This window comes from Lacerta agilis, chromosome 2 (assembly GCF_009819535.1).
Source record: "Lacerta agilis isolate rLacAgi1 chromosome 2, rLacAgi1.pri, whole genome shotgun sequence".
Taxonomy (NCBI): domain Eukaryota; kingdom Metazoa; phylum Chordata; class Lepidosauria; order Squamata; family Lacertidae; genus Lacerta; species Lacerta agilis.
The window spans coordinates 31,204,035-31,325,930 of NC_046313.1; the positions used below are offsets into that span (position 1 = coordinate 31,204,035).

The window sequence follows — 121,896 nt, forward strand, 5'->3', positions numbered from 1 at the left end:
TTTTATCTGGCCCGTGGGCATCTTCCAAAAGTACAAGGCCTTGTACTGTGATAATGCCTCTTGCCTGCCACATCTGTTGCTGGCTCCATCTGCAAATGGCATAAGGTCCTGGGAGGTAGCCTAGATGGAAATGCAACATTTGGAATGAAAAAGATCCCCGCCCATGGTCTAAGCCATGACAGAACCTGGTGCAGTTAATTCTTCTCCCAGTGACTCCTGTGGGAGCCAACAAGGCAGAAAACTATTACTTCTCCTGCCAAGCTTTTTATACTACCTTTCCGCACATAAACTAAGGGTACTCTGAGTGCCACAGTAGAGCTTGGTGCCTTTGGATTCCCAACCACATGACTACTTGGCCTCTCTCTCAATTTTGCAATGCAACTGAAATAATTCAGCTCCCAACTTAGTTCCTTTGTTCACCAAAAAGGCATTTTTTCAAAAATCAGTTCTGAAGAACCAGAGTTACTCCTCCACTTCCAATGCCCCCACCTTGTAATCCTAAAAGCAAGCCATGCAGCACTGCAGAGTACTGACCAATACAAAAGATATTCGAAGTTGCAGCACCAGAACATGTTTAAGATCTAATCCATTTAAAGGAACAGTGTGCAATAAGCTCCATACACCTTCATGCCTTTCAAGATCAAGTCTTCATCTACAGGCAGAAGTTGGACCAAAGATAGAGGCTGCCTTTCAAAGGATTACAGAAGTTGCTGACTTGCTCATGGCTTCTAAACCTCGAGTTAACAGGTAGAGATGGTCATAGATGCTAGACAATAGAAGTGTGCTCAAGCCCCACCCAGCGCGAGGAATCACTTACAGGAACCACGCCAGATTAAGATATTCGCTGCCGAGATCTACAAGCCAGACAAAAAGGAAGCCAAGAAACGGTGCCAGGGGTGACGCAAAAGGGTTTTGGGAGCACCTAATCCTGTTGATCGGGGAGCGGTAGCAGCCTCCTTTGTTAGGCTGGGAAGCAGAAGCACACGGATCAATCTGCTGAGCGAGTCTGACACAGCCAAGGCTCGGAGCGCGCCCCCGCCCAGCAGCTGTTTCTTTGGGGAGAAGAAGGGAAAGAGCTGTGGCAAACGAAAGGCTCAGCGGCCCCCGAGCAGATTCCGGGCTGGGTGCGGCTCCCACCCTCGCAAGCCAAAGAATCTTATCCGTGGCGGAAAGCAGGCAGTACTAAACTAAACTAAGCTAGAGCCTCGTGGCTAATCCTCTTTTTTTTGGGGGGGGGGTGTAAGAGGCCTATTCTCAACATGCACAAAAACATCTCCCACCCCGCAAAAAACTATCCTCTTATAAAAGCTCCAGCCCCCCGCACTCCCAAGTAATATGGTGCGTCATTTCTCCGTTTCCCAACAAGCTGCAGTTCCGAAGCCCAGAAGCAGGGGATTCTTCCCGGCCACCGCAGCGTACAAAAGGGATGGGGAAGGCAAGTACGACACAGGTCCGGAAAAGCAAGCGAGGCCTCGAAGGAGAGAAAAGGCGGGCCGCCCACTCCCCACTTTCAGCAGCGGAGAGATGGACGGCACCACGCCTGTCTTCTGGGCATCACTTACAGACATAAAAGGGAAGGCGGCTCCTGCCTGCCTGCTGTGCCCACCCGCCCTAGAGACGCATCCAGGCGGTGTGGGTGTGGACCGCCGGGAGGAAAGTCCCGGAGCGACGGCATGACAATAGGCCACCCCCGGTCTCTCTGCGCCTGAAGGAAAGCGCCCGCACCCGTGTAGAGGTCCCGGGCGGACGACCCCTTCGCCACCCAGCAAAAGGCCCGGGCGGCCGCGAACCGGGATCCCCGTTTGCCAAGCGGAGCTGGCTCCCAGGACCCTCCCAGGCCCATCGGAGGAGCCCCCTCCCCAACACCCCGTTCTCTAACCCGCGTTGGTGGGGGGCTTAACGTGTCCGGCAGCAATCCCGTGTGAACGGAAGAACCGCCGCCGCCGCCGCCAACCCAAGAGACATGGGCTCTGGCCCGCTCCCCACACGGTCCAGGGAAAGGAAGGGGAAGCGAAGGATAGGAAGCGGCGACGTATATATAGATATGAAGCCAAGGCTTCTTCCCCGGAAAACCGACCTGGAACTGCTTCGCCCGCTGGGGTCCATCCCCTTGTAGGTGGTCGTGGTGGTCATGGCGGGGAAGAAGCCGGGTGAGGAGCCGCCCGAGGAAGAGACAAACGGAAGGTGTTATTCCCGCAACCCGATACCGTACTACTGCCGGCGTCAACTGCAGTTGGCGCTGGCAGCTCCTTTTATACCCGTCATGGCTCGTGCCATCGTATTGGACAGTTTAAAACCGTTCTCCCGGTCTCACTTGCCGGCCTCGTGCCACTCCAGAGTTCATCCCGCCTCCGGATGCCGGAGACTGGTCCATCCACAAGCACGCCCCGCTGGACTGGACGAGAGGTACTTTTGCTTAGCGCTTATTGGTTGTTCCAGAGCGCTCTCTCCCTTTGTTTCCGATTTAACGGTGTGGCTGCCACTCAAATCAATTGGGTGCTGATTGGCTGGGCTACACATGAGGCAATAACAACTTCCTTAGCCTTTCTTTACGAGATAGCAGTTTAGGGGATCCCTTCATAGGGAGTGGCATAGCAGGGATGCGTGAAGCGGTGTTTGGAACCCTGAAATAAACCCGGCACGTACTGTACAGGGTTTGGCCCCCATAATGTATGAAAGGAAAGTGCCGCCCTGCCCTTTCAAACTACACAGCAAAACTCCGGCAACTCACTACTTCAGTACAATGCCCCGTAGTTTTGCTGCTTCCAGGATACGACTGAACAGGGTGATGCATGAGCGGGCAAAAAATAAAAATACTTGGAATATAGAAGTATGCAGCACAATGGTATCACATTATTGCTTTGCGTTGTATAACCACGATGTGTAAGAAGGTAGAAAGAAAAAAGCTGACCTCTCTCTTGATGCAGGCAGCATGACTGGGCATGAAATAGGCAGGTTTCCGCATGAAGAAAAAGAATTGGGGGGGGGGGGTTCGGGGCAGGGGGAGATAAAGCATAGTGCTTGACTTTTCACTAAAATGTAAGTTCCAGCAGCTGCTTTGCAAAGCACTTGGTATTTAAACATGCCAGTATTTTTTAATGCTTTGATGTTTTATATGAGGACTCCTCTCCAAATGCACCTTCAGTTTTGCTCTAGGTGTAGGAAAAATAGGGTGGCAATTTACCATGCAATCATAGCGGCCAGCAGACTTTTTATTCTACAAAGCTATTGAAGTATGCATGTACACGCATGTTTGAGAGCATGAAGCAACAGCCAAGTAAAAAAAAATTTAAAGCTAAAAGGGCACTATAGTCCTATCTCAAGGTTTTCTTATGGTACAATGACATAATCCTACTCAGTACAAAGGAAGTGCATAATTTACTTTTCTGGAAATGGGAACACTTACAAGGTGCTGATCTCAAGTGTAATACTTTCAGTACTGACACAATGCTAGCAAAAGGTAATCAGTGTGAAATCACTTTAAGCAGGGCTATCAAGTAATACTAGCTTGTTTCTCACATTTGTAGAGTACTATCTCCTCAGTTCCGCCTTTGAAACAAGCATTTCCAGTCACTTCTCCATATCAAGACACAGATCAGAAAAAACCTATTTCCGTATTTAAAGTCATTCAATTAAAGAGGGGGGAAACACTGTAACGAGATGAGGTCATGGGTGTCTCAGTAAAGGCAAATTAGGGGGGGATGGAACTGAACCACACAGACACACCCGTCAAAACACTTAACTCTCCACACTCCCTGAAAGCTTGTTATTTCATGGAAGTTGTCTTCAGATAATTACCCTCTTTGGCATCCTTTACTCCTGTGAATTACTGCAGTCTCTTACTCTTGGGAGGGTGAAAAGAGCAACACATAAAGTATCTGCACTATCCCATCCTTTCATACCAGAATTTGCCATTGGTCCTACTTGGCACCAGGCACCCATTTTGTATAGAGGCCACCCCTTAATACACCAATTAAGTAGGCAGCTGCTTTCATAAATTACGATACTGAATTTCTGGGGTCTCTCAGGAGTTTTTTATCTGTACGACAGACTAAGACAAGATACTTCCCCTAATTATTTGTATAAACCATGATAGTATTTTTGTTAACTGCGCAATGTAAACATGCATGAAGCAGCACTGGAATGCCACATCCCTTTGACAGCAACTCCACTTGGCTGAGAGGAAGCTATGCCCATGGGAATCAATCTAGAAAATGATAATTATAGGTGTTTGATTCCAGATGATCAAGTAGAAAAATAGGTCATTGTGAATCCAGCACTTTCCTCAAGTAAATGTCCCATTGCTGCTGACACAAATATATTTCTGTCTTTCTGAAACTCATCAGACCATGTACTTAAATCTTTGAAGCAGATGGGTTATTTTTTTAACATACCCCTCTTCACATTTGCAGAACAGTAGATATGCAATTTATCAAATATTTCTTAGCTAGCCCTGTAAATACAATGCATATGCAGAAGCATTGGACAGTGTATATGACATTTCAGAGCTACAATTGTCCCCTACCACCCTGTTTTTAAAAAATATGTCAGGGCACACCTTCCTAATTGGAACTTCTGTATCTTTTAGTGGTACTTGCAATGTTTTTATAATACTTTTATTGTTAATACACTGCCTTGGTAGTTTTCAAAAAGGCAGTACAAAAATAAATAAGCATAACATTTCTGGAATACAGATGCTCTTCCTTAACTCCATTCCAACAAGATAGTAACAATTTCATTTTAGTAATAAATTTCTTGATATTGCCTTGTTTTAAAATACTTATAAGTACATACTATCAGGTAAATCTACACAATTTTGGACGGGGACAAAATCTTAAATTTAAAAATACGTTAAAAAATATACCCCAGTATTCTTAGGACATTCTTAAAATTTGGATTTCATCAGCATGTGTAGAACTCAAATTATGACAATGGATGCTGAAGCCTCTCTCCTGCCTCTCCTTCCATCTTATCTCAAGAAGCCCCATGCCATGGATTTTTAACAGCAGAAGCAGAACCAGTAATATTTACAGTAAAATTACAATCTTAAACCTGGCTGCTCTGAACTAGATACCTCAACTCCTATCACTACTTATGACCATAGGCTGACAGTTTTGCACCAGCTTCTATGGCTCCTATGAAGTCCTACCTGAACCTCCACAAGGCAACAAGAGTAACTTAACTGCCTGGATGCAGCAGGATTCTGACAAAAGTAGGAAGGCAACTGCATATACATTATGGCAATTTCTGCACTCACAACTTCTCAGTGCTAATTAGGCTTTCACAGTCGAAACAAAATAAAAAAATAAAAAAAATCCTTCCAGTAACATCTTAAAGACCAACTACATCAGCTACTGTAAGGAATTTTTTTAATTTTTTATTTTGTTTCGACTATGGCAGACCAACACGGCTACCAACCTGTAACTAGGCTTTCACACTAATGCTAGAACCCCAGTGTTGTATTCACATAAAAGATTACAAGACTGGAACAAACTACAGTATCTATTTTCCCATTCTACAAGGTATACTGTTGTTTTTGATGAGGTAAAGGTAAAGGTACCTCTGACCGTTAGGTCGTCGCAAATGACTCTGGGGTTGCAGCACTCATCTCACTTTATTGGCCGAGGGAGCTGGCGTACAGCTTCCGGGTCATGTGGCCAGCATGACTAAGCCGCTTCTGGCGAACCAGAGCAGCCCACGGAAATGGGGTTTACCTTCCCACTGGAGCGGTACCTATTTATCTACTAGCACTTTGACGTGCTTTCGAACTGCTAGGTGGGCAGGAGCTGGGACAGAACCGCCGACCTTCTGATCAGCAAGCCCTAGGCTCAGTGGTTTAGACCACAGCGCCACCCGCTGTTTTAATCACTAAATATGTAAAATAATCTCATACTATCCTAAACATCTTTTGCTCCCTAGCAGATGAAAAACATGTAAATACTGAGCCCTCTATTAATATAATAGTTTTATCCTTTTTTATAACTTAACAGCAGTTTATTGTAAGGAACAGTATATTATATTTTACAGATTACTTTGTTATGAACTTCTTAAGTAGGCAAAACTAATGTGACATAGGAGATCCACTATCTAGTTATTTTTAATAACTGATCCCAAGCAACTACTCCAAAGATAGGGAAAATTAGATTTCATCCCCTTTCATCTTATGCTATTTTCCCCAATCTAAATCAGCCCTCTCAAGCTATTCATTTATTTATATGCCACCAACTCATATTTCAAGGCAGAGTACAGTAATATATACAACAAAACATAAAACACCATAAAAACAATATAAAAATGATCATGAAAATGACTAGCTAATCAAGAAAGTTTTAACAGCTGCGCAGGTCCTAATGGCATAAAAAGATCTTTATGAAATAATAAGGATGCCTGCTAAATCTCTGCTGAAGTATTTATTCCACAGCATCTTCTGGCAGAGACCAGTTAGTCCTCTCTAATATGTGGGACAACTGTTTTGGCCAAACTGCGGGAGGCAGTGAAGGATAGGCGTGCCTGGCGTGCTCTGGTCCATGGGGTCACGAAGAGTCGGACACGACTGAATGACTGAACAACAACAACAACATGTGGGACAACTAACAGCGCTCTTCTGGATGATCTCACGGATTGATCACCAATCACAGGTTCAGGCAGTCCTTAAGATATCCTGGACTCAAAGTTATTCAGGCCTAGTCTGCATGCTATTGGCCATCTGACACCATCAGCAGCCTAGCCACTGCATTCTGCACTAGCTGGAGCTTCTAGACCAGGCCCAAGTGGAGCCCCACATATAGCCCAATGGAGTAATCCAGTCTCAAGGTTACCACTAGCCGAGACAGCCCGATCCTGATACGGCCAAAACAGTTGTTCCAGACAAAGCAGGTAAAAGCCACTACTAACTACACCTCCAAGCTTTATAACTGCTTCCAGAGGAGTGCAACCCCATCCAGAACTGGAAATTTGTCTCTATCTTTCAGACCCAGAAACTACCTCCCCATAAAGCCTCCGTCTTGCGTTTCTCCCCACAAAGTTAATAGCAGGGTAATGGGTTGCAATTTAGATCAGAAGAATGTGAGGGAAACTTTATGTGAAAAAAGGGTTAAACATTTCACCAGCACTTCAAAGTAGCTGTGTGAGGATGGATAATCACTAAAAAGCCCTGAAGGAACCTAGCCACAGATCAACCACATTACATATAGTTTGACCTTAGTATTTCAGAATAGTCTCCCAATTATACACAAATATAAAGGTGCGTGCCAGCTGGTTTCATTATGTACTTACTTGGGATAGCTCAGTTGGTAGAGCATGAGACTCAGAGTCATGGGTCTGAGCCCAACGTTGGGCAGGTTTCCTGCATTGCAAGGGGTTGGACTAGATGACCCTTGTGGTCCCTTTCCAACTCTATGATACTATGAAACACAAGCAAATCATTTTTATCTGGCTATCTATTTTAGAAACCTTGGCATTTCTTCCCAAGGCTTCCAGTACAAGAGCTATTCTTTTTTAAAAAAGGATAAAAGTCTGTCTCTCGGCTTCTGTCAATTTTACTCTGCTCTAGACAGTAGGGGGTAGCATAATAACTGGGCAAGCAATTTGATGAACCAACAGCAAATAACTAGTGGATTCAGTGTCTGCCACAACAGCTGACTCATCCCAAGCTTAAATGTTATCACAACACAGAAAAATAAGCTTATTTTAAACAAGAAGTTTATTTAAACAACAAGACGCTTTACTTGAAGGGAAAACTATCCAAGATCAATTTTTTGTTTAGAGTAATTTACCCCTACTTAAAGACAGATTGCTCTACATGTAACAGCTACGTACAAAAAAGTTATAAAATCGTCCTTGGTTGTACAACGATAAAAGAAAAACATTGAAATTATCCAATCAAATAAGGTATGCAAGGTTTTTTGTTTTTCAACAATGAGAGCAAAATAACTTACTGGAATATAAAGATAAAAGTTAGAGGAGCATGCCATGGAGGAATGGGGCATTTTCACAGACCAGTTTGTTTTTACCACCCCATCTCCATATGATGTTGATCAAAACATACCATTGGCCATTTAGTTAAAAAAAAATATGCATGTCTGTGCACATACACCAGTTACGTTATGTACAATAGAAGGAATAGGAAAAGAAATCAAAGAGAGAAAGCTATACTGCAGTAGTCAAGATGTGGCTGAACCAAGTCTCGTTTTTCTAATTGTGAATGTGTTGTCTGTGGGAAAGGGAGTTTGGTTCTCTTTTAGTAGACTCCTCCTGTCTGCTGCTGGAACACATCAATTGTATCTTCGTCCTCCATTTCCAACTGCATTGAAAATATTTAAAATTCAATTCAAAATACAACAAATGACACAATCAAAACATTTTTATTTGCATTTCTCATGCTCTAAAGAGAACTACAAGCAAATACAAGAGCCAAAAGATTGCACTGTGGTTGTAACACTAAGTCCACTAACATACCTAAACTAGAAAACAAGGTTGCATTACAGAATGAGTGAACTGAATTCTGTTGGTCCTGCCAGACTCGATGGATTGGATCAACAGAAGTACAAATGGCACAGAGCTTGTGCAATGGGGCTTTTCTGGTTTATCTTCCCCAGTGGAGTCCCAGGTGTCTCTCAAAAGCCACTCCATGGGGAGCAAAGGCCCCTTCAAAATGGCATAGTATGGGCATGCGGGGGGAGGGGGAGAGAGCTACTGCAGGATGGAAAGACTGACAGAATTCAGGAAAGGCTATCTTGTCTGCATGCAAGTGTCTTCTTTCCACTTGTGCAAGACACCTTTGAATCAAAGCCAACACAGATTAATAATCCAGAGTTAATTATAGTAAACTTAAGTGCATTTTCTGTAATTAAGACAGAAGAATTGTACAATAGTGGTGCCCCGCTAGACGAATGCCTTGCTAGACGAAAAAGTCTATGAGGCTGCCTCGCAAGACGAAAATTTTTCGTCTTTTTTTGTTCGTCTAGCGAAAGCGCAGCTTGCATTGCTGCTTCGCTAGACGAAAAAACTGCTAGACGAAGAAATTCGTAGAACGAATTATTTTCGTCTAGCGGGGCACCACTGTATTCAGTTGTCAGGATGGTGAATCCATAGCAATAATAATGTATTACCGTACAGGGATCAGATTAAAACTTCCTACACCCGCAATGAAGGCTAAAGTATTAGGATGGCACAGGGAGAATTGGGTAAAATTCAAATTGTACTTTTAGAATAAAGTCTTTAAAAAATATTGTTGCATTTGGCAATTAACTGAATAAGTGTTCTTACATACAGCAGTGTTAGTTGCAAATCAGCATGACCTACCTATTAACATGGATAAGATCTAGTATTAAACTATTTCTTAGCTGATATTTGTATTCTTATTTTCTGTTTTCACTCTAGCAGAAACTTTAGCAGCTTTTTTCTTACCTGTGCAGGTGTATCTGTTTCGTTGATTGGCTGCCCATCAAACCGGAATCTGATTTGCCTCATTGACAAACCCTACATAAATACAAATTTAAAAAAGGAAGAGTCTAAATTACTTATCAGCTGAGCCAAACAGCTACCACAAGCCATCATACTTATTTTGCCATCTTTGCATTTACAAAAAGTATATCAAAATGCACATTATCGAGCAGTAAATTAAGTGTTGCTTGTGTAGTAAAGATGTTCAGCAATGCCCCTACTGGTAGCATTTAGGAGATGCTAGATAAATTTTCAAGTCCAAAAGCATTTGATTTGAGATCACAATTGGGAGTAAACTTGAGTGAGACTTTAGGGTGGCAAGTCTCAGGACTGACATTTCAGAAGGGTAGCAGGATTCACTTAATGTACCCCATTAGTGGAAGCCCTGTGCAAGGACTTCCTCTTGTACAAGTCTCTCCCTCCCCACCCCTCAAAATTGGCTGGCGGTGGTAGAACCCCACAAACAGCATGGAGGGGGGGAGAAGCGACAGTCCAATCTGGCAAGCTGCAATGCTTCTGCTGTAATAATATTTGTAATAATGCTACACTGAACTTCACCCACAGCCAAAGCAGAGAAACGGGAATATCTTTCTAGGTTTGTTGCACTGCATTGCAAACATCTAACAAAACCGCCGTTTCTGCACTTATGAGTTCTGCAAGACACAACAAAAGCATCTCAGAGTAAGAGATGTCAAGGCTGTATATTAAGTTTAAAGTTCTCTTTTGTCCACTTAAGTGCAGTTCTTCTCTCATTCTTTTGGTTATACCATCATTTTGGCCACTAGGAAGCTTCAATTACCAAAACAGAAGCCAATGTTTGCTCCCAAAATGTTACATCGGCTAGACATCTTGAAAAGTTATAGAACTGATCTTATTAGGCTGTGCATACTAAATATGCATAATTATTATTTGGGTATGTTTTTGAAACAATGTGAAGATGAGATAGAACCTTAGGTATGAGCATTGCTACCTTGAATGTGTGCATTGGTCCTTACTTCCAGCTAGTCCAGAAGTAAAATAAACTATCATGACTAAGCCCATATACTGTAAATCCAAGCTGCTCTGCCCTCTTTAACCCATTGCTTTGCTGCATACTTTTAGGGCTGCCACGAAACTACATGAACTGACACATTCTACCACAAGTAGAAATTTGTCACTTGTAACATACTGTAAAAGGTAAAGGTAAAGGGACCTCTGACCATTATGTCCAGTCGTGTCGGACTCTGGGGTTGCGGCGCTGATCTCGCGTTACTGGCCAAGGGGAGCCGGTGTACAGCTTCCGGGTCATGTGGCCAGCATGACAAAGCCGCTTCTGGTGAACCAGAGCAGCACACGGTTCTACTTGCACTTTTGACATGCTTTCGAACTTCTAGGTGGGCAAGAGCTGGGACCAAGCAATGGGAGCTCACCCCATCGTGGGGATTCGAACTGCTAACCTTCTGAACAGCAAGCCCTAGGCTCTGTGGTTTAACCCACAGCGCCACCCGTAGCCCAATTGTTACTTTCAGCACCAAAGGCCAAAGCTACATTTCTCACATGCTCGTAATCAGGTGTGCCCACCTTTCAATATGGCAGCAGTGAGGCCCACAAGGCTTCCACATTTGGACTGTGTAGCCATTGTGATCAAGCAATGTTTACTTGCACTTGAAATCATATATGACATCAGGCATGGTGCAGGTAAAGGTGTGGATGGGCAAAAAGGGGTTTTACCCAGACTCATGCACAGCACGTTGCAAAGGTCAATAATCAGCTTGTGGTCAGGGCTAGCAAGACATCATGCCTTTGCTCTTAAAAGTGCATGGGCAAAAACAGGTCACATGACAACACTGTAACATCAGGTGATCAACAGATGGTCTGCCCTGTCAAACCTAGCCCACGGAGTCAACAAGCATCCTGCTTGTTGACCAGATATAGTCTCTGACTCCTGCAACACAAGGAATCTTGCGTCTGACATACACTACGGGTCGGGAACAGTCTTCAGCTCTGGAATTCATCCTTGTTGTGCAGTGCTTCCATAACATTGGGAAGGCCCAGCAAAGCACAAAGCTTGGATATAGGGACAGAAAAGAGATTGTCACAGTGTGCATCGGAGGTGTTGGGGCTAGTTATGCTTGCCATAGCAAGAACTTGTGGACCTCTGCAGCGTACCATGCATAATTACCACATTTTTCCTTGTATAAGTCTGGTTTCCCCCCCCTAAAATGTCAAAAATTAGGGGGCATCTTATACTCTGGGCCATCTTCCCCCATTTTCTTAAATCCGAGTCCCCCAAAATAGGGGGCGTCTTATACATGGGGGGCGTCTTATAGATGGAAAAATACGGTGTATAGCTGCTTGATCCAATGCATCAATGATCGTGCCGTACCATTTTCCTAAGTTTTTTTCCTTTGGCCTCATGAAATGCTACGTCTTAGTCTCATCATTTCTTTGCATATTTTGTATTATACCTTCAGTGTTTAGTGATGCTTGCATATTGAATATCTTTAGTAAACATTATGTTGGAAGACTGCCATGTTCTTGCTCCTCAACAATTACATTAAAGTCTACTAAAACGTGGTTGAATGCTCCACTGAAGTATTCCCAGAATGACCAACAGTTTCTTTCATCCAGAAATTATCCCTCATCCTCAGCTTAAGTTAAGACACAAACTTCTGCAAAAGACAGAGCTAGCTTAGGAAGTAGAAGGCTCTTCATCCACTCTATGGTAAAGCCATAACACAATTTATGAGAACTGTCAGAAGTGCTATGCCCTAACCATGTTAATAACAAGTGGTAGAGCAAGCTAACTTCAGAGACCAACTTCACCCTGACATGTACAGAATCTCAAGATTCAAATGCTTTGTGTTAATATTCTTACATTGCCTTATTACTATGGAAATTTTCCCCATTTTATTTATTAGGTTGCAGTAGTCTTAAGCCTTCTAAAGCTGCAATATGGAAGTATGCACCTTTTGAAGCAGATTTATTTCCAAGCCAGAAGAGTGGGAAAACAGACCATAAAATGAAAATATTGCTTAACTTCCCCCAAACTAAACCAAACTCAACTGCAAAAACAGGTGTCCTAACTTAATACCACCTCAACCTGCTATAATAAAATTATTCCAAACAATACAAAAGCAAATACCATAAAAGTTAATGCACCAAAATGCCTAGACTTGCTTTCTTCTGTTTTGTTTTCTGTTTTTGCTTCGTTCACCAAGCTGGAAAACTCAAAAAGGAATGTAGCACTTATCTTCTAAATAGGTGGGAGCTATGGAGAAAGCTGAACTGAGAATGAACCTTTTCCTTGAGAGTACTGAAGATCATGAAAGGATGCACTTTCATTGCATGTACAATTGTACATGTTTATTACAGGGTTAATAGGCATGACGGTGCCTCAAAATGTTTCTTTGAGTATTCATACAGTCTTCTCACCTGTCGTTCACAATAGGCTTTCATTAGTTTGCTAAGTGGTGTATGCCTTTTAATCTTAAACTGCACCACAGATCCATCTTGCCCTGCAACCTTCAGATTAATGTGGTCATTATTTTCAGTCTTCACACCTTCCTGTAAGGGGGAAAAAGCATAATGATTTTAAAGTTATTACATCTAGTAATGAATCCTCAAGTTCAATATGCTTTATCACAACCAGAGTTCTCAAAGACTAGCCTCTACAGCTCTGTTTCAGAAATATCATTCATTAGTAAGTGGTTTTAGTGGGCTGTTGCCAACTAACAAATGGTTCATAGTAGACAGGTCAATTAGATCACTGCAACTATTTCTATGCTTTGTGTTTTGAACTAAACATAGATTTCACTTGATTTATCTACTATACAAGATTCACAACAATACATGACAATACTAAAATTAACAAACCTCATTAAGTTTGCAATTCTACACAAACTTACCTGGAAGTAAGCACAAGTGAGCTCAATGCGGCTTACCTACTCAGACATTTCATTTTAAATCACCCAGTAAAACTGACCCAGCACCATATAATGATGAATTTAAGAGCCAAAGTGCTCTTGACTTACTATATGGGGAAAGTTTTAAAGGTTAAGGCAGCAGCATGCAGCTGTAAAGAGCACAATAGTTAATTTTATCCTTCTTAGGAAAGCTACAGCTATTCTTGGAGCTTTGGCTACAGACCTGATAATTACCAACACCTCTCTTGCTTTATTTAAACTAAAGGCAAGCATTAAGTTATTGTTCTAGTGTATTTATGTACACAACTCTGTAGCACAGCCTCATAATGCATGCAATTATTCTTGTTTTATTCTGTTCCTTTAGCATAACGAGAACAGAACTGCTGTACTTCTCTTTTTCTTTCTTAAAATAACTCCACCACTGCAGCAACAACAAAAAAAGACATTTTCTTAGCTAAGTTTTGGATCTGGGTTTAGGGTTCAAATCTCCTCTGCCATAAAGTTCACTGGATGTTACTGAGCTAGTTACTGTCTCTCAGCCTTAACCTACTTCACAGGGTTGTTATGGGGTTCAAATTGGGAGGGGGGACCATGCAACCCACCTTAAATTACTAGGCAGAAACACTGCATATAAATATAATAAAGAAATAAGAGTAAAAGAAAAATAATGTATCTTAAAATGTGCTTATCTTTTCTCACTCAACAGTGTTAAAAAACAACCACCACCACCACCACCATGAAGACACCTTGGAGCTTTTTAGCTTTTACCTTAAGAAACTTAAGTAACGGAAAGTTACTTTGCAAGCATGCCTACCATTTTTTAAAAGTATGTAGCACCTACCAGTCTGGGGGTGGGTAAGGTCCCTCCACACTATACTGTAAGCTATGCAGGTGTGCCACTTAAAAGGGCATCGTTTGACCTTAAGAACATTCCCTATTTCTGATCGCTACGAGCTCAGAGCCTCATGGAACAACTCGTACCTTTGAAGAACCCATGACTATGACCATCCCTAAGTTCACAGTACGCCCGACTCCACACAACAGACGTTCCCTATGGCCTACCTCTGATGCACCTAAGACACACGCACAAAAATACAAAACCACAGGCGCCACAACGGCCTTCACGCTGCAAGGCTTTGCAAAGAGCTCCTGGAAGGCGCAGCAGCGAAGCCCCACACCTCCGATCTCGCCCTTGCACACTCCCGCACACAAAGCAAGCTCCATCCAAAAGACACACACACGCACACACACAGAACACCACCACCTTCGCCCCCTTTTGTAAAACACACACACACACACACACCGTTCCTCTGCTCAACCGCCTTGAACGGCGGGCGGGATCCCGCGGAGTCCGCGAGAGGAAAGGGGTTTTCGCGCAGCCAACCTTTTGGCGCCTCCGAAGTCACTTTTAAAACGAGGCGTACGTAGGAAAAGGAGGGAGGGAAGGAAGGAAGGAGGGAGGGAGGAAAAGGAAAAGCCAGGCCACCCAGAGGCCAGTTACCTCCGCGGGAAGCGGGGAGAGAAAAGAGGGGTTACCTGCCGCCCAGGGGCCACTCAGGGAGCACAGCAAGCGTGCAGGGCGGCCGGGAAGGAAGCGACACAAAGAGGGGCCTTCCCATCGCCATCGCCACCCACCTCCCCGGTCAATAAACATGCGGACGGCGCCCGGCACACGAGGGACTAGCGCCTCTTTCTTGCAAAGGGAGGGGGCCACAACAACAACAGAAACCCGAGAGAGAAGGGGCTGCCCCGCAGCCCTCCGCAGGAGCAAGGGAGGCTCGCCGCTGTAAGGAAAGGCGATCTCCTCGAGGGGGCACCCCCTTCCCTTCCTTCCCCCTCCCCCTGGAAAGAAATCCGATTAAGGCGGAGAGGGGGAGGGGGTGGAAAATGGCGCGCAAGAACCGGCGCGGCGGAGCCGACGCTGCGCCGCCTCCGTCCCCACCGCCCGTGCCGGCTCCGTTGCCTCCGCTCCCCACCGCCTTCGCTCACCTTGGGCTTCTCGTCAGCCATGGCGAGTTCAGCGGGGGCCGGTCCGCTGCGAGCACCTCACGCGAGTAAGTGGGGGTACGGAAGGATGAAAAAAGGCGACCGCGACGGCCAAGACAGAAAGACTGGGGGAGGGGGCGAGTGAGCGCGCACGCACTGCCGCGGGGCCGCGCCTGAGCCTGCGAGAGCGCGCACGCAGGCCTCTCCCCTCCCCCTCCAGTCCGCTCGCCATTGGGCCTCGGCGGAGCGAGAGCGCGCAGCGCCGTTACATAACTCGGAAGAGAACGGCGGAGGGAGGAGGCAATGGCGTGCGTGCGCGCACCCAGGGGGCGTCGTCCGCGCCCCTGCCCAACGTGCGCGCGCCCCGCTGGGCGCAGCGAGCAGTGCTCTTGCTCGTGAAGAGGGTATTGTCTTTTCAAAATGGCCGCCGGGCCTGTGAGACTGCAGAGATCTCCAGCTAGCCAATTTGCACTTTCCATCAAATTAGCATGGCTATGATTTACATGGGCCTGCTAAACAGCAAATCCCTCTGCCTTTTCAATTGTTCCTTTTCATTTGATTAATGGGCTAGCCACGTTAATCCTTATTAGATTTCTGTGGACAACCATTCTATCTGTTGCACCAGATATCACCCAAAGTAGGTCCCTGCTTTCCCAGATGTTAGCTGAAGTTTTCTTGGAATGATAATTTCTCTTTGTATCCCACTAAATAAATTGTAATGCATGCATACATTAAATTGCTATTACACTGAAGTGTAGCTTACCTATCTACTAATGAAAAACTACAAAATATCAGATTTCCTCATTATCTTACATGGAAACTGATAATTTCTTTTCACTTTCCAAATTAACACACCTTGATCTCAGAAGTCCAGAAAGGAAAGCACACTGGTTCTGGAATAAGCCCATCACTGATGTTTTAAGAAAGGATATTTACATAATCCTCCAATATGAACAGGAAAATCGTGTTGCTATTATCCTAAACTTGCTTTAATCCCCTGAATATCCTAGTGGAACAGTGGTTTCCACTGTGTTCATTTATCAGGGGTCCCTTGATGAGAAGGGCAGATAAGCTTCCCTTTAAAAACTTCACTACTGTTTATCTTCCCTGCATAGTGCAGTCACTGGGAAGTATTGAGTGTATTCTTGGTTCACCTGGGGCCCAGCAGACTTGCCAGTTTTCCACACTGTTTGTGTAAATAGAAATTAGAAGACAATTGATGTGTGTGATAGAGAATACAGTAGGCATAAATGCACAAAAGCAACTGGTCAATATTGTATTTTTGGGCAGAGCAATGCTATAACTCTGACCCTAAACCTCTGCTGCCTTGTGGGATATCTTCGGGAGAAGAAAAGGCTAAGGAGTAAACCAAACACAAATCAGGAGTGGAGTCCCTAGAATGGTTGAAAAATGCCTTGTATGCCTTCTGGCGACTCCTGCAACCAGGCTGGTGCCAGACGTATTGCTCTGCTTTCCTTTGGACCACAGAAGTGAGGCTAAGAGGAGGGTGATGTCATCAGGGCAGTCTACAATCTCTATACACACTGCCCAAGCTTGCACCCAGAGGACGTCACTTCAGTGCTGCTAATGCAGCAGTTTGACTTCACCCTTGGAGGCACACTTCATTTTCTCTCAGGACAGACGGATGTCAACAAGAACAATTCTTGCTCAGCACGTAAGATGAAAAGCACAAGTCCCCCAATCACAGAATGGACAACTAATGATGTCCATACTTGCAGCCTCCATGGTAGCACTGAAGACTTCCACCAATCATGGGCCAGCCCTATGACAGTGCCTCCGTGGAAGAAGCCAATCCTTTCACAGCAACTAAGTGACATTTCCATGACATATCCCCATTTCACTCTGCATACAACACACCTGGCACAACGACACCATAGTAGCAGCAATTGCATAAATTACTATGCACAAATAGGAATAAATCAATAACTGGGAGTTCCAATAGATCTTCACACACCGGTTTGAATCTTAATTCCACACAGGTTTCCATGGCACAATAGTTCAAGACTAACAGGGTGGGGGATAGAAGCCTTTTCGTAGGCATGGAAAGGAACTAGGAAAGCCCCGATCAAACACAAGAGCAACTTCATTAGCTCACTGAGAAGGGCATGGGGTTGGGAAATGAAACACGAGTTCAAATCCCACTAAGTGAAAAGGTCCTCCTCACCTTCTGCATGCCAGGCTGGCAACAGTCGTATCACAGAAAACAAGAGAACTGAGAGTCAAAACTTGTGCATATTCTTCAGAGCAGGTCTGAACCTACTCAGCTACAACAGGAGACAACCAACATGGCCAATTTATCACCTCACAGCTGTCAGCATGGAGAGATAGCTCAGGTTTCACATGTAAAGGTAAAGGTACCCCTGACCGTTAGGTCAGTCACGGACGACTCAGATTGCGCACTCATCTCGCTCTATAGGCCGAGGGAGCCGGTGTTTGTCCACAGACAGCTTCCGGGTCATGTGGCCAGCATGACTAAGCCGCTTCTGGCAAACCAGAGCAGCGCGCGGAAACACCATTTACCTTCCCACCGGAGCGGTACCTATTTATCTACTTGCACTTGATGTGCTTTTGAACTGCTAGGTGGGCATGAGCTGGGACCGAACAATGGGAACTCACCCTGACGCGGGGACTTGAACTGCCGACCTTCCAATCAGCAAGCCCTAGGACACCCCAGATTCAAACCCAGCATTCGAATCCACTGATCTGCGACCCCAAAAATGGGGTGCCTTAGCCATGCAGCTATTTTGGCCCATCTCCGTTAATGGCAACCTATAGGCCTACTGTTCTGTGTGTCTGGCTAATTAACATTTCAGTAGGCCTCGTTGTTCTACCAGCTATCCCATACATACAGCATAGTAACATCAGCCATCCCACTTGTGCCCTCTGAGAGGCCAGCCGGCTTACAATGCAGAATATGAGTGAGCAGAGTGTCGGGGTGACTCACCAGAGCCTTTGCAGCAACAAGGTTCCAACAACCCCCAACTGAAGTGAGGTTAAAATAAGGAGAGGGGAGGGTATCCTAGCAACAAAGAAACGGCACAACACCTTAATTAAAGCTTGTATTGAATGGTATCTGGGATGGAGTGGGTTCTGAAAGTCAGAAGGGCACATGGAGGCAGGAAGCTGCCAACTAGTCATCACAGCAAAGATCCTCTGCCTTTGACAGCTGAATAAAATACAGCAAAGTAGCAAGCGTCCCTCATGGCTCTGTTTCCTCACACAACTGTGGCACGGAGCTGGCAAAGGTACAGGAGCCTGCCTTTAACAAGTAGGTTTGGCAACGCAACCCTTCAGAAGTACAGCTGGAAGTGCTCTGACGACTGCTTACTACGGTAGTCACACTGAGCTGCTGTGGAGAGTGAAGGCGGAGAATGAAGAACAAGCAACGGCCATCAGGTTGGTGCACAGAGTCCCTAGGCCTCGATGCATAGTAAGTGTTTGTGAGGAAGTTTATAGAGGGAGAGGCACTACTTCAGTGCTGCTCCACTTGTATCAACCTTTCCCCCACTGTGGGGCAGTGGGGAATACAGTAGTTGAGTAAACACTTACCTCTTCCCTGTAGGGAGTTACAAACTTGATAAAAGCCTTGCTGGTTCAGAACAAAATTCCATCTAGTCCAGCATTTTTCACAATGGTTAACCAGACCACAAGCAAGACCCCTCTATTGTAGTTGTTCTCCAGCAAATATTCAGAATAATAATGCCTCTGATCATGGTTTAATATAGCCATCATGACCAGTAGCATCTGGCAGCCTTGTCCTCTTTTAATGCCATCTACATGGTTGCTCATTGGCACATCTTGTGACACCAAATTCATTAGTTTAATGAAGCAGTGCATGAATAAGTATTTATTTTTGTCTCTCCTCTATATCCCACCTTTCACCTTCACTGAATGGCTCTGGGTTCTAAATGTTTAAAGAGGAAGAAAAACCTTTGTCCCCTTCTCCACATGTCTCTCCCATGTCCCCATCCTTTTATTTTTTTAAAAACCCAATGTCAGGCCTAGCAACAGCGGTCGCCATTGGCAGGTACTTACCAATGGTCCATGCCTACTGGAAGGCACATCAACTGATTAGCCGTATTGTTTAGCCTGAGAGACAGTAGCCTAGCAACAGGGGTAGATGGAGAGGCAGGTCCTCCAGCAAATGGAACCACTGGTGCTCACCAGTTAAAATCCTCCACCCAGGGAGACAGGGTTTATCTTCAACCACCTGTTTCCATGGTCCCTTTAACTGCTACCTCCTTGGATTCCCAACTTGGTGGTCAGCCGTACTGCCATATCTTCACCCATTTTAGTTGAAGGAATGTCGGGGTTTGGTTGCTGGAGCTCCTCGTGCACGGCCTTAGACTGGTTATGCACGAGGTACCAGTTGCGGGGAAAGCGGCCAGCGTTCCGCGTGCTTTTGAGCACGGTCGCCGGCCAAGCCTCACAGTCTGAAGGATGATGAGTAAGCCAATTGAAGACTCTGGTGGAGTGTGAGTTCCTAATTGCCTTCTTTAATGAACAGTTGCCTCGTGAAAATAAATATATACCCTGACTCTGAATATGCGGACCAAATTAAAGAAATTAAAATTTTTACTTTACTCCCCCCTTTAACCCCAAAGGAAGACAGACACCGGTTGTATCTTTAGTGGCTTCGGCAGAACCCGCATAGGCTCGTCCCCTAAGCTAAGTTCCCCTAAGCTTAAAGACCCTGCGCGCCCGATCTTCCGCGAGGCTAACTAAATAAACTAAAACCGAAATATCTTCCGCGGGCCTAACCCTAGGCTAACCTAAAAGAAAACCTAACTAAAACTAAAACCGAATGATCTTCCGCGATCTAACTCTAACTAAAGAAAAACCCATCCAACCCGTCCAGCCCGCTCCTAGCCCCTTAAACTAAACTTGACTTCAACTAAAACCCAACTAAAAGAACATGAACGAACTCCTCTCAAAGAACGTGCTGTCTCGTGCCTAGGCGGGGTGCCTCTGCCTTTTATTAGGGAACAAACGTGACATCATCATTAGTACTTTAACCAATAAAATCACTGTTGCTGCCCTCCAAAAAGGCGGGAAGCAAGTTTAACGCTCATTAACAACTTTGAACATGACCGGATCTACAAAATAAAGGCGGATTAATCTTGTAAGTGAATCACACTATTCATTCATGCTTTCACTTTCGCTTTTACGCGCAATTATACCAAAAGTAGACCTCGAAAAACTTATAAAATAACCAAATAAATGTGAATCCATGGCGGATCCGTGAAACGTATTCCGACATATCATCTTTCTTTTTTTGTTTTAAATTAAATTATTTTTGATTTAGTTATATAAAAAAGGAAGGTTAGAGATATCATAAGCATTTATCTGACATAAACATTACCATTTGCTTCGATATAAACCTTGACATGAAAAGGCAAAGCGTCAACAGTGCTGACAGTGTCCACATCAAGACTGTGATATAAACACTAGCAACACCATCAACATCCATCCCCTTCATAGGAGGAAATACTTGTACAATAATGTAGCAATAAAGTCATGAAAATAACAAACCACTAGCCAAACATAAAAAGTGATCGATCCGATACACTGTAAACCTTTTAGGCATATATAAATACTTCAATACGTAATGTAACACAACAAATCACCTCATAAGCATATATACTTTCGCGTGCAGCGTAAAACAACAAATTACTCCCCAAACACAAGAGAGGACCTGATACAGGTCCAAAATTAAAAATAACGGATAACGACTGCCCAAACATAAGAGAGGTCCCGATCCGGGACCCAAAATTAAAGTATAACTAGAGCTGGGGCTACATGGCCTACCCAGACCCCTCCCCCATTTTTTTTAAATTTTTTATTTGGAAACTAAGGAAAATGGATAAGGAAACATAAAAGGTGTGTGGCACTGAGGCTACAGAATCGAGGGAACTTTCAGGAAGGCAGATTCTGGACTTACCACAGCGACCACAGGTAACGGGGAACTAGGGTCCGATTCCAGAGAGGGGATTTAAGGCACCTAAGTACAAGTGGTTTGCGCCACTAGAGGGGATTTAAGCTACCTATATAAAGGTGTCCCAGCCAGGATGAGGATTTAAACCATCTACGCAAGGGTTTCCAGCGAAACGAAATTGGAATTAAACCAGCTACATAAGGGTCTCCCATTAACAGCAGGAAACAAGGTGAAGGGAAAAGCTGGGAACCTGGTTTACTGCCAAAAGGTAGCATATAGAGGGGGAATCTTTAAAGTAAATAGGGGTACCAAAAGGGTAGGACGCCACCAGACTTGACACATATATCTTGAACAAATCCGAGAATGACCAATTCTTTGACCAAAGGAAATATTTCAAATAAGGCATATAAGTGTTACCACATTTTAAACTACAACTTTTGTAAGCACAACGTGGAGATTTAGGATTATTGAAATAAAACATATATGCATGAATATGTCTATGACTAGAACTGCACAAAGATGATATTTTTAACCTTTCATAAACATTTCCATATCATCAAAGTTGTGACGCTCTAAATGGAAACCATTTCAGAAAAATTATCATATATATAAACACCCATATCATTAATTACCAAGCTATATGGAAAACACATGTAATATGCGAGGCGGATATTTCAAGAAGCATACAAAGGCAAATATGCAATTTTTACAAGTACAATATAAAGTACAAGACAGGTTTAGAACTGCAAAATGGTGTTGGAGAGGAGGATGAAGACGATGAATGAGTTGCCGGTCGTCTTCTTCTCCGACTACACATGACCATGTAGAAGAAATAGTCCTGGAACTCAGGAAAAGTTCATGGAGCTCAGGAAAGTACTGAAACATCGAATTCTGAAGAAACAACGATACCTGTAGAAGAAAGGAGGTTAAGCAAGCAAATCAAGGTGATCTGCTAGTGAATGCAGGTATGAGAGTAACTGGAACAAATCCAGGCAGCCAGGAACCAGAGGCCGCCCAGAGGCAAACAAAATGCATAGATTGAGGATAGTTGCTGCATTTGACAAGGCGTTGGGCAAAAATTGCCAGGAACCGTAGTTCTCCATGGCTTGGCCAAATTTTAGAAACTTCCTCTTAAGGAACAGAAACAAGTCCCTTGCTTTGAGAAACTGGTGTGTTCAGACAACGAGTTGAATATTCTCAGCATGCTGTTAATATAGAGGATAATAAAGAAACAGGAAGCTAGCCAAAGAACCAAGAGTTCCGCCGGGAATTATAGTTTTCCAATCAACCACCGCCAAAGTCAGCACAGAACATAACAAGGAATGTTCCATGGCTGGCGATTGGATTAGTGAGTAAAGGAAAAGTGAATAAATGTGAGCAATGCAGAGAAGAACAATGCACTTTTGTAACAGTGCTTGCCAGGGGCTTGTAGAGAGAATGAGCTCTTTAATTAGGGCCTCTGCTGCGACGAGCTTCTCGGATGTCAGCGGCCATTGGTCGACCCACACAGGGGGTCCTTCCTTCCATGTGAGTGGAAGAGCATGAACTGGCGCTGATGCAGAGGCCCACATCAAAAATGAGTGTGGATAACAGTTCTTGCTTTAGACAACAAGTCTCTACCCCAAAGGGTGATAGGCACATCCATAACAAGTGGACGGAGCTGCACCATGGAGCCTGAGTCTGACTGGAAGGTAATCGGATGCACGCTCTGGTGGGCGGGTTCGAAACCTCCGACTCCGAAGACTTCCTGGGTGACAGTCGTTGCCCACTGGTCAGGCCAATCCTTTCTGGCGATCACTGTGACATCTGCGCCTGTATCAAGAAGACCCTTGATCTTTCGTCCACCCATTTCTAAGACGAGATGAGGGCGTTCTTCTGTAATCTTGATTAGCGCCATTGCTGTCTGAGGAGGCAAAGAGTCTACAGGAGCTGTAGGCGTAGAAGTAAGCAAATAGAGTCTGGCAATTTCCAAACCTTTTGTTAGGACACAAGGAACAGTTGAAAATCCTGGAATCAGCAACTGCGATGAATCTGTGATTCGAACTAGGCCTGCAGTCAGTGTGACTGTGGCAGGGAGGCGATCCATCCTAGGCAGGATAAGGCAAATTGAGGTGTCTGGGAATGGACCACGAATGGATGTTGGCAATTGCTGAGCAAACCATGGATTTGAAAAGTAACAGTCCTCTGTTAAGAAGAGTGGTATACCTGGGACAGAAGATTCTTCTTGTTCTTCGTTGGCAGTGTTTGAAGATATCTTTTTGGCTTCGGGTTTTTTGCACTGCTGAAGTTGGCAACTCTGAAGCTGCTTGGCGTTGAGTTGGCAAACTTGAGGTTCCTCTGTTGGTAAGAGTTGCTGATGCTGTCGAACCTGTTGGCATTCAGTCAGTTGTGCATCAAACTGGCAGGATGGAACTTCTTCTTTGACACAAGGCAATCGAAGTTGTTGTTCATGATAATTGTTTGATTGTGGCTGGCTGAGCTTAAAAGCTGGAGGTGACACAAAGGTGTGGACATTGTTAACTGGAGTGATGTTTAAGCTTCCACAAGAGGGAGCTGTCTCACTCACTTGCATTCTTTGGCCACATGGAAAGTGATCATCAGCTGGGTTGCAACTTGAACACTGCTGTTTCATCAAGGGCAAATGTCCTTCAATGACAGATTGACCTTGATTTGAAGATGAATAAAGCTCAGGAGTTGCGAGATTGATCTCAGTAGGATGTCTTCTCAACGTTGAAGGCAATTCTGCGATCAGAGGCTTGACTGTGATTGCTTGCTGTGAAGCAGGATCAACATCAGCAGGAACTGAAGGGCGGTCAGCAGAAGGTGAACTGAATGCTGTGTTCTCTGCTGGAACCCTTTGAATAGGTAAGGCAGATGATGAAACCTCTGGAACCTGAATGCTTGATGAGGTCACATCTTTTCTCTGGACATCTGAAGAGTGGATATCTCTCTGGATCACTTTTTTTTCCTGATGACCTGGATAAGGAGTAGCGTTGTTCACCTTTCTGGGATGGTTGACCTTCATGATGTTCTTGAACTTGCACCCTATTGTTTTACCGGGGCCGGGGCGCGGCCCGCAGAACCGTTTCCCTGAACTGGAGATGAGGTAGGTGATGTGTTTTGTGGATTCAAGCGACAATCATTCGCCCAATGAAATCCTTTCTGACAGATGGGACATCTCTCTGGCGGCTTGGCAGAAGGCCTTGGCGTTGTTGTGCATTGCGACCGGAAATGCCCATCGCCTCCACACCCATAGCACTTCTTGACTGGCGTAGAGCTGTCTTGACGTGGCATCTGTACCGCAGCTGCCAAGAGCTGTGCTTTGTAGGAGTGGGTACCGACATTCTGGCAGACGCGTAGCATCTCAGTCAATGTGGCATCTGGACGAGCTGCAACTGCTGTTAGGGCATTCTTGCAGTCATCATTGGCATTTTCAAAGGCAAGTTGTTTTGTCAGCATGTTTCTGGCATGACGATCTTCTATCTGGCGTTCCACTGCAACAATCAGGCGATCCACGAAGTCCCCATAAGGTTCTTTTGGACCTTGCCTAACTGCAGCGAATCCTGATACTGAGCTAGCATCTGTGCGATTGGGTAGTCTGCGCCAAGCTTTGACTACAATGTCTGCTATGGTGACAAGTGCAGCATCAGGTATGGCTAGCTGTTGATTGAGATTGGAGTAATGTCCTGATCCTGTGAGCATATCTTCTGTGGCAAGTGGCGTTGCACGTCTGGCTGCTACTTCTTTCCACTCTTGCAGGCACAGAAGAGCATCTGTAGGCGACAGGAAGGTGCGAAGAATCAACTTCCAATCAGATGGCAGAAGTCTACTAGTGGACAGTCCTTCAAGTAAACTTCTAGTATAAGGAGCTTGAAGTCCATTTTCGCGTATGGCTTTTCGCAGTTCACGTAGTGTTTCAAAAGGAATGGCTTGATATCTTGCAGGTTGTCCTCCATTAGCACGAATCACTGGAAAGATGTGCATTGGATCAGCACTAAAGTCTATTTGTCCCAAAGCTGCTTCCAAAGCTTGGGTTCTGCAGATGGGCTGCATTGCTGTAGGGTCTGTAGGTGGCATCAGTGAGTTTAAATCTTCTTGATGCTTTCCAAATGATGAGCCACTAGATGGTGCTAAAGAGTCTTTGACATCTGGATGCCTTGAAGATGGCTGACTATGAAGACAAGATGGCTGACTTGAAGTTGGATGAAGACAAGATGGCTGACTTGAAGTTGGATGAAGACAAGATGGCTGACTTGAAGTTGGAGCATAAGGTTGTTGGCTCTGTACTGCAAGTCCTGGCATCTGGATCATCATTGTTTGGCTTTGCTCTTGTCTTGGAATCTGCATTGGCATTGGAGGTGCTGAAGGGTTGGTAAATTGCTGTTGTGCTGCTTGCATTGAAGCTTGGATTGCTGTTGATTGGAAATCAGCTTGCTGCAAAACTGGAGCTGCTGGCTTGAGCGCGGCCTGCAGGGCAGCAGGGTTTGCTGGCAAAAAGGCTGCTTGCTGCTGCTGCTGCTGGATCGCTGGCAAAAGCGCGGCTTGCGATGGAGGAAGCGGGACCGTTGCTTGGAGCGAGGTCCGCGGCTGCTGCTGACTTGAAATCGCTGGCTGGTAAAAGGCCTGCGATGACTGCTGAGCGACTGGCGGTGGGGCAGTCCGCGGCGGGGCTTGAAAGGCCGACGGCGTCTGCTGCACCGGCACAGGCGGCAATGAATCTGGCAATGACAAATTGGACAAGGGCGAGTGCGTGTACGACAACGGGGCCTGAACTGGCTGCTGCGAGGGGGCCGAAAATGGCACAACCGCAAGCGGCAGCACAGGGGCACTATTAAAAGCAGTATTTCCCAAATTCACTGTTCCATTAAGCAAAATATTTCTTGGAGCGATTTGTTGAAAGCAGTTTCTTACTTTGCTCCATACTAATTGTACAGGAATTCCGATTTTCGGGTTGGCCATAAATTCTAACCCGATCCTTTCCCATGAGGCTAAATCTTTCGTTCCTTCCTTAGGGACCCAGGGACAAATTTCCCCAATGGTTTTAACTAAAAGCTCTACTTCTGATTCAGAGACAGGGTGACCATTTCTTTTCAAAAGGTACAATAAATCTTCACAAAATTTTACTTGAGCAGTTGAGAGTGAGGAGCCCATTTTTAAACACTTTTCCAAACTTTTCCTCCCCCACCCGTAGGCTTCTACTAGGGGACACCGGTTCTACCCGTAGGCTTTAACCGAAAAACCTGGCACCCGTAGGCTTTAGCCAGAAAACCTCCGCCCCCACCCGTGGGCTTCTACTAGGGGCTACCGGCCCTACCCGTAGGCTTTGACCGAAAAACCTGGCACTCGTAGGCTTTAGCCAGAAAACCTTTCCCTCCCACCCGTAGGCTTTTTCGGGAGACACCGGCCCTACCCGTAGGCTTTGACCGAAAACCCTGGCACCCGTAGGCTTTTGCCAGACCCTGGCACCCGTAGGCTTTTGCCAGAACCCTTCCCACCCGTAGGCTTTAGGGAAGACCTTACTCTGCCCGTAGGCTTACACTAAACTCCTTGCCGCTCTACCCGGGGACCCCTTGGGGCAAAATATACGCGCGCGACTTCTATTTACACTACTTTGGGCAAGCGGTGGATTCGCGCTACTGCAGCGAAATCCTGGATAAACCGGGCCGTTATACCTCACCTCTCAATGTCTGTTTCCGAGCCACTTCCGATATGTTGCCTTTTACCGGAGTCTTCGTGGAAGCGATTTTTGACTACGCTTTGCCTCACACGGGGCACCACTTGTCGGGGTTTGGTTGCTGGAGCTCCTCGTGCACGGCCTTAGACTGGTTATGCACGAGGTACCAGTTGCGGGGAAAGCGGCCAGCGTTCCGCGTGCTTTTGAGCACGGTCGCCGGCCAAGCCTCACAGTCTGAAGGATGATGAGTAAGCCAATTGAAGACTCTGGTGGAGTGTGAGTTCCTAATTGCCTTCTTTAATGAACAGTTGCCTCGTGAAAATAAATATATACCCTGACTCTGAATATGCGGACCAAATTAAAGAAATTAAAATTTTTACTTTACTCCCCCCTTTAACCCCAAAGGAAGACAGACACCGGTTGTATCTTTAGTGGCTTCGGCAGAACCCGCATAGGCTCGTCCCCTAAGCTAAGTTCCCCTAAGCTTAAAGACCCTGCGCGCCCGATCTTCCGCGAGGCTAACTAAATAAACTAAAACCGAAATATCTTCCGCGGGCCTAACCCTAGGCTAACCTAAAAGAAAACCTAACTAAAACTAAAACCGAATGATCTTCCGCGATCTAACTCTAACTAAAGAAAAACCCATCCAACCCGTCCAGCCCGCTCCTAGCCCCTTAAACTAAACTTGACTTCAACTAAAACCCAACTAAAAGAACATGAACGAACTCCTCTCAAAGAACGTGCTGTCTCGTGCCTAGGCGGGGTGCCTCTGCCTTTTATTAGGGAACAAACGTGACATCATCATTAGTACTTTAACCAATAAAATCACTGTTGCTGCCCTCCAAAAAGGCGGGAAGCAAGTTTAACGCTCATTAACAACTTTGAACATGACCGGATCTACAAAATAAAGGCGGATTAATCTTGTAAGTGAATCACACTATTCATTCATGCTTTCACTTTCGCTTTTACGCGCAATTATACCAAAAGTAGACCTCGAAAAACTTATAAAATAACCAAATAAATGTGAATCCATGGCGGATCCGTGAAACGTATTCCGACAAAGGAATTGTTTTGGAACATTTCTCAACCCCTTTTTGGTTTTACCACCCTGAATGATGTGTCATTCATGAGCTTCGCCATGTCACCTCTCATCCTTAACTCAGTTTCATTTATGAGCATGTTAAAAGGCACCAATCTCACTATAAATCCTTTGTGGGGTAGGGACGCATATTACATCCTTCCATTGTTAGAAATCTACATTTTTCCTTGTTCTTTGCTTTCTGTTCTTTTTAACTAGTTACCAATCCATAGGAGGGTCATATTCCACAGTCTACATTTATTCAGGCGACTACAGTGAAAGTATTCTTGCTTATTTAACGGGATTACATTCTGCCTCTCAGGGCAAAGCCTGCCCAAGGTGGTTTTACAAAAGTTAAAACAAAATTAAAAAATTCCTTCCAGTAGCACCTTAAAGACCAGCTAAATTTGTTATTGGTATGAGCTTTCGTGTGCATGCACACTTCTTCAGATACAAAAGTTAATTAGCTTCAAGCATCATCATCATCAACAACAACTTTATTATTTATATGCCATCCATCTGACTGGGTTGCCATATAACACAATAATTTTACTTTAAATACATAGCAAGAACATTGTGCTTTCAAATAATTTACAGTACAATCTATATGTAATGCTTTCAGTCAAGGTCTTTCCATAAGCTACTTTCAGTTCATCCACCTATGGTCCCTACTGCTGCCTTGTCTATCAACCAAAGTGGTACTCGCACATTATAGCTTCCTCCACCTCCTGCATTTGATGGTCCAATGCCTCCCTTTGTGCTTTTGCGCTAATGATGAAAATATTTTGGAATCTGAGTAGCCTTCCCTTTCGATCATGGCTCATTAGACTATCTGGACTTTCTGTTCTCCAAATCCTTTCAAGGACTCTCATCTGCAGGAGTATCCAAGCAACTGGAGAAGTAACCATGGAGGGGCTGTTCAGAGGAAAGGAAACACAAGCCCACAGGAGCCAAGGTTCATATGTCACAACAAACTGGAGTCTGGTGTGTTTAGTTTAGGGTTTGTTTCCTCTCCTGCAGAGCACAGTCAGGAGCGAGAGAATAATAAAGTGTTCATGCACATTAAAACATACTTTATTTTAAATGATGAACATAAACATAAGAATATATGAAGAGTCTGTTGGATCAGGCCAGTGCCCCATCCTGTTCTCAGCAATGGTGATCAGATGCTTATGGGAAGCTCACAACCATGACCTTGAGCGCAACAGCACTCTCCCTTCCTGTGGTTTCCAGCAATTGGTATTCAGAGAGAGCATACTGCTTCTGACAGTGGAGATAGAACATAGCCATCCAGGTTAGAAGCCATGATAGCCTTATCCTCTGTGAATTTGTCCAATTCTCTTTCAAAGTCATCCACAGATTAATTTCTTCTCTTTTATTTGGTCCAACAGCCTTTCTTTTTCCAAATTCTGCTCCCTTTTCTTCTTGGCTTTTTCCCTTATAAGGAACCCTCTCATCACCGCTTTACTTGCGTCCCAAACAATTCTATTCTCCACTTGTGTGTTCAAATTTATCTGAAAATACTCTCTTATCTTCTTTATGGCTTCGTCCATAACCTTGGGGTCTCTCATCAACGCATCATCCATTCTCCATCTAAAAGAATCCTTGGAGAATTTTTTTAAGTCCAATTGTACCACATTGTGGTCTGAACAAGTCTTGGGGCAGATTTCCGCCTTCTGTATTTTGGGTGCCAATCCTCTAGAAATCCAGATGTAATCGAGCCTTGACCACGACTTCTGTGGTTCTGAAAAATAAGTTGCCTCAGTTTCTGTTGGGTTTTTCAGTCTCCATGTATCTATTAAGTCCAAATTATCCACCATCTCAAAGAAAGTTTTGGGCAGTTTCCCTTCATTTGTAATTTTAGTCCTTTGTGACCTGTCCATCAAAGTGGAAACTGCCCCGTTGAAATCTCCTAGGCAAACCAAATTATAGTCCAAATAGTCCAAAAACAAGTCATGGAATTTTTTTGTAGAAAATTGACTTTCCCTCATTTGGTGCATAAAGTCCCAGAATCAGGTATTTGTCGCCTTGTACCTTAATCTCAATTGCAATATATCTCCCTTCTTCATCCTTGAACAGCTGCCTTGGATTAAATTTTTCTTTTGCATAAATCACAACTCTTCTCTTCTTGACTTTGTCAGATGATATAAATTCTTGGCCTAGCTTCTTATTCTGTAAGATCCTTCTGTGATGCCGGATCACATGGGTCTCCTGTAAACAAATTAAGTCCAAATTCTTCTTTTCTAATGCGTGGTATACTCTGTGTCTCTTCGGTCTCTGGTTCAGACCGTGAACATTCCACGTTAACACCTTCAACGCCATCTTATAATGCAGCCCCTCCCGTCGCTCCTTCTTCTTCTTCTTCTTCTTCTCCTTCTCCTTCACCTTCACCTGGGCCTGGTCTCTCTGGACCAGCTGGGAGCTAGTACAATCTCGCTGGATCGAGTGACGAGCCTATGAAGTCCGCTGCGTATTTGTCCAAAAACCTCTTCTTGTCTTCAAATGATCTTATTCTTATCCTTCTTTCTTTGTACTTAAAAGTTAGGCCTTCTGGAAATTCCCAGCTGAAGGCGATCTTTCTTGCTCGCAATTCCGTTGATAAGTCGTTATAGTCAAATCTCCGGTTCAGGAAGTAACGTGGGATGTCCTTATAGATGATTACTGCTTTCTGCTGGACCACCAGGTTTTTCTTATAATGGAAATCAAGAATCTGGTCTCACTGATATCTATTCTGGAACACTATCATACAATCATTAACCGGCTTTGAACTCTTCTTTCCTTTTGATCCAAATCTGTAGACCTTCAAAATAAATGCTTGCAAATCACTTTCTTCCAGCTCCCAGAATGTGGAAAATTCCTTGATTATATAGTCCTTCAAACTATCTTGCTCCAACTCAGGCAAATTTCTCAATCTCGTCTCTCTTTCCTTAAGTTGTAAAAAGGCAAGAGATTCTTGTACGTCTCTTTGTTGAGATTCAATCCTCTGTATTTTCTCAGGATCCACACTTTCAATTTTGTTTTCAACTGTCTTAATTTTTTCTTTAAATTCCTCTGACTCCTTTTTAAGAACTTTGACCTCTTTGCCAATCTTGTCAATCGCGGCCTTGTTCTCCTTGACCATCTTCTCAACAGCACGAATTGAACTGTCCAATCTATCTGACGATTCTTTAATATCACTTTGTAATTTGTCTCAAGTTTCTTTAATGTCACTTTGCAACCTTTCTGCCATGGCCTGCAGATTGACATTGACTCTTTCAATAGCTGAAAGCATTTGTTCTTCAAGGCTTTTGGTAACAGAGGCTTTTCTCTTTTTTCCCTCTTCTTCTTTCTTTGTTTTTGCCCTTGTAGTTGGAGTTATCTCTTGCATTTCCAAAACACTCTGGTGCTGGGAACTCAAGGTCACTTAGCTAGTCACAGTGAGCCAGACTCAAAACAGTCCTAAAAGTAAACACCAGGTGGCCAGCAGGCAAAGTCAGAGAACAAAGAGCAGGGCAAACCCAGCAACTTCCTTCAAAACAAAAGTTCCCTATAATCCCAGCTCCACAGTCTTGCAATAGTCCTAGGCGCTTAAAGTGCTAAAAAGTCTAAAAAGTCTTCCAAAGTCAAGAAAAGTAGCCAGTCCAAGTAAAACCAAGTCAGTTGTTACTTAAAATCCAAATAACAGTATGTCTCAAGCAGTTCCAAGTAAAACAGTAGCAGTGAAACAAAAGTATCCAGTTGAAAACAGAAGTCGGAAGCAATAAATACAATGTTTCCGCTGCCCGCTAACTGACCCGGACTCCTTATTCCAAAGGGTGAGCGGTGTCTTCTTTGGAAATTTGTAAATCCAATGAAAGAAATCAGTAAATTGTTCCAATAATACCCCAAACCGGGGTCTTAAAAAGTCACTAAAAGTCTCTAAAACCAGCGCTATTCTTCACTACAAAGCTAAAGCGGCTCCAGCTCCATTGACGTTACTTTGATCTTGCCGCTGTCAGAGAGAGACGGACTTCCTCATTTTAAATCTCTCTCCGTAAGCCAAATTCCTTCACTTTACAGTCAAATTAAGCTCCATACTTACATAGTCCTTCTTTTAAGTCCAGATTGAGGAAAAGCGGAGCGCTCGAAATCTGGCAGATCCCGCTGCTTCGTGTCCTCGGTTAGAGATGGCTTCTTCAGCACTGTACCGGAGCCTCACTCACCCAATCCTCCCTTTTACAAGGGTTGCTCGGGAGTCTGGTGCCCGCTAGAAACCCGGGTCCACGGGACGCTCCACCCGTGATTTTACGGAGCCCACAGCACGGTTGCGGTAGCTCCAATCCCCGAGAACACCAGAGTTGCCTCGGAGCCGAGACAACTCCCGACTGCTCGGAATGGTGCCCACACCGGAAGTCCCTTCCTGCTCACTAAACCCTGTAACCACTTCAGCTTCCAGCATCTCCTCCTCCCAGCCTGCTGTCTCTGATCACTCATTGTCATCCCACCACCACTCCCCTAGCACTAAGCCTGCTTCCCTTGGGGGTTCCCCAGCTGGTTCCTCCCACCAAGAAATACGTCCAAACTAGTTCAATGTCACATTTCATCAGATAAGTGGTGTACAGAACTGTAGCCAAAGCACTATTCAAGTAGATGTGTTAACTCAAATATCTCAGGTCCAGGGCCAACACACGTTCACGCAATCAGTTGGGAGACTATAAGAGAATTTGGATCACATTAGCTGTAGGCAATAATGCAACAGGCAATCCAAGGGCAAACAGTGAACAAGTGAAAACCAATTTTGTGATTTGGTTGTGAATTTACACCCCCACTGTGGGCCAGCTAAGACTTCTAACTCTTCTGTTACCAGGAAGGGACAGCAGAAGAGGGGAGCCTGGCAGACAAAACCCAGCAGCTTGGGGAACCACATTGTGAGTGGCAGGGGCAAAACTAGGCTTTATTTCACCTGGGTCAAAAACCCAGCTTGATACCCCCCCCCCACAAACTTTTGCACGCACACATACACAGGCTGGGAGCCTCAATGGTGCTCCTCTGGAGGCTTCACCTGAAGCAAAAAAAACCCACCAGTAGCTAAGGCTCTTGGGTGAGGTTACAGGGAAACAGGCAGAGGCCCTTCTTGGTATTCATTCCCACCTTGTGGAATGCCCTCCTGTCAGATGTCAAGAAAATAAACAACTACTTGAGTTTTAGAAGACATCTGAAGGCAGCCCTGTTTAGGGAAGTTTTGAATGGTAGCTGTTTTTAATTTATTTTGTTGGGAGCCGCCCAGAGGTGGCTGGGGCAACCCAATCTGATGGACAGCATTTAAATAACAAATTGTTGTTGTTGTTATTTCTGGGCACAGAGCTTTAGGGAGTCCACGACTGAGATAGAAGAACTGCAAGGACAAGTGAAAGCTTTGCAGCCCTACATCTAGGAGGCACTGCAAAAAGTATTCCTCTCTGCCGCCACGACTACCCTAACAGCGCTGTTCGCAGCTCCACCACCCCAACTGCAACAACCTCGCGGCGCTGCTGCCTCAACCACTTATATAGTTTCCCGCCGAGTCGACTTGGCTCTCTGAATCAGCGTCGTTTAATTTTGAGTCCCAGCAGAGTGCCTGTCTCTCGAGCACAGCCGGGCGCCTCAAACCCGGACCCTTTCCAGCTCCCTCAGCCTTCGGAAGACGATATGCGAAGAAGCAGCAGCAGGAACTGGATTTTAAAGGGCTTGCAAAACAAAATAAAAAATTCTTTCCAGTAGCACCTTAGAGACCAACTAAGTTTGTTTGTAAGGGTTTGCAGTTAGGTTTCAAATAAAAACAATTTAAAAGAAAATCCTACAGGCAGCTTGGAGGACAGCCCCCCGAGGCGGGGAACAAGGCATCGCTAATTTGGGAGAGTAGGAACCTAGAATTACGAATCAACTGCACAGGCAGCTGGACCAGCGGATTCCTTTCCGCGCCAGCTTTTGCATTGCTCCCGGAATGGACGTGAGAGATAGCGGTGGAGAAAGAGCTCAGATTTCTCTCTGATGTTTCTAGCGTCAGCTCTCTCTTCAGTCCTGAGGAGCGGGGGGTGGGGGAGAGAGAAAGAGAAAGCTTTATAAAGGAAGTTCTCTCTGAAGTGCTGTTGTAAACGGAGAGGCGAGCTCCTCTATAATTTTCCTATCTCTAGGGGTGGAAAAGAGGCGGCGAACCCCCCCCCCACAAACCCCGGGGTCCTCCTCCCGTACGCGTGCGCGCTTGGTGCGCGCGAGAGGCATGGCCATTGGCTGGGCTGACCCCGTGCTGTGCAGTGGAGCCGAGGAAGCGGCCGCTCGAGGCCGGGAAAGGAGCGAGGGCAGAAGCGGATAGCGGGAGTTTGTTCCTCGGCTGGGCGGCATGGAGGAGCTGGACGTGGAGCCTGCGGTCACTGTGCGTGTTCCTCCCTCCCTCGCTCTTGGTGTTTGTGGGTCCCGTGGAGGGAAATGGAATCCGGGGAAGGAGGTGGGGCTCCAGGTGTCAGAACGGAAGGCTCTGATTTGGGGTGTTTTTTCTCTCGCAGGAAACGATCATGAGCTAGGAACTTGGAATTGTAGAGTTGGAAGGGATCCCGAGGGTCATCTAGTCCGCCCCCTTGTAATGCAGGAGTCTTTTGCCGAGCGTGGGGCTCGAACCCATGACCCTGAGATTGTTCTACCGACTGAGCTGTCTCCATTCACCTTTGTGTTGGAATAGGCAGGTTTAATAAGTTTCCTCCTCCACCACCACCACCACCACCACCAACCTCCTCTGCAAAGTGAGCAGAGACAATAACGTTGTAACAGGGCCAGTCAAAACTTGGTTTTATTTTTTATTTTTTCTTGCAAGGAGCTTAAGGCAACATGCTGTGCCCCCCCCCCCCATTTTAGTTTCACAGTTATAACAGCGCTGTGAGGTAGACCTGGCTGAGGGATAGGAGTGTTGCTCAGTGAGCTTCATGGGTTGTGTGTGAAGGGTGTTTATTGACATCCTTAGCCTGACCCCAACCACTACACTGCAGAGGATTGCTACTTACACCCCACATCTCCATCCACTTGTTGCCAAAGAAGCATATAACAGATCAAAAGCATGAACAAACAAAATCCTAACTAGCGGCCCTGTTCCTCAAGGCTTGGCCACTGACCAGACTGTGCCTCCTTAAACTGTGCAGTCTGAGGGCAGCTGGCAACTGGATCCAGTTTGCTTTTTCTGGCAGGGTGGTGGGAAGCCAGCTCCCCACCTGCACTCCTTTGGCCAGTGGATGGGATCAGTCCGGTGTACTTGGGAGGCAGGGAGTGACAGTGGCAGAGTAGTTAGAGCAGTGGTAAGTTTTTTCTTTGAGCATGCTTTCGGAATAAAAATTTGCTCACACCACACCAATTTTTTTATTGGTGGTACAATGGGTTCCCTTCTTCCAAAAACTCCCTTTATTCATTCTTCAGTTCCAACACCCAATTAAAAACAATTCTGCGGGACAGCCAGCAAACCTCCGAGTGCAGGAAATGTTTTGATTCCATGTCTTTGCAGAGTCAGCAAATAACTGTGTTTTTAGTGGTTCTGCTTTGATGAAATTCACAATGTGCACAGCCTGATCTACAACCAAGTTCAAATCAGCTACAAGGGTCTTGGTGATTAATGTGTAAAATAACCTCAGTGATTTGATACTGCATCTGGATTTTTCTGTTTGATGAGTGCTACTGTCCTGATACCCCAGTCCAAACGTGGGCTCGTGGGAGTGGTTTGGTGCAGGCATTATTATAAGAAAGAGTTAAGTTTACAGCAAGTCACCCAGCCAGGCCTTTCTGCCATTACAGAAGCAGGATGGACACTGCAGCAGTGAGAGCTTGCCATGACTTCTCTGCATTCAGGCAAACGTTTATACAACCCTTATCCCCAAAGCAGCATACTCCGTTTGCCCCAAACCTCCCATCAAAGCTTGCTAGTGAGGCCATACGTGGCAGCTATCCAAGGCTTCTCCCCTCTCTGGGCCTAAAGCCCAGCATCTCAAGGACTACAGATAAGCACAGCATCAAAGCAAGTCAATTAACATATATCAAAGCAAGGAAACATAAACATATATGAGCTCATTCTTGCAACAACTCCCCATTATTTCGGCTGGTTATCTTGACTACCAAGATGGCACTTGCAGGCCTTCCAGAACATTTCACTTTGGTTCAACACAACTACCAAGCCTCTCATATTCCCTGCCATACATGGTGCTCCATCTGAAAAAAATTCCAATACAAGAATCCTGTGAAATCTTATTTTCTCCTGCCACACTAGTGTGGCGCACTACACCCTTTGAGAACCACTGGGTTCCTCAAGCTCAGGGGTCGGAGCCCAGAGCCCAGCAGGAGCGACAGCTCCCATCATCCCTGACCATTGGCCATGTTAGCTGGGACTGATATCACATGGCAAGGCAAGCAAGCATGTCCAAGATCATAGTAGGCAGTTGGGTTTGGTGTTGATTGAAGATGTAAGGGTATGTGTGTGTTTTAATGGATATAACTTGTGAGATGTTCTTCAGAAGAGGGTTACTCTCTTCATTCCAGCTTTTGCTGCTGTCAGTGTATGTAATTTAAGTTGCACAGGTTTTGTTTTTTTTTTAAAGTACTTCGTAACAGATGTGTTTTGATTTCAGCATTGTTACCATATTTGCCTGTCTAATTCCCTTCCTCCCTCCCTTCTGTTTCAAACAGTTGATTCCAGAAGTAAATTCTGACAAGAAACAGTTATGTTTCGAGTGGGGACCTGGGGAGATGCTGGTGTGTGAAACATTGTTTGGATCAACAGGTTGGTAACCTCTGTTACTAATGTGGATGTTTTTGATGAATTAATAGTAGTGAATAGGCCCACACAAGGTGATATAATGCCTTTGTGCAGGAATGGAATGGCGTAGGGGTTGAATGTGGCCCTCTCGGCCTATTTGTCTGGCCCTTGGAACCATCCCCAAGCGTTTCTGCGTGGCAGGAATGCATCCCTGAAAAGCTCAGTTAACGATTTCTCTTGCTTGCCTGGGTGGAGACTAGAGAGGGATGTCTTGAGCGTTGTAGACACTAGCAGACAGTACAAAGGTGAGGTTGTCATTTGTTGCTGCAGCTACTTTTAGCTTTGGCCCCGCACATCACTGGTATGTGGGTGGGCCTTGGAAGATCACCCAGAAGGAAATGTGGCCCTCTGACTGAAAAAGGTTCCCCACCCCTGCCTTAATTCTTGCAGAGTGTTGATGTGGAACTGCATGTGGTGGGCAGGAGCATCCCAAGACAGAAAAAGTTGGTTAGAATTAGCTAGGGAAGAGATATTAATTAGAATAAAGGTGAAAGAGAGAATAGGAGGACACAGAAATAGAGACTTATAGTTTTAGACATTGCTGCTATCAATCTTACAGGGAATACTGGTTAAAAATCATTGTCTGATTATTGTTTAATTTTTCAGTAATTATTTTTTATAACTACTTTGGCATTCAACTACAATCTTTTTTGATACCCCAAAGTAGACTTGCTAACTGGTCTCCTGATGCCCACTGATGTGCATCAAAGATCTTTGGGCACTGATAGCAAAGAATTGGAAATCTCAAATAATACCAGAAAAGGGGGATTGGCAGTTAAAATTGTTAACATATTATAATTTGGCACTAAAATACGAGGAAATAAAAGGAATAAGTGAATCAGAAAGAGAGAGAAATTGGAAATTACTTAAGGATTATTTCAAATTATATGTGGAAAAAGCCGACCTCTTGGCAGGTTGTTAAAGACCCAAACTATCGAGACAAAAAGGAATATTTTTAGATAAATGGTTATGCTGACAGACGAAGGAATGTTATAAAAGCAGTGATGGGTATGCTGAGAAGTAACGGGTGGGGAGGGAGGGAATACAGAGAGGGGAGGGAAGGGATGTGGGGAGGGGAGGGAAGGGAAGAAGAGATAATTGGCACGTATATTATACTTTGTGTTGGCTATGTAAATTATTTTCATTATGATTCTCTTATGTTTAATTTGTAATGACTGAAATGAAATAAAGAATTATTTTTTTTTTAAAAAAAAGATCTTTGGGCACTGAACTTTCAGCACATGCTGTATTAATGAATTTCAGACTCAAAATGCCTGGGTAAATGTATGCAACACTTAACATGGCTTTATTTAGTTCAAGGCCTAGGGAACCTTTTTCAGTCCATGGACCACATTCCCCATGGGTAAGCTGCCAGGGATGGCATCCCTGTGGCAAACAGAGCCCGAGGCACAGGTGTCTGTGGTTAGAGGCAAAATTGGGCAGAGGAGATGTCACCTGGACTGAGAGAGGTGGCCTGGGGAGAGTCTACAGGGCCAGATAGAAAAGCCTGGAGATCCACATTTGGCCTCTGGGCCTGAGATTCCCCTCCCTGGTCTATATGCTTTAAGATAGGAATGGCAAACCTGTCAGTACCTAGGTGGTAGCCCATGTTGGAATCTCATGAACGTGGTTCTGAACTCTTTGTTAGATCACTGGGACAAATTGTAATGAATTAAACAGCAGCCTTGTTCAGATATTTGCAACAGCAGTTTTCAGACTGTGCTTCTAGGGAACCTGTGAGATTATCAGAAATGGCAGACAAACTTCACTAAATGACGTTTTGTCTGAGGCAGTGGCATGGCCCAATATTCCTGGTTTAACACCTCACATGAAATATGAGTTCACCCTCAAAAACATCCTACACAAAGCTTCAAGTGTGTAAGATTTCCCCCCCAGCATATAAATAATGGCAAGAAAGATCCCAAGAATGGGGTAAGTTTAAAAACGAAACGAAGCACTAGTACAAGAGTGTGTGTTAAGAGCATTCACGTCCTTGCCTATACAGAACTTGCATGGAACAGAGGGAATGTAGAACTACTTTGGAGTGCATATGCTCCCAGATAACCTCAGCGTTTTTTGTCATGTCCCACTATGTCGTGGGGCTGATGCACACATTACAGTATTCCCATGGTGAACTAACGGCGTTTGGCTGTATTAAAACTTCTATGTGATTTGTTTCAGAGGGTAAAGAGAAAACGCCTGGCTGCCCCTATGTCTACGTTGTTCGCAAAGATCTAGATATATACTCTCAGACTTTGAGGAAGCTTTTCAATGAATCACATGGGATCTTTGTTGGCCTTCAGAAGGACGAGAAGGAAAAGCTTGGGAAGTCAAGGACTGCCCAGTAAGTGATCTAAAAATCTTCACATTCTGAGATCATCCAGGTAGGGCCAGGGTGCTATAGTAATTCATTCTTTGATTTGCAGCAAAATCCTATGAGTGTGCATTGCATTGCAGCCTCGGCATATTGATTTTATTTAATCTGAATGTTTCTTCTGTAGCCACTGCTATTTTAATGAATGTTCATTCACTTGCTGTCTACCAGAGGGATGAAACACCCAAAATACAGGTAATGCTGAGGGATACCAGTGTGGCAACAGAGAGTACATTTAGTTCATATTGCTTGCCAAGCTCATGCATGGTGCCTGGAAAGGGTCTGTCCGTAATTATTTTCTTTTTAACTCATTCTAATGAGACTCTTCTACTTTTGTCAGGTTGGTTCGAGTGAGCAAAAACTACCGCTCAGTCATAAGAGCCAGCATGGAAGATTCTCATCAGTTAGCTAGTAAGTTGTCCTACAGTGTTAATGTGAAATGTGGTTGACTTGAGTCCACAATATATGTATTTTTTTTTGTTTTTGTTTCGGCAAGCTGATCCAAACGTATGAATTTATTGTGTATACTTGTTTTTAAATTCTTTTGATTTTATTTTAAACAGTTTTATTATGTTTTACTTGTTTTTGAGATTTGTTGATTACATTTTGAGAAACGTTTTACTCTATTTTCTGTAAACTGCTTAGAAATTTTTACGGTCTACATGTAGATTTTGTAATCTATGCTCTTCATTCAGTGAGCTACACTACTAAGTGGTCTATACAATATAATTTGTGAGATGACAACAATAAGAAAGTGTTCTGAATGGCACATGAAATTGAGCTGGTCTTACAAGAAGTCCGTTTGGAAATCTTTTGAATCCCAGGCTCCACTGGGACCCAGAAGGTTCAGGTGATGGGGCTTTTGAATGTACGGTAGCTGATAAAAATGCTAATTAACTAAGTGCACTGAAGAACGTACAGTGGTACCTCGGTTTAAGAACAGTCCGGTTTAAGAACGATTTGGTTTACAAACTCCGCAAAACTGGAAATAGTGTGCCACTTTGAGAATTTTACCTCTGTCTAAGAACAGAATCCGAATGGTGGAAGGGCACCGGCGGCGGGAGGCCTCATTAGGGAAAGTGCAGCTCGGTTTAAGAACTGTTTTGGTTTAAGAATGGACTTCCGGAACGGATTAAGTTCGTAAACCGAGGTACCACTGTACTGGTCTCTCCATACAGTATAGTAGATCTGGAGTGTAAATGTTTCTTTGGCTCAGAGATCTAAGAAAATAATAAGAATAATTTATTATTTGTACCCTGCCCATCTGGCTGGGTCTCCCTGACTTGTATATTTTTCTTTTGTTAGTTTCAACACAGGACCCAGCAATCCACATGCATCACAGCACTGAGGTAACCTAAAAATTTTTTTTTTTTGGGGGGGGGGTAACATTTGAGAATAACTTTTTTGCTAGCATCCGCCACAGAGCTTTGCAGCATTGCTAATTTCTATACAATTAGTTTTTTTGGATTCTGTTGGAATCCAAACTGCTCTTGTTGCTTAATTGTCTTGGAAATACAGGCCTACCTTGGAGCATAGCTGTCAACTTTTTTCCTTTTTTAAAGGGAAATTCCCTTATTCCGAATAGGATTCCTCGCAAGTAAAGGGAAAAGTTGACAGCTATGCCTTGGAGGTGTTGCAGGTTCAGTTCCAGACCACTGCAATAAAGCACTGACAGAAATTTTCCAGAAAGAACAACTGCTGTGATAACTTATTGTTAACACTAGCACTGTCAGCAATTGCAACCTGTCATTAACTCAGTTCTAAGCTGTATTCTTATTTATTAAATTTCTGTATCTCCTTTCAACTGAAGGTCACAGAGTGGTTTGCAATATATTTAAAGTATTGCAATATATTCTGTAAAGTGGAGTTCATCTAGTTGTGCACAGCATATTACTTACTGTAGTTTGATCTTTGTATTAAAAAAAAATTAAAAAGTAGATACCGTATTTTTCGCTCCATAAGACACACTTTTTCCCTCCTAAAAAGTAAGGGGAAATATCTGTGCGTCTTATGGAGCGAATGGTGGCCCCTGGAGCTGAATTGCCTAGGGGCCAAAAGAGGATCATGCTTTTTATTTTACAAAGATAAAAAAAACCATGGCTTTTCCCTTTGCAAAAAAGCTGCAAAACTTTTAGCTGATCCTAAAAAAACCAGGGCTTTTCCCTTTGCAAAAAAAGCTGCAAAACTTTTACCTGATCCTCAAAAAAAACAGGGCATTTAGAGGAGGAAAACCAGAAAAAATTTTTTTCTTGTTTTCTCCTCTAAAAACGAGGCGCGCCCTTTGGTCCGGTGCGCCTTATGGAGTGAAAAATACGGTATTTAGTGCCTGAGGAAGCAGCCAGATGCTAATATACCATGGCAAAATCTTTCTGAAGTGATATCCTATGCTACCACAAATGCTTGCTGTTCTTGGTGGCCAGCCACACAAGTTTGTTCTCACCACTGAGACTGCCTCTTTCTTAAGAGGCGTAGGGTCTTGTGTAACACAATGCTGAGTTTCAAAGGTACTCAAGACACCAGAAGAGCAAGCACAAACCTCTGGATGAACCACTTCCCCACCTCCAGGAAAAAGAGGGAGGGATGCTTCAGATTCATGCCTACAAGGTGAACTTGAAGAATTGGTATAGTACGCGCTCAATCATTTGTGCCAACCAGCACCCTGGCTGCTGCATTCAGCACTGGTTGCAGCGTCCAAACTCTCTTCAAGGGCAGTCCCACATAGAGTGCATTGCAGCAGCCTAGCCTTGAGGTTACCATAACGTGGATCCCTGAAACCAAGCTGCCTCTGCTCAAGCAAAGCTGTAGCTAACATATTCATGTGAAGTTGACTCCAAGCTCAACACGTTCGGAGTGTCATCTTTAAATTGGTGTCTGTTTTCCTCAGGTGTCCACTTTGTCTGCGATGGAGTTGATCTGGAATCTTTGTGAAATCATATTCATCGAAGCAGCACCAGGTGAAAATTGGACTAAAATGAAGTCAAAATGGCATGTTTTTTGTGTTGGAAGTGTCTGCAGATCGCTTTTTTAAAAAAATAAGAGATACAGTGGTACCTTGGTTTTTGAACGTAATTCCTTCAAGAAGACCGTTTGAGTTCCGAAACATTCAAAAACCGAAAATGCAGTACAGAAGCCTCAAAATTTAAAATTCAAAACAGAAAACTCAATACGGACGCCGCGTTTCATGTGTGACTTCCGAGGCGCCTTCGAAAACCGAAGCACTTCCGGGTTTTCGGCTTTCGAAAACGGAAACGTTCATCAATGGGAGATGTTTGAAGACCGAGGTACCACTGTACAAGGGAATGTCCTCAAAGTTATCTCCTTCACTGCCTCCTTATGTGCCCAGAGATGCCACAGAGTGAAGGAGAAGCCTTGTCTTCAGAGCAGTGGCTGGTGTTTCAAGGATTGGCGCTCTTCAGGCAAGAAGGGGGACAGCCTAGAAGGGATAGACTGGATGGAGGCTCTTCTAAGGCCTCGTCCAACTCCAGCCTTGTCTCCAGAGCCTTCTGTAGTGCTGCAGCCATTGGCCCACCTTGCTTTGTGTGTGTTTGCTCTGGATGGTCAGAACAGTGCCAGCGTATGCCATGGACCCACGTATTGGGGGTGGAGGGACGAATTTGAGGTGACTTCCCATGACGTGTATGCCCAGCGAGTTAATTCACACGTGAGCTCATTACGGTAAACCTGGATAACCACCTGTGTAGGAAATTGGTTTTTGTTCCAAGTTTCCCACAGAGCACCAGTGAGCAAGTAAGAGTGACATTCTCCAGTAACATTAGCTAAGGCAGAGCAGACAGCATTTATTCTCATCTGCGGGCTAGCATAGTAGATTAAAGGAGAAGAGAGTAAAAGCATGTGAGTTTATGCACCCTTTTCAGAAGCATAGCCCCTTAAGCTCAAATAGTTTTGTGCACGCTCGAAAAACATAAGAATTGGGGGGGCTAATATTTCTTTTCTGACAAAGCAGAGAGGTTACAGAAACGAATACGTTTTTTGCAGCTGGTTCTCTCTTGCGCCACCTCCTTGACTGGGTTCGTCTTCATGTGTGTGATGTGGACAACATGCTTTGCGATGTTCTGAGGAGCGGAAGCCCCGCAAAACACGAAAACTTCTGGAATGCGGTGAGTGGGGAATTTTCTTCGCCAGAAAGCATTTGCTTCACTTTTTTTTTCTTGGAAAGAAACCTAGTTGGAACCAAAAAATAAAGGGCTACTAGGAACGATTTCCATGAAACGTGCGAGATCTTTTTAGTTTAAATCAAACAGAATCATCATGAGGAAGACATGTTAAGCACCTGTAAATGTAAGTTGGAGGTGCTATCTACCAATAATATTTTTTTGAGCTGATCTTTCAAGACCTTTCCCCAGCAAGATATGCACATGGGATTTGAGTGCAAGGCAGTAGTTTGTAGCTCTGTGATTGCGATAGATCACTCTGGGTGCAGAGTGAAGCTGGAGGTATTGATGCTGATGTTCTATCTAGCAACAGACGCACGGTCAGCTCTGCATACTGGCTGCGTGTTTTTTGTGGTAGGAAGAGGAATAGTCATTTACATCCGTGCTACTAAACATTAGGAAGAACTTCCTGACAGTGAGAGCTGTTCGGCAGTGGAATTTGCTACCAAGGAGTGTGGTGGAGTCTCCTTCTTTGGAGGTCTTTAAGCGGAGGCTTGACAGCCATCTGTCAGGAATGCTTTGATGGTGTTTCCTGCTTGGCAGGGGGTTGGACTGGATGGCCCTTGTGGTCTCTTCCAACTCTATGATTCTATGATTCTACTTCATGGCTTGGTAGATTGGACTAGTCTCTTCCTTAGGATGCTTATTTTTCATAAGCTGCTGTATGTGCCACTGCAGCTGCATGCATATTGATTTAGTATGTTAGTATTAACATGTTGGTGCTTTCTTGGGTTCAACTCAGTAAAACCTTGTTGCAAAAACCTTGCTTTTTACTTTTGCAGTTAACTATCTTGGTGCTGCAAGGTCGGATGGACGATGCTCGGCAACTGCTCTCTAAGGAAGCAAACACCAATCCCACTTCAGTGAGCATGTGCAAAATTTTGGACGAGTTGATGAAGAAGATGCCTGTTCTCTGTGTATGTAAAATGTTCTTCTCATGCACAGTGTGGTTTGTTTATCCCGTCACTTGGTGAATTGTCTGAAACCGGTTTGGCGTTCAGATCGTGATACCAGTTTCAGACATTTTGAGATGGCAATACATTGCAGTGGTCGGGGAGCCACGATGTCTTCTCATCTCAAATTGCCTGCAGGTGGCAAAGGCGCTGGCAGGCAGAAGGAGCCTGAGAAGGTTCTGGGTGAGCACCTTCTTGGGCTCCGCCTTCCTGCGCCTTTGAGGAAGCCAACCCCCCCAAGGCGGGGAGGAAGAAGCAGCCGAGATACATTCCAGACATCGTAGTATATCAGCATATTGCGCTATTTAGCTGCTGATATATCACAACGTTGAAAGCCAGATATTGCCCAGCCCTACCTGCCACTCTTTCTCGGAAGAGTGACGTGTGCAAAGCATGCAAACAAAATACAACGCAACAGCTGTATGCTGAAAAAAATAATTGTAACAGATTACCGTAGGTTTGTTCTTGGTGTGAGTTATGTGAAGAAGTGTGCATGCACACGAAAGCTCATACCAAGAACAAACTTAGTTGGTCTCTAAGGTGCTACTGGACAATTTATTTTATTTTATTTTTATATATTTCTACTGCGTCAGACCAATACAGCCTACCTGAATCTGTAAATTATAGTGTAAGAGAGATCTAAAACTAGGAAAATAGGAAATTGTTTGTCTTCTTTACCAGCCTAGCAACACCCAGACCTTGACGGAGATGGAGCTGAAATGGCAGCATTGGCATGAGGCATGCGAACGGTTCCTAAAGGATGGGACATTTGCTTCTAATCCGCACATGGAAACCCTCTGCAAGGTGGGTAAGATTGAAGAATGAAATATTATGGTTGACCCCATTATTGAGTTTTAAGCAGTTTGAGGTATAGGTTCTGCAATTGCATTGAAGACATTTGGAGCTTGAATTATTTGGCTGTATTCTTTTCTGTCATACAATGGTCTTGGGCGAGTCACCAATACGTCAGTATCTTGATTTCACTCATTTGTATGAGTCATAAACCCAACAAATGGGCTAGGACAAAGTGTTTGTGCATGGATGGTATATTTCATTGATTGGGTCCCTGTTCTGGAGCCAGGAGGAATGACAGACTCTCAGAAGTGGTCTATAAAACCATAACAGTTCTTACTAAGGCTGAGCATCCTTACTGAGGATGATTCAACATCATGTATATTCTCGGGTGTAACAATTTGGGGCTGCTCTGCTGAAAGGTTGCTTTGCTAGTACAGCTAACACTCTGCTGCTGCACCCAGAACAGGCTAGCCACCTAATTTCTGAACATCAGAACCACCTGTGACTGAAGGGGGAAAGCTAGGAGAGCCTGCTCATGCCCTTTCTGGCACAACTGTCTTATAGTATAGGTCAGTTGCATCTTTTAACAATCCCCCAGACTGGAAGGAATGCTGAGGTGCCCAAGGAAATACTAGATCCCAGGTTCTTGAGACAAGATGACCTGTGTTTTCCAGCCAGATACATCACTTGCTCTTCCTTAACACACCCAATCTTATACTTCTGTAGCATGTGCCCTAGCAGCCTAGGCTTGTGGGCTATTACCAGATGGTGGATGATGGGAGGGAGCACTGAAGTGGTTTGTTTTTTCTTTGTCAAGATCCTGGTGGGAGATGAGAGCACCATTTTAGAGAAGAAAGACCTCATGACTACTTGGTACCATTTTCTGGTAACCCGGCTGTTGTACTGCCACCCTACCGTGAAGCATGTGGAACTCCATCTCTACGCACAGGTGACTCGGGGGGGGGGAATCACTTTTAGAGTAGAGCCGCTCACAACCTCTGGGCCACCCAAGTGGGAAAGCGGCTGGCAGTCCTGTCCTTTTGCTCCACCCACGGTTTGCCATGCCTTCTAGCTCGTGGTAGTGGGAGGAGGAAGTGTCGGGGCTGCAGGTGAGCAATGCTCGAGTACACTGGGTATATCCCAGACAGAGCCATCTGCCCTTGCTGCCACCGACACTCATGAGAAGCTTAAGTAGCAAATTTTTGAAAACCACCACACTTTGTACCAAATCCTACCTGATCTAAAGAGGGCCTTCATTTCATAATTGTTCTTGCCTTGAGCTGGGAAAGTGAGCACCCTCAGTGTTGAGTAAACCCTACCCCTTTCTGTATTCTGCAGTCGAGCCTGGACCTGTTCCTGGGAGCAGAAAGCAGCGCTGAGCCATTAGACATCATCTTGCTGGCAGCCTTTGAATTAGATATCCACCAAGTAATTAAAGAATGCAGGTGAATATTGCCATTCTTGTCTGAGAGCGTTTGGCCAGAATTCCATCAGCTTCACAGTCCAGTATCCCAAGTATTCTAAGGCCCAGATGAATTCTTGCAGAGTAGGTTACTGCGTCCAGGGCGAAGCTTGAGGCTTCTCGTTGAGGGTTCAAAATCTGCTTCTTGTGCTGCCGTTCGATCCCGTCCTCCCCCCCTCCCCCGCCTTGCCTTTCACCAAGGCAGAGAGGACAGGAGAGCCCACAAATCTGCCTGCCAAAGCTCTGGGCCCAAAATTCCCTTTGGGACTTCTTTAGGGGTGCACAGCGTCCTTATGCGTTCCCTAGGACCCTCTCGACGATCGAGCCTTTCCCGGAGGATAAGGCTCTCGCTCCGTCGCCACTAGCAGCCACCCCGGAAGTCCATACCCTGAGTATTCTAAGCCCCAAATGGATCCTTGCAAACATCGTGGTGGTGGCCTAAACGGGAATGAAAACAAAGAGCTGGCAAAGCTAAGAGCTTAGTGGCAAAAGCATGCACAGAGAAAATGAGATTCTCTTAGGTGCTATAACATTTGTAAAATTGGGCTGGGGGAAACTTGTCAATTTTCAGAGAGTAAAGAAATAGTTTTGTGTGTTAAATTATAATTTTGCCTTCCCTCCCTTTCGCTCCTTGTGTATACAGCATTGCCCTGAGCAACTGGTGGTTTGTTGCCCATCTGACAGACCTGCTGGATCACTGCAATCTCCTCCAGTCACACAACCTTTAGTGAGTTACCCTTCCTTGGTGTTTTTGCGTTTTATCTGTCAGTGGTCAGACAAACCCTGTGAGTGTGGTGTTTGAGAGGTCCCTTGGCGACCCAGCAGTTCAAAGGCAAACCTTTTTATTATCTGTCCGATAATAACTAAGATGATTCTTAAATGTCTTTGCTTTACTTTTAAAAACTGCTTAGTTTTAAGTTTCCTTTTTATGGTAACGTTTGGCATTTATTTAGCATTTTAAAAGTGCTTCATCTAAATTACAATTTTATTAATCGTTTTACGTATCTGGGACTGAGACTGAGAGTACACAAGGTTGCCTAAGACAATTTAATGAACTGGAGACACTTCACTCTACTAGCTCTTAGTGACAAAATGGATCTAAAGTGCTTATTCTTTTGTAACTGTCAGCAGTGCTGTGACATATATGACAGAATATTGCAGGGCAAATCTATCTGCCTTTGTTATACTCCCTAAGGGATGGTTAAGCTCTTAAACTCCCACTAGAATCTTGTTCAAATAAAAATATATATTTTTTTGTAGGGTAGAGGTTGTCGTTAAATAATGTCTAACAACTGCCGTGGTCTTTTCACAACCTATTGCTTTTATCATAGTGCCTAGCAGTTCGTGTTATTAGTCAAGAACGAAGGATTTTGAATGTGGACTATACTGTACTTCTACATACACATTCATCTTGGAAGGTTACAAAAGTCACAGATGCAGATTTTTAATTAATTCGTTTTCCCTTCCTGAAAGCAGTGATGGAGAGAAGTGTTTATTGGTCTTTAGAATGAAATGTAGTCAACTCTCTGTTGCTCCCCTTCCCAATGATGACTGACTTACATCACTTAGCTGAGGAAAGAGAAAATGGCAGAAACCTTTATGATGAACCCTTCGTCACTTTAATTCTGAGTGATTTTGGTGTTCTCTAGGAGGGAGAAAGCCACAACATAAGCTGTTTCTTCATAATGGTTAGGGTTAGCTCAGTGCTTGCCACTAATTAGTGATTATGCTGTCTGTTTCATTCTTGTTTCACTATTTGTAGAATATGAAACGTATTCTCTTAACAGTGCAGAAGTGATGTTGACACAGGAGGAGACTGGGATTTAATAACTTTTGCAATAAAAGGACTAGCCGGAGCAGCCCTAAATTCAGTGGAAGTGATTACATGGAAATGAGGATTTTAAAATAATGTGTTCTTCTTTTAGTTTTGGTTCCAATATGCGTGAATACCTCCTGCTGGAATATGCTTCTGGACTCTTCTCCCATCATAGGTAGCAATCTTGTTTATTTTTTTAAAAAAATATGTTATAGTATTGAGAAGCAGGAGGAGATATTCTATTCTGAAGAAGAAGAATAGTAAGACACTGAAACACAAGCCAGGGTTGGTTATGCTGTATTTGTTTAAGCCAGGCTTCCTCAACCTCAGCCCTCCAGATGTTTTGAGACTACAATTCCCAGCATCCCTGACCACTGGTCCTGCTAGCTAGGGATCATGGGAGTTTTAGGCCAGAAACATCTGGAAGACCGAGGTAGAGGAAACTCTAAACACTTCCTCTCTTCTTACAAATTTAAAATATGTTGTTACCGGTATACTATTTAAGAGAGACAGAAATCTTCCTGGTAGGTCATCACTCTCTTAAAGAACAGAGGCCAGGGTAGTATTTAGAATAGCAAAGATTGCTGCAAAGTAACCGCTAGGCTAAGCTGGCCCTAATATTTAGAATAGCAGTTACCGTCGGAAGGCTTTTAGAGAAGAGTAAAAGCAGATTTAAACCCAAAGCTAACCTAACATGCATTCATGTTAGTTTGAGCACCAAAATGTTTCACTTGCAAATTTTTACTTTCCAGAAGCTTGTAGGGCATGTTGCATCTGCTGAAGCCGAGCATATGGGAGCCTGGCTGCAATTGCCCTTCAGCTTGAGTGATTGATAAGCCAAATTGGTCAAAGACTTGGGAGTCAGGCTTCTAAACATAATATATCTGCTTCAATTAAAGTTAATTGTGGCTAGTAGTGCAATCCGAACCATGTCTACTCAGAAGTGTCCATATCAAATTGAGTGGTGCTTATACCTAGCTAGGTAAATAAGGTTAGGATTGCAGCCTTAAGTCCCACTGAAATAAACACTGCAAAGTAATCTTGACTAATTTAAGTTCCATACATCAACTGTAATTTGTTTTAACTGATATTAACTAATGTTTTTAAATGGTTACAAATGTTTTTTTTTTTTTAATATATTTATAAATGGTTGTAACTAGTCCTTGGTCTTTGTGGTAAAACCCAGGTAAGGTTTCTAATACACAAGAAGATAGTAATTTCTTTGGTGGGACATGGTACATTTAACTATATCTGGATTTTAACTTTATATTTCAAGATTTAAACAGTTTTCATTGACTTCAGATTTCACTGAGTATTTTAAGGAATGTGAGGCTTTCATGTTCACAACTTGCGTAACCCACAAAGGCCAGAATTTTTCAAGTTCAAATTCTCACTCTTTTTTTTTATCAGAAGTATCACTGCGTGGACTAAGGACGATGATCTAGGGGAGGAAGTGCGCATGAAAAGTGTTGAGCATACTTTTTTTCTTTTCAGAGGCTGCTCCCACAGAATTCCACGCCACCATTTTAGTTTTTCATTTTGAAAAGCTCCCACTTCAGTTTGCCCTGTGAGCTTGGTAGGGTCTATGAGGGCAGCTTCTGCAAAAGGAAAAGCTGGAAAGAGTTTGTGCGCAGAATGTACAGAGACGAGCCTTTGGCTCGTGGTCTTGTGTGTCGTGCTGTTGTCATGAAATGGCTTCTAGTAAGTTATTTTGTGAGAACTGCCTTCTGAAAAGAACTATTCAGTCACTCACATTTCTCCTTTGTAGCCTGTGGCAGCTTGCAGTAGACTATTTTGACCATTGCCCAGAATTTGGCAGAGCGTACTTGGAGCACCATATTGAACGGGTCCCTCTGGACACAGAGCATAAGGCCCTCAAAATACTAAGGATCTGTGAGCAGAGGATGATGACCGAGCAAGGTACCTTGCTTCATATTTATTTTTTTGTTTTAATACGTTCATATAAACACCATTTACTGAGTGCATCTCTTTCCCCTCCCAAGTCCGTAGCATCTGTAAGATCATGGCTATGAAAGCCGTCCGGAACAATCGCCTCGGCTCTGCCCTGTCCTGGAGCATCAGAGCAAAGGATGCTGCTTTTGCTACTCTCATATCAGACAGGTAAGTCTTGCTTAAGGGGAGAGCCATTTTGTCCAGCGGCAGTAACAGCAGAGAGATCTAAAGGTTCTTCTTGGGATAACCTGGCTATTGGAGGACCAACGATTTCGTTCAGAATTGGCTTTTGCACCTGCATGTTAGAGGTGGGTTGGGCGGGGTTCCTTACACAAAAGAGGGGTAAGCTGCAGAGCGCATAACAAGGTATTGCAGCATTAATGTGCACATAGCCCTTCAGCACCCATTGTACACAAGAGCAGAGTGGGACGGGGGTGGCGCTATGGTCTAAACCACTGAGCCTCTTGGGCTTGCCGATCAGAAGGTCGGCGGTTCAAATCCCTGCGCCGGGGTGAGCTTCCATTGCTCGTTCCCAGCTCCTGCCAACCTAGCAGTTCGAAAGCACGCCAGTGCAAGTAGATAAATAGGTACTGCTGTGACGGGAAGGTAAACAGCATTTCCATGCACTCTGGTTTCCGTCACGGTGTTCTGTTGCACCAGAAGCAGTTTAGTCAAGCTGGCCACATGACCCAGAAAGCAATCTGTGGACAAATGCTGGCTCCCTTGGCCTGAAAGCAAGATGAGTGCCGCAACCCCATAGTCGCCTTTGACTGAACTTAAGTGTCCAGGGGTCCTTTGCCTTTCTTCTTCTTCTTCTTCTTCTTTTTTTTTACACAAGAGCAACTGGGTGAGGAACTCTGAGCTGCATTTCTGGAGTATTGCTGTTAACCCAGAACAGGATACAGTGTCAATACTGTGTTGCTTCTCCTTTCAATGGAAGACATATGCTCCAGTGTGTAGCTTTGGAGAGAGTGACTGCACACAGAAAGGGTTCTCAGTCTTCCTAGGCTGTGACATACCTGCAAGGCATGAAACCTCCACTTCCAGCCTGTGACCTGCATATGCTAATGTCTAAGCAGCAATCAGCATTCAAATACTACACCCAGGGGGTTAAACTGGCTCTTTTTTAAAAAAATGGGAAGTAGCTTGAGGCTGGAATTCCTCTGAAACTGAAAGAGAGACACAAAGTACTGCACTCTCAGGGCAAATCCAAGTTCCCATTTGCAAGCCCTCACTTTGAGGGGAAATGCTTTGGTTAAGCAAATCGGAAAAGCTTTTAAAGATCATTTGCTGCTCCTGCCTGAGGGGGTTTGGTTGGGTGAAAAGACAAAACTATAGTCATCTCAGTTTTTACCAGGGGTAAGCAACCTAAGGCCCATGGGCCATAAGCGGCCCACGGGGGTCATTTAACCGCCCACGAGCCACCCCCAAACCAAGCTGCCCACTCGGCGAGTCTCCGTGTATTGCGCTAAACCGGCGCGGCGCGGGGACTCGTTTCTGCAGCACTGGAAATCGTGTCTGCGCAGATGCCGGAAATCACAGCAATCGGGCCCACAGAGGGAGGCAATTCCATTGACAACGGCAGGTTTTGAATCTATAGAATACTTGTTTGTAAGAGGGTGGCATGTTGAAATGAAGTAACAATATGTACACATTGATGGTTCGGAGTGATAATAATCTTCCCACCTATTCCACCCCACCCCCCCTAGATTTCTGAAGGAGTACTGTGAAAGAGGCTCTTTTTCAGACTTGGATCTTATCGACAACTTGGGACCATCCATGCTGCTTAGTGATCGGCTGACATTTCTTGGTGAGAGCTACATCTTACGGCCTCTTTTAAAAAGGAACGGCATGGTGTGCTGGGCGATGACTTGAGGAAAGTGGACTGAAATTCATTTTGAAGTGCATGCAATAAGCAGTGCAAATTCCACATCTCGGAACAACCAACCATGAAACCAATTGTTATAGCCTTGCTTAGCTGGAGGACATAACAGTAGTCATATCATGAGTAACTAGACAGACTTTCTAAGACGTTTCCTCTTTACGTCACAAAGGGCATATTTGTTTTTTTTAAAAAAAAACCACAGGAAACAAATGCTACCAGGTGTGGTAACACCAATGTTGCTGGCTTGTAGCTCAGACAACCACAGGAACGGATCCTTCCTCTGTGGGCCCTGCATCAGTGTGATAGTGAATTGAATTGAGGCTTTCTTATTGATAATCCAGTGGAGGCTTCAAGGATTCCAGGGAACTAATAATGAAATGAGACAACGTGGCTGGATCTGGCAATATGTAACTAATGATTTCTTTTTTAAAAAACAACAACAAATAGTTAGAGGGTATGTGACATAATAGCCCAATCATTATCTCAGCCTGAAGGCACTTTGAAACTAGATAAATTAATCTTGCAAATGCCCTGGATACAGAAGTGCAGCCATATAATGCTGAAGTTGGCATCAGGGTGAAATTGAAAACAGAAACAGTCTTTAACCTCTGAGTTTCTGCCTGTGTTTTCATGTTCTTATTTAGCTTCTCTAAAACTTTAAGGTCTTAATAAGATTTTTTTTGCTTACTAAATGAAAGTTGAGATTTTCAGGGCTTTGAAAGCTGGCCAAGTTTGCATCAATAGCTGCAAATACTTTTTTTTAAAGACTCCCTGAAATGTAGTGATTGCTTTCTCTCTTTCTCAGCCTTTGCCATCCTGGTGACTTCCAGATGTTTTGACTGGCAGGGTTGATGGGAGTTGTAGCCCAAACTTTCTGGAGGGCACCAGATGTTGGCAAAGCTTGCTGGGCATTATGGAAACAGTTCAGTAGCAATTGATCATGATTTGTTCCATTTACATGAATAGGGCTTAATTAATTTTAGTAGTTGTTGGTTGCAACTGCCTCCTTTACTGGATTGCCACTAGAAATTTCAGCTTCCCTAATGACAAAAGATGCTAGGTGGCCATAATGCAGGTTAATGGATCAGTCTTAAGAAATGGCTTTGCTAGCCGACGGTGTGGTACCCTGAAAATGTGACAGGACTGAATTAATGTTTGGATACAGGGAAATACCGGGAATTTCATCGGATGTATGGCGAGAAGCGGTTCTGTGCAGCGGCTAAGCTGCTGTTGACATTGATGACAGCTCGTATTGCTCCTTGCTCCTTCTGGATGACCTTACTGACTGATGCACTTCCGCTCCTGGAGCAGAAAGAGGCAAGTGTGATATTTCCGAACAGTAGAAATACCTGCTGGTGGTGGTGATGGTCTAAGGAATGTCCCCACTTTCCTGGGAAAACTAATCACTTTACAGGGAAGCATGTGATCCTGTGCTCCCACCCCAAATAGCTTTCAACAAAAGCGCTGAGAGCTCCAGAGCTGTATGGTTGTGAAGATTCAGACAGTGGCAGCAGATAGGCAGCCAAGTGAACTCTGTGTAATTGCTAAAACTCCGTCTGGTGTTCGCAGGGGAGAAGGCTGTGTGACCTTCCTCTTTGATCATCTGCTTCTTCAAAGAAATAGACTCATTACTGTAAGAGCTGTAGCCTTCCTGCAGATGGGTTCAGTTAACCTTGATACTAAGCTGTAAGTCATGAAGTTTCCCCTGAGGTTCACTCTGCCCATTTCTCAAGGGCTTGTATTTCAGCAAGCTGGTTAACTCTGAATCCTTTTCAGTTGGACAAAAATGGAAATGGTGCTCTACAGAAATCAGTCGGCCTTGGTCTACAGCACCCAACCATCAATTTGCAACACTTTCCCTAAAAGCCACAACCAGGCTGAGGAAACCAAAGGGCGTACACACCGTAGATATTCAGATTTTAAACTCATTAGTCACCGAGGTTACACCTTTCACATTTAGATGTGTGACCTGCCACACAACAGTGGCTTAAAAAGCCACCTCCAGTAAATAAATGCTGGAAGAAATTGCAATTGTATGAAGGTAACTACTGTTTTCCTCCAGGTGATATTCTCTGCTGAACAGACATACGAACTGATGAAATGCTTGGAAGATGTGATGGCAGCAGAATCAAAAAACCAGAAGCTCCAGGTAATCTTGTTTCAGACCATGGCTTCTTATCATAGAGGGAAACTAATCGGTCTCCGATTCATAAGATAACACTAAGCCACGGACCTTGGTTTGTTGCTCCTTGGAGAAGGAATAAAGCAGGAGTCACCTGCATGTTCACAAACTATTAACTATGTTTCACCATGGTGTGAATGCAGCCTCGTCCTTTTCCTTGAGCCCTTGGAGAAGTGCAGAGGGCTCAGAAAAATGACCTGAGTTTTCTCTCACGTGTGACGTAGCTTGAGAAAAGGCGGAAACAGCAGGGGAAACATCTACTGATCCCCGCAGCCCAAGAGTGTTTCATGAAAAGAAAAGTTTGGGTCTCAAGGTAGTAAAATGGAAGAATTCATAGCAAGTTACAGGATGTATGGCTGTTTCTAGCAGGTTGGAACTTAGCCATTTTAGAACAAGAGAAAGAAACCGAGAGGCATTTGGTTCCATGTAATCCTGTTTTCTGTGACTGTATTCATAGCACCTTGAAAGACGCTTCCACATGTTGAATGCAAACTAACTGGAAGCACTTTCTTTCCCAACAGCCATAGAACAAGCTGGCAGAAGAATGCTTAGTAGTGTGTAAATTGCAACTCACATACAAAATATCAGTTTAAATGATTAGCGTATTTCAGGCATGGGGGACCTCTGGCCTATTTCGGACCACCAGGAAACCACACACCTGACATATATGACATGAAGTTTGGGGCAGATAAAGGCAGGGCTTGGCCTCATTAAATGCTGTCCAATTGGTGAACTCCTAAGATTATTTGTGTTTCCAGGAGGATGATGCTGAGACCATGAAGGTGGAAATGCTGAGAATTGGTCTAGCACGAAACCTTGCACGAGCCATTGTCAAAGAAGGCACATTGGAAGAATCATGAGATCACTTTATTGGAGCAGCTCACAAACTTTGCGTCAATTACTTACTGTACATATCATGGCTGTTTTTTCTAGGAATAAATGTCACCTTTTGCACTTTTCTTTTTAAAATTGCCTTTTGTAACATATAACCGTGGAAGAGGAAATTCCTTTCTCCAGCGAATTCAATGGAAATTGAGCTTTCTGCTCTCCTAGACTTCAACAACTTAAGATTACTTAAGGTAAGTAACCTCCTAAGGTGGCCTAATAATGAACGTCTAGATCTAGTCCATTTGACAATCTAAAACCAACCCAAATCTCCATTCATGCAGGATCAAGGAACAAAAATTATTTAAAACTTTTCTTACCCAAGAAGCAGCTTTAATTCTAATTTGCAGGCACAGAAACATTTTTGCACCCTTGCTTTCCCCTCATTCCACTGAATGAAGCTGTGCAGCTCAGCTTTTAAAATAAACCACAAAACTTCCATCCAAGCGCCCATCTCCTAAGTAGCAGCCAACCTGAACTCTGAGCATTATTTAATCACAGAATGCTTCTGCTTTGTTGAAGGATCTGGTTTTATTTTGACTATTGTTCTTAAGAGAAACAATACTATGCAGTTGAGTCCTAGGAGTTAGGAGGGGGGCGGGGAACACCCTACAGTATTAACTGGCAGCAAGGCAGGTGAAGCAGAGTAGAGAAAGCAATTTTATTGAACGTGCAGAAAAAAACAAGTACTTCCAAGACATATTTACAGTCTTTTGCGTGTTTGGTTGGAAGCTGCAACTTCAGCCTATGAACAAGTAACATTCATAAATAACTTCTGAAGCTTCTAACAGTACATTTCCACACAGTGAGACGACGGGATCTTGCTACTGGGCTTGTACAGCATGGGTATGGCAGCACTGCTGACATTGAGAAAGCCATTAGGCAGAAAGCAGTTGTGCTTCCCCCCTCCCTCCCCCCCCGGTTTCCTCCGTCAGAGAGAGAGTGAAACCTGCTCTCTATGCTATGGCAGCTGGGCAGACTTGCTAAGCAAAAACGTGACAGCAGAGAGACTGAAATACGGGAGAGGACCAGATCAAGAGGCAGAAGAAATGCCGTCCTGTTCTCAGCCGCTAAGCATAGCGGACGCTGTCCTCCAAGTCTCTCCTTTTGTTCATATGGACCATGTTTGTCCCTTTCTGGACAGTTACAAGTCTGTACACAAGTCTACACCCTCCAAATAACTGCTGAAGCGCTTTACGCTGCAACAGATTAGGTTGCACTGCCTATAAACCCTTAGCCCAGTGAGTACCCCAAGCCTTTGCAGGAGACAATTGTTCCAGGTCACCATTAAATCTCTTCCATGTTAAGTACAAGGTGTCCAGAAAACTGGAACGGCTGTTTGTAAGACTGGCTGAGCTTTTAAGAAACGTAATTAATTCATCTTAAGCCAGATTTCCACCTTCAGATCAGTGTGGCAAGAAGTACTTAAAATTACACCTAGCAATTCTTAGCCTACTTCAGTTTTAATTTTTTTTCCTAAACAGCCTTTTTTCTTCATAACCAAGCAAAATGATTAGTTCAGGACAACTATTTTTTGAAAAGATATTTCAGATCAAAAATAATTGTAGTAGATCAGAGGAAGTGACTACTAGACCCAAAGCAGTGATACTCACTTTATGGCTTTACGTGCCATATGTTGGACTATTAGTCCGACTGACTCAACACAGGGATCTCCTCCTGGAGACAATTGCACTTAACCACTTAATATTTGGAATGAATAAAATACAGTATAATCAACTCAGCACATGCATTGCCATGGCTTCTGTTTCCCCTTATCCGTAGGTCTGGTGTTTTCCTATAGCTCTATGTACATTGTATATTCCTAACTACTAATACTGCCTTTGAAAGAAGAATCAAGGTCTTAGCTGCATCGTTTCCTACCTTTGACCCTGATCGACAGATGCACCAAGAGTGGATGCCCTCGCTTTCTCCCCAAGCTCCCCACTTGAGCAATGGACAAACTGTGCCTTTGTGACTCTGTCGTAGTTTTTACCCCCCCCCCACACACAATGGAATAGAGTTGTTGAATGCTGAGGGGAAACTGACCATAGAGCCATGTGCGTCCAAAATGTAGCAGCTGCCTAGAAAGCGCACATTGCAGAGTCAGCTGGAAGTATAAAATCCAAAGGCAGCAGCTTGAGAGCTATGTGTTTTTACGTTCAAATGTGGCATCTATAAAATAACACAGCTTGTTCACCTGTATGAGCTGTGCTGGTTTTGGGGGTAGATGTTGCCTTACAAAAGAAAATGGGAGTGTCAGGTCATGGCAGAACCCCCCCCCCCTTGCGGAGCTTGTATTTATTACCCAGCAAGCCTGCAGGTGGTCCTAAGTTCTGGCACCAAGGAGGTAAAAAACAAAACAAAACTGAGCACAGGAACATCTGTTAGGGCTCTGCCCCAAAGAAACTTACGAAGGCATCATAGCCCTTTGTAGACATCTGGCCAACACTGAGGGAGAGTACCAGAGTGCTCCGTTTCTGCTTACGAAGCTCACCAGAATGATCAGATTTCAAGTTTAGCAAAGTGGAAGATAGAACCAGATTGGCGAAAGTACAGAAACCATCCAGGCCTCTACTTCTGGCTTGCCTACACAAGTTCATGCTCTGTGTTCATGCCCCTGATTGCTTCACCCCAGAGTGCAGGAAACATTCTGGACTGAAGCTACAAGTGGAGTGGACAGGACATGTAAACAAAGCTCAATATCGCTGCCGGATACCACTTAACGCCCTTTCCATTTCACATTCATTCCAGTCCCTTTGGGATGCCTCTGGGTCATAGGTTTCCCCACTGCTCAACTGGGGGGAACTGATCCACCTCCCCCACTTCTGTGCTGGGCTGGTCTCCTAACGCGAAAGTCAGTCGGTACCTCAGCCTCACCTTCTCCTGCAAGGAAGAAGGAAACAACATAAAGCTGCAGTCAAGCACGGAATACAGAGAAGAAAGAGAGGAGCTTGGCACAAGCCACGATGTTATCTGAGCACTAGCAGGGTTGAGCAATAGTTTGTCTTATACTTTACGAACTGAGGCATCAAATTGTTGGAAAAAGAACAATGCACAAATCCTATATCCAGCTCTGTCCAAAGTTGTAAAGCTTAAAAATGTATTGGGCAGAAGAAAAGCAAGCATGGAACATCCTTTCATATTCCCTAAGTGTGGCAGTAGGCAGAAAAGAAATCTGCTGACACAACAGTATAATACAGAATTGTAGAGAGAGAAATGTGTCTCTCCATCTTACAAGTATAGCCGTAGCTCTAATTCTCAGACTACGGACAGTGCAACACAGCTATTTCAAGGAAGATGTAAGATGTCCACCAGTCTTTCCACCTTTGAGTCACAAATGAATAGTGACTTTTGCTTGTGCAATGGGACCATGCCCCCCCCCCTGCACACACCCTACATTCCCCAAAATTGGCAAGGGGAGAACCCCCAGAAAAGTACACAGGGGGAAGAGAAGAACTGCCTGCCTGGCAGATTGAAATGCTTTGCCTGAGGAACCATCTCCTTAGTATGATGTTGAATTCCTCCTTTCAGATCAGTAACATACTAGATTCTACAAAACAGCATTTTTATCTTCCACCAGCAGTTGGCCAGATGATTATGGTAGCTCACCAGAACAGCACAAAGGGTATGTAGGCTTCCCCGTTCCCTGTTGTCACTTGGGACTCAAATTTAACTCCCTTGGAACATAGATATCAGAGGTCTGTCTGCTGCAAGATCACTCAAGACCATGAGCAGAAACAACATTTTATCTAAATGGTCTAATTGTGTAGAAAAATGATGGCAATACCCCTTCTCTAAGAAAAGGTGGAGAAATTGTGAATGCAAGTTGTCTTACCTTCCTTGGATTTGCCAGCAACATGACCTGGGTGATAGCAGCTGGTGGCTGGATGGGATTGAATGGAGCTAGCTCTGTCCCCGAAGGTGGCTGCAACTTCACTTTCATGGACTGTGGATTAAAAAGCAAAGGAGAAAACCTTAGAGAGCGGTGGTTTGTGCAGAAATAATAGTCACATATCACTGAACACAAATGTATTAAGGGAAGCGGGCGTGTTTACTGAGCACTGACTAAACAAAAGCAAATATTTGACTAGTAGACTAAATCAGATGGAGACACTAATTGACACCTTTATTCTAAACTCATTACATGGATGCAAGCCCCATGGATTTGGTGGAATTTAATTCCACCCAAAGATGCTTAGGACCAAGGCCTAAGACAGTAGCTTGCAACAACTATCCTGTAATGTTGTGGCAGATGAAATCTGCTTCTTGATAGAATCAGCTGGAAAGTAATCTGGTCCCAAACGCCTGACCCAGCAGGATTTGCCTGGATGAGAAGCTCTTGATCTCTCCTCCAGCAACAAGAGGATGCTGATCTCTTCCCCCATTGGTGCTTGACAACGGCCATCTTGGTACCTTTGGCACTGCTGCTTGTAGCACAATGTTCTTTATAGGAAGGGGCGCTGTGTTTAACATCGAAACCACCACTACCAACACATCGGGCCGCCCAGGAGGGCACTCCTTGGCAAAATGCAGGAGGATGCGCAAACCGTTCTTGTCATAAGCCGTCACAGGAAGAGCGCTGCCTGCAAGGGGGAGAAGGTGCTTACATAACACAACGATACAAGTGAAATCATGGGAGGACACAGGGTTATGCTTGGAACACTGGGAGCTGCGTTAAGATAATCTGCAAAGCCTCTTTTCTGAACAAAAGTGTCATCTCTAAAGTGGATGCTGATAAGATGGTTCCTAAAAGTAGCTGCAAAAACATCTAACTTTCATATATTTCTGTTTGGGGCAGATTTTGCCCCAGAGAGAGAAAAGTCCACTCCAGATACATCAGTACCCTCAGTCCTTGAAAGGTTAATTATACACCTTCCTTAGATGCAATCCTTGCTCCAGCCTGGATTGTATTCTGGCAGGAAACGTGGGATATTGCACTGTAGTCTAACCCCCACATCCTGCTAGTGCCACTAGAAGATAGGAAGTGTCGGGGTTTGGGTGCTGGAGCTCCTCGTGCACGGCCTTGGGCTGGTTATGCACGAGGTACCAGTTGCGGGGAAAGCGGCCAGCGTTCCGCGTGCTTTTGAGCACGGTCGCCGGCCAAGCCTCACAGTCTGAAGGATGATGAGTAAGCCAATTGAAGACTCTGGTGGTGTGTGAGTTCCTAATCGCCTTCTTTAATGAAAAGTTGCCTAGTGAAATAAAATATATACCCTGACTCTGAATAGGCGGACCAAATTAAAGAAATTAAAAATTTTACTTTACTCCCCCCTTTAACCCCAAAGGAAGACAGACACCGGTTGTATCTTTAGTGGCTTCGGCAGAACCCGCGTAGGCTCGTCCCCTAAGCTAAGTTCCCCTAAGCTTAAAGACCCTGCGCGCCCAATCTTCCGCGAGGCTAACTAAATAAACTAAAACCGAAATATCTTCCGCGATCTAACTCTAACTAAAGAAAAAACCCATCCAACCCGTCCAGCCCGCTCCTAGTCCCTTAAACTAAACTTGACTTCAACTAAAACCCAACTAAAAGAACATGAACGAACTCCTCTGCCTAAGCGGGGTGCCTCTGCCTTTTATTAGGGAACAAACGTGACATCATCATTAGTACTTTAACCAATAAAATCACTGTTGCTGCCCTCCAAAAAGGCGGGAAGCAAGTTTAACGCTCATTAACAACTTTGAACATGACCGGATCTATAAAATAAAGGCGGATTAATCTCATAAGTGAACCACACTATTCATTCATGCTTTCACTTTCGCTTTTACGCGCAATTATACTAAAAGTAGACCTCGAAAAACTTATAAAATAACCAAATAAATGTGAATCCATGGCGGATCCGTGAAACGTATTCCGACAAGGAAGCAACTTGAGGCAAATGTGAGGAAGATGTACTAGGTGAGACAGCTGGAGGTTCCCACGCTCCCCATCCCTGCTTGAAGCAAATACTAAACGCACTAAAAGCATGATGCTCCTTCTTGAGGGTGGGGGCCAAATAGGAATGCAGCTGTGCAGAGTTCCCAAACCCCTGTGTCTCTCTACACTCCCAAAAGACTTCAGGACAATAGCTTGGGTTTGTAAAAAAATTATTCCTAACTCTCCAAATTATGAAAATGAGGAGGCTTTGGTCGATTGATTGAATTTATATTCTACCTCATACCTGCAGGCCTTAGGGTGGCTTACAGAACAAAACAAAACCACAAAACCACAAAATATATAATCAAAATAAAAACAACCCAATAACTCCCCCCCCAAAAAACTCAGATTTTAAAAGGGCATGAACTAAATTAACTGAAACATGCAATCCAGTATCAGGAATAAGCAATACAAAATATTTGTGATGCCTACTTGGCTTAATGGACTCCAGTGGGACGTGAACGTTGCCCAAGGAGATCTCGGGTCCTTTCAGAGGACTTCCTTGCTGCTGGAAGGAGGCTGGCTGGAAGAGGGGGCTTCCTGACCCAACAGGGCAGCTGCCTGTGTATGGAAACGGAGGGACTCCTGGAGCTCCAATAGGCAGCCCTGAAGCAGATGTCATAGGTGCAGCAGCAGTGGGCAATGTAACTCCGCCAGGGAACACAGAGGCACCTAGGTTTGTTTGAGCTGAAGGTCTGGAATGGAGCGGAAAACAAATGCAGGTTAAAAATGAAAATGAATGCAAAGAAACTTACTGAATGTCTCCGTTACCTAGTCTGCACCTACCTACCCACCCACCCACCCTGTATAAAGCAATTGGAGTGAGCATGTGTAACTGCTCCCTCCTACAAATAGCAATTGTCCTTTGAAAAGCCAGTGTTGCCCACCACTGCCTGGTTCTGTGCCCAGCAGATTGATAGGGCTGAATGAAGAAAGAAATGCGTTCTGCATTAACATGGGGAGACAAGAGTACCTGCCTGCCCAAATCCCTCTAAGTAAAATCTCCAGCAGCATGGCAGTGAGATGCCACAAATGATGTCCATGTGGGGCAGGTACTTGGCTCAGTCAAAAAGTGTTTGTCGGCCCCACCAGTCAACCGATAGCAAAGCCCTGTGCAAAGTTATCCGCATGGCTATCGGGCCTCTCAGTTCTTTGCCTTGCAAGACCCACCCATCAGCTCATCAGTTGCGGTTTGTGGACTGTGCCTTTGCTGGCATGGCTGCATTTCAAACACGGCAGGCGAAAGGCAAAGTCATTGTGATCTCAGGTGACCGAGAGGTGAGCAGCCCTGGGGCACGGGGGAAGATAGTGATCTGGCCAATTGGCCAGATACAGTTCCCTGCTCCTGAGGTAGAAGAGTTGTCCAAATCTTCTGCCCCAGGGCAGAAGCATCCCTTCATTCAATCTGCCCTTGACGTATGGCAAAGGCAGAGAATCTGCAACTCTTCCCATGTTAAGATTACAGGTCCCATCTTCCCTGACTATTGGCCATGCTTACCAATGGAAACTGAAGTCCCACCTAACAGCAGGGGAGGAAAATCTTATTCATAGCAGCAATTATTTCCAAGCAGAAAGGAGGAGAAAACCTTACCCTTTGCTCTCATCCAGATGTCCTATGGGATCCACGTTGTGCAGATCTCCACTTCCCATAGCAGAGCCCAGGTACCCAGGGGCACCTGGCATTGCATTGGATGGTCCCAGTGGTGCTGCAGCAGAGAATATGAAAGCGGCTGAGGTAGGGGCAGGCTGCGAGGCCGTGAATGTGGAGGCAAGAGAGGCTGACGTTCTACCCGCGGGCTGTGACAGGGTAGGGAGAAGAGGTGAGTTACAGGCAACGGAAGCTGGTTTTGGGTTCAAGAAGTCCAGATCGACTGGTTCATTCTGCAACAGAGGAAACAGGTAAAAACGGTGTTTTGCAATACACTGAAAAATGTTTAACTTCCCTCCCACTATTATTCTCACTTGTTTATTTTACTATTTAGCAGACACACAATTGACTGTTAATTCAGATTTATTTATTTTTTAAAAATTAAAATCAGAAAGTCAACAAAAATGTGGCCGAGAAAATGTGTCAAGTAAATGCTGGAAATGTAAGCAGACAGAAGGGACGTTCCTCCATTTGTGGTGGACGTGTAAAAAATCTAAAGGCTTTTGGGAAATGATAGCTGGTGAAGGCAATAAGGTATTAGCATAACTGGTATAATGCAAGCATAATAACGAAAGTTGGGGGGGGCATGCCCTAAAAGGGAGAACTTAAGGCCAGAAGCAGGACAGATCACAAAAGGCACCACCCCCATTTCAGTCTTAGAAAAGCTGTTGAAGGTGTGAGGTGTGTGTTGGGGGAAAGAGGGGAGCTGGTTTCTCCCACTGGGAAAGGCAGGCTGGTCTTTACAAGCTAGAAAATGAAAGCAGTGTTCAGCCCGGGACAGATTAACATGCATTACCAATCCTCTGGCTCACAGATGTTTGAAAAAAGAAGGAGGGAGGGCAAATTTATTCACACTGGCAAAGCGCAAAGTACCTGGAACATGTTCCATTGGCTGCTCTCAGGAGCTTCTTTTGCTGCAGTGGGAGCCGGGTCATTCAGGCCTGAGCACAAAATGACATTTTAGGGAACAAAAGGAACGGGAAAGCAAAACGTGTAAATAAAGGAACACTCCCAGCTGAACCGGCAAAGTTCCCAGAGAACGACATTTAACTATTCAATGGATTGAGATGGGAAAGATCCTAAATCCACCCTCCATATGGTCACTTCTGAACTCTGCTCCATTCTGACTGAAGGCAGATTGAATTTAATATGTAACAAGCCAGCGGTAAGCAAGCTCTGCATTCTATATTCATTCATTCATTCATTCATTCATTCATTCATTCATTCATTCATAGTACCAGCGCTTTTTGAAAAAGTGAGTACTCAATGGCACCTCTTTTTGTTGTTAAAAAGTGTGCCATTTACTGTAACAACTTCATGGTGAGGACCGGCACCTATTTTTCTAGGGGGGAAAGCACTGCTTAGTTAGTACTTAACATGCCTCCTTCCAAGGCAAAGCCCTCCCAAGGCGGCATTCAAAAGATAACTAGGCTTATACAAACATGGGATAACTCTGCTTCCTGAACATAGCAGAGGCTCCGCAGCTGGAGCTAAATCTAGGCAAAATGGTGCCTGGATGTTCCTGCTTTCCCTTCTGGCAGCCTCAGCAATAGCAGCTGGCAGCTATAAGGAGGGGAGCTCCAAGGTGGAGCTGTAAGGCACGATGCAGGGCTGTCCAACTTCTGCAACTTCTCAGATGGTCTCTTCCTCCTATTCTGTGGTACAGTGGTACCTCCGGTTACATACGCTTCAGGTTACAAACTCCGCTAACCCAGAAATAATGCTTCAGGTTAAGAACTTTGCTTCAGGATAAGAACAGAAATTGTGCTCTGGCGGTGCAGCGGCAGCGGGAAGCCCTATTAGCTAAAGTGGTGCTTCAGTTTCAGGTTAAGAACAGACCTCCGGAACGAATTAAGTACTTAACCAGAGGTACCACTGTATCTCCAGAACAGGTAAGGTTGGACATGCCACTCTCTGTAGCTCTCAGTGAAAATCCAGTCCAGTAAATTCAAGTGGAGAGACTTTTTTATTCTTTCTGGGGAGGTGGGGGAGGGGGTTCTGAACAGACGCTCAGCAACAATACCTGCAAACCTGTGTGCAGCAGCTACTTAGCAGTGCCTTCCACCGAAGCCTTTAGGAAAAGGCGAAAGATTTGTATGATCTGAAGAGAAGCCAGAAACTTTCTACAGCAAGTACACCCAAACCACACCTGCCTTACCTAAGCATAGCAGTTCCTCATCAAGCAAGGAGATGGAATTGGCCGAGCTAGTCAAGAGAGCAGAAGTGGCTTCTGCCTGGCTCGATGAACGACTCCGGGAGTGACCAGTGGCCTGAGGGGGAGGTGGGAGGATGGGGATTTCTGACGAGGCCGGAGCTGGGGTTAATGTCGGTGCTGGTGTCAATGTCGTTGGAGGCATCGGTGGTGGCGGAGGCGTACTAGAAATGTCCAGTCCCGCCAAGTCAATGAGCGTACTGGTGTTAATGGAAGAATCACTTCCTACAGTGATGAGGAGAGAACATAAAATATGGCAAGGGATGCATACAAACAATTTAACATATTATCCTGGTCTAGGAGGGCAGTAGTGGTGGAAATGCCTAGATGCTGCTGATAATAGCATCGGTTTTCAGATTCTCCAGGCTATTTCTCCTGTAGTAAACCTTCGAACATGAACTGACAGTCCCTCAAGCTTCCATGAGTGTGCAAAGCATTATCCTCAAGATACCCAGGTCCTAAAAAGCAGCCACTTTTGCCCAAATTTCTTGACCAGCACCCTCGCACAGCGTTCAAGTAAGACACAACGGGCAACACCCAATGATGTCCAACTCCTTCCTTAACAGAAATCCACTCATACAATGGGATGTCAGATTCCTGCTCTCCAGAGTAGATTTTGGGAGGCAGAAGGAGGAGAACCTAGAAGCCTCATTGTGTTGAGTGGCCATCTCACCCAAGGGGCCAGGTTTCATTTCTGAGAAACTGCTGTACTAGGGCAGAATGTATTGTGAGTTATTTATGTAGGTAAAGAACACCTGGACGGTTAGTCCAGGACTCTACCCAAAGCGGGTTACAATTTTATTTTATTTTTTTTAAAAAGAAAGGACACTAAAGAGACAACAAAGGAAGGGAAGGGATATGGAAGCAGGGGAAACACACTCAGACTTTATTAAAGTATGCCTCTCTGTGTAAAAAAAGAAACACTCTTCCCCTAATTTCATTAAGACATTCAAAACAGACTTTTGGCTGCATTCAGCTCTTTCCATTGATAGTATGGAACTGAGAGCTCTTGGCCATTTCCTGGGCAATTTATTCTCTCTGTAATCTTAAAGAAAATCATTGATAATTAACGATGCTGCGACAAACCCCCATATTCTGATGTAGATCAACAGTGCCACCTGGGATTCTTACCCCCTGCAGTTAACCCTAAATGGTGAGCTATTCTCCTGCATTGTCTCTGAATATATATGCTTCACTTAAGCCCTTCTAAACAATGGCCTGACTGGTCTGAACTGGCCAGGCCTTTTGTAATGTAAGTTTAGAGTAGTTAGCGAGGCTCTTGGCAATTTTCTGGAGATTGCTGACATCAGAGATGCGGCTTATTTTTCAGCTGGAGCCACACAATGATCCCCATTAGAAAGGAGGCAGCTTTTACCTGGCTCAGATTCCCATGTGAGCGTTTACTCTCAGTCTTTGTCTTCCTGGAAACCTGATCAGGAATGCAAAGATGCTCCCTCTTAGAACCTCTCAGCTAATCAATGTCTGTTACCAACAACTAAACACCAACTTAGCATCACTTGTAGCTTTCTGCATTTAATTTCCTTCTGACCTCACTGTTGACAACCCCTCCCCCCCCACCAAACCCCATATGTTTATACACTCACCTATAACTCAGGATAGCATTTCATGAATCTTCAATGGGGATTTAGTGCAGTGGGGGTGGGGGCTCTTTCAGCGAGCCCCTTTGAAGGTGCACTTTCACCTTGCTTTGTCTGTTTTGCAGGTGCAGTTTGAATCCAAAACAGGCCTGCAAATGAACTTCAAAGGGGCTTGCTGTTGACTGATCAGCTGGCATCATAATGATGTCAGGTGACTGACAGCTGCGCAACCGTCTCCACCTGTCAAAGTTGGCCTGCAGAGGGTAGAAGTCAGGATCCAACTCTCCGCCCCGTTGTAAGTCAATGGTTTCACCCTGGAATCCTCTTGAAGCTCCTTTGTTCAAGGAAGGCCACTTGACAGTCATGAACAGAAGGTCCTCGGAAACCAAAATGTTCTCCCTCTCCCCTCTGAATTTTTGCCCTTTTAAGTGCCAGTTTTGCATCCACTTTTTCTTTTGCATACAGGCCTCTTCAGACACTGCATATATATATAGGCACCGGTACATAGAAAACATTTTACCTATGCCCATAAATCATTTCTGGGTATATGTGTCATGCAAGAACATGGGCCAGGACTCAAAGCAGTCCTTTGCCAAATGCATGTGTGAAGGCTAGCACACTTTGTGTCAGTTAATCTCGGAAGCAGACCTGTGGAGCTCCTATATGAAAAACCACTTTCATTGCAGCTGGCCTTGTACAGATGGATCTCAAAGGAGCAAAACATATCCATGCTCAGATAACCTGATTCCACCCCCACTCACTGCTTCAAAGCACACTGTATGTATCATACAAGCAGATTGAAGCATCTTAGAATTGCCATTTCTCTAGGATAGCCCTGTCTTGTCTAAAATAGCATGATCAGATAGTTGCAAGAAGACACCAGCATCCTTTTATGAGGGTTTTCCTAGAATGGCTAAAGACAATTGTGTAGCCATTGAACTGGGGCTAAAAGTCTCTGCTAAATTCTTCACCTTGGGATTTGATAGGGTAAGCAGCAATCTAGAAAGGAAGAGCTGTTATTTGTAAAAAGACTTAACAATTTAGAACAAGGAAGTATTTATGTATTGTAAGCGACATATAACTTTAAGATTGTACAAAAGCTGGGAAACACGATATTTCACAGAAGGGTTGGTGTTGCTCCTGAAAAATATGACTCACCATCTGTTGGAGGCAGCCCAGGAATATCCACTTCACCATTGATGACTTGCCCCTCAATAATTCTTTTATAGGAATTTATTACGCGTGATAAGTTGTCACTAGCCTGCAGGATGTCGCCTGTAACCGAGACACAAACAGTAAACTACCAATGTAAATAACTTCATCTTCAGCAATGCTTTCTCAAGCTAGGAACAAGACCAGCTTATTTGATTTACCGTATTTTTCCATGTATAAGACTAGGTTTTTTCCTTAAAAATGTCAAAAATTAGGGGGTGTCTTATACACGAATACATCTCCCCCCCCATTTTCTTAAATCTGAGTCCCCCAAAATAGGGGGTGTCTTATACATGGGGGCGTCTTATAGATGGAAGAAATCCACCCACCCACCCCTAACAGCACTGCCTTTGTAGGTGCTGCAGTTATACGCTTCTCTGGCTTTTGCCACATCCATTTCTGCTATCAATATTTAGGATTTATGTACATGAATGAAGATTTGGTAGTTGGGGAAGGGCCATAGCTCTGTGGCAGAGCCCTGGCTTTCCATGCAACAGATCTCTGGTTCAATTCCCAGCATCTCCAGGTACGTCAGAGAGAGACTCCTGCCTGAAACCTTGAAGAGCTGCTGCCAGCCAGTGTAGACAATATTGATACAGATGGACCAGCGGTCTTACTTTGTATACGGCAGCTTCCTATAATATAGTTCTGATATTCTAAGCAACACCACTCACTTACCTATACAGAGGTACCTCGGGTTAAGAACTTAATTCGTTCTGGAGGTCCGTTCTTAACCTGAGGTACCACTTTAGCTAATGGGGCCTCCCGCTGCCGCCACCGCACAATTTCTGTTCTCATCCTGAAGCAAGGTTCTTAACCCAAGGTACTATTTCTGGGTTATTGGAGTCTGTAACCTGAAGCGTCTGTAACGCGAGGTACCACTGTATGGATTATAGATTCTTTTCAGCTGACAACCACCTATTAAGGCAAAAGCATGTCCCAGTCTACCTCTGGTCCTGCAAAGAAAAACAATGTTTTACCCAGAGTGCTGTCATTATCCTCTGTCTCGCTGGCCAGCTTGAATAACGTCCGCCTCTTGGTTTCACATCTGTCATAGAGCTCCTGGGGAGGGAGGGGGGAAGGTGAGAGATAGGAGCCAATGAGTCAAAATGGACATGTGCAAGCCTTTGTACTGAAACCTCATTTACTTATGCATAAAAGCCCAAGGCATCACCACTGCAAAGGCTTGACACAAGATTTCGATACAATATTGGTGGTCTAAGATGTGGACACTTGCGTTAACAGAAAAATTGATGCAGAGACATTGAGTCATAAGGGGTGAAAGCAAAAGAGACATATTTGCCAACACTTCTAAACGTATGTAGCGGATCAGAGAGGTCCCTGTGCAGACACCGTTCACTCAGAAGAACTTCTAGTTGGCATTATTACTGAGACACCTTCTCTCCTGAATTGCTTCTGGTGCCTGAAGAATAGTTGGTTTTACCTGAGTGTAAACGACTGCCTCTGGCTATTCCTCTTTCATGTTGGTGATAGATGTGCACTGTATTGTTATAGTTATGCATTTTGGGTTGTTGTTGTTGTTTTTAATGTAATTAACATACCCCAATGATGTATATCTGGAAAAAGACTTCTTGAAAATAACCAGTAATCATTAAAAGTCCCATTTGTTTTCCTCGATTGCCTTCTCCTTAGCTGAGTGATGCTGTCAGTTTGCATTTCTTAGTGCAGAAAGTATTGCTTTGATGTGTAGAGATCTTTCTTATTCCAATTCATTCAAAAGGTTTCTGGAAGCTTCTCTGTATGAAAGAAGCTTCACGATTGGTTGGGTTATAGAGAAGCTGAGTACAACTGGCTTGAACTGGTTCTTCTATCTTTTCCAATTAAGGTCATGTTGACTATAAATATAGGCCAGAAGGAGCCTGGGCTTTACTTTCTCCTTCTTTCTCCTTTGTTCTGGTGTCCTGTTCTGTATGCTATAGTGTTAAGGTTTAGTCTTATTATACGTTTTTGTAAATTTTATTGTAAGTGCTGCAACTCGATTTTTATGGACTGTGCCAATCCTGAATGTACTGGATTTGTGAGCATTATGCTCATTTGCCTTCAGCAGAAGTAAAGCTCTGCTGGATGAAGTACAATAGCGTCTGGTCTATTGTTTGGAAACTCTGCTACGTGTTTAAGTTTTTTCCTCCCCAGAAGAAACTGGGGCGACAGATGCCTGCACCTATTTTTGCAGGGGAAGCTGGGCTATAAAATTCCTTCATGTTGGAAGATGGAAGTCAAAAGAAAATCAGAGGGTAACAAGCACTCAAGGTTTTACCAGCAGAAAACTCACACTCACCTTCATCAGCTCTTTGTCGGCCTCCGAAGAGTCTTCTTTGCTGTAGTGAACCAGCATCTCATTCAACAGCTTCACATTGTTGTTCACCTCCTCCAACGTGTGCATGCGCTTTGTGACTTTCTGTATGCGTGCCTCATCCTTCAAGTATTAAAGCATAAGAGGTAATATAAGTCTTTCCTTTGTTCTTCCGCTACTGTCCAGGACAAGTTGGCTTGAAGAATCCAGAAGTCTGGTTACTTATCACCAGTGGTTACAGAATTCTGTCTACAGAGCCCCTACCTTCTGCTATCAAAATAGTTCTGAATTTTTGGCTTCTGGGGATACATTTGCAAAACAGGCAACTCTCAATCCATAGTAATAAGACCCCCTACCCCACCCCACTCCTTTATTCAGTGGAATTTCCTCCTAGGTATGTTTGCACAAAATTAGGTAAAATGCTAGGAGCAAATTATATATTGAACTAGAGTGGGAAAGGGATACATAGATCATGGGGAGAAACAGGAAGCCATGCGAAATGAAGCGAGGATGACCAAACGAGCAGGAGAACAAAGCTCTTGTAACTGGAATCGCTGCCTAGAAGAGGGGAGTTTTGGCAGGTGCAACTCACTTTGCAGGAGTGAGAAAAGATACACTTGCCCACATTATCTCTTCCAGGCAGCCATTAAAGACACAGGTGCTCTTGTCCTTCTTTGCATCTGGTCTCCACAAGAGAAGCCCATTAACTCCTTGCCTCTTGTGCTCCCTGAGCCTTTCAGAAATGCTGCACATCTATTTTCAAAGCATGTTTTTCTTTGGAAAAAATGCAAAAGGCCAACATAAGATCAGAGGAAATCAGAGACAGGAACGCCATACCCAACGAAGACAAGGACAGCATATGGCACTAGAGGAAAAGGGAACCTCTGTCCTTGCAACTTGTACCCCAAACCCCATCCTAAGCACAGCTGAGTTAGGCATGCCTAAGCCCACCAATTTCAATGGATGGAAGCACACTTAGCTCTGCACAGAATAGGGCTGTGACTGGGAAGATGAGCAGGAAGGCCTAGGCATCAGCAGCTGTCAATAACCCCAAGGAAATCCAGGCAAAGTGAGACTATAAATCACTGAGCGGCTTTTCTTAGTTTTGCTCAGGAAGGGAACCAGGGCACTGCTTACAGACAGCACAGATATTCAGGTCTTCTGGCATTATAGCAGCCCAATGGTACGGCTCAAAGATTCTAAAATGCTTAAAATTACGAAACAAGCCCCAAACAATTATCACCCCTACAGATATGTGGATTAAGTGCTCAGTCTCACCTCTTTCACCATAGATTTAATAAGCTTGTTTGCCTCTTGCAAATCATCTGGATTTTTGCTTTTTAACAGTTTAGCTAAAAGCTGCAAAAAGGGAAAAAAAAACTTTTAGGGAAAGTGTTTTAGGAGTGACAGAACTTTTCCTGGTTTTGCAGATTCTCAGTCGAGGAACTGATACCTTATGCTTGCATTAACCGAGTTTTGATTTGTCTTTGAAGCATCCAACCTTTGGCACTCTGGTCATGAACACATTACAACAGAAGCAAGAAAGGCGGATGCTATTGGAACGTACACCGTATCAATTTGCTTAGGCTAGTGGTTTCAGTGCTCCGATAGGGGAAGCTGACAGCAGTTCATCACCAGCTACTTCAGAATCAGTACTGGGGTTGGCGGGATTGTCAGTGGTCTCCCCCAATGTTGGATTGTCACTGGTCTCCCCCAACCTCAGCGTGGTTGGTGCAGAGGCACTCTATGAGGTTCATTTCGCAAGAGGAGTAAGACAAGAAAGTGCACTTTAAGTTACTCATCTCAGTTTTAGAGTGTCCATTTGACACTCACTTCTATTCCATCCTCTCTCGAGACAGCAGCAGTCTACAGCAATAGTCCTTCCGGGTTGCATCCAATACTGTGCATGCAGAGTTCCACTCACGCAATGGGACTTCCCCTTCCTCTCCCCACACATCCTCAAAGTCTGCTCTGGGGGTCTGTGGGGAGCTGAAGGGGAGAGGAGAAGAGAGAAAAGTTCCACTGTGCAAGCAGAAAGCCTGTTGCAATAGCCAAACAACAGCGCTGGAGAAGACCCTCAATGTGCATAAGTGATGAAATCTGCATCATGTTCAAGAACATGAGCCGTGACTTGGAAGCCTCGGATTCAAATCCCTGTTCAGGCCTAAACTCACTGAGTGATCTAGGTGAGTCACTACTGAGAGTTTCGCTCCAGTGAGGTGGCAATGGTAATCAGAAAGGGACCAGAGTCAAACCAAAAATAAAATAAATTGGAAAGATTTATTTAAATCAAAGCAAAGCACAGAAATGATAAAACCATATAAACTCAGCAATAACTTGAGTTTTAAAATGTATAAATGGAATATAAGAGCAGTATATAAATGGAAAAAAGAATATTAACCAAACAGCCACCAATTAAGCATGCACATTACTAAATCCTAAATTGCATCTTTCTAAAACTTCCACCAGTCCAAACTAGTTAAAAGATTACTAAATTCGCAGCCTTAAATTAGTTTAACTCCTCTCTCTCTCTCTCTCATATCTGCAAATGGGCATAATAACACTGGTTTACTTATAGGAGTGTTGTATGGGTGATAGGGAAAATGAAAGTGAAGCTCTGAAGTCCTTAGGGAAAGTGCTGTACAAATACATTTATATCTATCTATCTATCTATCTATCTATTTGCAAACTTCATCATCCTCTCCTGTTCAGATACATACACAACATCTCTTACATTTTCTTCAGGGAAGTCATGCAGGGCTTTCCCAGACTTGATTTCTGCTTCATTTTTTTTCATAGCTTAAAGACCATAACATGCTCTTGCCCTCTCTCTTTCAGCAAACAGTAAAGAGAAATTTAAATGAAGCTAATCATAGAATTGTAGAGTTGGAAGGGACCCTTAGGGTCATGGCTGGCTAAAGTCAGACAAGTATTCCTGAGAGATTCACTCAAATGCTACTCTACATGCAGAAGAGGTGAACCTCCTCCGCCCTCAACACAAGAGACAACAAGGAGTTAAATACATTTTGTAAGATACAAAAGCATTTGTGAAAACTTCCAAAACGTAAGTTGTCATGCTACAACTCTTGTGAGAAATAAGAACTACTGTACTCAAAACATTTGAACCTTGGACATTTTTTTTAAACTATAGCAAACTAGATTGAGGGGTGGTGGTGGTTTAGATCTTTGTATTTGCTATCCTTTGCCAAGCGCTAGAAGATACCTCAGCTGTTGCCAAGTTCTAAGAATTACAGTTCTAATTTTTGCAGTTAGCTTTACCTTGGATTTCTCTTCATCATCAAACACAGGGTTTTTGGGACGAGCTGGCGGGGAGGGGATTAAGGTACTCTCCGCAGGAATTACAGGGTCAGACAAAACAATGCCTGAATGCAGAAAGGAAGAAAAACATTGTCACTCTTTCCAGGAAAGCTCTCTGGAATTGCTTGTTCACTGACCATTGCCTGCACACAACACCCCCGCCCCCCAGCAAGCTCTATCCTATTAAAGCCATCTTAATGCATTGAACTAGGGTCTGCTACCTGCAAATGGTGCTCCTAATGCACTGCTATCTCAGAAGGTTGGTAAAAGGCTACTGTGCCTTATACAATTAGCAGACAAGAACCAGACGCTGTTCCAAGTCTCATTCCTACTGACTGCCAGCATGCAGCTCACCTGCTGACAGGCTATGATGGACTTTTCTGTCTGCAGCTGAACTCCTGTAAGTTACTTTGGGATGTCTTTAAGACTTGCTCCCTCTCATGATCTTGTAAGCCCATGTTTCTGCCCTTGAGCGTGTGAGCTTGCCCTGGATTCTCTTACTTGCCCGATACTGCCTCCTGATTATCATGTGAAATCAAACAAAGCATTAGGCATGAGAAGGAACAAAGGAATAAGCAGCTGGTGTATGGACTGGAAATCAAGGGTAACTAAATAGGCAGCCAGGGCCATAATCATCACAGCACTGAGCACTACAGCACAGCTAAGATTCTGCAATGGGCGGGATAAGACAGCATGACTCTTGATCAAACTTGTTCGCTGTCTAGGTGTGCAGAAGCTACTACCTCTGAGGTCACAAAATTATAAAGTGCCGTCGAACAGCAGCTCAAGGAGTGGTATATGAAAGGCTGAAGAAGGAAATTGTTTCCCACCTTGTCTTTTCAACATGTAGTAGGCGTCTTTGATTTTGGACTCGTCTGGCAGAGCCACCGTCCAGCTGTACAACAGCTCAATTATTTTGCTTTTGACCTTCTCTGACACTCTGTCTCCCAGGTACTGCAAGAATAGCCAAGAAGGTGAAAGGTGTTGGTTTCTCTGTCCTCAGATAAAAGAACCTACTTTGAACCATTAGGTATGTGAGTTGTGGGGCAAACAATCCTTCAAAAACAGTTTCTGTGTCTCTGAGAGATACAGGCTGTGTACATATAATATTTTCCTCTAGGGTCCATGGAGACTGAGTACTTGTTTTTTCAATGTAGTCCACACATGATTCGGATCTGCTGCATATTTTTTTTGCCCCTGAAAAGCTCTTCTTGAGAAATTGGGTCTTGATTTGAAAAAAAAAAAAATCTTGATTTTTGCAATATCCTACAATGTGTCCATTTAAAAACAGATGAAAATGGATGTAGGCAGTCCCAGCAAGGCAGGGAGGTTGTATTTACAATGTGGGAGAGCGTACACCAAGATTGCAATCGCCACTTCTTACCTGGGGCAGGGGCAAGGAGGAGATGGCGTGAATAACTTAATAAAAGGGAGGGTTTTTTGAAATGTGTATGAAGTAACCACATCCAAACTTGTGGACGGCAGGATTTAGAATCAATCTAGACTGAAAGTGTCATGTTGAGGAAAAGCACGAATGATTCCAGACTCAGAAAAACTGCACTATTTGTGCTATTGAACAGGTTAGTGTGTACATAGCCACAGTCTCAGTCAGAAATTATTGTTGGTTTGTTCGCCAGTAAGTTGAAGGTACTGTTAAGTACACCAAAAAATGCAGTCCCAGCAAAAGAAGAATGGCTACAAAAACTTATGGGATACGCAGAAATGGCAAAACATCCTGGAAAAATAAGAAATCAAGATAACAATTTTTTAAATAAAAGGATGGAAATGGTTTATTGAATATTTACAAATAAACTGTAAGCAGATAAAAACATTGGCAGGATTATTGTAATAACCTGACGTTTTATAAGAGTATATATTTAAAGAAGAAGAATAAATGAGCAAATGCAGTGAATCTGGATATGCAGAAAATATTAAAAATAAATTTAAGGAACCGCAGAAAGAGGGGGAAGGAAGTTGAGTTTCGAAATGTTAAAATGATTGTAAAGTTATTGAAATGTATAGAATTGAAAACCATAAAGTAATAATAAAAAGTACATCAAAAATGCTTTCCAATAATCTCTTCAGGGAATGTGAGGGCTTTGAGATGAAAAAGCATACATTTTGGTGTTTTATTTACATCCATCCAAAACAGACTTAGGTGTTTATCAGTATCTGAATGCGGATGATTCGTGTCTGTTCAGAAGTATCACAGGGTTGAACTAGAATTACTCCCAGATCAGACAGCACAGATTTCTAACCCAACATTTTTTTGTTAATTTGAACTATTTCTGGGTTAATTCCTCTCTGTACAACACCCATGTCTATTTAAACATGTTGGACATTGTCTCCCAGCTATTGAAATAAATGGTCTAGAGAGAGTGAGGAACATTCTGAAGTGCGCGAATGTTATTTATTTACTGACAGCCCAGCTGATTCCATTGGAATCTGATGCACAACATGTTTTATGGATTTAAGCAAGTGAGACGCATAAACAAGTGTAGGAAAAGCAAACCATACTAACCTTGGGAGACACAACTTTAATTAACTCATTTAAAAAACGAAACTTCCCTACTTCGTTGTGAAATCTTTGCCCACAGTTCTTCATGCAAGCTTCCAGCACCTGCAATCAAGTAAAATGCACATATACACACAAAATAGAAAATTCTTTCCACTAGCACCTTAGAGACCAACTGAGTTTGTTCTTGGTATGAGCTTTCGTGTGCATGCACACTTCTTCAGATGATATACACACAAGATACATCTAAGTTTCAGGATGGACCCATATGAATGGAGATCCCTAAAATTAGTCACAGGTTACCTATGAAACCTTCAAATATTACCTATGCCTTCAGGGCTTGGCATAAGGTAAGACTTCCCCTGGAAACCAACCCAAGTCTCATGGTGATTTTCTTCTGGTTACTTAAATATTGGACTGTGCACTTAAACAGAACCTGACTGCTTTTTACAGAAACATTGTACAGTCGTACCTCGGAAATCAAACAAAATCCGTTTCAGAAGTCTGTTCGACTTCCAAAACATTCGGAAACCAAGGCATGGCTTCCAATTGGCTGCAGGAAGCTCCTGCAGCCAATTGGAAGCTGCAGGACCTGTGTCGGACGTTTGGGTTCCAAAAGAACATTCGCAAACTGGAACACTCACTTCTGGGTTTGCAGCGTTCGGGAGCCAAAACGTTCAACTCACAAGGTGTTGACTTCTGAGGTACGACTGTACAGGGAAGATAATTAGAATTGTCATTGTGCCAGTTGGCCCTTACAACTGGATGTCATGTCTGCATAGGAAACTACCTGTGCAGACCCCAACAGACACTGGTGCAAATCATGCTGTCTGAATACACAGACAGTGAACAGAATTTTAAAAACAAAATTAAAGAACACTTACAGTCAAGGCCTGGACTGCTTCCCATTCCTGTGGTGACTGGATTTTATGAGCCAGCAATCTCACGGCTATCTGTGGACTGAAATCATTTGTTTGTTTGTTTGTTGTTTGTTTGTTTGTTTGCTTATTTAGTTAGTTAGTTGTGCTGTCTGTGTAGATGATGCTTTACAAAGGAGAGGACAGAATGGTTCATACCTCAAGAAGATTACAATCTAAAAATTGACACAAAGGAAATGACGATGGCAGGGGTAGGAAACAGAGGCAGGGGTAAACGGGTGAAAAACTATGTGATTCAAATGACATAGGCTTCACTTTTGCAGCTTAAATATATAAACTGCAGTCACATTTTTCAACATTTTATCTGCAAGCATACCCTGGGAAAAAAACCCACCTTTAAAACTTCCATATTGTAGGAGGGGCCCTCCTGTGAAACAAAACTGTCTACATAAAGTCTCAGCTGCCTGTCACTTTCACATTAAATTAACATATTAAATTAAGCATCAAAGCACCCAAGTTTATTTAAAATTACTTCTACAAAACCTTGCAATGTGGTTTGAATTTTGGACACACACCCTTCAAGTTCTTTGTTGATCTGATCGCAGAAGCCGATGATGTATTCCCAGTCTTCTTGCCTATTCAGAGGATTGGTGGCTTTATCTGGTGAATAGAAACACAAGCTTGTTAATCCAAGATGCACACAAAAGGCGTCTTGTTCCTTCAGGACAGGGTAGCGCTAGAGAATTAATACACTCTGCCACCTTCTTCTCATTCACTCTGAGAAATTAAAACCACTCCTGCTGAGAAACTGCACACTCCTTGACTTCAGCACACGTCGGATCAGTCAGAATTCGAGTACAAGTTACGAAACCGGCAGAAAAATAGTGTGAAGAACGTATTACAAAGCCGAGTTCTAGAAAGAGAAGTAAACAGCCATGCATCGTTCCCCCTATTTGCCATTTCGCTCCACGCTCTGCCAATTTATCACATAACGAACTGGCAAATCCGCATTCAATTTTACTCCGCTGAAAAGCCCACACGGACTGAGCAAGGAAGTCATTAAAAACCTAAAAGCACCTGACACAAATTGTAACATTCCAGGGATCAAAGGCGTAGTCTGTAACTGTATACTTTATCAAGGGTGCAATCTAGGCAAAGTGAGATACTTTTCTCCCACTGATTCCAATGGAATTTCAAGAGCATTGCACTTCATACTAGAAAGGGTACATGGCAGTTCCAAACAGAGCACATCCACACCTTCCATTGCCTATGGAAAGTCATTTCCACAAGAAATAAACCATTTCACCTGACACCTGAGAGAAGAGAATTAAAACAATGCTAGCTTCTGAATGTCTTTTTCTGCTTGAAGCAGGTTAACTCCTGAATGCCCTTTAAAGTGTTTTGCAGAGCTCTTACCTATGAAAATACCTCTGACATTTCAGTGTGGGACATATTCAACACCTGGGACCTGAATGTTCACAGTGGTGCTCACATTTTCTGTCTTCAAAAGAACCCTTTCCACATTAGCTCATCTGCCAAGAAACACCAGTATATCTGCTATGGCAGCTGTTCGTGTTGCTGAGGTTTGGAGAGCATGTTCTAAAGGCGCACATTCAGTTGCATGGGGCACTGTTGCCTTGCCTGAATTGAGAATGCGCCCCAGAATAGCGGGTCCCCAACTCCCCCCCCCCCGAAATCACCTGGAAATGAGTCCTGTCAGCAGAAGCCCTGCACAACAACTTTTGTTCACGCAGCAGGACTTTCTCCTTCTCCTCTCCTCACAGCCAAACTCCCTGAACTTGAGCTGGGGGTGAGTGTGGGTAGAACCCCTCCCCCCACCCCCAAAAAACCAGTGTGCGGGAAGTAGAGGAGTAATTTTTCCATCCAGCAAGCTGAAACACTGTTGAATTCTTCCCAGTGGGTTTTCTGCCTGTTTAGGAATTGTAATGCACTGCACATTTGCCATCTCTTAAGTTTATTCCCCTCTTTCTGGCAACTTCCTTCCTTCCCATATATTGACTCTCCGCTCCTTTCAAGTGCCTTGTCAACCCCCCTTTCCCCACAAAAGCCAATGACAGAGCCAACTAATTCTGGTTTTGCCCCCCCCCCTTTCTCCACCCTGCTAAGTTCTACAAGGGCAACACTGAGACTAAGGAGGAGGAAGCTGACAGCAATGGCCACTTCTGTAAATAAGAAGGCAGGCAGGTGGGAGTTGGCCAAGGGCACATTGATATTGGTGGGGTAGTGCCCCATTCTCCCTGATGGATCAGCCTCCACTGGTTTGCACCCTTGCTTTGTAGCAGGTACCGTTGTAGTAAATAGTGTACTCATCAAAGGCTTTCACATTTCTCATTGGAAGCAAGACCCACCATTTATCACACTAAGCCCTGCTTCTCAGATCCCCCCCCTTCCCCCAGCTTTGAAAGCAGCAGACTGCAGAACATGCAAGGTATCACGACAGATTTGCATTTCATGTTTCATCTGCTCCAGATAATTCAGCTCAGAGACTTTGCACTGTGCTACCTTCCACAGAGACACCCGGTTTAACCTAATTTCTATAGCAAAACTGACCAGGGCAAAATGTGAGAGAAAGAAATACTGTTCATTCTAGGGCAGCGCAATATGTGTCTGCACAAAGGCAGCATACACAAGCCAAAGATGATTAACTAGTAAGAACAAAGAACAAGGAGTACAATGAACCAAATTGTTTGGGACATCTTCACTAGGCCTGCAAATGCAAGCGCAGAGGGGCGGGCTCTGTTTTCTTTTATTGGGATCCCCATGGTCCACCAACATCTTTTACATTTACAAAGCAACAGGGCACATTTGGGAACCCTTCACAATCAAGGCTCTAATCTGTGTAAAGGATTCATAAATAGTCAGTCTTATGAACACAAGTAGCAGCTTGAGGGATCAGACCACAAACCCTAGGCTTTCTCTCCCACATGTACACACAAAAAAGCAAGATCTCTGCGGGAAATTCTCTGTACTGTATAGTACAATTATATCTTATGCAGGGGTTCAATTCCAGGGGTTCCGTGTGTATATGAAAATCACCTATGTCCAAAAACAATTGGGCCTCATGGCTGTTAGATGCCTACAGGTACAAATATTGTAGGACTATAATGTTTTAACATTTGAGAAACGAGAGGGCCAGATTATGACCTCACTTCCTTACTATAATAGTCCCCAAATGGACAAAGTTTTACACTGCCACAGTCAAAATAATAAGTACAGCAGGCTTCATCTCAAGAGACCAAACCTTGGCCTGTTCCATTCTAGGGCTAGAGTACCAGCAACCTAGAAGGTGGTACTTCGTAATTAACAAATAAATAATTATGCCACAGTGCAACCCTAGGACATTTGGTGTCAAAACACCTGGATCACATCTTCTAGCAGATCAACATAGCACTGCTCATAAAACTTATTTCCACACCCCTAAACCGAAACATTGTATATTCCCTATAAACCAAGGGTGGCTATTCATTCAAACACTGAAACTTCAGGAAACCGGGAATTTTTGCTAGTAAGCAGCCTCATATATTTCTATCCTCTGTAGATTTGTTGCATTACACCCACATGCTCTTTATGTGTGTGTCCCCCCCCCACTCAGAGTTCTGGGGGAACCTGTCTCACAGTTTGCATGCCACATTTAGAAACAATACCTAGCACGGTGGAGATGGCTCAGCTACAGGAACAGCAGAGAATACAAAAGCAAAAGAAGATGGTTGTGTGGACCAACTGGGTACTGTATTCCATGTTCAACCATTGCTTTTTGGCTAAAGGCAGGAATGGGAGCTCAGGCAAAGACCATCCTATTATGTTACCTCCCAAATAAGAGGGGATAATTTGTTGCTGGGTCCAACCACAACATCAGGACCAAACTATCAGGTTGCTAACATGGCTTTCTCACTGTGTTGACATTTTGAAGTCTCATTTGAAGGCAAAATAAATAAAATAAAGTAAAGTAAAAATCCATGGCGAGGATGAATCCTCTCTGCTGTGACTGGGGAAAACATGAACCGTTTCCCAACCTTTTTGTAATTATTTCCTGTCTTTGTTCAGGACCTACATCTTCAAAGAGTCTCCGCAGAACTGTTCCCAGAGTATATTTATATTTCTTAGTTTCAAATGACCTTCCAGCTAAACTTTCAGCAGCCTGGAATCGGGAATTCTGCTCTGTCCTTTCACTTAAACATTTCCTTCATACATATGGGATATATTCAGTGACTAACTGTCCATGGGGTTAATAAAAAGAAGAGGAGATGTGTAAGTGCATATCCTTAATACATACATAAACATCATTTTATTAAATTGGGCAGAATTGTTTTCGTAGCAGGAAAGTGATTCAGTAAATACTGAATGTGCCACAAATGTATTCAGTAGCAGGAAAGAATTTAAGGTACAAATAAAGTACTCAGCCTCAATAATATCTATAACACCACCCTAACAATTAGGAATACACTAGGTCTTTCACAATAAATTTCAAAAAGGAAGAGCTACCTGCTCACTAGGGCACAGCCCGGTATTATCTTAACATATTAAGACAGTGGAATTTGCTGCCAAGGAGTGTGGTGGAGTCTCCTTCTTTGGAGGCCTTTAAGCAGAGGCTTGACAGCCATCTGTCAAGAATGCTTTGATGGTGTTTCCTGCTTGGCAGGGGGTTGGACTGGATGGCCTTTGTGGTCTCTTCCAACTCTATGATTCTATTCATGCTATACCATATAAATAAAATCAGGCAAAGCACTGACAGACCTCTAACTCACAGTGTGGTCCCCATTATGCTGAACAAATGGCTTTCCACCCCCAGTCTATAAGTAGTAGTTCAAACAGGGTTACTGAACATAAGATATTGGTGATTTCCCAGGCTCTTCCATAGAACGACCCCTGTGATTCAATGATTATATTTACAATATATCTCATTTTTATCCGTCCCTCCAAAGAGCTCAGGGTGGCAAACATGTTTCAGTGCTCCCCATTTTCTATTTTATCTTCACAACAACCCTGTGAGGGAGATTAGGCTGAGAAACAGCGAGACTGAGGTCACCCAGTGAAATTAGTAAGCTTAAAGGTAAAAGGCAATACAGTTCAATTTTTTTTATCTTAAATTGTCCCACTTCTGTTGGTAAAAACAGAATACAGTGGTACCTTGGTTCACAAACTTAATCCGTTATGGAAGTCCGTTCTTAAACCAAAGCGTTCTTAAACCAAGGCATGCTTTCCCATAGCAGCAGGGGACTCAATTTACAAATGGAACACACTCAACAGGAAGCGGGACATGTTCTGCTTCCAAGGCAAAGTTCACAAACGAAAACACTTACCTCTGGGTTTGCAGCGTTCTTAATCCAAGTTGTTCATAAACTAAGCTGTTCTTAAACCAAGGTACCACTGTATCCACTTTTGACCTGCAAATAATTCTTCTGAAGAGGGGTTCTTTGAAACTCGAGACTTGGGTTCTCATTTACCAGATAATGATCCAGCAAATGGCACTGCACTTCAGCCATGCACCTCCTGTGATTTGGGGGGGGGGGATGTGTGGCCCTCCATATGTTATTTGACTCCAACTTCCATCATCCCTGACCTTTGGCCATGCAAGTTGGGGCCGATGGGAAGTAGAGTCCAATGACAAAAGATCCCTGCATTGCAGGGGGTTGGACTAGATGACCCTAGTGTTCCCTTCCAAGTCCATGATTCTATAACTTCTGGAAGGAACCATGTTCCCCATCCCTGTTTTATGCCCTGTCCAGCACAGCAACATCACTTTAACAAAGGTGCATTGAAGAGGTCACCTGTAACATCCAACCCTGAAGCAAAGTATGAAAGGGCCACTGTGCATTAGCAGAAGTCCTTGTGCAGGACTGATCCTGCAGGAATGTTCTTATGTCTTTTAACTTGAGAAACATTTGTTTCCTTCCACCCTCTTTATAATATATTCCATGATGTAACATAAAACATTAATTGAGGAATGCTGTAGTTTTGGTACAGACTGAAGAATATGTCAGAATACAGTTTACTTAGAGAGAGAAAATGGAAATGGGAACAAGCAGAAAAATGAGAGAAGGGAAGAGAACTGGTCTTTATAGCTAAGGAACCAGTTACTTAGAAGAATGCACACAACATTTCACAACCTTTCTTTAAAAAAAAAGAAAAAAGAAAAAAAGAAATGAATCACTGGTTAACAGGGCTAGACTTCAGGCTGTCTGTGTCCACTGCAATTGCAGCTCTGGGTTTCTGCTCAGATGTCTTGGTTTGAGTGCACTGCTCATTCAATTGCATTTTTTTTTCTGGATCCATATTGGAGATGGAGCTTTTTTATTTGCAGGAGTCAAAACACAAAACCTAGCACCCAACTCCATGCACAAAGAAGCTGGGGGGGGGGGAGAGATAACTTTCTTTGGTGCATTTTTTCCCCTGGGGGAGCTTAGGAGCTGCAGATTTTGAAAGGAGGAAATGACCAGGAAGTGAGTAAGATGGAAGAGTTCAGGCAGAGACAGGCACAGCTGCAAGGAGAAACATCAGCTGAGTGGATGGAAAGAATAGGTACAAAGGGAGTGGCTACATTTCTTTCAGTAAATGGCAATTCCCCCCTTTTAAAAACCCCTAAATGGGAGGGAATAACCTGGCCACGTTCAGAAACCATGAAAATTGACAATAACAGCAATGTACTGCAATAACTATTTTAGGAAGTGGAAGATAGCCCAATACAGTAAAGGACCTTTACAAACAGAAATATATAGCATAGTCTTCAGGTACATGAGGCAGTCAAAGCTAGTGTGGTGCAGGGGCTGCTGAAATTCACTGAGTATCCTTTGGTCAGTCATTATCTCTCAGCCTGACCTACCTCACAGGTTGCTGTAAGAAAAAAAAAGAGGAGAATCACGTATGCAGCTCTGAGCTTCTTGAAAGGAAGGTGGGCTATAAAGGTAATAAATGAAAAAAATACACCTAGCTGACAAAGCTTGTAACCAGAGCACATTACAACACACCCTGGATGCTACAAAAGGAATACATTAAGTGTCCCATTTACACACAGGAAATGGCTATTACTGTATAGCTAATTACCAGTTATGAAATATTTTAACATCAGGGTGGAGAAGAAGTATTAGATAGAATTGATACAGCCATAGACTGGGCTCCCACAAATGATGAGGGAGGGAACATTGCTAATGAATATAGCGCATTTCCAATTTTCATTGAGTGTCACAAACAACTGAGTCATTCTTGCAACAGCCCTTTAAGGTAGTCAAGTGCTGTTATTCCCATATTATAGACACAGTGCTAAGTCTGAGAGATAATGGCTTGCCTAAAGAAACCTAGCTAAGTTCATGGCTGAGGTAAAATTTGAACTAGGCCCTACCAGGTTCATAGCTAGCAGTATACTGCTTGGGTTATGATTTCCTAAAAATGGAGTACCAACTTTATAAAGAAGCCTTGCAAAGGCAGAGGCAAGGTTGAACAGGCATGAGGAATCTGTATGGTCTTCTCAAAAGACCGCAAAGCTGTCTAATAACATCAACAACATGTACACTGTATAAAGCGATGCACAGACAGACACAGACAACAGAGAAGTAGTCACCTTAAATGGAACCTGGTAGAGTAAGGAAAGCAGAGAGCAACATATGGATTTCCACTCCCTGAATCAAACGGAAGGTTCATTAAATGCCCAATATTATGAAGTCAAGAGAACCTCTCCTCATAAGCTATTCTATGGGCACAAAAGAGGGGCAGGGGAACCTACGGCCACTCAGATATTGCCAATCTATGGGCCCCAACTGGGTGCCCAACAACATCTGGAGGCTCACAGGTTTTCCGCTCCTGGCATAAACCAGGCAGCGGGAAATTGAAGCACTGGGCACAAAGCTATAGCCAGGACCTGAGCTGTCAACCCTCCCTGCTGTTCCCCACTGCTATAATAAGGGAATTTCCTGCAAAAAAAGGAAAACGTTGACAGCTATGGCCAGGACAGACTGGATGAGCAAAAAGGTAAGAGGCACAAGGTTGGACTGAGGCAGGTGACAGCCACAGGTAGGTCGGACCAACACAGCCATGATCAGCAGGGGCTTCTTTGACCTCTAATAACTGTGTAGAAAACGAAATGTTGGCCGGACCAATATGTCAAGAAAAGCTGCACCTTCCCATTTCCTCTCTCCTATAGTTAGGGGGCACAGAAGACGCCCTTTGCGCCTGGCCCTTCTGGCTTTAGCCCTACATCCTCTGCCTCAGGTGTTCCCCTTCCCCCCAAAAACCCTACATCTCTGCTCCACTACCGTCCCCCCTTTTCCTTCTCCCCTTCTAACTCCAGACCTTCCCTTTGGGGTGTCATTGCCTCTACGGAGACGCAAGCATCCCTCACACCCCACCATTCCCCACACCCCGGGGCTCCGGGTGGGGCTGTTTCCTGCTTTCCCAGCCCCGGGGTGAGGAGGGGAGGGCCATGCCACCGCCGTCCCCCCCACCCACCCCCCTTGCTCGGCGGAAGGGGAGAGGACGCGGGTTACTCACTCAGCCAGGACTCCAGGCTTTCCCCTTCCGCCTCCGCCATGTTGCCGGCCGGCCTGGAGACTCCGCCCCGCGCTCAGGCGACGCCACAGCCCGCACGGGCCCGGCCCCTGCGGGGGAAGGAAAGGAGAGGATCAGCGCCTCCACCTCCTCATGCAAGGGCTAATGCTCAGGCTCTCGTTGTTATTTTACTGAGCAGGAGAGCGGGTCGATTTAAAAACACCCATCAACTTAATAAATCATTGCTGTTGTTCAGTCATCATGACCCTTGTTGTTGTTTCCTCCCCTTTCCAACTTTTCGGGTCACTGCCTCAAAAGAGCTTTTAAAAATATGTGGAAATATTCCCCCTCCCCCCCCAAAAAATCTCCATGTCAGAACTCTTTTTATTTAAGATGCAGTATAAAGAATTTCCATTGCTCTGCAGAGCCGCAATATTCTGCAACAAGATGCAACCTTTTAATGACAGCTCATCAATGGCACTGGAGCACAAAATTCCTGTTTCTCACACCTGTCACACTGCCTGCACCGTCTTCGTTTCTTTAGACTAGCGATACGCTGAACTTAGCGGGGTCGGCATTTGTTTTGCACAGTAAACTACTCCTGTATAGGCGAGATCAGTTTCTGAGCCTTTGCGCTTCTCCCGTTTCCTAGCGCGGGCCAGGGGCAGCCTGTTTGCGCCGCCTGAAGAAGAACCGAATAAAGCTTGCGCAACGTTAAGAAAATAACAACAGCGTGGCTTCCTGCCTGTCTCTTTCTTGCAAAAAGCTGCTGTGCAAGAAGCCTGCCAGGCGTGCAACTGCAAGAAAGCAAAGCCACGTTTTTTTCAGGCAGTAGCTTTGGACAGCCCTCGGTGGGGTCCTGAGGAGAGAAGCAAAATGGCTGCGTCCATGGTGGAGAAGCTCGGAGCAGCGAGGCAGCGGCTGTGCGGCTCCTGGAAGGTCTGGTTGCCCGGGTAAGAGAAACGGGGGACGACGGGGTGGGAGAGGCTCCGGGAGAGCGGCTGGGAGAGTTTGGATCGATCTTGTGGAATGCAGATGCTCGTATCTGAGAACTGAGCTCGCACCCTGTTATCGCTCCTTAGAGCATCCTGGGTTTATCCTTGCTGCGCCTCCAATGAGTCGCAGTGTTGGGGAGATATTTGTCTAGCAAATATCCCTACTTAAGAGAATCAACTGCATTACGGAGCGGCACAATAGAACGGCAGATAGCATGCCCGTTAAAAGTACACCCGTGTTTATGGTCCGCGCCTCCTATGAGAACAAGAAATCTCATTTGAAAGGAAAGCTTAGAGAAATCAAGAGAATATGTGCATGTATTGACATCCTGTGCCAGGGGTTAGCAAGCTTTTTCAGCAGGGGGGTCGGTCCACTGTCCCTCAGACCTTGTGGGGGGCCGGATTATATTTTGAAAAAAATAATGAACGAATTCCTATACCCCACGAATAACCCAGAGGTGCATTTTAAATAAAAGCAGACATTCTACTCATGTAAAAACACCAGGCAGGCCTCACAAATAACCCAGATATGCGTTTTAAATAAAAGGACACATTCTACTCATGTAAAAAACACGCTGATTCCTGGACCGTCCGCGAGCCGGATTTAGAAGGCGATTGGGCCGCATCCGGCCCATGGGCCTTAGTTTGGGGACCCCTGTCCTATGCCCTTTCTAAAATGTGGCTCTTTTGGGGGGGTGTTATTGAGTTGTTTTTATTTTGATTATATATATTGTGTTTTTTTATGCTGATCTTTTCTGTGAACCGCCCTGAGACCTCCGGGTATAGGGTGGTATATAAATTTAAATTCACGATGCTGTTGAGTTTTCATTGTGAAAACAGCCCTCCCAAAATTGACTTCTATCTTTTCAATTAGCATGTTTATGTGACTTGCTATCAGAAGAGTTGCTTGTGGTAGACCTGCCGTGTCCCTCTTTAGGAAAGAAAGGGAATAATTTTGTATGTTATCCACATCTGCATACTAATGTGATAGATGTTGGGATATGGCAAGCACAGCAGGGTCTTTTGGACTGGAGCATCTGGGGCACATTATGCAAGCCAACAACATTGACTAGCACAAACCTGAATCATAGAATTGTAGAACTGGAAGGAAATTTCTCATTTTGTCAGTGCCTAGAATTCTGCTTAGTCCAAGATGCCACCAAAGAACAACAACAAAAACTGTATAATTTCCTTAGTGTAATACTCACTTAATATATGTCAGATCAGTGTGAAATATACCAATGAGAACTATCTTCCTCTTACTCCATACTAGCATTGTGACATGGAGTATAATCTGTCAAAAAAAATCCATAGAATGGGTTGAAAAAAGTTGCTTGTAACTACATTCTAGCTATCCTGACCATGAAAATGAAACTGAATTGTCTGATCCTATGTAGAAGCAGGTGTGTCTAAGCCCAATGGGTTCGGGTTACAGAATTGGATATGGGAAGGGGATTTGCATGCAGAATAGTTTCACTTCTTCAGATTGAAAATATTTGTGTAACTTTTTTTTTCTGCTTTGTAGGCTGACTCAGGTCAGATGGAGCCGATACAGTCCCGTTTACCTTGAACCAGAAGTGAACAAAGAAGTGTATCATAAACTTCCAGAACAATTATCAGATGAGGAGAAAGCCAAACGGGAACTCAAAAAAGTCAGACCTATAAAAGCCACCGCTTCCAATGTCACCAGCTCTGTATTCTATGATCCATTAATCAGGTCTGAATGCTGCCATACTTGACTGAATCTAGTCCTTTTGCCTATGTCTATCACTTAAAAAAGAAATCTAACTGATTTCATAGAGTAATGCAGTTGGCCGAAGGATAGTTGAAATAGGAGGGAGTACAGCATTGTTATCAAAACGTCTTAAAGTACTGGGGCTTAATGGGTAGTGATTTATTATAAAATAGACCAGTCTGGAATACTCCTGCCGACTGCTGTTGGACACAGGATGCTAGGTCTGAACTGTGTTCTGACTTTGACGGTTCTTACTTTCTTTGCCAGTTAGGGCTATAGGCTGTTTGTAGTGGTTTGCTTTCATCACCAAGTACCACCATGTGGGGAAGAAAGACTTGGCACCTTTACCAGAAGGCACTGTGGGGAAGCAGAAACATAGAAGTGCTGGGTTGAAGAACCACCCATTCCAGATATAACTATCATTTTCTGAATTGGGTGCTGCTGCCACCCATCAGCAGCCACATGCCTGCATGATGCCCTGTTGTGATGTAAAAGTAAGGACATTGTACAACAGAACTCAGTGGCAGAAGCAGCAAACTGCCACCTATCTATCGATCTTCCTCTCTAGGAATGCACCAGGTGGATCAAAGGCATATATTGAGAAACTGATAATGTCCGACTCGTGACCCCATGGACCAGAGCACGCCAGGCATTCCTGGGGAAGAGTATCAGTTTCTCAGGAGTGCCTGAGAAACTGATACTCTTCCCCAAAAGCTCAATAAATGTTGGAATGCTTGATCAGTGTAATGGCAGAGTTTCATTGTAGGGATCTTATGCTGTGGTGCTGATACCAGGAATGCCATTTGTTTTTTCATTACAGCAAATTCACTAGCATGATGATGAAGGGAGGAAATAAAATTTTGGCCCGAAACATCATAAATCAGGTAAGTTAACTTTTCAGGTTCCTGCTACTTTCCCCCCACCCCACCCCTACATTCATGTCAACGTGGCAGAGTATTCCCATTTTAAAGGCCATATATAGAAAGTCCCTTCCTTAGTTCTTTCACCCTCGTTCTCATTTTCTGCATCTCCACAGCTCTTGAATCTCCCTCCTGTTAGAGGCCTTGCAAACAGAATGACAAATCTCGCAGTATCGCAGATTCTATGTAATTTCTGTCATTCCTTATGGAAAGGGGAAGTAATTATTGTGAAATTTGTCTTTCAGCCTTCAATTCAGTCTAGACCAGGAACTTTCAGCTTTCTTTAAGGGCCCTTGGGTTAGTTATAACATTTTTTAACAATTGCAGAAAACGTCTGCTAGTGGCTCTGAGGCTTGAGAGTGTCTGGGCTAGATTTCTAGTAGTCATGAAGGAATTTTATTTACAGTGGTACCCCGTGTTACGCACGCGATCCGTTCTGGATCGCGCTACGTAACACGGGCATGCTTAACGCCCCCCCAAAACCCCAGAATTTCATGCGTTTTTGAGCTTCTGCGCATGCGCGAAGTGCACAGAACGCTTCTGCGCACCTGCGCATCGTGCACACTCCGGGGAGGACTTCCAGGTCGCAGAGGTCTGTAAGTCGAACATACGCAACATGGAGCGTACGCAACTCGAGGTATGACTGTATTTATAAATTGAACTCTTGTCCGTAAAAGCACTCAAGGGCTTGGGTGCCACATGCAAGGGTAAGCATGCTGTGGTTGTGTCAATATTATTGCTAATGGAGTTCTTCACAGGAGACGACAGGGGCTTTATTTTTAAGTGTTTCCCCCCCCTCAATTAAGACTTTAGAAGCAATCAAGAGGAAGCAGCTTGAGAAGTACCATAAAGCGGAAGAGAAGGAAAAAGAAAACATTGAGTGCAATCCATACACTATCTTCCACCAGGCACTGAGCAACTGCCAGCCTGTCATTGGGCTGATGACTGTCCAGAAAGGAGGCAAAAACTACCAGGTAAGCAAGAAACTAAAACTATGGTAATATGATGATCTAGTGCAGGCGAGAGGAACCTTCAGCCTCCAGATGTTGCTCAACTACAACTCCTATCATTCATCATGATTGGCTATGCTTGTTGGGGTTGATGGAAGTTGTAGTTCAGCAACATCTGGAGGGCAAAAAGGTTCCTCATGCCTAATCTAAAGCAGCCCTGTCTTGTTGGCTTATCTTTCCCCCAAAGTAGAACCATTGCTATCATTAAGTATCCATAGCAGTCCACAGTTCCAGGGACTTCAACTTCCATCTATGTAGCCTCAGTTTCGTACTTTGCTCTGTTGCAGTTGGCAGTCAAACAAGATCTTTACTACTTGTACTGGTTTCATTGATTTTGATAGGAACATTCTATAGCATAATCAGCCCCTTGGTATTTTTCTTTTGAATTGCTTTGAAACTTGTATTATGTGATCTCCAGTAATATCCTGCCCATACATGAACTTGAAACTTCATGAGAATATCAGGTTTCAGTTTGATTTATTTTATTAATGCTAGGAGCAGGGAGGTGCTTGCAGGATTTTCTGCCTCAAGAGCCACAATAACTTGGTTGGCCTGGGGTACTATATAGTTTGATTTTGTCGGGAGGGAACCTTTTGCTGCACTGCCTCAGGATAAAAGCAGTATAAATTCAATATAAAGTATCTCTGATGGGGTTTGTTTGTTTTTGCCTCTTGCAGGTCCCAACCCCTTTGTCAGACAACCGCCGACGCTTTTTAGCCATGAAGTGGCTGCTCAGGGAATGTCGGGAAAACAAACACAGGCGGACATTTATGCACCAAAAGCTTTCCGAAGAGCTTGTGGCCGCCTTCCGCAATGAAGGACCTATCATAAAGAAAAAGCATGAGTTGCACAAGATGGCAGAGTCTAACCGAGCCTTTGCTCACTACCGGTGGTGGTAGAGAATGGCAGCTGCAGCATGTGAGGTCTGAGACTTTACTACAAGACAAGGAAGGGAAATATATCCCACATGCCTTCCTTTGCATAGCACCAGCCTGGAAGGGCGATAATCCGGTTTCTCAACTGGCTCTTTGAAAAAAGAAACGACCTGAAGAAAATCTTAGCCAAAATAAAATGTCTCATTTTTCTGACTTCTATAAATTAAAAATCCTGTTTACTCCATTTTCGGGTGACCTTGTCAGTACAGGGCCCTGTGTATATGCATTTTGGTTTCTCTATAGTCTCTTTTGAGACAGAGGGTTTTGTTCACAATACAGAATGACCTAGTTAGCATCAAAGCAGTCTTCAGGGGGATTGTAAAAGAGGTTACAATTCTGTACTCCTCAGCAGTGGCTTTTGGCAGCGTGCTAGGCTGAAGTAGCACCAGACTGAAAATTAAAAGTTGTAAAAGACTGAAACTACATCCTGGTCTTCTCCTTGTATGTCTCGTGAATGGTCTTTCTCTACAGTCCCTTTGTGCCATTGGTTAGTCGACACTGGCATGTGAGAATGAATCAACAACTAGGTTTAAATTGATCTCACTTAAGGTGTGCTTAACTTCAATATGCTATATGAATAGCTTTCCTTTGGCTTGATTCACACATGCCTATTCATCACATGCTTAAAAGTTTTATTTGCAGTATCTTACCTAAGATGGCCCACTGAACTATGTGAGCCGTCATTTGATGTTGCAGTCATCAAATAAGGAGCATACATGAGAGAACAGCCCTTAGAGGAAGCCATTTCCAAAGAATAGCCTCTGTATACATCATAAAGCATCCTTGCAAACAAATTCACAAAAGTTAGCTCCCCCCCCTTTTTTTTTACTAGCTCCCCTGACTCCATAATACATATTCTGATCTAGAAAAAAGAAAGCGAAAGAACCAACTTTGATAAAACCTCTGCCTGGTCACCTAGAGACAATTCTTGTTTGCCATAAACAACTAGGCAAGTGATTATTTATAACTCCGCTATTAAACAGCTTTCTGTTTGATGGGTGGCAAAGAGAGACTATATGCAGAAGTGTAAAATGTTTATTTTTAAAAGTTCCAAAGAGAACCAATCGTAACAAATGTACAATACTGCTGTTCAAAGTCGCTGTTGTATAAAAGTTACAAAATCAGTTTCTAGCTACATGTTCCCAAGGGAATAATTCTGCTGCGGAGTGAGGCTTTCAAACAGTGTTGGCTTCACACCTCGTGCAGGGAGAAGGCACTGCCTTTAGCTGTTAGCTACACCTGAGCTGGCCAGCAGTTGGGAAGAAAAGAGTAAGAGCATATTGGGGGCTGCAGGTGAGAAAGCAATTGAGCATCCTCCTCCTGCAGCTACGGAAGAATCAATATACTCATGAAAGCATCCTGTTAAAAAAGAAAGTGCTGCTTAAGTGTCAGGGTATGGACCTTAGCTTGCTGTTTCAAAATTATTAAGCAGCACACATGGAGCCAATAACTGGGCACCAATCTCTACAATACTCTTGTGACTAGCCCATACCACAGTCATGAACCTGTCCCCTGAACCTCAGGAGAGCATTGTGTACATAATAAGAGCCCTGTTGGATCAGATCACAATCCTATCCAGTCCAGAATCCTGTTCCCATGTGCAGCCAATTGGCTGCCTATTCAAAGCCCATAAACAGCAAATGAGCATGACGGCACTCTTCCCTCTTGTATTCCTCGGCAATTCATATTCAGAGGCAATAAATAGCCATCATGGCTAGTAACCACTGACAGCTTTATCATGAATGAGTCTAATCCCTTCTTAAATACATCCAGGTTGGCACATCTTTGGGTAGGGGATTCCATAATTTATGTACTGTGTGAAGGAAGCCTTTGTTTTGACTGTCCTGCCTCTCCCACCATTTAGCTTCTTTGGATGACCCTGGGTTGTAGTATTACGTAACCTCTTTCAGAATCTAAAACCCTAAGCAAATTTAACAGGGCTGTTATTATGCAGCCAATAAGCAGAGAGAAAGACTGCCTCTCTCCCATTCCTAAATATATTTTCTGGGCAATAAGGCCCCTTGATTCTGATAACATGTGCTTCCAAGCTAAGTGAGAAGCAATCAGCCCAGGAAAGGCCTCCTGCGGTTGTCTCATTTCAGACTGCTCTTCTTAAAAAAAACAAAAAAAAACACCACTTTGCTTTTGCAATGCCAGCATGGCAAAGAGAAGGGTCCCAGCCTTGCCCTGCCGAGCTACTTTTGTGTGTTCAGGGAGGGGTAGTCTAACTGCATCAAGGAGCATTTTAAAGCAGTCCAGTTCTGAACCACCTATCAATGAAATTGGTGTTATACACCTAGAACTGTCACTTCCAGGTGTATTAGGGAAAGCAGCCCCCACTTTTCAAATTGCACCATTGTTTGTGGGAACAATGCATACTGTTTTTAATACTAATCTGTCACAAAAGTATTTCCACCCTTGCATGCATGCTAGAAGTTAAAAAATATTCCTTTAAAAAAAGAAGTAAGGAGTAGGACAAAAAAATAAAGTTTCTGTTGTAGGTTGTTAATAGAAGAACTAGTACCTGAACGAGCCCCTGTTCTTTAATTTCAGAACAGTGGTAAAGTTTCTGATATCCCTCATGCCTCATAGTGACTGCATGTAAACGGAGAGCAAATGAGGCTCCTGAAAGCATTCAAAATGGGTTTACAAGGCAGGAAATTGAAATGCCATGCTTGGGCTTTGATTACAGAATCGCCTTCTCAACCAAAGGGCAAACAGAACAGCTATGGAACAGAGCATAAAATAACAAACTGTCACATGTACATGCTGCAAAGGAAGACGGATTCTTAGGCTTAGTGTGCTTTTGGAGTAAATAAGGTTATCACCCGGCTGGTTTTAAACCACAGCCTTTTTTGTTTTAAGGCTGCGTACATTAAAATTAGCATATACAAGTAAGCTTCTCAGAGAGAACTACCCTGTGTCAAATGTCAGTCAAGCTTGCGGCAGTGATTAATACAGATTCCTATTTAGTGCAACACAATGGGAGCAGCAGTGGCAGAATGTGACCCTTTTCTCCTCCCAGCTCCCCAATTTCAGCCAGCGCAAAAGATCTATCGTGGGAGCAAGTTATACATTCTATATACAAAAAGTGCTAGGGTTCGGTGGGGAGGGAAGTATTAAAAATAATTGCAGCTTTTTTTGTTGTTATGTGAAGTTTGCTGGTGCAAAGGTTCAGAGCGGAAATTCAAACTCTGGCTTTGGGCAGCATGAGCCAGGGTGAGCAACTGGCTGCTCAATCTGCGACCTCACTGTAATAGTACTTCTGAGCCGCATCTGTCATTTTCCAGTCGGCCGCCCGGAACTCAATGATCTCAAGCAAGAGTAGCTGGGAAAGGGAGGTAAGGCCCTCCTGCAGGAGGAAACCGTCTCGCAGGAGGGAAAAAAGCTCATCCATCCTCTGGGTGTTCATCTTCTCAAGCTGTTCACCAATGCGGTGCAACTGCAACACCAGACAGTCCACCTTAATGGAAGGAAATGAAAATGCTTCTGTTAAGAATCAGGGTGGTTGGGTAAAGGGGGTGGGATAGGGGTGTGTGCTGCACAGAAATGTTGGCATCTTGGCGCTACATCAGAAGAGAAGGGAAAAAATAAAGTAGGCTGCTAAACCGAATCTTGGGCTGCGGTTTTTTGTGATTTATTGCATTTTGGTTGTGTTCTTTTGATGTGTTTTGTTTATTGTTTATGGCTACTTTTGTTATATTTGTAATTAACTATTGTTTTCGTGCTGCAAGATGCCTTGAGCATGGTTTTAACTATGGAGAGGCAGCATGCAAATAAAATGATGGTTGGGTGGATGCAGTGCTTTTTTCTAAAAAATAAAATAAAAATCTTTAGGGGTACTCTCATTTTGACTCAAGAAAATCACCATTTTATCATTCAAATCAGGAAAAATATATACAGTAAATGGACAAAAGTACAAAGATTCACAAAATGTTTAGGGGGATGTGTCCCCCTGCGTCCCCCCAGAAAAAAGCACTGGGTGGATGTGTGTAGAAACTAGCCTCCTGTTCAAAGGGGAAATTTGCATTCATTGCTCAGGCTGAAAAAAGATTCCCACCCCTGGCCTAAAAGTCATCTGCCTTCCAATCCTCTTTCCCAGGTGTGTTCTCACAGGACAGCAACCTGCTTTTGCCCCCCAACGTGCCCTGAGAATACTCACCTCTTCCTCTTTCCGCAGGCTCTCTGGCTGCGCCAGCCGGAACAGGCAATCGTAAACTGGGTTCACCAGTGCCATCATGGGCATGTTGTTGACCTATGAAATAGGCAGGGTGCACTTGTCAACTATTGCTCAGAATCATTATGGAATTGTTAGAGAGTCCCTCCGTGTGTGTGTGTGTGTGTGTGTGTCTTTAAAATCCCAGAAAGGTAGCTGTGCGTACTAAGTCTCTTGAAACAAGAACAACCAAGAGGCACCTTAAAAAAACTCACAAATGTACTGTGGCACAGCCTAGAGCCCTTTTGCATCAGATGCACGATTCCTTGACATCCTATCAGATGTCAAGGAAATAAACAACCATCCGGCTTTTAGAAGACATCTGAAGGCAACCCTTCTTTAGGGAAGTTTTAAATGTTTGAAGTTTTATTCAATTTTTTATGTTCTCTTGAAAGCCGCCCAGAGTGGCTGAGGAAACCCATCCAGATGGGCGGGGTAGAAATAATAAGTTATTATTATTATTAAAAATTATTGTTAACAGGAAGGACCAAACTGCAAGGACCCCCATGGCAGGCTGCTTCTAAAAGCTGTTCTGCTGCTACATCTAGACCATGAACCTTTTGGATTGCAAGAATAATTTCTGTACAAGTGACAAATGCAAAGACCACCCAGTTGCACTCATTTGAATTAAAGCCTCCTACGGCTGCCCCCAGTCATTTCAGGTGAGTGCCCCAGATGTGGAACGCTCTTCCCACAAAGGTTGCCAGGCACTCACCTTATCATCCTTTGGGTGCCAGGCAAATGCCTTTTTATTTCCCCCAAGTATTTTAGATGCACGTTTAATTCCGTTCAATGTTTTATGCTGCTTTTTTCAATCTTACTGGATTGAATGGCAGCATTAAAACAAAAACTTAAAACAACGCTAAACACAACCACATTCCCACATTATGAGAGCAGCGCATGAACTAGCCCCAGGTCTGGAATACACACCAGTTCTGAAGTTTGGTCTTACCCTCAGGTAGTCAAAGATGTTACAGATAAAAGTGACATAGCAGATCCAGGCCTGGAGGGAACGGGCTCGCAGTTCATCCCGGTCTTTATACTCCTGCTGAAGTCGGTTGAGGAGCCCCCGCCGAAAGACACTCTGGCCCACCTGTTTGCTCTCCGCCTGCGACAAAGGCAAAGAGGTGAAGCGCCAGAAGGATGCTGTGTGCAATCTTAGCTGTGGCAGCAGGCTGCCTGCGCTTATCTCTCTTTTCCTGTCTCATGCTTCAAAACACACCACCGTGCAGAAAAAGTTCTGGCACGATGAAGCAGGAGCCTATAGGTGCAAAAAAGTTCAGAAGGGAGGCAAAACTGAGAAAGGTCACTAATGGGAGTTTTGCTCACCACGTCTGGTCTGGAGTTGAAGGGATAGATTCACCTTCTTGCCCTCTCACAGCTGGGCTGGGCACCCAAAATATTCAGCAGGGCAGGCCAAACCAAGCTCCATCTGCAGGAAAGGAAGCATGGCTGGTGGTAGAGCCAAAGTGAACAGCATGCACATCTAGAATGGCTTTTATGCAACCTACAGGCTCCTTTTGTATATCCGTAACAGATACACACACACACACACACACATATATGTATATGTGTGTGTGTATATATACAAACACACATGTGTGCACAAGTTTCCCCACTGCTTCTCCACAATGTTTTTGGGGAAAGTTCCCCAGCCTTCTGGACTTATAGAAAATTTTATTTCATGTTGGGTTCTTGCTTTAACAAAAAACCAATAATGATGCAATAATGTTGCATCCCCCTGATCTCACCCACCTATGTCTCATCCCTTGCATCAACCACGCTGGAGATACAAAACAAGAAAAGCAAGAGAGGGCAGGAACATCTAAACAAAAACTGGCTAGGAGATGGTGAGATGCTTTTTAAAAATCACTTGAAGCAATGTTGGCCTACCCTTGCAAGACCACTTAGATCATCTGGAAATTTTACCAATGGCACCACACCCTACAAAGTATCACTGGGCGGTGATCCCAAAAAGGTGAATTTCTACTGCTGCCCCAACGTTTTTGAATACCTTCCCTCTGCCATATATGAAGCATCGTCCATTATTCGCTTCAGATGTCTAGTAAAGATGTATTTTCTCATGCATGCTTCCACTGCTCTGTAATATTGGATCCCTATATCTGGATTTCTGTTTTTATCACATTGTTTTATTTTGTTTTTTGTTTCTTATACATGGCTTAGATTTTTTTAAAAATATTGTTTAGAAATACTTTTAAATAGAACAGCATACATGAATAGTATGTTATTTATATGCAAAATAAAATTTCCAGAATAGTTGCACATGGCGAACAGCTGTGCTGTGAAAACTACCATTTCCAAAACATGGCATGCTCATTCTCCCACCTGGATGATGGTGTAGCAGATACGCCCGGCCTCTTTGCTAAACACAGAGTCTTTGAGGGACTGGTCCACAATTACGTTGGCGACCTTCTCCAGATCTACACTGCTGGGGTCTGTAGAAGAAATGTAACACTATCAGTGCTGCCTCAAAACAAGCATACCTTTTGTATGTTTAAAATTGTACAGTAATCGCTGGGTTCCATCTTCTTTTTTGCTGGATATTTTATTTATGGAGCAAAACTGTCTCTGTAGGAATGGTGGCGTTTGCAAACATTTCTGCATCACAAATCTTCTGGAAGGAAGTGTTATCTGCTATTCCGTCTTAAAGGCAGGAGAAATCTGAGGCCAAGAAGTGAGTGACATGCCTGAGCTGTGTCATATCTGCCCCCACAAATTTAATCCAGTTTCAAACTGCCTAAACTGCCACTGATCCCAACAAAGCAAACATTGGGATCCGTAGTTCCATAAAGAGCTTAGTCCTTCTAATGAAGTATTTTCAGCATTCTCATTACATTACATTCCTAGGATACTTTGGAAGAAACCTTGAGCTCACAGGTAGGCAAAAAGGTGTCCTCCAGGTGTTGTTGGAATATAGCTCCCATTATTCCCACCTTGCATGACCAAAGGTCAGGGATGGTGGTGGGAAGCAACAGAAGTTGGAGAAGGCTGCTCTATACCACTGCAAGTCAGAAGGCACCTAAGGACGATGGGCTCAGTCTCAATAGTAGAATCTTACATGTATCAGTCCAGCTTCTTCTTCTGCTTTCTCTGCTGCAGGCTGAATTGGGACAGCCATGCACATGCCTTATCAGAGTATAGCACTTTGCAGCTTACATTACAAATCTACCTGAACTCACCTGTAGCCAAGAGTGCAGCAGCAAATGTTGTCTACCCAAATGTTTGAATCTGTTTTTATCAGTAATATCTGCTGTGACATCTGTTTGAAGACTGGATATTAAATGGAATTACGGCATTCTAGTGTTACGAGAGGGGGAGAAAAACTTCTCTATCCACTTTCTCAACATAATGCATAATTTTATAAAGTCTACTCTCCCTTGTCTTTTCTTGTTTTCCTCCCTTATTCATTTAAAAAGTCCCAGATGCTTCAAGCGTGTCTCATAGGTGGAGTCGCGCTATCCCCTTGATCATTTTGGCTCCCCTTTCAGAACCTTTTCTAACCCTGAAGAAGATTTTAAGGAATAGGAAATTCGTATCAGAGCACACAACCCTTCACAATGTTGATAGGCCCAAACAGCTCCAAATCTAGCAGTGAATTATGCTTGATTCATGGCAATGGGGAGGGAGAAAAGGGAGAGATACTGACCTTTGAGGGCTGTTTTGAGTAGCTGCTGAATTTCTGTATCGAACGAGTGTATTTTATATTCTTCTTTGCCTGTGTCCCCCATTTCTTTCCCTCCTTCAGTGGCGATAGATCAGGGGAGCAGCTGAGTTAGTGGTAACTGCGGGGAGAGAAGCGATCAGATACTGATTATCCCGGAAAGGGAAGGAGATGGTATTAGCCATGGCTTTTCGGATGCTCTCATTCTCCACTGAACAGGAAAATGGAACTGCCAGTTACACTAGAGTTCCTGAAATCAAAAACTACAGTACATTCCTCATAACAAAGAAAAAGTTGGAGCAAAATCTCCTCGGACAAGGATGGTACTTCTGCTTCCCCCCTCTGCATTATCTCTGTTCTGTCTGCAAGGGTGTTGGGACTTTTTTGCTATTTCACCCACTTGAGATTTAAGGAGGGAACGCCTTCATTTCTGGCAGAAAAATCCAGGCTTACCTGCCCACCCCGTTCAGTGCCAAACCAAATTTAACTGCCGCATCGCCCCTGAATACTGAATAGACAACTGGCCAAACACATCATTGCTCACTCATCAGAATTCCGCAGCTGTGACATGTGTTTTGACTGCAATCGGGGAAAAGTGAGGTGACAAAACAAGGGATGCTTCCAGCGAAAAGATATAGCATTCTGGGATCTATGCAAAAGGATGGGGGTGGGAATGCAGAAGAGGAAACAACTACGCTCCTTTCCCACTGGGTTCCCAGTTAGTTTCTGTCACTCCAAAGGTCTTTGGCCTTACTTCAAGTGGCTAGTCCTCTGCAACTCTTAGCCCTTGGTTATATCTCATAACTCCTCCTTGCTCTTAGTATTCAAGCTCATCTGTCACTCACCCCTTCTGATGGGGATTGCCCAGGCACAAAGCACAACAGGATCAGGGACACTATTTTAGTAGAGAGGAACACATACAGGTTAGTTAGTAGGTGTTAGGGACAAGATTATACATGTCCAAAGGCCTGCTCTTGCAAAACATTCATGAAGATATGACAAGTGAGCAGAATTTTTAAAAAGCATTCGTTATGCATATTTTCTAGAATTTAATAATAGCTATGTACATTTGTGGATATTTGTTTATTCCATATGTCTGCCACATTTTCTTCAAGGAGCTCAAGGCATACATGGTAGTCTCCCTCTTCAATTAATCCCTACAATAACTCTGGGAGGTAGGTTGGTCTGAGAGGCAGTGACCAGCAGCCCAAAGTTTTCATGATCAAGTGAAGATTTGAATCCTGGCCTTCCAGGTCCTAGTCTGACATTTTACCCAGTCTTTCTCAACTTTGGGTCCCAGATGTTGCTTGACTACAACTCCCATCATCCCTGACCACTGGTTTTGCTAGCTAGGGATGATGGGCGTTGTAGTCCAACAACGTCTGGGGAACCAAGAAGTTGAGAAAGGCTGCTCTAACCACTTCACCACACTGACTCCCGTTAGTCTATTTTCATACAGTTTCCTATACAATACTAACAAGACCTAACCTGAACTGCTGATATCAGATAGGATCAAGGGCTTTCTGGTTGGTGCTGCTATATTATATTAGTAGTAGTAGTAATAGTAGGATTTAATTCTGCTCTTAAAAAATAATAATCCCAGGGTGTCTTACAAAGTAAACAACAGCAACAACATAATAAAGCAATAAAAACCACTCGTCACATGATACAAACAGAAACAAAAAGAAGAAATAAAAACTTCTTAAAACATATAAAGCAGATTAAGTTAAAAAGTCTGGGGAAATAAAATATTCCCTCGCCTAAGAAAAACAACAAAGTAAATATGAGGATATTATTATCATCATCATCATCATCATCATCATTATTATTATTATTCTACCCCCCGCCCATCTGACTGGGTTTCCCCAGCCACTCTGGGTGGCTTCCAACAAAATATTAAAAATACAATAAAACATCAGGCATTAAAAACTTCCCTAAACAGGGCTGTCTTCAGATGTCTTCTAAAAGTCATGTAGTTGTTTATTTCCCTGACATCTGATGGGAGGGCGTTCCACAGGGCAGGCGCCACGACCGAGAAGGCCCTCTGCCTGGTTCCCTATAATCTCACATCTCGCAGTGAGGGAACCGCTAGAAGGCCCTCGGCGCTGGACCTCAGTGTCCGGGTTGAACAACAGGGGTGGAGACGCTCCTTCAGGTATACTGGGCCAAGGCCATTTAGGACTTGAAACACTTTCAATTGTGCCTGGAAACATACTGGGAGCCAATGTAGGTCTTTCAGGACCGGTGTTATATTGACTCCCAGGCTGCACACCTGCTCCCTCAGGGGCACAGTTACCCCATTCAGAACCAGGAAGTCCTCCACACTCGCCCACCCCACCCCCCAAAAACAGTACTTCTGTCTTGTCAGGATTCAACCTCAATCTGTTAGCCACCATCCATCCTCCAACCACCTCCATTGGGAGGGAGCTTTCCATAACCTGGGCACCATCACTAAGGTCTTCTCCCCAGTAGCTGTTGGCTGTACCCCCAATGCCAGGGGGCATCCAAATAATGGCCTCTGATGCATTATCTTACAGTAAGGGTTGGCACATGTGGAGGCAGGCAGTCCTTCAAGCTGGGAAGGACTTTAAATGTCAAAATGAACACTCTGAATTGAGCTGTAAATGGACAGGGAGCTTGTGCTAATCGATGAAGCACCAGCATGATGTGATTAAAACTGGCCCTGGTCCCAGTTAGTCATCTAGCAGTAAGTATCAGAATGCATATCACACTGCAGCAGTCTAATCTGAAGGTTAACAGAGCACAGATTCCTCCCTCAAGGTAGGGTCACAGCTGGTGCAGTCACCCAATCTGGCAAAAGGCATTCTCAGGCTCAGAGACCACCAGGGACAAAGGCGGCCCCAGGCTATGAAATAGCTATAGTAATGCTATCAGCATAGTGCAGGCACACCTCTTTTACTAGGATTCGTCCCTTTGGCATACATACAGTAATTCAGAGCCAGTTCCTTTGATATGCCTGCAAGTGACTTCTCGAACAAAATCCCTGTGTACATTTACTCACATAACTTCAGAGGGACTAAATCCTGCAAATTCACCCCTTCGGCTCCGGGAACATGTTGCAACTTTATAAGTCACAGAAGGGGATCAGTACATCTTCGCTGTGACACTGTTCACACATAAAGGTTGCTTTTGTCAACTATAGCTTTTGTTCTCTTTTCTGATAGTCAGCTGCCAGTGTATAGTGTCAGAATGCACTTTAGCTGTGACCTGGCTAGAGATATGAGTACTCCTGAAATGTAAAGTCACGGTATGAGAGACCAAGTGGGGGATAGCAACTACTACTACTACTATTAAATTTCTATTTCTATACTGCTGTTAAACCATGCTTCTGTTCCAGACTACTCCCATAATACTCCAGTTTCTGCACATACCAGATCAGCCACACAAACATCTCTGTGCTTAGTTCATGGCAGTTATTACATGCAGAAGATAAACATCATCAGTGCTTCAAGGTTAATGATTTCTGTGCACGACCATGTGCAAAGGGGACTGCTGTCAACATATAAGTAAATCAGTACCTCACAATCCTCTGCTGAGTTTGCGTAGGTGCTGATTTGGCCATGAGGCCCTCTAGTTTAGTGAGAAAGCCCAGGAATAAATATCCAGCAAAATAAAAAGTAAAAATAAAAACTCAGCAAGCAAGGACTAGGATATATACCAGTAATCATACCAGGCTTTCTCAAAGTGACTCCCTCCAGATGATTTGGACTACAACTCCCATGCTTCCTGCATTCTTCCTGCAATGCTAACTGGGGCTGATGGAAGTTGTACTGTAGTCCAAAACACCTGGAAGGCACCACATTGGGGAAAATTGGAACAGACCATGCTGGGATAGGTGGTATAATGATGTGACTCAGTATAAGGCACCTTTGTAGACAAGATCTCAGCAAAGGTCTGGTGGGCAGTAATCCTGGATTACAGAGACTGCTACAGATTAGATTGTTGTTGTTGTTTGGCCCTGCCATTTTGGTCAATTGTGGCAATTTCAATCTGATGTATTTAAAAAAAATGACGAGATTCTAACCATGATCCCTTCCAGAGGCATACATAAGTCAGAATGGGCTCGTTTCATTCTACAGCTGGCCAAAAAACCCCTTATGAGTCATGGGGATGTTCTGAAGGGATTGCCAAGATTAGACGGGCGAGCATGGGCATGCCAGGTCACATTCCCTTCTACGTTGACGGAAGAGTTACATGCACAGCCCAACTGTGTGCATAGGATTTACAGGGGCCAAAGATGTAAACCAGGGACAGGAAGGGGACCTATTTTGGGCACAACTTGCTGAAGACAAAGTTGTCTATGTGCCACAACTACCTATCTCATGTTTAGGGAAGTTTTTAATTTGTGACTCTGTATTGTATTTTGATATTTGTTGGAGGCCGCCCAGAGTGGCTGGGGAGACCCGGCCAGATGGGCGGGGTATAAATAATAAATTATTATTATTATTATCATAGAGGTTGTGTGAGAATAAAATGGAAATTGGGGAAGGAAACCTATGTATGCCACTTTGAGCTCCCTGGAGGAAAAGTGGGATATAAACAGAGTAAGAACAAGAATAATCATCTGAACTTGCACAGAGAAGGACAGCTTGTAAAATCCAGAAAGCCCAAGTCAGAAAGGCAGATGGGAGAGAAAATGCTCCACGCCCATTAAGAAGCAGGCGTTTCTTTCTGAAACTAACAAGGAAGAGAAATTTTCAAATGTCACCAACCTGCTTTGTTTGGGTTTTTTTTTTTAATGCCTCCACTTTCAGGACTGGAGTGAGGTGCATCTTTACGAGGGAACAGCAGCCCGCCCAGCCCAGCCCAGCCAGCCCCCCTCACCCTAATTCTTTTTGGTTTCTGGTTCTGGTCGGTGGAGGTAGATCAGGAAAAAGCCCACAGCCATGAAGAACAGCAGCAGGAGCAGGAAAGGCAGCAACTCAAGCATGGAGTGCAAATGCAGGATGGGCATCCTGCACGAATTCGACCCGCCACCAGCAAAATAAAAACAATAATAAAAATTCTAAAAATCGCCCAGCTGCTGCTGCTCTCCCTTACTTTTCACCCGCTTTTGGTGTCAGGCGGAGACTCCAGGAAGACGAATTCTTTCCATTGCTTGCAAACCCGGAGGGTTTCCTCTTAGGTCATTTCCTAGCAGGCTGAGCCAAGCGGGAGGAGGGTTTGTGATCGGGAGGCGGCGGAGGCAGCGCCACCTGCTGGAAGGTTCTGAGCAGGGCTTGGAGGGAACCCTCCTGCCAGGGTGGTGGGGTTCGGGTTTTTTAAATAAAGATTTTCTTGTGTTACAAAACAAACAGGGGAAAGCACATGTCCTTTCAACTTTCAGTTTCACAGTGCGTTTACATGCAGTGTTGTGGTTTCACATGGACCCCGAGAAGCCCGCCAAGCAGGTGCAAAGCAGGTGTGAGGGACAGACACAAAAAATTGAAATGGTGGCTCAGAGGGCAGAGCCAATTGCCTATTGCACCTCACGAGCCACACATCGGTCTGACACTGACCCTGCACATACACACACCCGCTATAAAGGCACAGTCCTGAACGTATTTGGTTTTAAGCAGCTCCCTTGTGAATATGCCTGAATATTGGAGCCGCCCTCAGGCCCTTCTCTATTGTTCCCGCCTTTTGGAAGTGAGGTGCTTGTTAAGCATTTTGTGTTTTTATCTTGTATTTTTATACTGTGAACCACCCTGAGATCTACGGATGAAGGGCAGTATACAAATTTAATAAATAACAATGATAGCGAAGCAATGATTTCCAGCAGCAACATCCCATGCGTGGGGGCTCCTTTTACACAAAGATATTTGCCTAATGGTAGGCTCTGCTCCAGTCAAGGCATTATACAGGCTTTTTGCCAGGACTTGAATGGATGAGAAGAAACGCAAGGAAGCAGATCTTGTCTGGATATTAGAAAATACCCTAATAAGGGGAAGGTTGCAGCTGCTAGGCACACCCCAAAATGCAAGTGGCCTAATGGCCACACCCCCAATAGTCAAGTATTGGGATTTAACTAGAAATGTTAAAGCAGTGGTTTTCAACCAGTGTGCCGTGGCACCCTGGGGTGCCTTGAATGGTGGTCAGGGAGGACACAGGGCAACACTGGCCTCTGTCCCTCTTTCCTTCCTTCTGTCCTCTGATGCCCTCTCGCGTCTCTGCCTCCCAAAGGCTTGCACAGCTGTTTGTTGCAGCAGCCCTGGCTACAAGCTCACCAGGCAAATGGTGCCCCTGGGGCTGGTCAGGGGGTGCAGGTTGCTAGGAGCTGAGGAGGCCTTGGAGTAAGCAAGCAAGCGGGCAAGGGAGCCCGGCCAGCCAGTCCACCAGCCCTTGCTGTTGGGAATGGACAGACAAGTGGGAGGCTGGGCAGACAGGTCTTTCTTGTGCTTGCTGTGTGTGCAAGGAGCTGAGTGGCTGGCACCGAAGGGGAGCCTTTCTGCCATGCAGGCCCAACGGTGCCTGTTGCCTTCCAAGGTGGGTAAAATGGTAGCCTCACATTCACCTTCAGCCAGTCTTTGTTGGGCATCCTCTTCCCAGACCCATCTGGTGCAGCATACGGAGGAACCTCTCACTGGGGTGGGATAGCTCAGAGACCAGGGGCTGCTGCCCAGAGGACTCCCAAGGAGAGGAGAGAGGAGAGGAGGTTGAAGGAACACTCCACAAGGGAGGCTGTTTGAAAAAGGGTGAGGGGCTGCTGGCTCTGCCGGCAAGGGGAGACATAACTGGGCTCCTGAGCCCCACAGGAGTGCCTCAGAAAGAATGTAGTTGGTCAAGGGAGCAGTGGACTCAAAAAGGTTGAAAACCTCTGGGTTATAGGATTGCTCAGAAGACCCACTATGGATGTATATCTACAGGAGTGCAGACACAAGGCCTGTTCATATGAATGATGCTTGTGCAGCTGCTAAAGAGGGATGACCGCTGGGAACATTAGCATGGGGTACAGGACCAGCGAGTGCAGTCCTATTCCCTCTGCATTCAGGGCGCAAAGCAATATTGAAAGATCAATTCCAAAAGTGTGGTGTTAGTGGGCATATTTCGCTGATCACATAGTTAATCATAGAATTTTATAGAGTTGCAAGGGACCTGAAGAGTCATCCGATCCAATCCACTGCAATGCAATGCAGGAATCACAGCTGAGCTAATGTAGGTATGTCAAGCTATCAGTGAGCATTATTTATTCATTTATTGAATTTATATCACACCTTTTTTCCAAGGAGCATAAGGTGGTGTATATGGTTCTCCCCCCTTCATTTAATCCCCCCAACGACCCTGTGAGGTAGGTTAGGCTGAGAGGCAGTGACTGGCCCATGGTTACCCAGTGAACTTTATGGATGAGTGGAGATTTGAACCACGGTCTCCTAGGTCTTGGTCCGATTGTTTCCCTGCGCCGAACTCCTATTCAACAAAGCTGTCATCTGTGCACGTGCAACTGCTGTCCCAAAGGTACACACCTCAGCTTAACCACGCCTTCCATTTTCAAATATGATAGAAGCTGCTTTGAGGGAAAGTGCATGAAACAGGAGTATTTCTCAGGAAACTACAGAATACCCACAGATTGTGTGTAACGTAATGTGTACTCAGTTTCAAATACCTATGGTGGGAGCACACAAGAGTAAGCGGTAATGCATACACAAGACTAGGGCACTGGTAACTATAGGCAGCAACTGGACATCAAAATTCTTATATCCAGAGACAATGATGTTGCTTTTGAAGATGAAATACCAGAGAAGGGTAGGGTGGATACAGCAGTAGCACAGTGGAACAGCATGTGCAGGAGGTTACAGCTAGGGTATGGAAATGATCCCTGCCACTCCTAGGCCACATAGACTAATTTGTTCAGTCATTCAGTCGTGCCCGACTCTTCGTGACCCCATGGACCAGAGCACGCCAGGCACGCCTATCTTTCACTGCCTCCCGCAGTTTGGCCAAACTCATGCTAGTCGCTTCGAGAACACTGTCCAACCATCTCATCCTCTGTCGTCCCCTTCTCCTTGTGCCCTCCATCTTTCCCAACATCAGGGTCTTTTCTAGGGAGTCTTCTCTTCTCATGAGGTGACCAAAGTACTGGAGCCCTCAACTTCAGGATCTGTCCTTCCAGTGAGCACTCAGGGCTGATTTCTTTAAGGATGGATAGACTAATACTGTGACCCAACACAAGGAAGCTTCTTATGCTCAGAATCGGGGATGGAGAATCTGTGGTGCTCGGTCCTCCCATGCTGTTAGACTAACAACTCCCCAATTATAGGTCATGCTGGCTGGGATTATAGGAGCTAGAATCCAAGAACATTGGGAGTATTCCCCATCCCTGCTCAAAATGGATAAAACAGTTGAAAGATGGTATGCTCACACTTACCTTTGTGAAACAGCAGCAGCATTTTACCCCAACCTTAACTTCAGCAGCAGGGACTTACTTTGATTCCCTGTGGTATACAGTGCCAAGGAAGGCAGGGTCCTCCACCCCTTAGCCACACCCATCCAATGCATTAGTCACCTTACCTCTAATAGACAGCATTCTGTTTAGAACACTTCCAGCTTACCGGTAATTCCATTGACACCCTTCCCGGGAGCAAAACACTTGACGTGAAAACAGCATTAATCCTGCCTTCCTGGACAGTACTTAGGCCTACTTTTTGATGCGTGGGATAAATCACCCAGTAGTACTGTCTGCACCAATTAGGTCAGCCATCTGTTGTTTTAATAGTCCTTCATGCCTCTTGGACTGACCCAGCTTATGCTGATCTAATTAAGATACCACAGCTTTGCAAGACAAAATGAGCATAGTGCTGCTCCTTCTTGTGTGACAACAGCACCCTCTTGTGAATTCAGTTGTGAACTCTGAAGTGAATCAAATATTGGCATATGATATACAGGCTATGTTCCATATCCGCTGGAATCCAGCTAATTAACAGCCAGCTAGTGCTATTGTTTTCATCTGTCTGGAGGCGCCAACTCTGCAGCTATTCCTTGCTTCTGTGTGTGCTTTTAACAGCAGCCTGATGTGCAGAGCTTAGTCAGTGAGAACATTTGTCTCAATGCTGTGAAGAGTTTCATCAGCTGATTTCTGCATCAAGCTGCTATTAAAAGACCAGAAGCAGGCCAGGCTCTTTTTCTGGACAGTGTCCAATCAACATCCTAATTCTGAACTGCCAAAATCATACACATTTGGGGAGGAATTTGGTGCAGTGCTTTGTCAGTCAATCAGTCAGCACAAGCTTTTCAGCTTGCCAGTCAGAATGACACCCCCCCCCCCCGTCCTCTTCGCCCCTCATGCTGTTCTGGGGTCTCAGCTACAGGCCAGAGACAATTTCAGGGGCGTGAGCAAAGGTGGGGGAGCCCTGCAGCACTAGTGTAAGACCTTGCACAGGCTTCCAATAGTGGGGCTAGTTAGTTGAATCCCACCCCCTGTATTTAGCAAGAGATTCCCAAAGCACAACACATATTGATTATGCTGCTTGCAAGAGACCCTTCTATGTATATGTCTGGTTTCACCTTCAGAACACCTGTGGCCCAGTCCTTCCCAGGTCACTGCTTGTGTGCAGAAGAAGGAAAAAAAATGCTTGCAAGGTTCTCCGCCAGGTTTTTTAAGACAAGACATGATTGATAGGTGTCACACACAAAAAGTAGCTGGACAGATTTATGTCAAATATATTTATTATCTTTCTTCCAAGAGCAGCACATGTTTCACACAGGGTGAAAATCTGAGGTTTGGGCAAATCCTTAGCCCTCAACATTGAAAAATATATATGCTTATATATGAAGAATACAAATGCTATAATAAATTAAGCCTTGATGCAACAACATGAGTTGAAAAAAAGCTCTAAAAATCCTCAATAATTGATCCTGAAACATTTGTTTTTTGTGCATCTGTATACACAAACAAAGTGCTTTCTGCAAGCATCTTGAAATGTACAATATCATATCCTCTACTAGAAATCAGTATAGGGCCTTGAATGCATTAGATACTTCAGTGGAGTTCTCAACAGTACAGGTGCTCATGTCACCACTTTCAACTACCCCCGCCATGTTTGAGGTGGAGGGAGTGCTGAGCTCCTGATGCTATCTATGACTCTCAGTAAACCACTGGACCTCAAGGCTTAGCTTTGTAAAGTGCATATTGACATGGTGGTGGGATAAGGCACAAGATTAAAATTAGCCTATATAGTCAAAAGAGGTTTGGAAGATGAGCAGCAGGATTACTTCAAGGTAGAACCATCCTATTCATAAACCCTAGAGATACACACTGGGTTGCTTTTGCCACGTCAGAACTATAAATGAGAGTAACTTTGGATATTACAGAAAAGGGGCTCTGTGGTCAGTTGTGAAAACGGCTAATGCAGAGTGACAGGCACAATCTGAGCACAGAAAGTGGGGATGTGCGTACTATTGCCATATTCAGGAGCCTGTGCATCTGAACGCGCAAGTTCCCCTTAACATTACAAGAAATACCACATTCTAAAGGCAAAAACAACTGCAATTTTGGCTGGCTTATTTACTTACATCCAATGCCACACTGAGGACGAAACTATACATTGCTGCATTCATGTTGATAAGGCAACATACGGGGTTGTGGGGGCAACTGCATGTGACAACCAGTGAGTAAGTGCTGGTGGTGGCTTCAGCTTCCCACGACCAATTCATTTTAATAAGGTCATATCTCTTCCTGCCTGATTTCCAGTTAGGCATCTCCCACCCTCTGCCTCTGATGCTCCTCTGCAAATGCACCTTCACACATTAGCAATGTATGTTCAGGACCCACAAACATGCCATTCTGCCCAAAGTGAATGTTATAAAGGATCCTGAGTCAACTTGCTAACCAGTTCTTTGAAAGGAGGGTGCGCGGGCAGCTGTTGACAGAATCAGCCTGCCCAGTGTAAACATTTCGGGAAGTACAGACAAGCTTCATTCTTGGTGTATGTAACTCAAGGGTTTGCACAGTCAAATTCTCTTCCAGCAATACAAAGTAAATGAAGCACAGACTGTTCCAAAATGTGTATGAGGAAGAATCCTTTCTAACAGGCAAAAAAGTAGAAAGTGACCAGAATGAATATTTCTGATTTTTCTGCTCCTGATTGATATGGCTACGGCTTTACTGATCCAGCACAAATGATCCCATGGCCTCTGAAATAAGACCCCTTAGCTCTGAAGATGGTATAAGAATCTGTTTAATATGAGAGGTCTCACATCTCTCTTGTGCAGCAACAGATGGAAACATGAGCACTTCTCCACCCACTGTCCTCTCCAAGTCAGTGGTGTGGCTGAATGGGTGTGGTCCACGCAGTGGCGCCCACACTGTGGGAGGAGAGCATAGGGTGGGAACTCTGTCTGATGCAAGAGCTGGGTGGTTTTCATTGGCTCCCAGCCCAGACAGCTCCCTGATTTGTAAGGCTGCAGAGACATTTTTCTCTCTCTTCCCCAAACTGCTGAGACATGCTGTAGTGCATGTTCCACATTACCAGCCAGCAGAACTGATAATTAGGGGCGATGAGAGTTGTGACGTACAGGTTAACCATCTGATACAGTGTCTTGTTACAGAAAGGTGCCTATTTTTTTAAGCTTATTACCACACTGAAATTAGGAAACTGCCTTCTTCTCCAGCAAGCAAAATCAATTGGCATGAGTGCACTCAGTTTGTTAGAACAGATCTTTAAAACTATATGCCAAAATGCTACTCTATATTTAATGAAGAGCACAGCACAACTGCCAGCAGACCAATAAAACTACAGATGGATGAGCAAGTTGAGCCTTTCCTTTAAGAACATAGATCCAATCTTCAACAGCCCAATACTCTGGACATACCTGAAGGCTGCAATCCTAAACACATTTAAGTCTAATTTAACTTAGAGGGACCTACTTCCAAGTTTGCATGTATAGCATTGCACAGACATGTTTGCAGACTGGTTTTCCTTGCAGGTTTCTTCATTTAGAAGACTGGGCAAATTCAATTGGACAAATGGTACAGTTTAGTTTAGCTCTTTGTTTGCTAAATATTATGCTGGAGTCACTTTATTGCAGATAAGTAGCTATTTCACTTGTGCTGAAAACCTGTGCCTGATATGATCTGCCAGGGGATAAACTTATTTTGGAGCAGTTATCAAAATATTGATTACGTATCAGTATCATGAGGCATTTTCTTCATTAGTATTCAAAACTAAAAGACTTGGGCTATGTTCAGAAGCCAACTTCCCTCAGTTTTCAGTTCAGTACGTGTGCATTAAGGTAGGAGTGCCAAAGTCAAGACTATAAAAAAAGGAAAATGTTGGCTCCTTCTTTGTGGGCCTATTGCAAAACTATACTGGCCACATTAGCAATTTTGGGCAGGTGATAAAAAATGTGCTTATATGGGACACACAAGCACCAACAGAACTGGCACAGAAGACAGGAAGGGAGCAGATGCTTACCCATTCTTCTGCAGGCCTCCCTGTGTTTGGACCCCACTGCTTTTTTATTTATTATAGAATTTGTTCCATCATTGATAAAACACTATACAGTAATGCCCTCTAAGTCCACCCACAAGAGGCAAGGATTGATGATAAGCTGCGGCAGCTTCCAGTGCTGGCTGGTGCCCATTGGGACTGACAGACCAGCAGGTGGAGCCAGAACCAATGAGAGGAAGAGCCAGCTAGTTCTAGTTAATTCCCTATTATCCTCCCTACAAAGAGAAGGAAGCTGACAGGCAGCGCCACTGAGGGTAAGCTGAGGTTTGTGGGGGCAGAGTCTCATTGGTCCGAATGGAGCAGCCCCCACAGGCAGTTCTGCTGCCTATTCTGAACCACCTGTGTAGCCAGCTGTCTAACAGGCAGCTGCGCCATTAAGCGAATGCTTGTAAGCAAGGCTTACCAGAGCTCCGGTTTAAGGTAAATGTCAATGCTGGAGAAGCCGGCCTGGCAACTGTGTCCCAGGAAAGTTAAAGGGGATGTGAGCAGGTCAAGTCAGGGTTTGATTCAAAGCAGTTAGAGCAGCCCCAGTCATGAGAAGATTTGGGGGGGGGGGGGAAGCAGATTTTGATTTGCCAGTGAGTAAAGAACATTCCCCATTGAACTCAGCTAAGATGGCAGGGCCTCAATAGCGGTATCTGTAAACCTCCTCCCGGTGTTAATGTCTGTTCCATAGAAGGCAAGACAAGAAGTGCTCATGGGAGGCATGACAGGAAGTGCTCCAGAGAGATAAGACAGGCCCGCAATGTCCTTGATAGAAGCTGCAGAAGGCAATATCCTTTCATTTGGGCCAAACAAAGTAGTAAGGTGCTTTCTGGGCTTTGGCAAAGAGACAATTATTGCCACTCTGCAAACACCCCCCACAATCCACATGACCCCCCACCCCCCCACCCTACATATGACAGTGTGGCTGACAGATTAATGTTTCAGTCTCCACAGACAGGAGCTCTCTTATATCAGCCTTCCTGCTTTTTGGGGCCACTGGGGTACTTCATGGTGCGCAGGACACTGCAGAAGATCTCATACCAGAAAAAGGTGAAGCCCGTTGCAAACGCAGCCTTCAGCAAGCTTGGGGAGAGGCCCTTGAAGAATCCTTTGGCTCCTTCATCCCGTGCAATCTGTTGGGCACAGTCCACTAAGCCACTGTACGTCCGCACCTGGGGGGAAAGGGAATGGAGTGAGGGATGGCACAAATCCAGCCACTGTTAAGAAACCTTGTGCAGTTTGCAGCAGAACACAGCTTCCCGTTTTGTACTAATATTGGAAACAGTGGTTTGCAGAAAGCATCAGCTAATGGATTAGGATGTCAAGGCAGGACCTGATTGTGAGCGGAATATATGAAGTTTCTGGAAGCTGTTACAAAGAGATCTGGAGTAAAGTTATCATTGATATGAAAATGACACACAGCTCTATCTCTCTGCTCCATCTGAATCAAGAGAGGCTTGATGAGCTGCTAAGCCTGTGCTTGAAGGAAGATGGGCTGGATGTGGGCCAAAAAATTTGTGTCCTGGGTTATCGTGTTCTGGAGATGGAGAAAAGGCCTGTCGTGGAAGGTTCTCCATGACCTGGTAACTTCCAGAGTGGTTTGCTGTAATGTACTCTATGCTGGGCTGCCCTTGAAAACGGCTCAGGAACTACAATTGGTCCAAAATACAGCATTTAGATCAAATTCCCTTTAGATCACATACAACCCCTGTTTTAAAACAGCTGCACTGGTTGCCAGTTTGTTTCCAGGATCAATTCAATGTGTGCACATTAGTAACAAATATACTGATTATGTAATTAGTCACATTGTTCTCTGGTCAGTGAGGATAAGACTAGTTTTCCAGTACCATCTCCAATGAACCCATTTTGTTCCTTCATTGCACAGCTCCAACAGTGGGATTCTTAATTCTAGTGCCACACTGCCCTTACATCACACAATGCTGTTATAAAGTTATCCTTTTATAGTTTAAGACTAGGTTGTTTCAGATTTTACTTCCAATTTATCCACCTGGTTTACATAAATTGTGGTCTATGTTAGGTACACAAAAAAGGGAGGCAGAAAGATCCCTGCAATTTGAAACGTCTCTCACCTGCCCAAATGCTGCCCGGGCTTGCTCAAAGCCAGCTACCTGCAGTCTTTTCTTGAAAAGGTCAAAAGGATAAGTGAGGGTTTTGCTGAGAACACCAGCACAGCTGCCGCAGACAAAGTTTTTAATATTACCTGAAAAAGAGAAGTCTGGAGTTGAGGGGTGTGTTTCAGAACTGCTCAGTAGCTTAAGACAGGAATTAGTTAAAGGCTTCCAGTGTTATTATGATTAGTTATCCATAGAGCACTTTTACTAAGCAGTGATTTACAAGAAAAACTAATAGCTGGAGCCCTTGGAGCAACTTTCCAAGCACAACTATGTACCACTTAGTGACAGACTGCATCAACTGGAGTGGGTGGGATTCATGAACCAAAAGCAATGACCACTAACAAGGAACCAGATGTTGTAGGTATTACTGCAAATTTAGTGTGCTATTTTTCTGATATGTAAATGACAGTAAAAGACTTATTTGTAATTATTTGTATCATGTATACGATCCTTGTTTATAAAGCCTAATAAAAAGTTATTTAAAATAAAAAACTGGGGTGGGTGGGGTTACAGGTAGGTAGCCGTGTTGGTCTGTCACAGTCAAAACAAAATAAAATGAAATGAAAAATTCCTTCCAGTAGCACCTTAGAGACCAACTAAGTTTGTTCTTGGTATGAGCTTTCATGTGCATGCACACTTCTTCAGATACACTGAAACGGAAGTCACCAGACCCTTAAATATAGTGAGAGAGTGGGGAGGGGTATTACTCAGAAGGGTGGTGGGAATGGGTGATCAGCTGATAGGTGTGGAAAACCTGTTGACGACTGTTAACAACTGCAATTGGGGTTGGTGGGGGTGCTACACAGCAGCACAGACAATTCCCCCCAACACTTTTCCAACCCCCAGGACTAACCTGTTTTCATTTCTTCACTTGGAACGATCCAGTCATACAGTTTCTTCAGGAGACTATAGAAGGAAAACTGGAAGCCAGCATAGGGGACAATGGCAATGACGGTAGGGGTGAGCCCCTTATAAAAACTCAACAGCCCTTCTTGCTGGTACACACATGCTACAGCATGGCGGAAGTTTCTGTAAATCTAAAACAGTTCATGGGTGAGTATGTTTCCTTGTGTGACCCATTAACAGAGGGTTATGATATTTGTTGCTCTATATGCATCAGTGTGTAAGTCAGGCTTCAGTAATGCTCACAAAAAGCTCCAGAGTTTACGGAGTGGAGCTTCTGCACAAACTTTACATACCAATCAGATTCCACCTTAAAATGTCCAGTCAAATTTTCCTACCTTACCCACTTGCCATGATCTTGCAAGCGGCATACTAAACTTTGCTCCTCTAAGACCTAAACTCTATAAAGGGTAAGACAGAATTATTTATCATAAGACGAGCCTGCCCAATCAGGCCTATGGCCCATCTAGACCAAAAATCCTGTTTTCACCATCGTCACCCACGTACCTGTGGGAAGCCCACAGGGAGAGTCCAAGCGCAAGAACACTCTCCTCCTCTCCAGTTTCTGGCAACTGGTATTCTTTCAAAGCCAACCTAATTGGTGGCCAACACGGCGTCCTGTGGGAGCAAGTTCTATTAACTATGCACTGCATGAAGGCGTGTCATGCTAATTGAGCATATTTCTGCAAAATACCGATTGTTCTGAATTCAGAATCATCATTTTTCTGGAGACAGAAGGGAAGATCCCTGCGACCAAAAATTACGATTTGTGTCGGGGGAGGGGAAGCATCAACTACTAACTCCACAATTGGTAGATGTGGGGAAATCTTACCATTTGATAAAGCCCCAACCTTTACTATATACAAGCAGGTGGGGCACAAAAAAATAATTCACACCATGTTACATTAATATCTATGATTAAGGAACTGTGTGGTAGAAAATCTTTACCACTTGGTAAGTTGGCTATACAGTGGTACCTTGGTTTGAATACGTCTTGGTTTGCATACATTTTGGATTACAAACACGTCAAACCCGGAAGTCTGTGTCTCAGTTTGCAACCTATTTTTGGATTACAACCCATTTTTTGGGATACGAACAAAAAAATTTGGGAGGCCCCATTGGCAAAAGCGCACCGTCGGTTACAACCTGTTTTGGTTTACAAACGGACCTCTGGATCGGATTATGGTTGTAAGCCAAGGTACCACTGTATTCTTCCTAATGGTTTGTGCAAACCATAGTTTGCTACATTCAAACAAAACAGCAAATGCAGAAGCTTCTCATCTCCTCTTGTGCATGGGGAAAGGAGTGGAAGGGAGCCCAAGGGCCTATGGCCTGTGGCTGCTCATTCTCGATCCTGTAATTAAATAAAGAAACCACCATGTGCTTCCAATATCACCGAATGACCATCACCTAAATTGGTGGGAGCAGAACCAACTGGGAAAGGATGCACACAGCAGAGGAGACAAACTTGGCAGGAGGAAAGCTTCTCACCCATCTCTTACCTTTGGCTCACCTTGGGCAGCCAAGCGGGTACGCAGTGTGTCCAGGGGCTGAACCGCCACAGTGGCAACACAAGCAGAGAGCCCGCCGCAGAAAAAGTGCACGGTGAAGCCTCTGGCATCGTAAGATGTGCCCTGGTGCACCAGCTTCGTCAGAAACTCAAAGCTTACAAACTTGCATAGAAAGAAAAACAAGAGATGAACACCATCAGTTTAAGTAAGAAATATGGTTGCCACCCATACCGAGGAGAATGAAACCTATTATCTAAAATCTCCACTGCAGCCCAGCCACACACATCACAATAACATTTTTTTAAAAAAAAAATCTATTTTTAATACAGGTAAGAAGAGGCATTCTGTCTCATACCACTTCAGCTGCATCCCATGTGAGGAGGTGGCAGTAGCAGCATGAACAGCTGAATGGGAGGTTACTAGTACTGGAACATCATGTCTTGTGTATCATTGCCATCAGGTTTCAGCCCAACTGCTGTGGCTGGACATTAGATTTCCTGGATGGTATCCCTGCAATTGTGTTGTCTGTCTTTTCTTAATTCCCAAGACTACCACCTATGGTATCCCTGAATTCTCAATTAATTCTAGTCTGGCAATTTTCAGTGAAGTTGTACAAGTGACCTCAGCAGGGGTGGGGTGGAGTTGGAAGGTTGTCCAGACTGCACTCTGCAACCTGCAGGGGTTTTCAGCATCAGAACCAAAGCACGTTCCAATCCTGTAGTTATGATGGTGCCATAATGAATTAAATGAGCTTACAACATGAAACTCTGAACATGTTCAAAGTCTTTTTATTATTATTTGGCAGCATTGTCTAGGGGTCTCTCTCTCTTTAATATAGTGGGGATACAGCAGTTGTGTAAAGCATGGAATGGTAAGTGGTGGGTAGGGAGACAAACTTTCACCTTCCTGGCTTTGCCCATTTTTGGCTTCTCTCTAAACTGTCCTCTCCTTTATCTTTCTGTCTGTGAAAGCTCAGGGTGAAAGATTGGGTGTAAGCTTATTCACACACTTACTTTGGAATAAGCTTATTGAACACAAAGGGATTTAATTCTGAGCAAATATGCAAAGGCTCAGGTTGCACCACACACGTTTTTCTGGGGAGATGGTGGGGAGGGATGAGAGCAGCTCAGTGTAATATACATTACCACCTAAAGGTGGGAAGGGACTATAAGACCATTCAGTCCAGATGCTAAATCATCTAGCTGCACCACTGTTTGCACTCCTTTACTATCGTATGGTACTGAGGAACACTAGTGTCCTACAGCAAGTCGATCTGCATGGTAACAAAAAGTTACTGAAACCCATCTATTGGTCCTCTTTTTATACTACAGTCATCAGGGAGAAGGATGGAAAGATCGTAGCAACAGCATGGTCAGGATGCCAAACCATCTTGCAGTCATTGGATGGAAAGGTTTGTTTCCAATGCAATGTTCATGCAAGATAGATTTCACCATCCCTCCTCCTCACTGTTACCTCCTGAAAAGCCTCTTCTGGTTGTCAGGGAACCTTCGTAAAAGGCCTGGAGCTTCTGTACCTCTCCACACAGAAGAAGGGGGTGAGGACTTGTTAAACTAGCAGTTGCAAGAGAAAAGTCAGACAGAGGGTTTCGCAAACTGCAAGAGAGGCTTTGGGGGGAGGCGACTGCAAGGAGTTGGAATGGGTGCCTCCCTGAGAGTGTAAGGGTTTTGGATTAACTGATCCTTATTACTGGTAGGTAGCCGTGTTGGTCTGCCATAGTCAAAACAAAATAAAAAATAAAAAAATTCCTTCCAGTAGCACCTTAAGAGACCAACTTAAGTTTGTTCTTGATATGAGCTTTCGTGTGCATGCACACTTCTTCAGATACACTGAAATAGAAGTCACCAGACCCTTATATATAGTGAGAGAGTGAGGAGGGGTATTACTCAGAAGGGTGGTGGGAATGGGTGATTGGCTGAAGGGTGTGGAAAACCTGTTGATGACTGCAATTAGTCCTAAAGGAAAAAGCAAGGGGTGAGATGGGTAAAGATAGCTTTGTCATGTATAATGAGATAAGAATCCAATGTCTTTGTTCAGACCAGGTCTCTCCGGTGGTTTTGGGTTTGGTAATGAGTTGCAATTCAGCAACTTCTCTTTCCAGTCTATTTCTGAATTTCCTTTGTATTAAGACAGCTACTTTGAGATCTTGTATAGAATGTCCTGGGAGATTATCCTTATTATTCCTTCCACACAATAGCATTATAATTACTTTGGTTAGAAAGCACAGGAAGAGTCCAGATGACGATGACAAAAGAGTGAAGTCTTTGTTATGCATGGTTCCTGCCTCCTCTATACAAAAGATCAAATGTCCTGGTCAACATCCTAGCTGTCTGTCCCCCCCACGTCCTCCCATCAGATGTCAAGGAGATAAAGAACTACACAACTTTTAGAACACATCTGAAGGCAGCCTTGTATTGGGAAATTTTTAATGTTTGACGTTTTACTGTTTGTATATGTGCTGTAAGCTGTCCAGATGGGCAGCAATACTGTTGTTGTTGTTGTTACTACCACTACTACTACTACTACCACCACCACCACCACCACCACTACTACTATTACTGGCCCTTAGAAAAGTGAAACTGATACTTGAGGGCAAATAAAGGGAAGGCAGCTATAACAAAACAGATTTGCTGAGGAAGTAACTGGAAAAGATGAAACACTCAGGGTAGAGAGTTAATCCCAAACATTTCCTTATTCTTACCTGGACAGCTCCATAGGTAACTGAGAGGAGCTGAGCAGGGACATGGCCCTTCCAGAAAGCTGGTAGCCCTTCTTCCTGGAAAATCTTGCAAATAGCCTGCCAGATGCCATGATACTTAGCCTGGGGGTTTCTGGCAGAAAATGTCTCTATCTGAAGCTGAAAGAAGACAGGCATAGTTGGCTTTCAGTTTTAATGTAAACACTGTAAATTGCTTTATGGTTTAAATTTGGGATGTGCAACCTGTGGCCTTCCACATGCTGTTAACATCATCCCAGCCAGTTTAGCTGGGTGACTAAGTCAGGTATGCTGAGAGTTGGAGGACCACAGGTTCCATATCCCTGGTTTAAATAATTAGGTTGCTTCTCTCAACTCTTTCCAGGCCATGTGCTGCTCTCATAATTCTAACTGTCAAGAGTACATTACCAGTTTTCACACAACATCTCTAAAGAATGAAGGGCTTATGAAGATCAAATGGCATGATAATTAACTTCATCTTCTGAGGTGTTTGCATGTTAACTGCATGTAACGCAAGCCTCTTAAACAAGTGGGGCCTATAACAAAATATTGCATTATGCTGCTATTCAATGTCCCAGCTAGTGTTCTGTGGCCACACTGATTGCGCTCTGTCCTCACTGTCTGCTTTTCTTGTCATGCCCTCTTTAGAGGTTTTCAAAGATGTTTGCATTCATGCAAATGTTGGGGTCCCTCTCAAGTCTGTTGATACCTCTCTCTTGTGTACTGATGGTGCTGTTTTAGCTACATTAAGGATTGAGACTTGGAGTATGAGTTTACTTAGCTGGCTGTACCATTTAAGAACACTTCTTATGAGACAGCCTAGAAAGGGCTGCACCAGAGCTGGTTTCAGCCAGCACAGATAAATGCATTCGCTAGATCCTTGGCTAGAAAGGGTGAGGGACTTGGTCCCTCACTGTGTGTGAGTAAAATTGCATGAAAGCTGACTCATAAAGGAATAGCTTCCTAACTATACAGCTTACTGATCGAGAAGACAATGGGCATGGGTTGATGGCTTAAGTTTGAGGGTAACTTTTTGTTTGTTCACTGTAGCAACACAGTAACTGTTATGTGAACTGTACCTGAAAACGGATTTTTAGGACGTCAAAAGGACTGATCATTGCCCGAGTGACAAACCCAGATGCAGATCCTGCTGTTGCTATGCCCAAGGTTGAAAGGGAAGCACACTCGGAATCCGGGTCATAGCCAACCATCCCTCTAGGATCCACAGGCAGCCTCAATATCCATTCGCGCTTGTTGACACTGGTGATTTAAATAAATATGTATGTATGTTTACTGCTTTTCAGATAAGAAAATACTAAAATGCTACTACAATAAAATATTGACCATCATAACCCCAATAATGCATCTTTCTTAATGTTTTTCTATTGAAAATTCTGGTTCCAATACAGGATTTTATTTTTCCAACACTGTAAAATGAATATGAAGATAATTATTTACACTGCAAAAACAAATGATCAACCCAGAACTGTCTAGCAAACACACAGACAGCAGGGCAGTGCGTTTATAGGAAACTTTTCTTGAAGATGCAAAGTTGCCTTACACTAAGAGCACCTATTCCAGATTTGTCTCCTCTAACCGGCCTTAGGACCTTAAGGTATTTTCATACACATCCCTCAAAAACCCTGAAGTGGGGACAGAAATATTCCATTTCTAACCATACATTGCTTTATAAAATGGGTTAGTAACAGAGTCAATGGCTCCAATACTAGTCAAATGAGACTGTTTCAAGTTGTAGTTAGCTTTTCTCAGGTGCCTATCCCATGTCTGTATCTCATGCACAGAGCTTTGGGCATTCTACAATTGGCATATTAACAGTATTGGCGTTTTATTTTTTCAGTCGAAAAATCCGACACTCTTAACCACTGCACCACACTGGTTCTCTTAAGAGAGCCTCTCCGAAAATCTGCAATTCCTGAAGCAACACCACCACCACCCACAAAAAACCCCCTCAAAATTCGAGGGGCGGTGCTGTTGTTTTAATTTGGCTTTGTACCTTTTTGAGGTTTTATTTATCGTGCGCTACTACTTCTGTTACAATTGTGTGCTTTTCTGTGTTGTAAGCCGCCTCGGGCGTGGCTTTAACTATGAGAAGTTGGCGCACAGATCACATCATGCAGGAGGAAGCGCGCCTGAGCATGTGGAGAGTTCATAGGCAGCGCCGCTGAAGGGCCATCCAGAGGACATGGCAGTGGCGGGAACCAATTGGCGGTGTCTTAATTCTTTAAGCGCCGCCCACCCCATCTCCCCTGCCCCACAGTAGGACCCTCCCCCTCAACCTGCCTTGGGTCGCGGCTCCCTTCCGTAGGCTCGCGCCCGCAGCTCCTCCTCAACGCGCTTCTCCCGGCGGCAAAGGCGGGCGACTACCGCCCAAGTGACAAGGCCGGGCGGCGACACAAGCTCGCTCCGCCCAAAGGCCCAGCGGCGTTGGAAAGCCGGCCTCACGCTGCCCTCGCGAGAAACGTGATAGCTGCTCGGCCTTCTGGGAAATGTAGTCCGTAGCGGGATATTGTGTTGGAATAGAGGAGCCCTCTTTGGAAGGAGAGCGAGAGGCACGTAAAGGAAACATACGTGTATGCATGGAGTTCTCCGGGGGGGGGGGGGCAAAGTAATTTATTCTGGCCATGTATATTTATTAGAATTCACAGGGCGCCGGGCTGGAGTTTCCTTGGAAACAAAAGAATGCTTTTATGCTAAGGGCACAACACACCCTTCCTTTCACATAAACAAAAGTACGTGGTTGGCTGCCTGTTCCAAATCTGTTTATTGTATATTTTAAATAGTTTAATAGTTTGGCACCCCAAACCGATTTCATTTTTGGCTCAACTTATTAAATCATTCTAAAGATTGGTATCCAAATACAGGATTCGTAGACCATTCCATAAATTCAGAGGCATAATTTGTAGGCGCAACATAAATGGCACATAATAAACGCGAATCTGCATTACTTTGTGTCGTGATGGGTGTTAAATAGTGGTAATATTTGTTGCTGCTTGCACATTTGCAAAGCTAAGCAAGGTCTGGTATGGTTTCAAATTGCATGGGGGAACGTTTGTTTAAATTCCTGCATTGCAGGGGATTGGACTAGAATAGATGACTCCCAGTCAGGATCCCTTCCAACTCTACAAGTCTATGAGCCTATGAACCTATGAGTGGGTAGCTTAGGGTATATAGTCACCTGCTGAACCTGACATCTCAGGTTGCCTTCTCAACCCCCCCCCCAACCGTGAAAAAGCCTGCCCTTGAACTTACCACCTC

General features: G+C 44.2%; 7 protein-coding genes across 15 annotated transcripts in view; 2 read left to right on the forward strand and 5 right to left on the reverse strand.

Annotated features, from left to right (window-relative positions):
• Nucleotides 1–2,226, reverse strand: part of JPT1 (Jupiter microtubule associated homolog 1) — a 12,747-nt gene extending 10,521 nt beyond the window's left edge. For both annotated transcript variants that reach the window (XM_033139280.1, XM_033139279.1), the window contains exon 1: nucleotides 2,078–2,226. In XM_033139280.1, the coding sequence (XP_032995171.1) occupies nucleotides 2,078–2,133 (56 nt within the window). In that variant the 5' untranslated portion in view covers nucleotides 2,134–2,226. The remainder of the gene's footprint in view (nucleotides 1–2,077) is intronic.
• Nucleotides 2,227–7,684: 5,458 nt separating this feature from the next.
• On the reverse strand, nucleotides 7,685–15,543 carry SUMO2 (small ubiquitin like modifier 2). The gene is made up of 4 exons (XM_033139281.1): nucleotides 15,339–15,543; nucleotides 12,859–12,990; nucleotides 9,409–9,480; nucleotides 7,685–8,302 (listed from the first exon to the last, which is right to left on the reverse strand). Exons 1-4 carry the CDS (start codon nucleotides 15,357–15,359, stop codon nucleotides 8,240–8,242), a joined length of 288 nt encoding a protein of 95 aa, XP_032995172.1. The 5' UTR covers nucleotides 15,360–15,543; the 3' UTR covers nucleotides 7,685–8,239.
• Nucleotides 15,544–34,275: 18,732 nt separating this feature from the next.
• On the forward strand, nucleotides 34,276–55,374 carry NUP85 (nucleoporin 85). Its single transcript, XM_033139282.1, has 19 exons — nucleotides 34,276–34,413; nucleotides 36,699–36,792; nucleotides 39,010–39,172; nucleotides 39,543–39,613; nucleotides 40,508–40,551; nucleotides 42,087–42,156; nucleotides 43,199–43,320; nucleotides 44,157–44,291; nucleotides 45,009–45,131; nucleotides 45,940–46,071; nucleotides 46,461–46,567; nucleotides 47,228–47,311; nucleotides 48,510–48,575; nucleotides 50,169–50,320; nucleotides 50,404–50,521; nucleotides 52,063–52,163; nucleotides 53,404–53,555; nucleotides 54,301–54,387; nucleotides 55,179–55,374. The coding sequence occupies exons 1-19, from the start codon at nucleotides 34,381–34,383 to the stop codon at nucleotides 55,278–55,280; spliced, it is 1,956 nt and encodes a 651-aa protein (XP_032995173.1). The 5' UTR covers nucleotides 34,276–34,380; the 3' UTR covers nucleotides 55,281–55,374.
• A 1,929-nt stretch (nucleotides 55,375–57,303) lies between these two features.
• GGA3 (golgi associated, gamma adaptin ear containing, ARF binding protein 3) lies at nucleotides 57,304–85,676 on the reverse strand. 5 transcript variants are annotated; one of them, XM_033139284.1, is made up of 17 exons: nucleotides 85,417–85,676; nucleotides 77,490–77,574; nucleotides 76,921–76,996; nucleotides 76,043–76,141; nucleotides 74,352–74,475; nucleotides 73,483–73,586; nucleotides 71,482–71,562; nucleotides 70,189–70,326; nucleotides 68,870–68,951; nucleotides 67,836–67,952; nucleotides 65,026–65,304; nucleotides 63,741–63,808; nucleotides 62,811–63,100; nucleotides 61,652–61,914; nucleotides 59,719–59,888; nucleotides 59,141–59,251; nucleotides 57,304–58,188 (listed from the first exon to the last, which is right to left on the reverse strand). In XM_033139284.1, the coding sequence occupies exons 1-17, from the start codon at nucleotides 85,454–85,456 to the stop codon at nucleotides 58,078–58,080; spliced, it is 2,238 nt and encodes a 745-aa protein (XP_032995175.1). In that variant the 5' UTR covers nucleotides 85,457–85,676; the 3' UTR covers nucleotides 57,304–58,077. The 5 variants fall into 5 exon arrangements, with proteins under 5 accessions (XP_032995175.1, XP_032995174.1, XP_032995178.1 ...); XM_033139283.1 differs by lacking the exon at nucleotides 85,417–85,676 and adding an exon at nucleotides 85,211–85,304; XM_033139287.1 differs by lacking the exon at nucleotides 85,417–85,676 and adding an exon at nucleotides 78,343–78,439.
• A 558-nt stretch (nucleotides 85,677–86,234) lies between these two features.
• On the forward strand, nucleotides 86,235–91,192 carry MRPS7 (mitochondrial ribosomal protein S7). The gene is made up of 5 exons (XM_033139289.1): nucleotides 86,235–86,366; nucleotides 87,934–88,125; nucleotides 88,964–89,027; nucleotides 89,870–90,037; nucleotides 90,751–91,192. Exons 1-5 carry the CDS (start codon nucleotides 86,290–86,292, stop codon nucleotides 90,970–90,972), a joined length of 723 nt encoding a protein of 240 aa, XP_032995180.1. The 5' UTR covers nucleotides 86,235–86,289; the 3' UTR covers nucleotides 90,973–91,192.
• A 2,922-nt stretch (nucleotides 91,193–94,114) lies between these two features.
• On the reverse strand, nucleotides 94,115–104,145 carry MIF4GD (MIF4G domain containing). Of its 3 annotated transcripts, none has more exons than XM_033139290.1 (6): nucleotides 103,968–104,145; nucleotides 98,892–99,027; nucleotides 97,571–97,680; nucleotides 96,177–96,332; nucleotides 95,171–95,263; nucleotides 94,115–94,471 (listed from the first exon to the last, which is right to left on the reverse strand). In XM_033139290.1, exons 2-6 carry the CDS (start codon nucleotides 98,971–98,973, stop codon nucleotides 94,244–94,246), a joined length of 669 nt encoding a protein of 222 aa, XP_032995181.1. In that variant the 5' UTR covers nucleotides 98,974–99,027; nucleotides 103,968–104,145; the 3' UTR covers nucleotides 94,115–94,243. The 3 variants fall into 3 exon arrangements, with proteins under 3 accessions (XP_032995181.1, XP_032995183.1, XP_032995182.1); XM_033139292.1 differs by lacking the exon at nucleotides 103,968–104,145 and adding an exon at nucleotides 103,752–103,941; XM_033139291.1 differs by lacking the exon at nucleotides 103,968–104,145 and adding an exon at nucleotides 103,640–103,738.
• An 8,096-nt stretch (nucleotides 104,146–112,241) lies between these two features.
• Nucleotides 112,242–121,075, reverse strand: SLC25A19 (solute carrier family 25 member 19). Of its 2 annotated transcripts, none has more exons than XM_033139293.1 (7): nucleotides 120,922–121,075; nucleotides 119,700–119,880; nucleotides 118,606–118,761; nucleotides 115,878–116,048; nucleotides 114,326–114,509; nucleotides 113,428–113,558; nucleotides 112,242–112,509 (listed from the first exon to the last, which is right to left on the reverse strand). In XM_033139293.1, exons 2-7 carry the CDS (start codon nucleotides 119,829–119,831, stop codon nucleotides 112,309–112,311), a joined length of 975 nt encoding a protein of 324 aa, XP_032995184.1. In that variant the 5' UTR covers nucleotides 119,832–119,880; nucleotides 120,922–121,075; the 3' UTR covers nucleotides 112,242–112,308. The 2 variants fall into 2 exon arrangements, with proteins under 2 accessions (XP_032995184.1, XP_032995185.1); XM_033139294.1 differs by lacking the exon at nucleotides 120,922–121,075 and adding an exon at nucleotides 120,635–120,753.
• Nucleotides 121,076–121,896: the final 821 nt, after the last annotated feature.

Excerpts from the sequence above, each read along its gene's own strand:
- GGA3 (XM_033139283.1), bottom strand. The coding sequence starts at position 85,277 with ATGGTGGGGTGTGAGGGATGCTTGCGTCTCCGTAGAGGCAATGACACC. Across the intron at positions 77,575-85,210 it reads CCCAAAGGGAAGGTCTGGAG|ATAAAGCCACCAATCCTCTG; the intron begins TTAGAAGGGGAG and ends TCTATTCACCAG. Across the intron at positions 74,476-76,042 it reads TTAAAGTTGTGTCTCCCAAG|TACCTGGGAGACAGAGTGTC; the intron begins GTTAGTATGGTT and ends CTATTCTTGCAG.
- SLC25A19 (XM_033139293.1), bottom strand. The coding sequence starts at position 119,831 with ATGGTTGGCTATGACCCGGATTCCGAGTGTGCTTCCCTTTCAACCTTG. Across the intron at positions 116,049-118,605 it reads TTACCTATGGAGCTGTCCAG|TTTGTAAGCTTTGAGTTTCT; the intron begins GTAAGAATAAGG and ends TTTCTATGCAAG. Across the intron at positions 112,510-113,427 it reads CCCGGGCAGCATTTGGGCAG|GTGCGGACGTACAGTGGCTT; the intron begins GTGAGAGACGTT and ends CTTTCCCCCCAG.
- SUMO2 (XM_033139281.1), bottom strand. The coding sequence starts at position 15,359 with ATGGCTGACGAGAAGCCCAAG. Across the intron at positions 12,991-15,338 it reads TGGCTGACGAGAAGCCCAAG|GAAGGTGTGAAGACTGAAAA; the intron begins GTGAGCGAAGGC and ends TCCCCCTTACAG. Across the intron at positions 9,481-12,858 it reads AAGCCTATTGTGAACGACAG|GGTTTGTCAATGAGGCAAAT; the intron begins GTGAGAAGACTG and ends GTATTTATGTAG.
- MRPS7 (XM_033139289.1), top strand. The coding sequence starts at position 86,290 with ATGGCTGCGTCCATGGTGGAGAAGCTCGGAGCAGCGAGGCAGCGGCTG. Across the intron at positions 86,367-87,933 it reads TGGAAGGTCTGGTTGCCCGG|GCTGACTCAGGTCAGATGGA; the intron begins GTAAGAGAAACG and ends TCTGCTTTGTAG. Across the intron at positions 88,126-88,963 it reads TTCTATGATCCATTAATCAG|CAAATTCACTAGCATGATGA; the intron begins GTCTGAATGCTG and ends TTTTCATTACAG.
- MIF4GD (XM_033139290.1), bottom strand. The coding sequence starts at position 98,973 with ATGGGGGACACAGGCAAAGAAGAATATAAAATACACTCGTTCGATACA. Across the intron at positions 97,681-98,891 it reads ACTCAAAACAGCCCTCAAAG|ACCCCAGCAGTGTAGATCTG; the intron begins GTCAGTATCTCT and ends TTTCTTCTACAG. Across the intron at positions 96,333-97,570 it reads TCTGCTACACCATCATCCAG|GCGGAGAGCAAACAGGTGGG; the intron begins GTGGGAGAATGA and ends CCTTTGTCGCAG.
- NUP85 (XM_033139282.1), top strand. The coding sequence starts at position 34,381 with ATGGAGGAGCTGGACGTGGAGCCTGCGGTCACT. Across the intron at positions 46,072-46,460 it reads AACTCCATCTCTACGCACAG|TCGAGCCTGGACCTGTTCCT; the intron begins GTGACTCGGGGG and ends TGTATTCTGCAG. Across the intron at positions 46,568-47,227 it reads CAAGTAATTAAAGAATGCAG|CATTGCCCTGAGCAACTGGT; the intron begins GTGAATATTGCC and ends TTGTGTATACAG.